General features: G+C 42.8%; 5 protein-coding genes across 9 annotated transcripts; 3 read left to right on the top strand and 2 right to left on the bottom strand.

Moving 5' to 3' along the window:
• The first annotated feature begins 10,565 nt into the window (after positions 1–10,565).
• grm3 (glutamate receptor, metabotropic 3) lies at positions 10,566–47,498 on the top strand. Of its 4 annotated transcripts, none has more exons than XM_076734012.1 (14): positions 10,566–10,719; positions 15,114–15,182; positions 21,068–21,127; positions 25,816–26,382; positions 27,680–27,823; positions 31,325–31,594; positions 32,087–32,705; positions 39,692–39,934; positions 40,044–40,233; positions 41,395–41,704; positions 41,808–42,001; positions 42,115–42,247; positions 43,749–43,926; positions 45,288–47,498. In XM_076734012.1, the coding sequence occupies exons 4-14, from the start codon at positions 26,065–26,067 to the stop codon at positions 45,362–45,364; spliced, it is 2,676 nt and encodes an 891-aa protein (XP_076590127.1). In that variant the 5' UTR covers positions 10,566–10,719; positions 15,114–15,182; positions 21,068–21,127; positions 25,816–26,064; the 3' UTR covers positions 45,365–47,498. The 4 variants fall into 4 exon arrangements, with proteins under 4 accessions (XP_076590127.1, XP_076590128.1, XP_076590126.1 ...); XM_076734011.1 differs by having other exon boundaries at positions 10,580–10,719; positions 25,819–26,382; XM_076734013.1 differs by lacking the exon at positions 21,068–21,127 and having other exon boundaries at positions 10,576–10,719.
• Positions 47,499–51,208: 3,710 nt separating this feature from the next.
• elapor2a (endosome-lysosome associated apoptosis and autophagy regulator family member 2a) lies at positions 51,209–64,104 on the bottom strand. The gene is made up of 22 exons (XM_076734010.1): positions 63,786–64,104; positions 62,100–62,220; positions 60,319–60,508; positions 60,094–60,241; positions 59,417–59,506; positions 59,147–59,252; positions 58,895–59,047; positions 57,788–57,876; positions 57,505–57,685; positions 57,255–57,383; positions 56,764–56,854; positions 56,568–56,664; positions 56,341–56,478; positions 55,340–55,603; positions 55,064–55,237; positions 54,772–54,958; positions 54,484–54,580; positions 54,283–54,384; positions 53,189–53,315; positions 52,607–52,785; positions 52,000–52,168; positions 51,209–51,906 (listed from the first exon to the last, which is right to left on the bottom strand). Exons 1-22 carry the CDS (start codon positions 63,879–63,881, stop codon positions 51,838–51,840), a joined length of 2,997 nt encoding a protein of 998 aa, XP_076590125.1. The 5' UTR covers positions 63,882–64,104; the 3' UTR covers positions 51,209–51,837.
• Positions 64,105–78,308: 14,204 nt separating this feature from the next.
• On the top strand, positions 78,309–96,054 carry fam107b (family with sequence similarity 107 member B). 2 transcript variants are annotated; one of them, XM_076733285.1, is made up of 4 exons: positions 78,309–78,516; positions 91,335–91,506; positions 94,165–94,321; positions 94,503–96,054. In XM_076733285.1, the coding sequence occupies exons 2-4, from the start codon at positions 91,379–91,381 to the stop codon at positions 94,620–94,622; spliced, it is 405 nt and encodes a 134-aa protein (XP_076589400.1). In that variant the 5' UTR covers positions 78,309–78,516; positions 91,335–91,378; the 3' UTR covers positions 94,623–96,054. The 2 variants fall into 2 exon arrangements, with proteins under 2 accessions (XP_076589400.1, XP_076589399.1); XM_076733284.1 differs by lacking the exon at positions 78,309–78,516 and adding an exon at positions 90,107–90,371.
• Positions 96,055–96,895: 841 nt separating this feature from the next.
• On the top strand, positions 96,896–100,479 carry LOC143322232 (glycine cleavage system H protein, mitochondrial-like). The gene is made up of 5 exons (XM_076733283.1): positions 96,896–97,072; positions 97,282–97,364; positions 98,257–98,320; positions 98,859–98,990; positions 99,923–100,479. The coding sequence occupies exons 1-5, from the start codon at positions 96,922–96,924 to the stop codon at positions 100,018–100,020; spliced, it is 528 nt and encodes a 175-aa protein (XP_076589398.1). The 5' UTR covers positions 96,896–96,921; the 3' UTR covers positions 100,021–100,479.
• Positions 100,480–100,712: 233 nt separating this feature from the next.
• LOC143322229 (deoxyribodipyrimidine photo-lyase) lies at positions 100,713–106,318 on the bottom strand. The gene is made up of 9 exons (XM_076733277.1): positions 105,924–106,318; positions 103,811–104,483; positions 103,366–103,677; positions 103,099–103,271; positions 102,913–102,997; positions 102,587–102,819; positions 102,205–102,399; positions 101,867–102,092; positions 100,713–101,715 (listed from the first exon to the last, which is right to left on the bottom strand). The coding sequence occupies exons 1-9, from the start codon at positions 106,155–106,157 to the stop codon at positions 101,171–101,173; spliced, it is 2,676 nt and encodes an 891-aa protein (XP_076589392.1). The 5' UTR covers positions 106,158–106,318; the 3' UTR covers positions 100,713–101,170.
• Positions 106,319–110,111: the final 3,793 nt, after the last annotated feature.

Genomic DNA, 110,111 nt, shown 5'->3' with positions numbered 1-110,111 from the left:
AATTGAACTCAAGGATGAACTCAGTAGATTTTGGTGGTCAAAAGCCAAAGCTCACTGTGACCTCACAAAACACAATTTTGGCCATAACTCAAGAATTCATAGACTAAGCGTTGCTTATGATGAAATGATGGCATGATGACACCTTTATCCAAAAGGTCAACTTCACAGCAACATCATAATGTTCGGCAAAAACCCTTTTCTGGCCATTATTCAGCACCATAACTGAGCAGCAGAAGGGGAGATTGTGAGCATATTTCACATTTGATTTTAGGCTGTAAAAACTGGGGATTGCTGTTTGAAGATGTGTGTGAAGCATCCATGTTTTACAATTTGTGGCTTCTTTGCAGCAACATCCGTATTTGAAGCATTGTAGTTAACAACAAGCTCATTGGTTTAGCTGATATTTAGCTTCAGGTGATTGTCATTGCACCATGTGGTGAAGCTATCAGTCCTCTGTAAAAGCAATCTCGAGTGAAGAAGCATGTTTCTCACTGAAAATTATTCACTGGAATCATAAATGTCTATATAGTGGAAACCTCCATTTTGACAAAAAAAACACTTATTTTATTACCTTTTATTAAATTCCTTCAAAGTCTTCACGACCGTCTGGACAGACATGGATGTAAATGCAACTTGACTAGTTGGCAGAGGTAACAATTCTATTTTTTTTGCTTTAAAGAATTGGCATTGATTTTTATTAATATGCAGTTGTGCATATTAATATCAATAGCAATGTGAATAATGATTTTAAAACTCAATTTCTTTATTTCTTGATAGATTTTGTGAGCTGAGAACCTGAGATGTGAACAATAGCAATCCACGGCTCCTTGCAGCAATAAACAGAAAAATGTTTCCGGTAGAAATTCATAAGACGTTCAATCTTAGAAGTAACATGAGTTTTTAAGGTCATTGGTCCAAACTTAAATATCTATTCAACATTTAGGCCCAATAGCAAATGTCTGGCAGCCAATAAATCATGACCAGAGAAAGTGGCTTGTTTAACTTGATCAGTGAGGAGACCACCTTAAGGCTGTGATTTGAAATTGTACCCCCAAGGCTCCATGACACAATTCACACATATCCTCTCACCCCACACACACACACGCACACACACACACACACACACACACACACATCACCTCAGAGGACATTGACTTACATTCATTTCCTGGAGTCTTACCCTAACCATAACCATAACCACTGCGTGCCAAACCCTAACCTTAACCTAACTTTAATCGAAGTCTTCATGATAAAATGTAAAGATTTATGTTATGGGGACTTGCGTTTTGTCCCCATGAGGAAGATGAGTCCCCACAATGTGACTCTGTAAACATATTTAGGTCCCCATAATGTGAGCAATCCACATGCACGCACATGCGCGCGCGCACACACACACACACACGCACGCACGCACGCACACACACACCGGAAATGAAAAAAAAAACTCAAGCGATCATAAGCAAAATGTGTGCACCAGCCCCCCCCCCCCCACACACACACTTTCATGAATAAAATACATTCTGAGCTATACGTACTTTGTCATCTGTGAGATTATGTGAGCAGGAAATGATTTATTACCAATGCAATTTTGGTTCACTTGTGATAGCAATCTGCTTGTGTGTGTGTGTGTGTGTGTGTGTGTGTGTGTGTCTACATGCAAGATGTGAATGCACGTGTATCACCAGAAAGGTCTTGTTTGTATTTGTATGTTTACTGTATGTATTGTACATTTGAAAGCGGTTGTCCATGTGTATATTGTGTCCTTGTATATGTGTGCCTGTTAATGAGATGCATAAATGGATGGACATTGGACTGTCTCTCAGGCTTGGTCAAATCTCAAATCTTTGATCATTCTCGACCAGACGGTGAGATGTTTTGCTGTGATGGCCGTTCATAGCATTATTACCATAGTACATGTCAAATTTGTCCATGCAACCCAAAAATAATGCTGCATTTTCTGTGCTTCCCTGACCATCTGTTCCCTTCATCACAATATGAGACCAAGATCACTCAGATTAATGTCACCACATTATTTGGTGGCAAAAGTTTTGTGTAGTACAAACCATAGAAAATAAAATATTTTATAGCACGGTGGGAGATTTTATCGACTCTGAGCTCATCTAAAACTGAGGCGAAAAAAGGGGTGAAGCTGGATCTTAGCGAGTGACTGACTGAGCTCCTCTCCTCACTCAGACAGACAGGGAGACACTGGAGGCAAAGAAAAACACAGCATTGCACTGTGAGGTAATGTCAGTCCACACAGGATCTGTTCTTTGAGGCATTCAGAAAGGGACAAGAGAGCAGCAGCAGCTCTTGGAATCAACATTTAGTGCATTTTGGGAGCACCTCCGAAGATCTGTCAAGTGATGAGTTCACTTTTCACCTCATCACCATTGCCTCTCCACAGTGTCTTCGAATAGAACAGCACACATAATTAGACACACATAATTACACATACACACACAGGCGCATATGGTCTCATCTGTAGTCTGGCTATGTTTTCACTGATTAGAAGAGGGGAGGTGAAATTAATGGAGGATGGGAAGAGGAAACAAAAAGAGGTGGACTGAGAGAAGAGCTGAAGCCCAGAGAGAAAAATAAACTGTTAAAGCACTTAAGTTTGTTTTTTTTTTTTCCTGTGTTTGAAATGGTATCAAGGGAAAGTTTCATGCCAGAGCAATTGTCTTCCGCTTTTTTTGTTTAGTCCAACTTGCTATTTTAATATGTGAAGGAAGTGAGGGTGTCTGTGTGTGTGTGTACCTGGAAGAGTGTGCACACATGCTTTGTGTATACAGTGTTGGTGGGAGTGCATAGAAAGCTCTAGATTGAGTTCTTGCGCTTGTGTCTGTGTGTGTGTCAGTGTGTGATTTTAGTGTGAATTTGAGTATTATCCATTACACTGCAGGGCAATTTGAGTCCCTGAAGGGCACTCTGTGTTGTGAAAGAGCAGAAAAAGCTTTGCCATTGCCAAGCTCTCACCTGGACAGCTCTTCAAAGCACCCCTCTCAGAGCAGCCATCCTGGAGCGACTGGCATGGGCAGAAATAGCAGCATGAAGGCCGGGGAAACATCGCCAGCTCCGACTGAGGCACCCACTTAAAAAAAAAAAAAGAGGGGGTGGTAATCTAATGGCAGAACTAGAGATCCATCCAATGTCACTGTCTGCTCAGGACTCAAGATCTCCTGAGTTTTTGGACATGTTCCCAGACATTTTTAATCAATTCGTCATAGCTAAACTTCCTCTTTATTTACAGTTTTCCGCGCAACTGTCTTGTTGCCAAGTGGCGAACGGCAACGTAGCAAAGAAGGGAGAGGGAATGGAGAGGAAAAACAGGGGAAGAAACAGGCAGAGGAGGTCTACTTCAGTTGAGAGGTTTGTAATTAGCAACTGTGATAATTAACCAAATGGGAGATTAATGGACAGGGATGAAATTATTTCTGTGCTATTTAAAGCATACATGCACAAGCAGATAACCAAATCTCACACTGGATAATACTGATTAAGAGATAAGCTAAAAATACATGCGGAAGAGCAGAAAACAACATGCTGCATCTGTGAGTAAACCAAAGCATAAAACAGGATGAGACATGTAGAAGTTTGGAAATCACAGGGCTGCACTGGTCTGGGTGACTCTTGATATCCAGGGATGGATCACCTCATTAATGAAACATCATCTTTTATCAAATCGTAAAATTAATTATTAAAACATGTGATAATGAACTGGTCTGCCTCCTTAACTGCTTTGAGTGTCAGGAGCCAAGACAGACAGGACACACTTGTATGAGCGCAGGCGTACAAACACACACACACACACACACACACACACACACACACACACACACCATTAGTTGATTTAAAGGGGCGAGCCTGGCCCCTATTCATCATCCAGCACCTCTGTGACTGGCCTCTGCCAAGTCCTGGTGAGTTTCATCAGCGCTGACAGTGGACATATCTCACTCTATTCTCTCTCTGATGAGCTCGTGCACTCTCAGCCTGACTCCAGTACGGAGACATCCAGCTCTTATTTTCGCTGCTAGATGACTGTCATTATCCTAATTTTCACTCTGTGAGTGTCAGCATAACTACTGTGTCTCTGTGTGTGTGCACGTCTGTGCGTGAGTGTGTCGATGTGTATTACGTTGTGGGGACATAAATCTGTTTACACTGTGTCACATTGTGCAAACTCACCTTTCTTATGGGGACAAAACAAAAGTAAATACAAGAAAGAAAACAAATGCTTGGTTTAAGGTGAGGTTCAAGGTTCGGATTAGAGTTAGATATTTAGTGGTGATGGTTAAGATTAGAGGCAAGGGAATGCATTATGTCAATGAGTGTCCTTACAAGGATAGATGTGTAAGTGTGTGTGTGGCCATGTATTCGTCATGTTGTGAAGACATAAATTTGTTTATGCTGTCACGTTGTGGGGACTCGCCTTCTTTATGGGGACAAAACTCAAATCCTTAAAGTGTAAATCATGAAGTCTTAGGGTGAAGACTTTGGTTAAGGTTAGGGTAAGAGTTAGAGTTAGGCAAGTAGTGGTTATGGTTGTGGTTAGGGTAAGTCTCCAGGAAATGAATGTAAGTCTTTGTAATGTCCCCAAAAGTGATGAAAACCTAATGTGTGTGTGTGCGTGTGTGTGAGTGTGTGTGTGTTTCAGTGTATGATCTGTATCTTGTGAGTGATCCAGATTCAATTCTAATGTAGAAAATAATGTATTTGTTTCAGTAGATGACTACGAAATCACTTAAGCACTAACATTTTTTGTCTAAATGACTTTTGCCAGTCAGCACAAATGTTATAGTGTCAACAAATTACACAAAATCACATCAGCAGACGTAACCTCAGTGGCTACTCAGCGCCGTTTATCATACTTTATATTAAATCATTGTCTGCATTTGTATTCTTCTCACACTTTAAACAAGCCTTTGTCTCCTTTGAGTGTCCAATCAGCTTAATGACAGATAACTATAATGAAACTCTGTCTAACCATTTTCAAAGAGAAATTCCCATCACTAGGGACGCCTGAAGGTTTTTTAGGGCCACAACAATCAGTGAGTTAATGTAATTAAAATCGGTCAAATTGATACCAAGTGCAGATTGGTCCTGTCATTAAACATGCAGAAAGCTCCTGCGAGACACCTTTTCTGTGTGTTTTCAGTGTCTTTGCCTTATGTTTACTTTCAAAGTGGGTCCCACCCCTGGAAAATATACATATATTACTCTAAACTACTAATTACTCATATTAAAAGTATGAGGACATTTTGGTGGGAGCAGTGATTTATTACATTTTTCCATGTCACATTACAGTGCGGACAAAATCATCAGTTGTTCCATCATCAAACAAAAATGAATACAATGAACGAAAAGCAGGTTTTCATTTGCAAAGACAATAATATAAGAAAGATAGAAATATATATAATAGTGAGGTCCACTGTTTGCAGGACAAGATGTCTTTGTGTAAGAGTGTGGACAGCCATGAAAGGTCAGGAAGTGGATGTGGTGTACTGACAGACAACAACATGTTAATGTGTTGGTGAGCATTTTGGATGCATACAGTATATTTTTGGTCAGATGGGTCAACACACATTGGAAGTTGTGCATTGTTCACTTCCTGTTTCCTACTGACAGTGAGTGTTGGTATCTTTTAACCATGAGTAGGATAGTTCCTGAACCTTAACGGAGAGGGTTTTTTTAACCATGGCATCCTCTCTTTAATAATTATTTTAACACAACCACAACCATGCTTTTATGCATAAACCTAAACAAACTTGAACCACAGTGGTGTCAAAGTGGAGAACATCTTTATTTTTGCAGCAGTGATTTGTAAAAGTTTTGGAAGGAGCTGACAAATGAAATTGTTCTGGCAACAGGGCAACAAAGTGCAATCCTGGATGGTAGAGAGTGTCTATTGACCCTCCATCAGCTCCCTTTTTTTTTTTCTTTGGTGCAACCTTGCAGCCCATCCATAATATTTCTCACACACACACACACACACACACACACACACACATGCACACACAATGCTGCAAATAAGATTGCAACACTTGGGCTGCAATAATCACAAAAACAGTCCATGAGTACCTGGTGGGACTGACAAACTGCAGAGTGTTTGCTTTGAGAAATTGGGTTCGGCTTTTGTCTAAAATGAGATACAGCATCAACCAAGTGAAAAGAACTGACACTGGTTCTTAAACTAAGATTGATAGAAATCTTTGGGAGCACAAAGGCGGTGACATTACTCTTCTAGTCTTCTTGTTCTTTCTCCAAATGGCGTTCAAATTATTACGTAGTGTACAGTATTTTTACACTTGTTAAAATGTCTGCAGTTGACCAGTGATGTAATTAAACTGTGAGTGATTGAGCGAGTGATCTTCTCTGTGTGTGTGTGTGTGTGTGTGTGTGTGTGTGTGTGTGTGTGTGAGTGTGCATGTGTGGGTGCGTGTGTGTGTGCGTCATGTGACAAGGCCTTTGCTTGGCATTGCATTGATTCGGCCTCTCCTTGCTCTCATCCATGCACTCTTATTGTCAGAATGCTGCTGCAGATCGCCTCATATCATTAATCAATTATTCACCAGCAGCCTGTTAATGTTTAATGAGTGAGGCTGCTGCGGTCAATTACTAATGAATTGTGGTTGTGGTGAGAAAGCTCAGAGGAGAGGCCAAATCAGATACTGTACACAGTCTGTTAGTGCGTGTGCACATGTGTACATGTGTGCATGTACACATTCATGCAAACACACCTGTGTGTTTCTGTATTTGCATGTGTTAAGCATAATCTGATTACAGAGTAACTCTACAGTTAAGGCTCGTCGGACTGTCACCAAATAACACCCAGATTTTTTTTTTTTAAAATCATTGGTTTACGGTGATTCTCAGCCAGATCCCACATATCTAAAGGTTGTTGTGTTTGCTGTCAAAAGTGACACAGTTGCAAGGGAAGCTCAGAAAACACATCTCGTGAGGGAAGGCAAAAATTGGGGAAATGCAAATTAGCTCCTGATTTTACACGGGTCCTTCAAAGAGAAAGCATTAAATTGTGAAACTACAGAGTGTTTGTTCTGCAGTTTCTTTATGGTGCGAAAACACAATGTTTCGTCAGGATTTTTGTATAATCATATTCTTTTGAATTAAAAATGTAACTTTTTTTAATTAAAACATAAACTGTAGTCTGTATATATTGAAGATTTGTTTTCCAGAAACAGACAACAATAATGATCAGAAGATCAGATCAGAAACAAACAGTAAAAACGTGCTACAAAAAAAATTTGTATCACAAACAATAATTTTTCTGATTTTACATAACACTAAATAAAGTTTGGTAAAGCACCCTGGACAGAAGGTGAGGTGAGTCACTGTCAAAGTCTCGGTCTTTCTGGGAGCGATTACGTACGTGAGTGTTTGTGCATTTGTCTGTGTGTGTTGGACTGGCAAGCAGACGAACATGAGACAGGTCAGTGCACGTCCTGTGAAGTGTGTGTGGCCTGCAGTCTGTTGGCCATGCCTCTGTAACCAGGATAATTAGAGACCAACCCCCTGTGAGGAGCCATAAACAGCCCAAAACAACATTACCAACCATATGATATTTACACACACACACACACACACGCACGCACACACACACATTTTTATGGAGCACTTTAAAACACGTTTGGGGCAAATTTGTCATGCATCATACTTAATTTCCAAATATAGCCATTGTTTTCCATTTGCAGCTACACACCGGCAGACTTTTGTGTATCATCAAACAATGATGATGTCGCTGCAATTTTTTAGGAGATTAAAAACACCACAAAGTAACAGGAAGTGACATTAACCTCAAAAGATTATAGATTATAGATATACAGGGACATATACGTGGTTTCTCTTGGACTAATATGAATACACTGTCTATTTGTATATGAATGTTATCGGGGTATTATAGGAGCTTTCTGTTACATGCAGCCAGTGGATTTTGTGCAGCATGATCAAGTGCAATCCTCTCGGCAGTGGCTCCTAAAACAGGCATTCAGTATATTATGTTTTTCAAAAGCATATAAAGTAGGTCTGTACCCATTGTAATGGTGAAATTCAATGCTTGGTTAAGCCGGTCTCCTCTCCCATTTGTACTGTGCCCATGGAAATATCTGAAGAACCCTTCAACCTTAAAAAAACAGCTTGTGTGTAATGCAGTTGCAGTGAATTGTTTTTCTTACATCAAGTATGTTGTTTTTTTCCCCTAAAAGTGGCCCTGAAATAAAGAAACACACTCCTCTCACAAGAACCAAATATTTCCAGAATACAACTTATTTCATCATCATATGTAAAACGGAAATTGCCCCAAACTATTTTATTGTCATAAAGGGTCATAGCTCCATATTATAAGGGGTCCTTTTGGCCACTTGACCACATCACAAGTGACCACACTGACCAAAGCAAATGGATGCTTGTGGTTGTAACTAGCCCTGTTGTCCAACCAACACTGGGCACACTTCTAAGCACACTCACTCCTCTGTGTGAAGCTCCATCCATCATGAGGCCAAGACAGGACAGAAGACCATGGGAAATGAAGCGTGGCTAATTCTATTAGCGCTGGGACACAAACAATCTGTGGGGAATCAAAGACGAAGGAAACATAATCCCAGTGGACCCACTTCCTGCTGCATGAGCTGGAGCAGTTCACCATGATCAGGCAAAACGTTAAATTCCTGCACACTAGATAACCAAACACACAAATGGCAGATGGTAGATGTTTCATATACTGAGGTTCAAGTTGTCTGTATTACCATCTATCACACTGGTATCTAACTCTGTCCCTCAATCATTATTTTCTTTTCTTTGTGTATTTCTTTTCTTTTCTTTCTTTTCTTTTCTTTCTTTCTTTCTTTCTCTCTGCTTTTCGGCTGTGCTGTGCCTCGGTCTATGGGGAAAGGCCGGGTACAAAGCTCTCTCGCTGAGGGACCCTTATGGGACAAAGCTGGCTTTCTGGGCTTTCTGCATATATGCATGCCATGCAGACAATGAGGCCTTTATTAGAGAAGCCAGCATCTCTGAGCTGGAGCGGCAGAGATGAGGGATGAAGTCCGGGAAAGCTGTGACTGACACTGGGTGCCAGTGTGTGTGTATGCACTTCCCACCTCATGCCTGTGCATGCATGTGTGTCACAGAGGTGTGAAGTGGATGCTCTTACCCGTACTTCTTCAGTCAACTAATCAATCTCTGCCCATCCGAAAGCTTATCCTCAGAGACAGTTTTCTCTTGCCATATGGTGTCACACAGTAGATACGTGGAAAACATATGAGCTAGTCAGAAACTTCAGCCTCCTGTTGTATTACATCTGCATATAAAACAGGCAAAAACAACATGCTGTGGCCTGTAGCTGCAATCAAAAAACTGCTTTAAGCAAGCCCTCAGACAGTGTATTTCTATGCACTTGACTAACTTTACAATACAGAAATCAGGCCTCTAGACTGAGTGCTTCTGTGTGTGCGTGCATGTATGCGTGTGCATTTGTGTGTGTGTGTGTGTGTGTGTGTGTGTGTGTGTTTGTGTTGAGTAGAGAGAGAGGACGCTCTGTGACTCAATCATGCGTGAAGAGGATTTTCTGTTCAATAGGAGCTGCACACTTGCATACTTGCATTCTAATGACTCCATGTGCATAATCATACAAACAAGTACAGATGCGCAGATGTGTGTGTACGTGCACACGCACACACTGAGTAGCACTGTTTCTGTTCTCATGATGGAACAACAGGAGGAAGCAGGGAGAGACGCCTAACTTGTAGAAAATAGAGTGTTTGTGTGTGTGTGGATGTCATATATCAGGCATCACGTTAGTGTGAAGTATGATAAAGGCTTCGGATGTAGACTTCTAGTCACAGCTCTGAAGGTGTTCAGGTTTGAATGTGCTGTATCTGTGCCAGTGAAGCATGCAGCCAAGGTCTCTGAAATACACCTGAACAAGATGAAGCATGGATAGCATGTTTGGTGCTTCTGTCAGTTTTTTCTTTGCCACTGACATCATAGAGTGTAATACTGTGTTAAAACATTGATGGAGCTTGCATGAGAAAAAAAAAGAAAAAGAAAAAAGAGGGTGTGAAATTCCGTCGATTAAACCATATATGTTTGGAGTCAGCTTGCAATGACAGATGAAGTCTGTACGTCATTCTGCACCTCAAACAGAAAACATTCATGTTGGATCATATCTCTCTCTCTCTCTCTCTCTCTCTCTCTCTCTCTCTCTCTCTCTCTCTCTCTTCCCCCTCACTCTCTCTCATGTCTCTCCCTCTTCACTCAGTAAAGCCGGAGTTGTTGTTCTGTGGTAAACATGTGCTAAGGGGGGTGAATGGCTAAGTTTTCTTTTTATCCAATAAAAATGTCTCCTTGCCAGATCGATTGTTGTTGCTAGGAGACTGAAGCATCCTTTGGCAAGGGGCTACAGCTCTCCACGTCTGTTGTTTCCCTCCCCTTCTCTCTCTCTCTCTCTCTCTCTCTATCTCTCTCTCTCTCTCTCTCTCTCTATGACATGCACGCGCGCTCTCTCTCTCTCTCTCTCTCTCACACACACACACACACACACACACACACACACACACACACACACGTCCACGGAGCTGGCGCGCAGAGCCGTGGCGCCCATCCTCTCTCTCAGTGCGACTCCTCCGAGGGATCAGGAGTAGACTAAGTCAAACTTCCAGCAGCTGAAGATTTGTGCGCAACCTTTGAATGATCCAAGTCGTCAAGGTAGGTCAAATGTAACATATTCGTTTCTGCTGGGCAAATGTGTTGCAGTCTTAGATTTCGGGTTAGGCGACAGAGTGCAGTGAAAAATTGACAGTCCGGGACCGTTCGAGCGCGCGTCAGCCAATCCTACGGTGGGGAACAATTTGCTTTGAACTTTGCGCAGGATTTAAACACCCAGTTGTGCTGCATGAGTGTGCTTCTTATGTATTTCTTTTAATCAGATGCTCCTACTGATCGCGGCTTGTGATAAAGAAAAAAGCCCTGGTAGCTAATCTCTGCAGCAGATGCATGATAAAGATACAGAAGGTGAAACAAAGAGTATCTGCAATTGCGTATTTTACGCTGCGTGGAGAAGTTATTTAGGTTCAGACAGACCGCACCAAGCCATGTCCCGCGGCTTTCAGCTTCTTGGGAAAAAGATGGGCGGATAGTGCGTCTCTGGAAACAGGCATACAGGTGGATTTGGTAACCGAACCTGGTCGCTGTTAATCAGTGGAATGACTTTCCGTTCGCTTCTAAACAACCACTCCACACCTTGCGCCAAAGGAGAGGCGCGTGGACCTGCGCTAAAGGTACAGCAGGACCAAAATGTCTATCCACATCAGGTACACAGACTATGGAGATCTGTCACTGGCAGTAAGGCTTTAAGGCGTGATAGAACTTGGACTTTATAAATGGACGAACATATTCCTGCATGTAAGCCACATGCAGCTCGTCCCTAAAACGGTTTTCCACTCCAGCTCAGCAGCATATTTGAATTCTGAAAAACAGTGAAAAAGCAAGGCCCATGGGCTGTATTCCTGCAGAGCAGGTGTGTCTTTAGAACACCTAACAGTGAGCTTTGTGTGACCTTACCTTTTCTACGCACTGTTCAATCATTTCCTATCATTTTAACAATGATCAATATATTTGGCATTATGTGTCACAGTAGTCTGTATATCTGGGTGATAGGTATCTTGGTGAGCCCATCGGCGTTATTTTTTTATGGTGTTAAGGCACCATATTTCATACCAAGCATGATGAAGTATGACCAGCCAATGACTAACTTTGGCTTGGTGATAATGCACCTTGTTTCCATCATCCTAAATCTAAAGGTAGAACTTAAATGAAATGCACCAGAAAAGCATAGCATGTTGCTGTTTTATCAGAGTCAAATATTTGCGTTGAAAACTATTACGAGAATGATGCATTATAAGATTTTACAAAATCATGGTGCTGTTTCCCTCTGTGATAATGTCTATGTCTATAACTGTCAGAGGATAGGCGTACACAGCAGGAGTAATAAGAATCTTAAATTCACTCTTATGTCTGATGTGCTTTAGAGAGGAGTGACAGAACAAACATTTACCCAGAGGAGGGGTGGGCAGTACCTGTACCGCTAGATATCTGAGAGGCAGAAGACATACAAATAATAACAATAATAATAATAATAATAATAATAATAATAATAATCCACTTGTTGTGCGGCATTAAGAAATGAAGGAGTTGAGTGAATGCAGAATCTGTGTGATTTGTCTTTCCTTTAGGGGTGGGGTCAGCATGTTGCCTGTGTGTGTATACATGCACATATGCACCTGTGTATGTAAAATGATGATTTGTTTTCATGGAATAATATCAGATTTTGATGTTTATTATATTTTACAGTATTGGTATCTCTGTATATTACACTGGTTTGCCTCCAAAATGTTGTTTTACTGACACAATGCAACGTGTGTGTGCGCGTATGTGAGAATACTCAGATTTCATGCGTTTTTGCTCAAGTGTGTGTGGAACTTGTTGCGCAATTAAGTGTAATTTTATATATGGTTTCATTCACACTTGCGCAATATTGTTGCATTTGTGGGTCAAACGCTGTGTGGGAAGGTGTCACAAGTGTGCGTGGGCATTTGGTGGCCTTGTTAAACCTTAAATACATGCTTACATGCTTCTGTATAGATGTGTTTCTGTATGTGCATGTGTTTTATCAGGATGTGCATGTATGTGCTAGTCAGGGCACAATTGCCTGTCAGTGAATAGATATGGCCTTGAGTTTCAGCACTTTTGTGCTGGTAAATGTGCTTACATGAGCTTGTGTGTGTGTGTGTGTGTGTGTGTGTGTGTGCAAATGGCCTTGTAGCCTCCACACAGCACCACTTGACTGCATGCAGTACAGAACCTCACCGTTAGCAGTGTACTAATACAGTGCATAGGGGAAGGAAGCCCCTGCATCACTGAATATGTGAATTGGCATATGAGTTAAGTGTGGCTGTAAGTGCATGATGTGACATTGATTTTGGAAGCACAAGCAGGACTCATTGTGGAGTATGTGTTCTGGTGGCTTTACTGATAGTTCAACAGTGTGTTAGATAAATCAGATAACTTTAAATGGAAGGTTTTGTCCAAATAGAACAGGGCGGTCTGTTTCAATATCACACAGTACGATATGTTCACTGAGGTCTTATTGACTACACACAGCCCAAACGTAAATCCTGGGCATACACAGGTAAAATTAAGGAAAAATACAGTCAGTTCTGATGTAATGCCGTAAAAAAAGTGTCTATGTAAAGGCCATACATTTCTGTGCAAGGCAGCTCTGTGGATACAGCCATTAAAAAAATACTCTGCCCAAAATCTGTCTTTTGAGTATCAAATACTCCAGTCAATATATGCCTGAAAAGCACCTGTAAAAGGTAACTGGTTTATGGACACAGTGGCAGCTATGGTCAGATGGAATTCATGCCAGTTGCAGTTAATTCCAGTTATTGACCTGTTTTCAATTTTGAAAAAAACAAAACAAAAAAACCCACACCTGCAGCATAATCCACTTCTCTGCTGTCTGTCTGTGCTCTGTAAGGCACTCTAACATATGTAAACACACCTGCTCATATTGTGCATTAGGGCTGAGATGGAAGCATGTTTAACCATTAATTGCTGAAAATATGAGTGTCTGGATGGAGCATACAGTGAGAACCGGTAATATGGATAGTCAGCAAAATGTGGATTACACTGCAGGAGTGCTTTCTAAGTTCTGTGGACTTTTTGTCAGTATTGGAGTGAATTTTAACCAGCACACGTACCAGCCAACCACAGGACTAAACTGTGTACAGAAACCTTTCAAGCATACAGGGGATGATTGATATTTTTTTAAATGTGGTGAAGTGCAGAAGAGTAGATCAGTGGTGTGAGAAGAGCCCCACAAAATCTTCCATGTTTTGGCATTTATGAGGTGGTGGTTTTTCACCTTTACGGAAGGTCCTGCAAAAAGGTGGTGTAGTCACTGAAGAAGGGAAATACTTCATCACCTAGATAAACCAATGTAATGGATGAATGGAGATCTATAAGGACCAGCTTAATGAAACTATGTCCTGCTTGATGTCAAAGCTGATTTTTGAAATACTAAAATCATACTTTGAGCATATGAGGTGAATTAGAAAAATGGTCTGCCATTTCACTGCATATTTTAGAGATATTTTTATATGCTTTTACCATGTGCAGTTTTAGTTTTGCTGTCCTGAATATGTTGTGGAAAAATATAGTGAAACTTGCACTTACCCGAAAGCCACTGCATGGAGAAACTTCACCTTTCAGATTATTCTAATTGCATGATTTTCAGTTTGTAGAAAATGACATAATCCCAAAAACGGGTGCCGTCTATGTGCTGCCATCGGCCCAGTCACCACAGTGGTGCCAGGCAGTGCTGTCTGTCACTGGGGGCTGCAAAGTCAACAATGTCAAATTGTACATATTATGGCTTTAATCTGTACTTTTTAATACTGTCTAAACAACAGCATGTGTCTACATGCTGGAGAATACATGAATATTCATTAACCATTATTACACAATGAGCTCATGATTAATTAATAATAATACTAACTCATCTATCACTGTTGTGCATTATGATTAATTATTAGGGAGATATTGTATTGAAAATCTGTTCAGCATTGTTAATGTTTAGCAAGAACATTTTATGATTATTTAGTCGTGTTTTTTTTTTAAAAGACATTTATCGCAACAATTGTGACAGAAACAGCAAAAACACAAAAGTGGTTAATGTTTTGTTTTCCCTGGATACTGACACTGAACAGCCAGTGGTGATTCTGTGCCCTCTTTCACATTAATAATCCATTTTAGAGCTTAACAGTGTACATCTAAGAGGATTTCTATGAGTGCTGCTGAAGCTCTACAGGTGTTTCAGAGAACAGCATGTCAGGGCTTCGTGATGTTGCTGTCCATGGTGCTGAAGTCATTTTAAAGTAACATGACTGTTTTAAGCATTTGTAAGCACTTTAGATGAAATCTACGTCACATTAAAGACTATGCTTAGACCGGTCGCACTGAATATGCTCGAAAAATGAATGATGAATTGTTCTCTTTCAATCTAGTCTTTCTCTCTCTGGTTTCATGTGTTCATGAAGAGCAGGGGATGGAAACATGGGATCAAATCTCAGTAGAGTCGAGAGGAATCTAATGCACTAATTAAACAGGTAGGTGAATCAAAGTCAATCTATTGTTTTGTCCCTCATACCATCAATATGTAATGATTTTTCAGTTCAGGAGTTTTAGTGTGTTGTAACCTCTGTCCAAAATGCATTAAATCTGTCAACTTGAAGCAATTCGGTGTCTGACAGCAGTACTCATCATGCATTGATGGGGCTTTTACACTCAAACACATGCCCATTGCTAACTTTTCCAACTTTATCCCCCAAAATACTGAAATTGACTTTTTCACAGCAGCATCAGGGGATCAGCCACATGTTCACACCAGCCAAGATTAAAGGCAAACTTTGAAAGATGGGGGTATTTGCAAGAGGGGTCTGAGAAACTGACTTCATCATGGAAATTGCAGGATCCAGCATTTTTGGAGCTTGACTCTTGTAGGGACTGATATTATCATATCTTTGGCCCTTCTGGATTGATTTTGACCATTGTTTTTCTTAAAACTGCCCTCTCCTAAACACTATAGGCTTCATTTTTTGTATTATTTAAGACTGGGTGTTAAAGTTACAGCATAGTTGTTTTGTACACTTTTGTCAGTTAATTTGATACAAGCTGGCATCTCCAGAAAAGTGTATTCAAATGTTTCCCGGATATACTTAATCAGATATTAGACAGTGACTGGAGATGATATAGTGGAATGTATTCTTTCCGTTGTTGACGAGTTGAAAAAATATGGGGCAAAAGAAGATTTTAGGCAGGGAAGGAGATTTTGCTGTTGCTAACGTGACACAGTTGTGTGAGAAGAAAGCGACATGAGAGTCCATAAAAGCTTATTTTCGACTCCCTTGGTGTTCCACACAGCGTCAAACACGACTGAACTAAGACCGAAGGAACATGCTGACCATCTACAAGTAATTCGGCGAAACAGTTCAGGGTTACAGTATTTTGACTCAAGCATTGTTATATCATATAAACTACTGATATCGATGCAGGATCTCTACATTTTCAATATGTGGTCTGTTGGAGTTATCCTGCAAAAGATCTCCATATGAACCAGAGCATTGTATTTTTATTTTTTTTAATCACAGTCTGGAAATACGACAAATGCTTTAGATTGACATTCACTATATGCTTCAAATGAATATCATCATCTAGGTCCTTCATTCTGCTCTCGCGGGCCTCCTGAAGTTCTTGGCTTTTCGGGATTTTTAATATTACTGTTGCTCCGCTCCACATGTTTTATACACTGTTATGCTCTAGTGAGGAAACAAGGAAGTGTCTGGAAATCACTGCTGCTTCTCACAGCTCACCTCTCATCAGCAACGAGAACACACATCACGCGCGCACACATACACACACACACACACACACCAGTGCGCACACATACACACACAGGGTTAGCATGACACTGTCTGTTCTCTGACATCCATCCTTCCTTACATGCACAGACATTCACACACACACACATTCGTACACTCAAGGGATGAGGCAGTGAAAGGGCAGTGGGATGTACAGCTGTGATGGTGTGTCTCAGAGAGAGATCAGACTCTTTAATAAATGATGAACTTGAGGGGGGCAGCAGTGTGTGTGAGAGAGTGTGTGTGTGTGTGTGTGTGAGAGATGGATAGTGAAAGGTGGCTTACTGGTCATGCAGTGGCCACCATCAATAGAAAGTGCCATCGTGAAAGTTACAGAGTGCAGGTAACTCAGCAGTGATACTCCTGGAAACGTTTAATGTCTGTTAAAGTGAAAAGGTTTGCCGTTCTTCATCTGAGACCAGCTGACTTGATGCAACAGTTATGATATCTAATAACTCACTGTCTTGTCAGATTAGCATCATAATATCCAGGAGTAGATGCAAAATTGGGTCAATGTTTGGGATTAGCACACTAAAAATAAAAAATAACAATACAAACCTGCCGATGATGGAGCAGTTTTCGCTTAAATGAGTGTATGTGTGATATTGCTATAAAACTAATGGAGAGTCAGGGTTTTCAGTTACAGCCGACGTTTGGTAAATTTTTGATCCACTGCTTCAGGCACATTACTGAAGCTGTGAGTAGTACACATACCAGTAGTGCAGAGCTCTACATCCTTATCACAGTAATGTCAAAGGTCAGCAATGTCACATGCTAAATTATTTCATCCAGTGTGTTTTAAATACTGGATAACTGTTGCATGGATTAATGAATTAATATGTTTACTTTTGTGTCCACTGACTGAACACTGACATGGTCGACCACACAGGGGATTACATGACTCACAACAATATCCAATACAAATACAGCCTTCCGTTCACATTCAAGAGGAAAAAAAAAAAATGCTGCGTACCACATGTTGTTCATCAAAGGGGGGAAAAAAAACTAAAACATGTGTTACATGTTAACAAAGTAGATGTTTACGACAAAAAATGATCCAGTTCCCATGCAGTTCCCTCGCACTCTGACAATACCAAGCTTACTGTCACACAGTGTCTTCCAACGATTTGCAGACCCGTTCTCTCAGGTTATGATAACATGACAGGCGCAATAACCTTCTCTTTCTCCCCTATTGCATCACATATAGTAACTTCTCTGGAAATTCACTCCTAATGCGCAGGCTGAACCCTCTCAATCCAACCACACGGCTTTTCCTTGCTCACTGCTGTGTGGGCATCTGCCACACACCTGGGAACTACATGCCAGCTGTGACTGTCACCGTGAATAATCAATAAACTGTAGTGGATACAGCATTCTGCATAAAATCTTATTACCAGTTTGGACTTTTCATGATTAAATATAAACCTATGAGACTGTCTCGGGAGAAAAGAATTACCAATCAGTTATCAAATGATCGATTTGAATGCTTACAAATTACATTCATTAATTTAGTGTATGAAATCATCAATCGTCTTCATGCAAAGTTTTGTGAAAAGCATGCCCTTCATAATTTAGCTCTAGCAACCACTTACTTGTATATACATCACATAAATAATGGTGCCTGCAGATGTCAGGGCTCTTCCCACATGTTTGGTTGTCATAACCTACAGAGATAAATAAGTAGAAATATCAAGATTCATTTTTTTAGATGCACAAAATACACAAAATGAATGGCAGCTCATAAACAATAAAAAAACTGTACATGTACTGCCAAAAAGAGTACCACATATATCCTTTTTGTACATAGCAAACACCTCAGTTTTGTTGCTTTTACAGTTAAAATACTTGGGTCTATGTTTCAGTACAATAGGTTGAGCTCATTGTGCAGCAGCGGGGACAATTAGTCTCCCAATAATGATGATGACAAATCCGAGGCTAATGTGGGAGAGCAAATTCAAAAGTTAGTATCACTTAAAGTCTCATAATTAGCGAAGAATGACTGCAGTAATTGGCTTTTACACATCACTACCTCACCTGAATCAACCAAATCCAACCAACATTATTTCTACCTCAGTGTTTTGTGTCTCTGTCCAAACCAATTATATTTATACTTCTGTCTGAGGTGTGCTGTGGTCAATACTCTCCGTTACACTCTACCTGTCCATTGTAACGCACCGTGCACCTCATGTATCGACCGCAGTGACGACAGAGTGGCGGGGTGTGAACATGAATTAAGTAGGATGCAGCAGCAACCCGTGCCAAGAAGAGGTTGACTGATGCTCCATGATGACTCCCAGGGTCATTACATGACAGTTAACTTGATAGATGCCATCCACAGAGGGGTAATTCTCCTTCTGACAGGCCTGCCGCCCTCTACAGTGATGAAATGCAGATCTGATGAATGCTTTCACACATCTTCCAACCCTGGTCCGTTTTTAGGCTGAACAGCCATTTTTAATTACGCCATGTCAGATGAGCTGTGGACCACCAAAACATGCTGTGAAGACTATGAAGACAGAGGCAACTAACTGACAATGGCCTATAAAATGGCAGAGAAACACTAAAATGTCCATCACAGTTTCCCAGAGCCTAAGGAGCTGTTTTTAAATTGCTAACCAGTCAGTTCAAAATACAAATATGTTCAATTTACAATGATTAAAAAACAGAAAAGCAGAAATCCTCATGTTTGAGATGCTGGAAGCTTATAAGAACTCAAATGAAGGATGAAACCGAAATTCTTTTACAATTATGAATTCATTTTCTGTCACTTATAGCAGTGAAATAATAGTCCTCATGTTCCAAACTATTTCTGAGGGTCTCACTGAATTAAAATGTTCTAGGTAAAATAGTCAGAGTACTCCCACCGTAGACTTGGTGTGGTGCTCAAAGGTTAAGAGCTCTTTCAGCGGAGAATCCCCCTGGAGTACCCACTGCACATGAGAGTACAGTTTGGTCTGTGTGCCCCTGAAGCGCACCACTTCTTGCATGGGTTAATCCAATTTTCATCATGAATGTACTTATCTATTACTTGTGTGAATTTGTGCACTCCAAAACATGGACCTGCAGTTCTTTTGTTAAGCAAAGATCAATGCCTGTGTGGTTAGATCTTTTCAATTTCATCTGTCTGTAAGGTCCTGTAATCAATTTCTATGTTTCTAACATGAAACGGCCTTTAACCTTTGAACCCAATGCAGGTCACCAAATGGACTTGGTCAATACAGGAAAGGTTGTTTTCTATCTTACTGTGTGAACGCAACATCAATAGTCATCTGAGATCAGAGTACCTGATTATTGATTTTGATTTGTAATTGGTGATAATGGCAGTTCAATCCAACACAAGTGTGTTGGTGGGAATTGGTGGTGCTTGCTCTTAAAGGATCGACGGCTGTGCATCATGTCTCGCTGCCTGTTTGGCTGTTGTGTTTAGTGTCTTATCTTTCTGTCCTATTTATGGATCATCAGTCTTTACTGCCTAAAACGCACTTCGTAAATAATTAATGGTCACAGCCCATTGCATCCGTTAGACTGTCACAAGTCTGGGACACCATGTCTACGCACACATGCACGCACACACACGCACATAATTGTTATGTGAGGGTCAAAATAAAAGTAGTGCACTTTTCACACATTTAAAAAAGGAGTACACACATGCTGTCTCCCACAATTCATGAGCTTTCAGTTCACATTCCCTCAGTATTAGAGTACTAGTGTACTTATTTGGCCTTATTTGCCAAAATAGACAGAGAGATAGAGGGAGTAAGAGATGGAAAGAGAGCAAAACACACAAAGCAATTGGATGAATTAACTGATAAATCTCTGATGGTGTGCTGCTGTAATAATGGGTCTGTTGCTCTGTAATAACAAAGCCTCTGATACCCCACCTCCCATCTCTCCTTCTCTTTAAAACAAAAAGAAAACTCACATGCACACGCAGGGTCTCCCCATACTGTGAGATTCGTGTCATTGATGCAGCTGTGGAGTCTGTGAGGTGCACTATAGATGGATAAACAAGCACACACACACATGAACACACACAGACATGGAGTTAAAAAAAAAAAAAAAAAAAAAAACAGAAAACACACACACAGAGAGGGCTGGGTTGTGGGGCTATCTCTCCTCTCAGTGTACTGCAGTCCATCGACCCTGCATGGCTGCTCTCAGCTGGATACGTGTCATCCACAGCAGCCCTGCCTGTTAGGGGGAGAGTGAGGGCTGCGGAGGGTGCAAGGGAGGTGGAAATAAATGGGGAGAGTGGAGCACCAGAGAGGGGAGGATGGGAGAGGGAGACGAGGAAAGGATGCAGGGGGGGATGCCATGGAGGAAACGGGATGAAACACGAGAAGCAAAGGAAGAGTGTGTGCTGCTGTGTATGCAGCTGACTCACTGACTATAGATTTGATCAGGGTCAGAGGTGAAATGGGGTTGTCTGTCAGATATTAGCCTGCATCACGCCTCCCAGGGAGGAGGGTCAGTACTCAGTGTCCTCCTTTATCTGATCACCTCCCCTCTTCTTCTATTGAGATTGTTTTCTGTTTTGATCACCTCATGAGTGTCCCCCATCTCCCCCCTCCCAGGTGTCTGTGGTGATGTTGCCATGTGCCAGCTGCCATCTGCTCTTGTCCTTCGTTATTCAGGTAGACACATAATGCCTATATGTTGTATGTGTACGTAATAAGTAAATATAAGTGTATGTTTTCGGCATTACTGAATCTACCAGTAAAAGCTGAAAACACACACATACAACACACACACACACACACACACACACACACACACAACTCCTTAAAGGAATAGTTAGACTTTTTTTCCTTTTCCTTTTTTTCCTCTCTTTCCTCTCTTCTTCTAAAAACTACAATTTCTTTTTTTTTTTCCTGTTGTCACCTCACAGTGAGACAAGACACAAGGAAGTCACTGAGTAAAGAATAATACAGAATAAAATCCCATGTAAATGGGTGGATTAAACAAACCAAGTAGAACATGTTAATTTTGAGCTTTAGAGGTGCTGGTAGACAGATTCTGTTACCTTTGGACTGAACCAAACTAGCTCTTTCACCCTAAAATATGACAGATATGACAGTGACATCAATCTACTCACCTAAGTCTCAGCCAGAAAGCAAATAAGTGTATTTCCTGAAATGTTGAAACATTTATGAATAGGGTTTATTTGTAACCAAGTTCATGTCAGTTTCACATTTTGCTTTTACAGTGTCCTGATTGTCTAATGTTTGTTTACTGGGTTTCATTTACCGACTGCATGCAGCTTGTAGATGTGACAGTGTTTGTAAGCTAAATCTCAAAACTTATACTAATGCATTTTAATGCCTAAGACTGGGTTTCCAAGCTATGGTGTTACTGACAAAACAAAGAGTATGTTCACTTTGGTTTAGTGTGTATCTTAAGTCTCAGCATGTTAATTTCCACACTCCATGAGCTGACATTATCTGTCACCAGTGGCTGCATGAAAAGAGAAAAAAAAGATGTAAGTGTGGCATAGTTTGTAATATGAACTCTCGTTTCCTTGCTTTCTAATAAAGGGGTTTAAATGTGTAGAAAATACTATGATGCTCAAAATACATGCAGCATATTGCACAAGTCAAGTGCACTGTCCTGTGCTTTCGCCTGCTTGGCAATATTTTTAGTAATAAAGAAAGAAGGGACAAGAAGTGAAACATCTCTGTTTCGCAGTGTTTTTTGCTTGCACAGTTGTTCGTGAGACAGGAAGCTGGGTTTGGGCACTTTCCAAGAGGTTATAATGAAGCAAACATTCAATTTCAGTGGACACCATGAGGGCAGTGTAAAAATGCTGGGAGATATTATTTGGCTCATTTCTGGGAAATTGGCTTCAAGAACTGCCAATTACATTATAGCATATTGTCAAAGTAAGGAGTTGAGTGTTGTTAGAGTCTCAGCTCCATAAATATACAATTTTATATGCTACAACGCACACACCCCTGTGCATGCACTTGTGCGCAAATGCACGCACACTCAGAACAAACACACAGCCACATCTGCAGCCTAGTTGCAGCGTTGTCCTTAAAACTGGGCTCATTACAAAGTTCCCCTTTGTGTTAGTTTCAGAGTGGCCTTTAATAATGATGTAAGTTTGTTTATAGAGTTTATTTCCAGGAACCCCAGCTTTGTCAGTGGATTTCTGGAAGTCATTCAAAGAGGTTCTGCTTTTTTCCCTCTAATTCACAAGTATAAACATATACAATAGACACACATACACATATCTAGCATGTGTGACAGCTTGGAGAATGGATACGAATCACCATCAATGTCTTTCCCAAAAAGTTGAATTATATATCCATCAATTTGTGTTAAGTTGTCTCAAGTGGGATTTTGACAAGAAACAACATCTGAAAGCAAACTCCTTGGGGACAGACGTGGCTTGAAAAGACCATATCAGACTGCATCGTGTGGTTCAAATGGGGTATTATCACCCCAGTCCCTTCTGTAATAATGATTTATCATATTTCCTGATTCTGTGTCTCCTACATGTTTCCTGAACACACTGATTCAGATCTCTGTTGGTTGAGAGAGAGGGGAGCTAAGACATAGAAATAGTCTGCTTTTAGGTCAACCCCTCAGAGAAGCAGAGGTGTGTGTGTGTGTGCGTGTGTCTGAGGGTGTGTGTGTGTATGTGTGTGTGTGTGCGTGTGTGTATGTGTGTGTGTGTGTGTGTGTGTGTGTGTGTGTGTGTGTGTGGGTGGGTGTTTGGGTTTGTGTGTTTGTCTGTACGTGTGTGTCATATTACAGAGCAGAGTGGTAAAGGTATGGCAGCTGCCTGCAGAAAAATCTGAGCTGCCTGCATCTAAGAGAAGCTTTCATCCTCCTACCTGCCCACCAAAGAGGGGAGGCATACACTCACTCTCTCTCTTTCTCTCTCGTTCACACACACACAAGCACACACACACCTACACGCACACATAAACCAGGGTTTAGGCCGGAAAGTCCAGCAATCAACAGAAATTTCACTACAAGTTCGCTCCTTGGTCTAGATTGATTTTCATAGTCAAACCGTCAACCTCCAGCTTCTGTCTTATCTCTCCTGAGGACTGAAGAGACTGCGAGGGAGACATGAGAGGCAGAGTTTCAAAGAAGAAAGCTATTTCCTGCTTATGGCTTTTACTGACTTTGCATTAGCTAAATAGTTTGAAAGATAAAAACACAGAGAGAAAGCGCGTGAGAGAGAGAGAGACTCGAGTAAGAACAGGACATTTATCACATCTTACAGCTGAATCTTGGAATCTTTGGACATTTAGTATTGCGTTTGCATAAAGTTGTGGAACTTGTAAGAAGAGAAAGGTCAAAATCAATGCAGCAGGGGCTGAGACATGCTGACTTTAATACACCATTTCCACCTGGTATTAAATTGCAATATATTGAGATATCTTTACAAGGTGTATAATGCACACAGAAAGCACTGCAATCCGAATGCCATCAGATGAGCCAGACTATCTCTAACATGTGTACATGAAATTTATATTGAGCTAAATTCTTAGGAAAGCAAGACTAAGTCTCAACAGCCTTGCTAGCATCTCTGTGAGGCTGCACTAAGGCACAGTGGTGCTTTGAGCTAAATGCTAATGTCAGCATGCTAACATGCTTGCACAGACAATCATACTGATGTTCAGCAGATAGAATGTTCACTCAGTTTCGTGTGTTATCATGCTCATATTTTCTAATTAGCTTAAGCCGATGTGATTATCATTACTTCTGCAGGTCCAGAAACCAAACTATTAGACAAATAAAAAATGTGACTTGATGGTGCTGAAAAACAAATTATTACAATTCAGGGCAATCCATCCCATAGCTGTCCAAGCTGTTTCACTCACAACCAAAAATGTCAACCTCATGGTGGCACGAGTGTAAAGTCTCAGAGGATCACTCAAATCATCAGAGAACATTGTCTTGAATTCCTGTAAAAAAAAATATTCTGCCAATCTCCAGTTGATGGAGATTTTTCACTAAGTTAGTAAACACTTTGGCCTACTTGTGGCGCTACAGGAAAAGTCAGAGGAATTCAAAGTCATTCAAATTTATCTACTGACCCCCTGATCCACGAGTGAAAAATAAGTGGAGCCCATAGAGCAGCATCGCTTCTCTTCTTGTAGGACGTGGCACGGCTTTTGGAAAGTTCACTAGCTCCACCTTCCTCGTTTGCATTTTAAGATTGATCACAGTGACAGAATCATGATAGCGATGCTGATTTGGAAATGCAAAGGTCAGCGATGCAATGTCATTGTCCAGATATCCAGATACACACTGCATATTAAAACATGTGTAAATGGAGTCCCTCGTATTGGTCAAATTCCAAATACGCTGAATCTTGAACTTCTCTTAAAGACCCTCAATAGCATAGTTTGTTATACTTTCCATGCCTGGTTCATTCCCACATCTTTCAAACTCCGTATCCCCAGTTTGTAAGGTGTGCTTTCCGCTTAAACTTTGCTCAGATCTCAAGCTGAGAGAACCCTGATGCCACCTTTCGTGGACAAAACATTTTACTGTTTTTACAGGTACTTCTGTCCATGACTGGTACATTGACCCTGCCATGAAAAATATGTGCAATGCCCTTTAAAAATAAGGTCAAATATCTTATATTGTTCATAAATAGTTCAGGATATCTCTGAGGAAAGACAGTCAAGACACACAATGATAGCTTTAATTGAGTTGTAAGCTATGATAAGTAGCATCAGCTGTTGTTGGCCTCATTGTTGTCAGTTAGCTTCTTTCATGGTAAAATGCATTCAGTCCTCGCATTGTAATTATGCAGGGGAGAGGGGGAGCAATAAATCTGATAACACACACACAGACACGCTCACACACACACACACACTTAGGGGTATAAACTCATGGACGAGCAGAGAATTGTTGGAACAGAGATCAGACAAGCTTTTCTGATCTGTGGCATGAGAAGGCTGGGCTCATGTATCAACCAGCCATCTAAGCTGGCTTATACTGATACAACCGGGGGCATACACACACGCACACACACACACACACACACACACACACACACACACACACACACGCTCAAATGTACAAGAAGAAAGTTTACTGGGTGATGTAAGGGAGGGGAGGTTGGAGAACAGTAGGGTACAATCTCCAAACAATTCCATATCCTTTTTAGTCATGGCCTGACTTTGGCTGTGAAGCGGAAACGACTTTGAGTCCTTGTTAACAGTGTCCCCAAACTCCACTAAATGTCTGCTTTGCTGTCTTCATACTTTATAGTAGCACTTAGAAAAGTATTTCATCCTGCAGCTCCTGACAGCTTTGTGATTTGTCCTGTGGCACGTTATGTCTCCTCTCCAAGCAGGACTAATGTCCAGATGGTGTGCCCCTCCATGTGTGGTCCAGTTCAGCACTCCCTGACCGTTTCATGGGCCACAAACCGACCCAGGCATCTACGGCCACTGCTTGACTCAACTCCAAGGCGCACTGTACACCTCACCCTCAACCCCTCACCCCTAACCTTCACCCTTAGCCCCCCACCTCCCTCTGTCCCACTCTCTGCCAAGCCTCTCCTCACATTTTGACAATCCTATCCCTCCTTGAAATCAACATGATTGCCCGCATACCTGCTCTAGTCTTGGTCATGATGTGTCGGGGCGTCTTGCTCTCCGTTGGGGACCCGCCTCCGTCCCGCCGGGAGATCCGCATCGAGGGAGATCTGGTGCTCGGCGGCCTGTTCCCAGTGCACGAGAAAGGTGCTGGGATGGAGGAATGTGGGCGTGTGAACGAGGACAGAGGGATCCAGAGGCTGGAGGCCATGCTGTTTGCCATAGATAGAATCAATAAGGACAATACTTTACTACCTGGGGTCTCTCTTGGGGTCCACATCCTGGACACCTGCTCAAGAGATACCTATGCACTGGAGCAGGTGGGTGAGCATGTTCACTGTACGATAACTCCGCCCCCAATGTCAGAAGACAGTCTTTAAATACACTTTTCTGGAAAAGGAATAGTTTTCTCATCTCAAGTTTACTGCTGCCTGACATCTTTTTGGGTATAAGCTTACATTTGCACAAGATACTGTTTACTGTTAACAACTTCAGTGCCCAAGATGTATCACACATGCAATGTACCAAGTAATGAGAAACCATGTTGTGTTCTTTGAACAGTTTTTCTTCCTGTTCTTGGAATCAGGATTGTCACATAACTATTAACTGCTTTAACTTTTTCTGTCTATATATACATAACAGTGGTGAAAGTAATCAAATCCTCAACTAAAGCAAGACTAGAAGCACATTACTGAAATAATAACTCACTTAGAGCCATTCTCCAGAGTTTATTCTCCAAGAATGTTCATTAATATCTGCAGTTGTCTGTGGATGCTGATCCAACTTTTTAGATACAGCAGCATTCGGGCACAGTTTGTTTAATTAGCTGTTTGTCTCTTCTGCTGCTGGGCGACTTCAACTTTTGCTTCATTTTACATTCAAAAAGTTGCTCTGCAAAGTGAGCTGTGGTGTCAGAAGTAAAGAGCACACTTTCCATTTTAAGTCAAGTAAAACTATAGGGTCTCATTAAAAGGTAATACTCAGGTAAAGTAAATGTACCTCGAAATTCAATTTTATCCACTATGGGTAAAGGATGGCTGCTTCAAATGGTGTCAGGAAATCCTTGGCAAGAAATAGAGATTGAAGCAATTTGCAGTGAGGAAAATGAACTGGATATATATAATAATATATATATATAAAAGCCTTCCCTCAAGGATTGTTGTCTTCAGAAAATATATATTGTATCTATTGCTTAAACATTTAGGGATGATGCGTCTAGTGATCTTATACAACAAGCTGTTGGACTGATTGCATAAACCTTGGATTCTTGACGTTTGCTTCCTACAAATGGGTTGCAGGTTAATTGGCTGATTGTCCATAGACCAGCAATATGTTATAATGTTCCTTGGTCTCAGAGGAGTTAAATTGCAATTTGGACCCTGTGCTAAAAGCAACTAAGCCCCCTTAGTGTGAAGCAATGGGTTTTACAGTCCTTTCAAAGGTAATAGAGATATTACATTACAGGAACACAATCATTTATGCTGCATATTTCTTATAAAGAACGTAACTCAAAGTGTTTCACAGGCTGATTAAGAATAAGAGATGATATCAACCATATGGTACTCAGTCTGTTGCACAGCACTTGAACTAAAATATCTATGTGGATGTGTTCGGTAGGCTCTGGAGTTTGTAAGAGCCTCCCTCACCAAGGTGGACGACACAGAGTTCATCTGTCCAGACGGATCTTACGCTCTGCAGGACGACAGCCCCCTCGCCATCGCTGGAGTCATAGGTGGATCCTTCAGCAGCGTCTCCATACAGGTAACGCACAGCATGCAGGTATAGGAACACTTATACAAACACGTTTACCATCATCATCTCTCTTTAACGTCCTTGGTGGCTTTTGCTCGTTTTTTACTTGCACAAGTACCAGTGGTACTTGTTATGGTACTGTGTCATAACCAAGTGTGCAAAAGCTGACTTCCACTGACATGGCAGGTCAAGTGTGTCCATGCCCGTCTCACTGTGTGTGTGTGTGTGTGTGTGTGTGTGTGTGCGTACTTTCTTAGAACCAAGTTCCACTGATGTGTTCTTGTGTGTCTCCCCAGTTCTTGTAGCTCTTGTCACAGAGCTGGGTAATTTACATAGTTTAGCATAAAACCTCCCTCTCCCTTACTCCGCTGTGACTGCACAAAAGCATCCTCCTATCAGTCCTTAAATCCCTAATCTCTGCAACTGTCTCTCTGTCTTCTTTTTCTCACCCTTGCTTTCTCTCTCTCTCCCTCTCCCACTTTATGTATTTCTCTTTTTTTCGGCCCCTTAAATCTTTGCTCTCTTCCCCCTCATCACTGCCTACTTCTCTTTTTTCTCCTTCTTTATATGCATTCAGAGGCACCCCTCGCGGCTATTTGGGGAGAGCTCAGTGTATGCTGACCTCAGCCCCCTTCTTCTCCTCCTCCTCCTTCCTGGGGCAGCCATTGTTAACACATCTGCTCCGTCTCTTGTCCGTCATCACACATAATTATCCCTTGTTTTCTCGCGGCTCATTCTTGTTGCCCTTTGTTTCCGTTGCTGTTGTTTTTACCTGTCTTTTCCGAGGGCAGCGCTGTTGACGAGACCCAAACTGTGCTCTGCTTTCTGATCTCTTGCCAGTGAAGCTAATCCAGCTACTCCTTCATGTCGCTCTACTTGGCCAATCTGTCTGTTGCTTCTAAATGAAGTCATAGGGAATTATTTTATGTTTAACCATGCACAACTAAACTCCAATGTTTTGAAGGCATTTACATAGCAGGCATCATTCCTCTCCACCGTTCGCACACGTGTGTGTATATGTCTGTGTATATGTGTGTGTGTGTGTGTGTGTGTGTGTGTGTGTGTGACTTGCATTCCAAGCAGAAAATACACAGCAGCCCTCCACTGCACCAATTTTTTCCTCCTTCCCTTTCATTTTTTTTCCTACTCGTCTCTCATATTCAACCCATTGCTACAGTACATCTCCATTCCCTCTCTCACAGGAAGGGAGCAGCTTTCACTAACAGAGTAAACTCTCAACGTCCCTACAGACAGGCCTCTTAGCTAGCTGTAGTCATTGTTCAGTGGCAGGTAATGGAGCAATGCGGTTACATTTTGCAGCGTGACCTTCCCTGACATTTAAGTCAAAACCATAAAACCTGCCTGAAGTACTATAAGCAGCTATCCGTGTGTGTGTGTGTGTGTGTGTGTGTGTGTGTGTGTGTGTGTGTGTCAGTGCAGGTATTTGTGCACTTGTCTAACTGTCCTTGTGCACATCCATATATGTATATGAGTGTGTTTTCTAGTCTTCTACATTATTAGTCTAATGAGATTCTGACATGTTGTCAAAACAGCTCATCAGCTGAGCTATGAAGGAAATGTAGAAACGCTCAGAGTGATGCGCTCTAAAAGGATTAAACCGAGGCGAGAACAGAATGGCTGTGTATTTTTTTGTTTATTTGTGTGTGTGTGCATGTTTGATTGTATATGTTTACATGACTTCTGTGCGCATGAGAATGTGTAACAGTTATAATTCCACTGTTTGTGCTGGCGTCTGTGACTGAAATTGTAATGAAGAGAACATGACCAAACCCCAATCAGCAGTAAAAGGGAATATTATATGGACATCAGTAGACCCCAGATGATGGACATCACTAATGCATGAGTCAGTGATTTATTGAACTGTGTGTGTGTGTGTGTGTGTGTGTGTGTGTGTGTGTGTGTGTGTGTGTGTGCGTGCTCATGTATTACTATGTTATGGGGACATAAATCTGTTTACGCAGACTCACCTTACTTGTGGGGACAAAATGCAGGTCCCCATAATGTAAAACGTTAAATTTTGGGGTGAAGAGTTAAGGTTATGGCTGGGGTACGTCTCCAGGAAATGAATGTAAGTCTATGTAATGTCCCCAAAAGTGATGAAAACCAAACGTGTGTGTGTGTGTGTGTGTGTGTGTGTGTGTGTTATTTTAGGCTTTTCCCTGTGCATATATTCCTACACTTGCTGCATTGTGTGTTATCTTTAAATAATCACGTTATGCATGAAGCAATTACTATCAGCAGCAACCTTCAAAATATGTTCAAATTGAAGAAATAAATAGATTTATTAAAAGATCATATTGTTGTGGGACTTATTTTGCAGGTTTTTGCCAATCATTGTTGATCAAACTTTTAATATTTGATTAACTGAAGAGCTTCACTCACAGAAATCTGTTCTCCAATACAGACCGGTTGGTCAAAGACATTAAAGAAAAAAAAATCCTTTAACACAACAACACGCCTGCAGTTTGGCATGTCTTTTAAGTAGCTGTGGGTGAGCTGTTTATTGCAGTTAGTAAAATTTTATTGGATAGACTTTTGACATTACTACATTGCTAGTTGACAGTCCTTAAACAGACCATATTACAGACAAGAGCTCCCTATAAACTGAAACACTATTCTGTTTACTTTACTGTTTGGAATATCAAGTACTGATCAGATAATTTTTCTCATCAGTTCAAACATGTGACAGGACATTGGATCAGATCTGAACTCTGAGTATCTGTTTCAGTATATGGTAGGCAGATAAGAGAGCAAGGGTTCATCCTAGCTGTAATTCTTTGTGAAATTCACATTTTCTATCACACAGAGAGGTTTCTCTTCCCATGTAATACACACAAAAATTGTCTGTTTTGGGGACATTTCACCATGTCTGGTGTGTATCCTCCCGTTTCCTTCAAATTTCCAGTTTCTTTCAAGTGCCCCATTGAATTAATTGTACAGTAATTGGTTCTCTTGCTGCCACCTCTCAAAACATTTGAGTTGTAAGCACTATAAGTAGCTGCTTGACTGCATTCAGTTTTGAGTTTAACACAGCTCCACACCGCAGGCCTGACAGATACCATGTGCTTTCAAACTGTGTACCTCACTGCTGGAACTGTGAAAAAGACTTTTCATGAGTGGATAATGGGACAAAGCACAATAACATTCAGAGAGTGTTCAAATTAGTCAACAATACAAAGTGATTAAAATTAGTCAAATCAAACTCATGCAGGACAACATCAGAAGGGCTGTTTTAAAATAAAATTATGGGAATTATAAGTTCTTAAGCACAGAATGTTGCTGGTCTCTCCAACTAACATGTCTTTCCTGTATAATTCTCATTCATTCATTCATTCTCAGTCATTATTAGAGTACTCCCTTATCATTTCTCCGCGTGCTGGAGAATCCAGGCTAAAAAGAGCTATCAGTCAATCAATGTTACCTTCCTACAATTCCTTAAAAAACTGAATGATTGATTCATGTCTCATTTAACTGTGTCTCTCCCCGCAGGTTGCCAATCTTCTCAGGCTCTTTCAGATCCCTCAGATAAGCTACGCGTCAACCAGTGCCAAGCTCAGTGATAAGACCCGCTACGATTACTTCGCCCGTACGGTGCCCCCTGACTTCTACCAGGCCAAAGCCATGGCCGAGATCCTCCGGTTCTTCAACTGGACGTACGTGTCCACCGTGGCATCGGAGGGCGATTATGGTGAAACCGGTATAGAGGCCTTCGAACAAGAGGCGCGCATGAGGAACATCTGTATCGCTACTTCAGAGAAGGTAAGGCGTGGAAAAGAATACAATAGAATATGCGTTTATTTCTGCATGATTAGAAGCAACCAGTGCTCAACACCAGACACCAAAAACCCCAAACTTTAATCAGCAGTGTCACATTGATGTATGGCCTGAAGCTGCACCAGTAACAATGAACGGGACACTAAATTTGTGAGCTTATAAAAGTTTGTGTCCATGTCTTATCTTGTCTTACACACAAATGGGGTTTATATTACAGTGGTGTTATCAGTCCCGAACCAGAAAATGAAAGCTTATCTCCAAGAACTTATTCTGGGTACTTTCACAGTCAGATTTTTCATCTCATTTGCTATGGAGGTGCATGATGGCGTGAGAGAGAAGTACAGAAGACATTTTATGTTTGTTTCTTGCTGTGAATGATGGTAATATAAAGTGATGCAGGGACAGCAAACGTATTTGGGAGCAGAAAGAGAATCTACAATACATCTGCTATTTCATTAATGCCCTCTTTCTGTCCAGGTGGGTCGTTCTAATGCTAAGAAGTCCTATGAAGCAGTGATCCGTCAGCTCCTCCAGAAGCCGAACGCCCGTGTGGCTGTCCTCTTCCTGCGTAGCGACGATGCAAGAGAGCTGCTGGCAGCTGCTGCCAGGCTTAACACCTCCTTCATCTGGGTCGCCAGCGATGGCTGGGGTGCACAGGAAAGCATTATCAAGGGAAATGAGGTCACCGCTGAAGGAGCCATCACACTTGAGCTGGCAGCCAATCCCGTTCCAGAATTCAATCGCTACTTCCTCAGCCTGAACCCAGCCAAAAACCATCGTAATCCCTGGTACAGGGAATTCTGGGAGCAGCGGTTTCAGTGCTCCCTGGGTGGTGGAGGAACAGGAGGAGGGGGTGGTTTTGGATTGGGAGAGACGCCTCTCCCGCCGTGTGACAAGGACTTGTCAATGGACAAGACTAACTTTGAACCAGAGTCCAAGATCATGTTTGTGGTGAACGCCGTGTACGCCATGGCCATTGCTCTCCATAACATGCAACGGAGCCTGTGCTTCAACACCACCAAGCTGTGCGACAGCATGAAGGCACTGGATGGGCGCAGACTCTACAGGGATTACATCCTTAATGTCAGCTTCACAGGTAAGAGAGCTGGAGCACAGCGAAGAAAGTGAAGAGTCCTAGATAAGGTGTTCAAGGTGGATGAAGAGTGAAAAGAAGTGAAGGTTGGTGGAGGAAAGGGAAGAGATAGCAAGAAAGAGACAGGAATGTGAGGGCTGTGCCTAGTTAACAGTCCTCTCATGAACAACACAGGCATGTTGCCCTCCTCAGCCAAAGCAGCCAAACCACAGAACATAAAAAGTACGGAGAAAAAGCCGCTTAATTGCTATGTATTGTTAGAGCCAGCCTGCCATTGACACCTATTACCCATGCGTAATTGATACGACACTACAAAGTTGCTTTGAGGAATGAGAGCTGCAGTTAATCCGTCAGCCATATTCTTCTCTATTGCGCTAATGAGATTGTGTGTGTTATAATAGCTCCTATAGCGGGATGCGTGTCTGTCTCTGTAGAGTTGGGAGAGAAGAGACAGAGGATTGGCTTGACTGACAGATGGCGTACAAAGGAAGCGTTATAAATAAACTGCTGTGTCTCGGGGACTGACACAGGTTTAGAGGTGCTTATTCCCCCACCAACCGTGACCAGGAGCAGACATCAAAACAGCCAAACAAACAGCACTAACACGGCAGCTTTGCCACGGGACGCTGGGGAGAGAACAGAAGGGATGGATGGAGGACGAAAAGAATGGCATCACCTGCGGAGGGAGGGGGAAGGAAGCTTACAGATAAGACTGACAGGCAGACTAAAATGAGAAAAGAGAGTTTGGGGTAAGGTAAAAGGGAGTAAGACAGAAAAAGAGACAGGGAGGGAAGGAGGGAAGGAACAAGGGAGCACTGAGGCAATGCCGGAGTGGGACAGCGTGCGTCAGCAGAAGACGAGGATTCTCTTTGAAAATCCCCATCTTCATTTCTGCTACAAATCAAAGGACTTGGAGCATTTCTGCCTGAGAGGAGGGAGACAGAGAGAACTAAAGAGAGAGGAAGAGTGTGAGTAGGAGAGAAAGGGAAGGAGAGGGGGAGAGAGTGAGAGAGAGAGAGAGAGAGAGAGAGAGAGAGAGAGAGAGAGAGAGAGAGAGAGAGAGGAAATAGTCAAGGCGATTGCAGTCGCAGCCTCCGGTTGGCATAGATGATAACCACTCCCTTATAGGATGCATACAGAGAGGGACGGAATAGATATGCAGATTCAGACACAGGAAGTTTAAAAATGCTGTGGAGTAAGTTGGAGAGGAGAGGAAAGGAGGTGCGAATCCCGCTGTGACTTCCCTACATCTCTATGTCTGATCATCCTTCTCCCTTACATTCTCCTCTCCCGCTCTCCCTCCCTTCTTTTCACTGCTGATGTATGTCCATAAGGCGCATGTCTTTACTCTGCAGCAGGGAACGAGTAACAGCATGTACAAGAATCTTGAGTTCTTTACAGATTCAGTGTCAGCAGTGACAGCATGGCATACAGCTGCATCAGTAAAAAAAAAAAAAACACTCAAAGAATCTGTGTCGATAAGACGATGAGGATGTTGAAGGTGGCGGCACAGTTAAACTGGGAACCGTGGCGCCGTTTGTTTTGAGCTGTCGGTCACTCCCGAATGACGCACTCGCACTGCTGCTGTACATATACATCTTTCCATCCACAGTCTACAGTATGTAAGGAAGGAGCTGAGGTGAGTTGAGGTTGAATGTGGGGGATAAATACTGCAGCATCACCATCCGCAGTGCTCTCAGTCTGAACTGTAGCAGACGGAAAACCAACACTGTTCAGCGCTCTCTATCTCTCTCCCATCTCCTTCTCTCACACACATATGCATGTTCATTACACACTCTTTACATTGCATCAAAGTTTGGTCTCACTAGTATCTTCTTGCTTCCCAATAGCCTGATTTACTAGCCCCTGGACTTCACTTTACATCCATAACACAGCAGATTGTGTCTTTAACCGTGATAAGGCTGCCCTTGTTGTGTGTTACTGACAGCGTATGTGGTGCACTGAGGCAGTATGTTGTGTGGTTAGGAGTGTGTTTTCATATGCCGCTCTCTTCATCTAGTCTCATCTCGCTAGTTGCTATGGTAATGAAGCCGACACTATTGCCAATTGTTGAAGTGATCTGGTAGATCATGGGAACAGCTCCCTGCCAACTAGTAATAGACACAGGGGCACATTTGTGCATTTTTATGAGGCCTTGCTAGATCCTTCAAACACAAAACGCACACGTACATACGCGCAAGAGACGCATACACAAACACGTGCAAAGACAGTCAGCTTTTTTTTACAAAGAGGCAGCTTGAAATGCTTGTTTTTTTAACCAGCATGAAATTGCAGACACCCCCAACCCACACACTTCTCAAAGCCATCATTCAACTCCCACCCACCCACCTCCCCGATCTGCAGCAAACATATCAGTATATACACACATGCACAGTCTTCTGTTCAAATAGTGGTGATAGATGTGATATTCCCCCTTCTCTGTGCGTGTGTGTGCATGTGTGTGTGTGTGTGTGTGTGTGTGTGTGTGTGTGTGTGTGTGTGTGTGTGTGTGTGTGTGATATGTCTGTGTTAGCAGAGGCGGTGTGCCTTCAGGGCCATACTGAGCAGAGAGCTTACTGCAACGTTAAGATGCTGGAGAACAACCTTCACTCCTCTCCCTCATTTTCTCTTCACACTCTTCCTCTGTCTCTCCGTCTCTGTCACTCTCTGCCACTCTCTCTGTCTTTCTGTCTCTCGTTCTCTCACTCTTCATCACTCTATCTCACGCTCTCTTTCTGTCTCCATTCTCTTTCTCACCCAGAGAGTGTCCTACTCTCTCTACATTCAAAAACAGCACATCCCACTCAGACTTCACAAGGTTGCTCTCCTGCCTCCACCGCCTCTCTGCGCCGGTCTGTTCCTCACTCCTTCGGCTCATCCATCCTTCACCTTTTCCCTATTGATTCCTCCGTCTAAAGGCTTTCCTCCGTCCACCTGTATCTCTGCCGCCGTCACATCAGTTTCTTGCTCCTCTCTTTTGCTATCTCCTCTCTGTTTTTTCTCGTATTCTGCTCCCTCTTCTCCCTTGTCACTTCCCTCCTTTCTTTGCCCTTATCTTGTCTCTCGGCTCATCCTCCATCCCAGCACCCCCTGCTTTTGCCTTTCTCCCTTTTGTCTCCCCTATCTCACTACCTTTCTTTCTGTCAAGCCTCAGCTCTCTGCTGCTGCACCTTTCCTCCTATACATTTCTCTCCCTTGTTCGAGACTTCCTTCTCTCCACCCTATCTGTCCTCTGTTCCCCTGTGGCCTGTTGGTCCGTGGCCCAGGTAGCACCTCCGTCCCCTGGGACCAAATCTGCCAGGAGAACAAATATAGCTGATGTGATCTGTCTGCGTGTGCATTTGTGACATGCGAGTGCATCCCTGTGCTGAGTGTGTGTGTGTATGTGCCTGTTGGGCACAGATGTGTAAGGTCATCAACCCTCTGAAGGAGGAAAAACAGGGACAAGAAAGGTTGGTCACGCCATTAGCATGCAGAGCGTCTTTCTGTTTTACCTGGAACAGATGTGCACTTACCTATATGACCTATATGTGGTGTTTACTTTAACAAACATAAAATCAAGATTAAATTCGGGTGAATTGATGCTTGGAAATACAATTCTCTATTCCCTAGCCAGCAACTAATCAACAGCCAGCTTTCGAATTTTTAGTCACACATTCACACAAAGAAAAGATTTGCCCTGTCCTTATAAGTCTGTAAACCTCGCTCTAATTCTCTCTCCACTTTTAGATTACTTATTCCTACTTATTCCTTCCAAGCCCCTTTGCCTCCTCTCTCTCCTTGCCTTTAATACCCACAATCCCCCTTGGGCTTCGCTTTAGCCCGACATGGCCGAGAACATAATTAATTTCACAGCTTCTGAATGAAAAGCCTGTTTTCACCATGCTTCTAATTAAGCTAGAATAATAAGGTGTTTCTCAAGTTAGCAAGAATGCTAAAGTATCTCACAAAATTTAGGGATGTGGTTAGGCTGCGTTTGTCTCACCTAACTTTTTTCTGGGGGTTTTTTTGTACTATTATTTGTTTTATATTCTGGAGCCCCTGCTGTTTGATTAACTGCATTACCAAAAATAAAGAGCAGATTTTGGTTGACTGCCTTGAGATGCTGGCAGCACCTCACAGGGATGGAAAGTCACTAAGAGCTACAAGAAGTGCTTAGAGCTGAGCCTGATGTGGCCCTGAGCTGGACTGGGCCAGCAGGTGCAGCAAGAATCAGCAATCATCAGTGTTTTAGGGATTAAGCTGCATTACAGTATGTTTGAATATATATCAGTAAAGCCCACAAGCTGCTGTTAGGAAGCGGTCACCACATTCAGTTCTTCAAATGAACCAATTGGTTCAGTTCATGGTTCATCAAAGTTACATCACAGACAAATGCTGTAGAAAGGTACCTCAGGGACAAACTTCCTTTTGACTGCTCCACCCCTGCACTTGTCTCTTGTGTGTCTGCCGGTATTCAAATGCACGGCTCTATGAATGGCAATGTCAGTGCGTCGGTCGGTCGGTCGATCCACCACTTTGGTCCAGACTGAAATATCTCAACAACTACTGGGTGGAATATCATGAACATTTGTTTGGAGATTCATAGATCCCAGAGGATGAAACCTAATGACGCTGGTGATCTTCTAAGTTTTTCTGTAGCGCCACCAACAAGTCAAATTTTTCACTTCTCCTGTAAAGTATCTTTAAATCTACCTGATGGATTGGTACCACGTGTTTGTGATCTCCTGATTTTTCCTGTAGCAACAATTGTTTGATAAATTGCCCTGAAGTTTAGTACAGACATTCATGTTCCCTGCAGGATGAATTTGAACATGCGAATATCAGCAGTTAGCTCAACTGCAGCCTCGCATTTACTGCATGGCTGTAGACTCTTGTCTAGTCTTGTTTAGTCAGAAGCGAAATCTTTCTGCCACTGGAACTGTGAGCCAACCAGACTTTTAAATTAAGGCCAGAAGAGCGCTGAGGGGAGGGAGTGGCGTCCATCAGTCAAGGACCTGGGCTGCCTGTCTCAGCTCTCTGCAGTCACCAGAGGGGTCTCGGTGGCCTTCGCCAGCTCTAACTTGCACCCTCATACGCTTTTCTGATAAGCCGCTCTGTCACATCAGCAAGGTTATGAGGAGGAATCACCAGTCTTCTGAGTCTATCGCTCTCTGAATGTGATCTGTTAGAGGGAAGTCAAGGACAACACAGTGCCCTCAAATGGGTCTGTAGGCTAATGCCGTTATCTCTTTAGTCTGTATTACACGTAATTACCACATACAGCTAATTAGGCTTCAGCACACATCTAAGGTCCTAATAAGGTGCAGTTATGATAATTAGCTAGTGGCAAAGTGTTTCTGTGAGTGTGTATGCGTGTCTAAGAGGAGGAGGCCCGGCTTGTCTTATTGCTCAGTGTTATTAGCAGACTTTATTATCTGCCAACTTGCAGTATAATGGATTCATAACTCTTCTTCGTCTGAAGATATTATCAGCAGCTTCTTATTGAAATCATTTTCATTTAGCTGTCACCTAAACATTTAGCCCCAAAATTCAAAGAAGACTTGACACTTAAAATTTCCTGTGACAGAGAGAGAGGGGAAAGATAGAGAGTTGTGCTGTCTCTGTGATTTATGGATTTCATAAACCCTAACCCCCTCTGCTGCCATCTGACACGCCATTCTTCTCTGAACACACTGAGCTCTCACAACAATAGCACAGCTTTAGCCCTTGTCAGTGTTGCAAGCACGTACACACACACATTCACACGCGCACACACACACGGCACTAACAGCAGGGTCAGAGCTTTGGTTCTGTCAGCACAGCCTCCCACAGCGCTCAGAGCAATACCTTAACCATCACACTGTAAAGTAAAACCTAATGGAGCTTCCACAGGCGTGCATGTGCACACTCCTCACTCATGCGCAGACACACTTTTCAGACCAACAGCCTACTCACAAACTGCGTTTTGATTCATTCCACTGATCCCAAGCCGTATGTTTGGAGAAAGAATTTGGCCCGTGGTTTCTGCAGTTACCCAATGACACAGAGATATGCGGAAGGCAGCGCAGCGCCATTAATGCTGCGGTGCGCTGAGGACAGACAGCCTTGTTATACGTTGAAGAGTGATGCTTTATAAATCCAGTGTACGCTGTACTATCCCCAGCCACATCATCATTTGACAGGGGAGGCAGCAGCGTATAACACTCAGCCGTGTACAGTGTGTCAGCAGCACGGAGTTGATTGCTCCGCTGTAAGGACAGAAGTGGCACTGTAGGAGTGACATACACTTTGTCTGTGTCAAAACGACCAAGTGTCAGCACTGTCAGGTCCAACACTGCCTGCAAGATGTTACTTTTTTTTTTTTTTTTGCCCAGTCCCTTTCTCCTTGGGTTGTTTTTAATGGTTTCAGCATCCTGCCAATTTTACGTCTTCTGTTCCCACATCCTCAGGGTAGATGGTAATCCTTTCATAACAACTTGTATACAAACCAATTTGGCAGTTTCAGCAGTGTACCTCCCTCACATGAGAGACCCAGAGGCTAATTCTATCAATGTGTGGGCTGCTATAGCACTACCCAGGGATTCAGTCCTCTGCCTTCATGCCTGTATGACTTTATGGACAGTTTGTTAATGATGCATTTGATAATAATCTTCGTCAGATCGGATTTTAGAGCAGCGTTTTTGTCCCTGTGTGACCTCAGGGAAGGATGGGAGGCCAATGATACACAGACATCACCAAGCATACCAGGAATTTATAGCCTCTTAGCAAATACTTTTGCAACTGGCTGGTCTTCAATAATGAAAACACTATTGTAATGCCCTTCACTGTCTCTTCTGGACTCCTAAGGCTTAACTGACCATGGCTTATTGTCTCTGTCCTCAATGCTGCTTTTAAGAGGCATCAATGAGGCATCAATGGAATGATTGTGATTGTTAAGCTTTAATCTCCTTTTTCCACTCATCTTATCACTTTTTTTTCCACTCTTTGTCTCCTTTCAACCCCTCCAGCCCCTTTCGCTCCTCCAGGCATTGAGACAGTCGTGAAGTTCGATTCCCAGGGGGATGGCATGGGCCGATACAACATCTTCAGCTACCAGCGCTCTGCCGATCGTTACACTTACGTCCCGGTAGGTGAATGGGCAGAGAGTCTGAGCCTGAGCAGCGAGCTGATTCGCTGGCCCAGAGAGGTGGTACCCACCTCACAGTGCAGCGACCCCTGTGAACGCAACGAGATGAAGAAAATGCAGGCAGGTAGGAGACAATGTTCTTTCTTGTCATTATGACATACCAGACCGAGCAGCAGTGCCTTTTGAAAAATCTCAGACTGTCACATTCTGCTTTTCATACTCCTGTCTCCTAGGTGAGTACTGCTGCTGGATCTGTACAGCCTGCGAGCCTCATGAATACCTGGCTGATGAGTTCACCTGCTCGCCCTGTGCTCCTGGCCAGTGGCCCACTGATGACCTGACGTCCTGTTACGATCTCCCCGAGGACTATATTATGTGGGAAGATGCCTGGGCCATCGGTCCAATTACCATCGCCTGTGTCGGGTGAGTGAAGGACTGTCAATATGATGTCAGTTTATGACTGGTCCTGAGAGGTGTAAGTGTGTTTGATTGAATGATGGGATGGTGGAAGGGATCTGATTGTTCCATAAACCCCTCCCTGAAACTGTGACTGTCCAATCATTTTTCCTCAAGCTGAAGTAGTGTACGTAAGGCTCTCATAAGAGCAATGCAAGAGCATTTAAATAGCCTGGAAGGTGACGTTTTTTCTAGCCTTTCCAAAACAAAAAAATACAACCTCAAAATTGAAAGCAATAGATTAAAAATCTGCAATTGCCTCAGATTCAGAGTAATTCTTGTGGGCCTTGTCCAGGACTTTCATGACTACTTCAGTTTGGTGCATGAGTCCATAGTCTCCCAGCTCTTTATGGACCCCTTTGAAGATCTTGGTAAATATCCTGCAATTACTGGTTTACCTCAACACTGAAGCTGGTTCTGACAGTTCAGGATAACATCAGCAGCTCCATTCTACTTTTCATTGGCTGTAAGCCCATTTTAACCAAGATAGCACTTTGTTTGCCAAACAGATCAGTTAGTCCTCATCCTAAAAGCTTTTTCTCTTACATCATTGAAGTTGAGCCATGAAGTACGAGTCATTTTTCTTGATCATACCTACAGTACTAAGATTATATTCTAGCTGTACACTGCAATAACAATGCTGCTTTTTTATTTAAATGTCTCCTGCACGGATTATCAACTGGAGAGGATTCTGATGGGACATGCAGGTTTAGTCTTTTAGTATGATGTACAGTCCTGATTGGGACGCTGTGTAGAATGTAAATAAAAACAGAATGCAATCATTTAGAAATGAGAAGCCTGCCAACATCTGTCAAGGCAAGGACCAGTTGTTTCAAAATTACTTAGAGTTTTAAGCAGTAAATCTGCCACAAATAAACTGTATGTGCGCAATGCGATACAGGAAAGCTTGACAGGCGTGGCAGCGGTAATTTTTAGAGGTCAATGAGGCTCAATACTGCAGACATACTTTTTTATACCTATAGTAAACATGTATAATGATATGAGCCTTTTCTGGTTATTGTGATATATGTTGTTATACGGCTCAGCCCTGCTTGTGGAATAGCACCTACCAAAAATGTGACTTAATGAAACTACTTTTTTAATTGTCAACACACTTCCCGTCCACAGGTTCATGTGCACCGGTCTGGTGTTCTGGGTGTTTATCAGACACAACCACACACCGCTGGTGAAAGCTTCAGGCAGAGAGCTGTGTTACATCCTCCTCTCGGGCGTCTTCATGTCCTACGCCATGACTTTCCTCTTCTTGGCCAAACCCTCTCCTGCCATCTGTGCCCTGCGGCGCCTCGGCCTGGGCACATCGTTCGCTGTCTGTTACTCCGCCCTCCTTACCAAAACCAACAGAATAGCCAGGATTTTCAGCGGCGTGAAAGATGGAGCGGGTGTAGCGAGACCACGCTTCATTAGCCCGTCCTCTCAGGTGAGTGATTGCACCATCATGTCCATCCATCTGCATCAGTCAGATGGATGGACAGGCAAACAGAGGATCTCAATGACCTTACCTACGTCTCCTTCTTTTTCAGGTCTTCATCTGTCTGAGTTTAATCTCCGTCCAGTTAGTGATGGTGTCTGTGTGGCTGCTGCTGGAAGTTCCCGGGACACGGCGCTTCACGTTGCCAGAGAGACGACAGACTGTCATCCTCAAGTGTAATGTACGCGACTCCAGCATGCTGCTGTCACTGGGATATGACGTGCTCCTGGTCATCCTGTGTACTGTGTAAGTGTGTCGCCGCTGATTCAATTTGCCATCAGTTTTGTTTTAATAGCAATAAGCGTTTAGATAGACTTTGAATCAGTTTTTGTCTAATTTAGATGATTCTCTCCCTCCAGGTATGCCTTCAAGACCAGGAAGTGCCCCGAGAACTTCAACGAGGCCAAGTTCATTGGATTCACCATGTATACCACCTGCATAATTTGGCTGGCATTTCTTCCCATTTTCTACGTTACATCCAGTGACTACAGGGTATCTTCTTGAACACACACACACACACACCAATACTTGCCTCTGCACTGACCTACATTAATTTCCTGTAGAGTAATCCTGATCCTAACCATCACTGCTACATCCCGAACCCCAACCCAACTGAATGTAACCCCAATCTTAACAGAAAAGTTAATAGGCTAAAAAGGCTTTTTCACTTTCTTGCCCAGAGTTACATAAGAAGATTGATATCAGTTTAATGTGCCAGAGAGATATCAATCTTCTCATCTGTATCTCAGCAAAGTATCTCCCAAAATGTCAAATTATTCCTCTGAGCTCCAAATGATTTACCCTCTGAAGACCTGTAGGAGTCCCTGTAATGCAACTGTGTGAACAGTTTGTCCCTTCAACATGATTAATACAAGCACTGTGTAGTCAGAAAACAGTGACTACACAGGTGAAGTGGCAGCTTAGACAATTTCTAATCCTGCTGGCAAATGTCCCAGCTCTGCAGTATTGGGACGACAAACAGACAGGCTCTGTCAAACTGCTGACACATGTCCAGGTTTAACAGCAAAGGGGAGTGAGTGTTCACCTGATCCATACAAATCTTAAGCACACACACAAACTTTAAGCACACACTTCCACAAACACACACACATGCAGTGCACTGTATCAAAGGGCATAAGAGAGGAGTGCTGATGCCGGGGCTGCTCATTTGATCCCTGTGAAAAACAGCTCACTTTCTCACTCTCTCGCTCTCTCTCTGGAAATAAGCATCTCTTTGGCCTTGTAATCTGACTTTAAGATTAGTCAGGTAGAGGCATTACATCACCAACATGCACTACCGCCCACTCGCACACACATTCTGTAAGTAAATACATACGCAGAGGAGATGTTGAAGGGTTGATTACTAATGTGTTTCCCTGTACAGCACTGTGGTTTCACTGCGAGTTGCTGTTACTCAACCCTTTAACCTTCTTGAACACTTTTCAGCCACAAAGTTAGACACAGCAATGATATGGCGACTTGAAAGTGGCATACAGGATACACCTCTCCTAGACCTACTAAAGACTTTCCTTTAATGTTGGTTTTGCACAATAATTCGCAGAGAATGAAGTTAGAGCTGAGATGCTGTTAAGTTTGGCCTCTGCAGTCTCTCTTGATGAAGTCTTTTATTGATCCATCCTGTAATTGTTATCCTCTGGACTGTTGCAAGGTAGCAAAGTCTGCCAATAAAGAGTTATACTCTCACTTTACAGGCTTCATTGGCTTTGTGTACATATAGTGATTGGTTAATTACTGTAGGCATTTTTATGCTCTGTATTTTTCTTTATCGAATTAGCTTTAATTTATTTTTGTTTCACTCTCTGTTCAGCACTTTGTAATAGTCACTCAAAAAGTGCCTTTGAAAAATTTTCATTATTACAGATTATTATCATCGAATTAGCTCTTAAAGGCAATTACTTTGTGCTAAATTAGCATAAGATTTATCCATCAAAGTCTGGCTACTAATTACTGTCTCCTCCTCTTTCCTCTGCAGGTTCAGACCACTACCATGTGTATCTCAGTCAGCCTGAGTGGCTTTGTGGTCCTCGGCTGTATGTTTGCTCCCAAGGTCCATATCATCATGTTTCAGCCTCAGAAGAATGTGACCAGCCACCGGCTTAACCTCAATCGCTTCAGTGTCAGTGGGGCTGCCACCACATACGCATCTCATGGTAGGTTACATGCAGTTACCTCATTTTTAAAGAGACAGGATTTAGGGCAGTATTTTTGTTTTTTTTTAGTATAACTCTGTCAAATAGGTGTTTTCAGCCTTCAGCACAGAGCACATTGGACAGTCCTGTTTCCCCACTCCTATGTATACAGAATCATTTTTAGTATCAAGGTGTTTGCTGTCTGTATTTTGTTAGCATTGAACACCTACGAACAGTTCTGAAAAGTCTCACAATGGTATTTCCAAAACCAGGAAGGTCTCCATGATTCAGACATGAGCTGGTTAGACTGTGAAGAATGCCATGCTCCTAACAGAGCTGCAGTGTTGAGCAGGACAGTGAGATGCCAAGAAAGAAGTATGCCTCTAGGGAGTGACTGGAATTTTTGATTGGAACATATTTCAAGTTTTTTTGTGACAACAGAAAAAAAATTATATATAGTAATCATATACAGTATGTAGTACACATTGCACCCCAAAATAAAGATAAACTTTAACTGGCTTGAAAGAAGTTGGCAATGATACTAAATTTATTGCCATTGGATTAAGCCTGTATTTGCACCACCATTCAAAGTTTACTGTAGCTGTAGATTTGGATGGACTTTTATTGATCCACTCCAGTGAAAATCAGGTTTTAACGTTGGCAACATGTCCATGGGATGGAAATAAGGGAAATGGTAAACATGCTCAACACTATGGCTGAGCATTTTCACTATGGAGCTACAGTGCACCAGTGACATGGATTCAGACTGCCAGACTGTCAAAGGTCGCCTACCTAAGGAACCAATCCCATTTGTGGGGCTTTCCATAACATGTTAACATAGTCAAGCCTAAGGCTCGTGTTATCATAACTGTTACGATTCTAACATTGAAGAGAGCGTTACATAAACTACATTACCATTCTGAATCATCGACTTGGAGACGACCCTGTACAATTCGCTCTTCTTCTTCTTCTTCTTCTTCTTTAGAATCAGTATCCGGTTCAAATACACATGGCTGATTTGCTCTTGTATCACCACTTGCCATTGTGTAGCTTACAGTAGCTAGCAAAACAGACAACAAGCAGGGGTTTGTGTGTTTGATAAGCACACACAGTCGAAGGTGAGCAGGTACGCTCAAGCTGCAGGCGAGTGGCAGAGAGGTGGGTGGAGATAGAGGCGGAGAGTATTTGCATATTCATAGATCTGTGTGTACTGAATAAAAGCAAAGGTGTAGAGTCACATCCAAGCCATTTTAAGGCATGAAGGGATTTTTCATCATTAACTCAATAACTGAGGAAGGGTTTATGAATGATTAAATGCACAAATCTAACACCTAAGAACATTTGATTTCTTTGTAATTATCTTCCTTTTCTTCCTTTTCTAGCCTCCGTCAGCGCCCACCACGTCCCAACCGTGTGCAACGGCAGAGAAATTGTCGACTCCACTACTTCCTCCCTGTGACCACATCCAGTCCAGTCTCTAAACCTGCCCCTGCGACTGTTAGCCAATCCATGAACATTGTTCCCCTCAACCATCACTCCCCACCTCGTACACACACTGTATACACTCACACACACATACACATGTGTACACGTACGCACAAATACACGCACAAACAAACAAACAACCTTCCTTGTGGACTAGAACTGTATTGTTTCACAAATGTAGAAAGTGTGTAACTATAATTAAATTATTTTCTAGGGATGTACATACATGGAATCCATATTGTTGTAAGTAGAGAAACAAAAGAACAAAAAAAGTTTTTAGGAGGAATTTTTGGAGCCTTTGTTTTTGATAGCTTTGTTATGATGCGATGTAAATAGACATGCGCTTAATCATGTTAGGAGGGTGTGTGTCCCTCAGTCTGGATGCACATTTGTGGCTCTGCTTGCCTCACCTGCAATATCCCACAGACTTTTTATTCTCATGCTTTTTTGTAGGTCTCATTGTAATAACCAATTATGTATGCATTTCTATTGTGTATCTGTACATTTGTATATTATACTACTGATGGTTCAAACAGCACAATGTTGACGGTCTTGTAACCCTCAAATGAATGTGGACAAAGGGATAAACTGGATAGTATAAGATGGCTGGAACAGACGTGTAGAAAAATCCATCAAACCCATCGACTTACAGTTACACTGTGCCAGACCATAATCTCCGGTTTGAGAACTCATCTATTCACATCTTAATAGATTTGCTTTGCATCCTAGATCCGTATAAAGAACCCTTTGTGGCTGTTGTTGCAGGAAAAAATGTGTTTTGCTTTTGATACAAATGTTCATTTTTCTATTTCTAATCATGGAATCCCTTTATCTTAATGGCCATAGTTCCAGACATGTGTTCACCAAAGCGACAGTATGTTCACTCCCACTCTCGAACTGCTGTTTCTTTAGAGGTTTGCTGTAATGGATCACTAATAACAACTAATAGCGGGGCTGCAAAGACACAGTACATCAAATGCATTTATTTTGCCTCAAAACTGTTCATACAGATAGTGCTGCGATAGTTCTGTCAGCAAAAACAAACTGGTGTCTTCTCCTGTAAGTATGAATATGTACTCAGATGACTCAAACGCTAATGGAGGGAAACGGCCTGCTTTACTGAGCACATGTTGAATTTTTCCAATTACAGGGGGGTGGTAGCTTATGTTTTTGTGCCCCATAGATATGTGGTGATGTTCTGAATATGGCTATGTGCCTTAATGTATGTTTGATAGTGCACCAGATAGAGGTTGTAAGAGATGTTTTAAATTACCAGCTGCAAATCCTTGTTTGGTAAATGTAAGAGCGACCCCAGTATGGAGTACATGTTTCAGGGCAACACTATACGAGTTAGTTCCCTACCAAGCCTTCTGCCATTGATTGTTTACCTGAAGTGTAATCAGCAATCAGAAATCTGAGGAATCCTTCGGTGAAAATGACTGTCTCTACCACCCCTTCTTTCTCCAGTCTGTGGTTAAAAAAACAGGAAATGGATATTTCTGATAGACGGCCATCACACTGATTTTACTTTACATTTTTTACAGCTTAGCGGCTCCAATAAAAGAAGGAAGGGGGAGGAGAAGCTCTTATACCATTAAGATGAAGTCACTGACTCGTCGACTTATTGAAGTGTGCAGTTTACATGTCTGTGTTAAATGTGTTGACGTTGAGAGGCACAGTGGAGCAGCTGGCTTCGGCAGTCCCAGAGAGGCTCACAAGAGGAAGCAGAGCACACAATGTCAGCTGCTGGCAGATCCCAGCTAACAAAAGGACGCTGAGAGTAGAACTCAGATGCATAACGTACATCACATTTATGAACATCCATAACCATCAAACTCTCTGTTTGTGGCTGGAAATATGAGAATATAAGACTCTGCTGGGTGGCAGTTATGAGGTGGGGGAATAAATGACAAAAACATATAAATAAAGTTTTTATAAGAAAATCTGAAATAGCCTAAATTAGTGAACTAATTTTGTGTTACAGCATATTTCATTTTAAAGAGTGAATTTATTGCATTTAGAATGTCAGACATTTATTAATGAACTGATCTTAAATGGTTACATACTATAATATGCTGTCTAAAATAAAGTGTGACTGTTATACTTGATATTTCTGACAAAATATGTGATCCGAATCACTTATTTCCTCCCCCAGGCAAGCATTTTAAATGTAGTTCCCTCGTGTTAAAATTCAAGGTAAGATCAGGACTGTTGAACACAGATCTCTGGACTGGTCTGCAGCTTTGCAACAGCACCCTGTGATTACCATGCTGAATGATAGATTGAAAGAATTTCAGAGGATGCGCCAAGACGAGCCGACCTACATTGGGCGTGTGTGTTAGGTGCAGAGAGCAGGAGGAGAGAGCGACGTGGCGGAGCAGAGGGGAGCTGCTGCTGGATTATGTAAAGCACTCCCACAGCCCAGAAGTCGCAGCGCTTCTATGGAAGCTCAAAAGCATCTCAGAGATTCACAGTCTTTGTTAGCAGAAGGCTTAGGCATCCACTCAGTGGTCCTGCTCCCACAAGATACACCCCGCATGGCAGGTTGCTATGGACAACAACCACCACATCCGCTGCCGGAATGTCTATTTGTCTGCATGGAGAGGAGGGTGGGAGGAGGGGTGAGGAGAGGGCAACAGAAGAGGAATAGAAAGAGGAAAAACGGGGTGCTGGTAGTGATTCAAATTGGCAGTGACTGATGAGATTTGGCTCAGCAAGGCCCAGGACTCTACTCCCGGCTTTTAATGGGCGCACAAACAGAGCACTTAACCCTGATTCTCCTCTCATTTAGTCTTGGGACTAGTCTCGGACAACGGTCTCACACTCTTCCTCTGACCCTCTCTCTCTTAATCCACCTCGCCCCTTCAACCTTTTCCCCCGCCACCAGTGTCCGCCCCATCTCCGCTCTATGTGTGAAACTTGCTGCTAAATCCATCTCAGCCAAGACCACCTAAGCCAGACCAACAGATTGGTAGCCCCCCACTTAAAACTGAAGCACTCAGATCTGGGCACCCACTGCAGCACATGCCAACAAGGCGGCGTGGAGGAGGTTGGAAAAGGGATAAGGGGAAGGTAGATAAAGGAGTTGGAGAACATATGGGGAAATGAAAATGGGAATCGGATGCAATAAACATGCATGACTTTGAAATACATCACCTTTCTCACTAAACTACACTCAGTTTATCATCTCATGTACCCACTAACTCGCTCTGTGGCTCTCTTAATTGGCTTTACTCATGAATATCCCTTTCAAACAGCAAACCATCCACTACGGACATTGTTCCTCTATTCAGCCTCTGCCAACTGCCATGTGCTCTACAGAGGCCTCTGTGCTGTGGCCCCAGCTATACAACAAAATGTGTCCTTGGCCTCAAGACTTTGAAACAGGACAGGATCTCTGTGACGAAACAAGGCACAGGTCAAGTTGAGCTCTGGAGCCGGTCCATCGCAAAAAGCAATAGTTCCGTGTTTATGATATGTGCAATAACGAGGCTGTGATGACATCATAATAAATAACAACAAGCAAACAGCTGTTGTTGTCTGCTCGTCCTTCTGTGTCTCATCTGCCCTGCTCAGAAAATGTAGTCCAGTGCGTCTGTTTGCAGACTCTATAACTCTCAGCTAAAATCTAAACGTTGAACGCAAGTGTAGATAGATTTGTCTCTTCGGCAACATTAGCAGCCCCTCACCACCACTTTCTCTCTCTCTCACACACACACACAGGCACACACACAGACTCTATTCATAGGGTGTGTTGGCAAATGTTGAAAGATGTCTCTAACACTCCTGCCTAATCTGTTCCCTAAGTAATGGCACTCCAATTAAACTATCTACTGGAGTGCTCCTTGCCTTAGGACAATGCACTCCAGTGTGTAGGCTCACGCTCCTCAACAAAAAAAGAATGACTGAAAGAAAAAAAATTTTTAAAAAAAAGAAAGGCAGAAAAAATGACAGAAAGAAATGCAGAGAAAGAAAGAAAAAAGAAGAAGGAAAGAGTAAGGGCAGCGTCTGTCGATAGCTTTCTGGTCTACACAGCCCTTTGCAACAGTCTGACACTGAGTGTCTTAGATTGGATTTTTTGTGCAAAAAGGAAAGTGACATGTCAGGTTGTTGATTCAGTTGATGAAAACATTGCAGGTATTGCAGGCACTGAATGTGTGCTCCTGTGTCTTATTTCTGGCAACATCACTCTGCCTACAGGTCCTACTTTTGCAGAACTAGGTACTGACTCTTTTCTTGCAGCCAGGCAGTGATTGCCCTCTGATGGCAGCCTCGTATCATTACACAAATAATCTGCAGCCAGGAATCTCCATCTCCACTAAACTGGGCAGCATGTATGTTTAATTATCATGTAAAATGGTATTGTATTAAAATCTTAAGTAGAATTACAAACGTATCGTCAGCAGTATGTACTCAATGTTTCAAAAGTAAAACTATCTCCTTTGCAGAAAAATATGACCCATGACTGATTTTTGTATATGACCTTATTAGATTAATACTAATGAACAATGCTCATGAAGCATTTCACTGTTGTGCAGCTAAGGTGGCAAGAAAATCTAGAGTTGAGAGTTGAGAGTTTAACTTTTGCTCCACTTTTCTCTAGTGTTTGCTTTTTTCTGAAATATTGAACACTTTTACCTCTTTGGATCTCAAACAGTTACAAAGGAAATCGCTCTCTCACCTCATATACACCTGAAACATGAAAACTAGACATTGCTTTTTTGTAAGTGATCACAAGCAAAAAAATAGCTTGTGAACCAGTGGATTAACTGTTAACAATGCAGTCAAGTATAATTACCATATAGTGGATATGCTCAAGTAAAGTCAAATACCTCAAAACTGAACTTAAGCACATCACCTGAGTCCATGTACTGTCCACCACTCCACCTATTGGCAGTTTAGTTAAAATTTGGATTCTGCTTCTAAGGAAATAAAAATGATAAAAAAAAAAAAAAAAAAAAAAAAAAAAAAAAAAAGATTAAAATATCAAATTAAACAATGCAGACGTCTCTTTCAACTTCTGTCTTCCACTGCCCTCTACTGGAGAGTCCACTGAAGGCCAGTGAGCAATGTGACCCACAGGGGCTTAAATATATATTGTTATGATATTGTAAAATATCCCAAAACAAGACAGTCTTTGATCCTTTCAAATCAGATTTTAGAGAAGCGGACACCATGGTGTGACGAGAACCAAAATAGCTACAGATACTCAAGATACTGGGCACATATTGAGATTTCCCCACTGGTTCCTTAATATAGCTCCAAAATATTTACACTTAAAGTGCTGCTCAGACTTTGTCCCATCAAATTACTATCATTATAATGTCTACAATTTATTTATTTCTAATAAGAACAATAATAATAAGAGCTTCAGTGTGGCAGCTTTAACTAACTCTTTAATAGGTGATTGTTGAGGCTGGGTCCTTGGAGAAAGGGATGGCGGTGGAGAGAGGGACGAGGGGTGTTGGATCCCTGACTGGGACAGAGACATTGGATGGTGTGTTTTTCTCATTTTCCTGTTTAAACGTCACACTGAAAACTACACTTTTTACACTTAGGTAAAGTTTTATCATTCACATTCTGGATATCAATAACTCAAACTATAGCACAGGGTAGCTCAGTCAGTGTACTCCCATCCGTGTTTGCAGAGCAAAAATCGATTAGTTATATCATGAATTCATTTAACAATGAAGTAATATATTTCCTGAAGGTTATGTTTCACCAACAATTCCAGTTAGACCTCTCTGTGTCAAAGCCTGTCAGTAGATTTCTTGAAAGAATCGGTAAACAAGGGAATCAATCAAACTAGCTCCACGTGTACATAAATACGTCATAATTTATTTGACATACATGGACAGGCAACACCACAACCTCACCTCATTTTATATGACATCTTCATTTTCAAGTGGTCGGCAGAACACCTCTCATTATAATAATTTCAACGAAGCAACAGAACAAACAAATGAGAAGATAGAGGCTTTGTATGGCCAGAATACACCAGTCTGTGTAAATGTCTTTGACAGATGGACACACACTCGACCTTGATGGATGCAATTACACCATGGCTGTCTCAAGAAATCAGACACTACACAGACTGAAATGAATATAAAGAAAACAGTCTTACCCTGAGCTCTTCTAACAGCCTTTCTGACATCAGCTTCAATCAGAATATAACCAGGAAATGTCTATCACACACATCTGCTTCACAGTACTACACAGTCGGCTCTGTCGTGCCAAGCATTAAGGCCACAGTGTTCGTGTGACTCCTCTGAACCTGGCCCAAGGTGCGTGATGTGTGTGTGTGTGTGTATATGTGTGTATGTACACACAGTTGGTATTCCAGGTACCAAAGCTCATAAAGGGGGTGGTTGGTTAAAGGGGTTGTTCAGTGGAAAGTCTCTCGAGGGTCGATCTCTACCCCTCACTCCCACTCACTTCACCACCTCTCTAGCTCCATACCAACGCTTTCGAGTGAGAGGAGTTCAGCTGCACGTGTTCATAGTTCTCTCCGTTTCCCTGAAATCAGAGACAAACATTCATCTTGCAAAACTGCTTTCACCACAGTGAGATTTTCTTCCTGTTAAAGTAAATTCATGCTGTGACTCTCACCTTGGATGCTATGGCTTTGAGTTTGCCAAGTAAAGAAGGTTTTGTGTATACGACTTCATCCTCCATGTCTCCCTCATTCTCCCCCTCCATCACGGCACAGCTGTCAGCTCCTGGCATCTCACACTCCTTATTGGCAGACATCACCAAGCGGGAGTACTTATACTCCAACCTAGAAAAGAGACAAGCGACAGAATCAATACTGTCAGAAAAAAAACAGAAGAGGAACAATGCTGTCCATGTGAATATTGACAAAGAGGGTGACGTGACAAGGAAAGAATGGCAGCAGGGATGGGATCAAACAACAGGAGGTTGGAGCAGAGGAAGAGATAAAGCAGGAATTAAAGCCAGCTGGTGGGAAAGTAAAATACAAAAGACAGGAAATTAGGAAGAAGAAAACGGGAAGTGACAGGAAGTAGGGAGGAAGAAAGAAAAGATGGGAAGGTGAAAGTAAGGAAGGACGACGAGGAGGAAGACAAGAGTGTAGGGAAGGTAGAAAAGTGGGATAGGACGTTAAGAAGCAATACAGGAAGGAAGTAGAAGAGTAAGTAAAGAAAAAAAAAGGAAAGAAAGAAGGAAGGAGATACAGGATGGGAAAAAAGAATGGTACCTTTTGTTCTTCTTCCAGAAATAGCAGGTGAGGGAGACGAGCAGCACTGTAGTGAAAGTTCCCAGTCCAGCACCGAGCCGTATCCAGAACTCCATCCCCTTACATAGCAACGTTTTCTTTTCCGGCAGGGTGACACCTCCTATACACAGCTTGGGCTCAGTCCACACATACAGCAGGTCCTGAGGATCAACATACACATATACAGCATTAAATAAGAATGTGGCAGAGCCAGCAGGCGCACCGAAAATTGTATTTATAAATTCTCCACACATATGCTGCAGTCTGTAAGACAGTGGAGAGTTATCAATTGTTTTGGCTTTACTCCACTCTACTGCATTTCAAGTGAAACAAAGACTGTTAAAGTGCTGACTGTGAGCTTTAAGGCTGTTTGCATCCATATTGGCTGAATGGATGTGTGAATCACAACCCTTTTTACGCTTGGAGGCTATAATTTCTACACAGTCCGCCCATAAACACCCTCAAATTAAAAGCTGAAAGTCAGCAATTCATTTCAATTCCAATATGATTCACTCAAGAACCAAAGCAAATCTGTCCCAGCACTTATAAAATACATGCACACACCTGGTGTCTTCCCCTGCAAGCTCCCTCTATCTGATGGTAGTCTCTCTCTGTGCATGTAGGACACGCTCCTGAGCTCTCCCATAAGAAATGAAAAGTGCAGCCATCGCATGTTCCTGCAGGGCACTGACTGGAAGAGCCAAGCACAAGCTGTCATTTGTACACCACATCACAGCAAATAACAATAATAATAACTTTTACAGTGTCTTTCAGGAATGCAGCTCAAAGTGCTTTACAACAAACAAAATTACATGCACCAAGTACTTCACATAAAAAAGAATTAGAATGAACAAAAAAACAGGGATAGAAAATTAATGTAAAATAAAGAATAAAAAGGCTGCATCCCCAAATTTTCTTTTGTCTGTTCCTGGAAACCTCTAATAAAACAGCAGCAGATGATCACAGTGCTCTTGAAGGCAAATAATAAATGAAGGAGGTAGCGATGTAGCTTGGTCCTCGTCCATTAAGGGCTTTGTATACAAGGAGGAAGACCTTAAAATAAATTCTGAATGTTACAGGAAACCAGAGCAAAGCTGGACTAATGTGCTCTCTCCTCTTGGTTCTGGTTAATAGCCGAGCTGCAGAGTTTTGAATGAGCTGAAGTCTCTCAGTGTTTTTTCAGGAGGCCAGTAAATAGTGTGTCACAGTAATGGAGCCGGCTTGAAATAAAGGCAATCAGTTTTTCAGCATTTTTTTTTTTTATTTATAAATGTTTGTACTTTAGCTGTTTCTAGGGTGGAAAAATTTGTTGTTTTCATCACCTTCCAGATGTGGAATCTGAAGCGTGGACCTGAATCTAGGACAACAACAAGATTTGTAACCTCAGATTTAATCCAGGGAGTTAATCTCCCCAAACTGTTTAACAGTATGTCTCTTTTTGTTTTAGGGCAGACAAGTAGGATTTCAGTTTTTCCCTCATTTAACTTTAGTAACCCATTGTTGCTCATCCATTTATTTATTGCAAAAAGACAGTTAATAATAAGCATAGCTGCAGTGTCGTGTGGTTCAGCAGAGATGTACAGTTGTGTGTCATCTGTATAGAAAAGATAAAAGGTTACATGTGATATTATACAGGCAGACTGATGAAGTTTTAGTACCTGGGAACTGAAAGATCTCCTTTAGTGCTCTTTACCGGGTTACAGCGAAGTGTCACCACTGCGCTCCGACCCAACTCGCAAGACGAGGTCGCCTCCAAGGACCTTACCAAAGAAACACAAAAAGAAAGACAGAACCTTAGAGCTCTGATTTTATTTATTCATTTATTTATTGACAAAGAACATCTGAAATAATTGCAGTACCTGTAGTAGAAGTTGACATCAGGGACTTTCTTGGAGGTCGGGGGGTACAGCTCCGGTCTCGCCCTTATTCCATCGAGTGTATTATCTACTGTCACTCCTGTTAATAAAACCCAAAGAAAGACTAATTCAGCACGACTTTTATGTCCTCTCTTCTGTAACATTAAAAGACGAACAGGACCAGACTTTTTCTCGTCTTGTGTTTTCAACTTTTAAAGCAATGGGAGCAGTACAAAACATACCAAATGCAGCTCTCCACACTACCACAGTCTGCATCTTACACTCACTAACCCAAGAATGTGTCAGCCAGGTTCATGGACTGCGAGGAGAGTGCCGTGTGGAAGCCTCGTCCATTTGCTGGGATTATTGTTGACTGACAGATGAAGGTCTTGACAGCGTTTGCTCCTTCGCCTTTCTCTCTCTGGGAGTCGGCGATGGATAGGTCTGTTACGTTGTCTGTGCATACTGCCAACTGACCCTTAAAAAAGAAAAAGAGCTAATAGACTGGGCATTGCATTCATGCGCACAAACCCCAAAAAGGGCCATGTTTTCTGCAAGTGTGTGTGTTCTCATCTCTTCACACCTGTCCTCCACACAGGCTGATATTGAACTGGTGGAAGTACTTGGTTCCTTTGGAGGTAAAGCTCGGACCATTCATCAGCGACCCCACAGACCCAAGGAGGCTGAAGTCAAAAGTCAGAGTGGTGTTTCCCTCTGTGTGGGTGAAGTGACAGTCACTGTAACATAAACTGTGGTCCTGTTAAAAAAGAAAAAAATACAGTTATATTGTTGTGCGTCATAGATAATAGCCAAAAACAAATGATTTGTAGAGCTAGTTTCCTTCCCCAAACAAACAGACCTTGTCGCTCTTGCTGGCTGGCCCACAGGGTTTGCAGGCATCTGGGCCCGGCGTGGCGTGAGATACGAGGTATGTGTTACGTGGACACTCTGTGCACTGGCTGGTGGGTGTGTCTATATAATGTCCAGGTGGGCACGGCACACAAGTAGAGCTGGAGGGTTGTGTGCTGAGGGCACAAGCCCGGCACCCAGAGGACACTCCATCAACAGCGTTACTCACTAAGATGGAGTAGATTCGTGCCACGTCGTTGACTCTCCAACGTACCTGAGAGAGTACAAGAGACACAAAGAGTACAGAATGAACAGCAGCATTGACTCAGTGTGTTTTGCTGACAGGTATAAAAACAAACTAGCTTTTCCCACAAACCCCTACATGAGTGGATCACAACATACAGTGCTGCTGGTTTATACAAGATGGCCACATTCCTGCAAAAGAGGCGATTTAACAAAAGCAACTGGACATTTTCTCCAATGTTCATGTGTGGTGCAAGGTACTAAGTGAGCACACTGATGAAGTAGTCTGTTTGATTTATGGTTTAAACGATAACACCACCTCAGAAACGCCTGACAGAAGGGAGTGTTAGGTGTACCAAGTGTGGAGTGCATTTACATCACTAAAGACTGTCCCAGCTGTTGTTTGAACTTGCTGACTGAAGTGCTCTGAAAGCCCGTCACAAGGTTTTTCAGAGCTTTCTCATTCCTGGACATAAGACAATGAATATGAAGGTTCAACCAGAAGACTGCAGATCAGGCTTCCTGGTCTTTGAAGGACTAATCCTGGGTCAGTGGCCTGACCTGCACGGCTCAGGACAGAGATTCCACATACATATGCAACATTAAAGTGGTTTAAAACTATGGGGATATAAACTCATCCTTCTTCTGCTGATCATGGTTTCCTACTGCAATTCATGAATTTGGTAATGATGAGAATATTACCAGATTTTCAGTGTCTTTATTTATGATTCAGCATGCTGTATGTTAAAGTAACGAACTCATACTTACATCTGAAGGTTGGTTCGTCCTCTGGAAAGCCCATGTGTAGGAGACCGAGGCATTCTTCGTCATGACGTGTGTGTAGGTCTGTCTTGTTTGTGTTTTCTCCCATAACTCCACCACCGTAGTACTCTTCCTGTTTACATCCTAAAAAGCGCATTCACTTCATTCACTTCGCCTGTGTAATAATGTATCATATGCAGCACACTGTAACACTTGTGAGGAGCTATTCTCACCATCATGAAGTAGAGCTCGCAGTCAGCTGTGCACAAAGTTTCAAATTCAAACGTGATGCGGCCAAACTCTGTCCCAGAATGGCTCGACGTAGGGAGCCTGATGGCAGAGATGAGTGGAATTAGTCACGACAAAAAGAAACAGACTGCTCAGTGAAGAGAGTGACGGAGACTGAAAACACAGCGTGACAGTACTTACTTGAAGCCAGGAACATGGATGTTGAGGATGAGGTAATCATTATCTGAGCTTCCTGATCCACTCTGGATATGATCACCTGCCACCTCCCAGCCTGAGAGACAATATAATAATAATGATGAATTTTATTTGTAGAGCACCTTTCACACAAGAAATGCAGCTCAACAAAGGTTACAGCAAAGAAATCACATGAAAAAGACAAAATTAACATAATTTTTTACTAATTACTGCAATCTCAAGAGGTTTTGGTTTACTCGTTTTGCTACCTTTGGTCGGAGCCAGGCTAGCTGTTTCCTCTTCTGTCCAGTCTTTGTGCTAAGCTAAACTAATCATCTCTTGTCTTCTCTCTTGAGTGGTATCGATCTCTCATGTTACTTTTAGTAAGAAAGTCAATAAGTGTATATCTGACAATGCTGAAAAATCCCTTTCAGAGAAGTATACATGGAGAGAAATTCCAGCACTACTGGCCATATAGAGATACAAAAAACACCCACCATTCATGCTGTCGCATTTGGTGTTGCCCACATTGAAACAGGAGGTCTTCATGTTTGCAGGAAGAACGTTCCACCATTTATACTCGTAACCCAAGGTAGGCTCAGTGCCTGCCGGACACTGCGTACATGCTGCGGGAAGAACACAATGGAAAACACAGAAAAATCAGGAAACCTCACTGAGCAAAATCAGAAGTATCTGCAGGAAGATGACAGTGAGAAAAACAATGCAAATCAGCAGAGTTCTCAGTACGTTTCATCCCATCAGAATAGGTCCCAGGTGGGCATGGGGAGCAGGTGGCTGTGTCATTGTTATAGAAACCAGGGTTGCAGGGGGGGCAGGGCTCTCGCTCTCCACTTGGAGGCAGCGGCTCAGCTCCAGTCACACCCTCCAGGCAGATCCTAGGTTCAATCCACTTATACATGACCTGCGTCTGAAATTACAGAGGTGAAAGGTGACAATAGAACAGAACCTGTGATTACAGAGCGGGTCATCGCGGGCTGTTTTAATCCAGAGGTGGCCTCTTTTCTCTCACCTTGCCCTCGTGGTCACACGCTGTGTGGATCTGGAAATAGTCCTTCCTGGAACATGGAGGTCTGTCCTTGCACACGGAGGATCCCTCAGCTTGGAAACGAAAAGTTAAAATAAGGCAAAGTAAAATTACATTCGCCCAAGAAAACTCATTTAAAAAGAGCAACTGCAAAGTAAATCTGATGATTTACCCAGAAATCTACAAATACTGTAGTGCTTTAATAAATAATAACCTTTTGCAAAGAGTTACACATAAAAGATATCACATTAAGTCATTTCAACTCAAGAATCCAAACGAAACATTGAACCATTCAGTGGAAATAGAGTACAGTAAAGCAAAGCATAAGATATGTGATGCAAGATGTGAATGTAGATGAGAAATAATGGAAGAATAGAAAGAATAATGGGCTCCTCAGACCATTTTGGCAGGAGAGTCAAAACACTGAAAACAGCAGTGAAGCGAAGGGGTCTTACAATATTCATAAAGAGGTGGACTAAATTAAACATGTTAAAATCCTAAATATGCAAGCCTTCTCAGTCACTTATTGGGGATTTTACTAAACAAAACGTGCACTCGCGGCATCACATGACAGACATTTTAACCCGCTGATAGGAACATACTGTGTATCAAGGCAAAAAAAAAGGACATTCAGCACAGCTTTAACTGCTTTACATGTTGGAAATGTATGCAAGTAAATGCCTATTGGGAAATGTACTAAAATAGATCAGGGAGCACATTATTTTATCCTCAGAAACAGCATATTAGAAAACAAATTTGTAAAATGTAACACAGGAGCATTGTGAAAAATACAAGAGCATATCCGCTACATCATCCGCCAAAATCTGCTGCTCCCTTGCGATCACACAAGCCCTCCGCACTGAACTAACAAGCATGTTTCTTCTTCAAAAGTTTGACTAGTGCGGCTGAAAATAGAACAAGCTCTCTTTCTATCCTTTGGCTGTGTTATGTGCTTCTGTGAGCAGCACTGATAACAATTAGGCTACACTGAGTACTGCACTGCAGCGTCATTATGTTGTTCCAAGGATTCATCATAGAGTAGATCTGAAACGCTGAATACGTCTTTTTCTGTGCGTGTGAGTGTGTTCCCACCTGCATACTGAGTGGTGATGTTACAGGGGGTGCAGGAGCTGGCACCGTGGCCAGAGTAGGTGTTCCGAGGACAGGGGTCACATGTGGAGGAGCCTGGGACGTGGCTGAACGTCCCTGGCTTACATGGGAAACACTGTGATGTGTAGGCGACTCCTGGTAGAAGGAAATGACAGATAGAGAATGGAAAGGATTTAATATTTGATTTGTTATTGATTAACGAGAGAACGGGGAAGAGAGAAATTCGTTACTGACCTTCTATTTGAATATTTTTCAGCAGAACAGGCTTCACCACTTTGGTCCCCATCAGGACTCCACCTGTCCTCCAGTACAGGATGTTGGTGCCAGATTTCAGGTTCACCTAGAACACACATGATTTCACATGTTATCAGTAAAGCTGTGGCATTACGGGGTCAGTGCAGTAGTTAAGAGAACACATTTATTTAGAAGACCAACACCAGTTACCAAAGATCTTAAAGATGTCCTCTGTGGCTTTTGTTCATCTTTCCTGCATGAAACACTCACCGTATGGGTCGCCCATTCTCCATGATTGGTAAGCTTGAGCCACTTCGTATCAGCAGACTGATCCATCTCCTGACATTGGTCATTCTGGATCTAAAGCACACACAAATGATCAGCTGTGTTTCCTGTCCACATGGCTGTGTTCTATAGAAGTACCCCAGCAGTAAGTCACTGACATTGACCCAGCATACATAATATGCTGGAGGAGCCCTGGAACTGGTTTTTCTAAATGGAATGCAGCCATCAATAATGTTACTGGGCTTCCCCGCTATGGTCACCCTGCTGTGAAGAGAGTGTATTACCATATTCTGAAACACAAAGTCTTTCCTGGAGCACTTTCACACAACCAACTGCCGTCATGTGAGACAGATAAATGTCAGCTCACAACAGACAACAGAAGAGCTATTGTTACACTTAACTGAGGAATCTCCGTCCAGAAAGTGTTTTTCAGGGTTCTGATAGACATACAGCATCAGATGTGGGTATATAGTATATATTATGTGTCGCAATCTGATTTCCAATTGGATCCTTTTTTTCCATTAGCATTAACATTAGCATTGTACCATTAAATTTTTAGGACTTTAGGAATGAGATTTCAGAACAAAAAGTACTGACGTACTCTCACAGGAGTACAATAAACATATTACTGGCGGTGTATACAAAAAAAGCACTAAACTCACAAAGAACTCAAACAGCAGGTTGTTGTCTGGATACTGGTACTCAAAGCTGACCGAGCCTTGTTTCTTCAGATGGACAGCATAGATGAGCGACACCGTGCATTCATCCCTGTTGGACTCCAGATAGTTTCCTTGAGGGACCCAGGACGAACTGCAGGGAAAAGGACAGAAAATTAATTTTACACTTACAATCTGGCTTTCAGCTTGTCTTACGACCCACTCACACACCTGTTGCAGGTGAGCCTGTCATCTCCGTGGGGACTGTTTTCCAGCGAGGTTGCCAGGCTACTGAATCCAGCAGGCATGGAATCCCACTGGTCGAAGCGGATACCGCTGCCGAGGGAGTAGCTTCCTGCAGCACACCGGGTGCACTCCTGAGCCGACATCTCTAGGAACTCCCCAGCCTCGCATGAGAAGGCTGGAGGATGCGGAGAGGAAGTACAGAGGGACGGGAAGAAGAAGAAGAATACTGAATAAGTTATTTCCCAACCTTCTTTGCATTCTCCTTTGAGATCACACAATATAAAAATCACACAGACTTAAGATGACAGAAGACGACAGGTCATGCAAATTGTAGCTGCATTTAGTCTAGTGTAGCCCCAGTGATGAAGAACCTTAATCCTTGTATCCTGTTACACACTCTGTCTGTCTCTGCACTTCTTTTTTTCCACTGAGCCATCCTGTCTTCTGCACCTGCCAGTGTTTTGACAGCATCAGCCTTTCCTCATACCTGATCTGTTCAAATGCTTATTGTGATGTCTCTTTATGCTTCAAAGGAAGCAATGCAAAAAAAAAAGAAAAAAGTGTGTTGCTATGCAATCTGTGTAGCACCCTTCCTTCATCTGAGGGTAAGTCGCTTGCAGAAAGTGCTTGTACGTGTGATGTGATTTAAGAACAGTTTGCTGTGCTGCTCACTTTCATGGTGACATAATTAGACGGTGAGAGATAACTCGATTGACTGGGCCTCTTGCACTGCATTATGGTGCAATGGACAGCGTCATCATATCCTTTGTTCAATTTCTATGAGGAAACAAAGTTCTGGTGTTCTTTCAGTGAGGTTGAACAGAAAGAAGGAAACAGAAAAGGGTGTTAAGAGTTTAAACTTTACAAATGCAACATGAAGATGCAAACTGCTGCAAGCAATGTGCAAGGAACTTTGTTGTGAAGGTATATTAACATACCTCATGATAAGCTATTTCACTTCATAATGAGGTTCTCTCAATTTGAGAATAGATTGCATCTGATGCAGTTTATACATGTAAAATATCCACCTTAGACAACATCAGTGCCCATTATTATGCACCCTATGTGTGAGTGACCTTTCAATTATCTTACACACAGATTTCACCAGTGATAACGTCAGTGCAGCCGTTAATGAAGCAGTGTTGTAACAGCGCAGGGCAAACCTGTTCCAGGGATCTCTAACAAAGAACAAACTCGTGTGACCACCTTGTTGCACATCAGTGTGCTTTTACACAATTAAAGTCTGTCTTCCTGGCTCCATCGTGATAAGGCGGTGATAAGGTCACTTGCAACAAAAAGAGGAATTTAACACTGCCTGTGACTCACCTCTTAGCAGGTCTGTTTCCATGGCAAAACATTAGCAATCACAACTAGGGAGTTGTGAGTGCTTTACCACGGGCCTCTGGAAAACTGCTTCCATTTAAGAGCACCAATTCTGCAAACACACTGTGTTTTTAGTCTAATGGTTTAGAACTAAGAAACTTTGTTTGGTCAGATTTCCTCGTGGTGACAGATGAGGTTACTGCACCTCATACGAGACTCACACAGCATGGGTTATTAAAGATGGGGTTTGCACAGTAAACCAGCAGAGAGCAATTATGTGACAGTGTTTTGCTCTGAGATTATGGGCCTGTGGTGCTGCTCTGCGGTTGGTTGGAGGGTATCCGAACAGAGCCAGTCAGGTTGTAGTGGTGGAATTTCCAGGCCACCGATAAGAAGGTGAGATACACACATCAACTCTCTTTCTCACACACACACACACTTACTGCACTCTTTGCCGCGTACTGGCTCTGGTAGTCCAATGCAGGCTCCAGGGCTCTGCGGGATGGCCACTCTCCACCGAGATCCTGTGCCGTCACACTCTGTGTACTCAAAGTAGTAGTCCAGCTGCCAATCACACACACACACACACAATACATCTGCATAAGAAATCAGTCGCCACAACAGACCCAAACAATGAGCAAATGTAGTCCAAAGGCAGGTCAGCAAACCTCACACCGCAAGCGGCCTCCACCCAAATCAAAACCCTGAGTCATCTCATTCTGGGTGAGAATGTTTTGCAAATCAGAGCAGGCCACTGCATTAGCACCCAACTCTGAAATTAACTTCCCTATCCAGCTGCTCAGGCTTACAAAACATGACCACCTGTTATGCTGTTATCTCTCAAGCACACCACTACAGCCACTCTTCTGCCCTGGATACATAACATACCATCTCCACGGCGATGGGAACAGGGGCGATGGCGGCAGGGGGCTGCTGGTTAAACAGCCAGCATTTCACATTTTCAAGATGGACACTAATGTTCATATTATGGTTGTAATCTGTGGTCTGGAGTGAAAACCATTAGCGTGGTATTCTCGCCCCCACAGAGCTTCTCACCATCTTTCTGTCTACAGAGGAGGGTGGCCTAATTTCTGACAGTTTACATAATGTCGTTCCTTGAGCCAAACCAGATTTTGACACCACAGCACATGCAGGCTGCAGCATGTGGAGTGATTTTCTCTGCTATCTAAGGGTCTCGCGGTAAAGCTCGGTCACACTGATGAGAAACGATGAGAGAAAAGTGGCGACTGGAGCATAATTGTTGACCAAACTGAATATTTTAACATGATTTTAGCAGCAGAGACTCAAAACACAATAAATCTACCAGGAATAGGATGAATTCTGAACTCTGCTGCACCCATTACGTCTGGTGACTCCTACAAGAGCTGTGGTCAACCACTGACAGATGGCAGACTTTCACTTCTCATCTCACACCACAATTCAGCACGTCCACTCCTGAATGCAGTTCATGAGATTGAAACCAAGACAGTGGCTCTGTTGTCATATGCTGTCATCCCAGGCAACAGCTCAAGCACAGCAGCGCCGTCATTTCACACCATTATAGGCCTTAACGGGGGAGCCGCAGCCATCTCTCTGCCACTGTGAACACAGAGATTGAGACAATAACTTTGAGGAATGTTGCTCCTCTATCTTGGGACTGTGTGTTGTGTGTGTGACTGGGACTGCCAGTCAGGGCTGAGGAGGTGTTGAGCTGAGCCAGACCAGAGGACAGGAAAGGCCAGTCCATGCAGGAAACTGATAACAGCCTGAACAGCACTGAGTGGTGAAGTTCAACACACACCAGGCCTCATCAGAGCTGCATGCTCCTCCATGCTGCTCAAACTTGATCACTGTACAAAGAGAGTAATGGTTAAGGTGATTCTGATTTGTTTTAATGTGTAATTCTATTTATTTGCTTGGTCTTCCCACCTGCTACATGACGAGGGAATCGCACCATAAATCAGGCCGGAAATGTGTCATCAATTTTTAATCGTACGTGATTACTGAATTACCTTCTCCCTGTCTGCAACCGCGGCAGCCCGATCAGTGCGTTTTCTAATTGCCCTTCCCAGAAATCCCCAGCAGTGAAACAGAATGAAGCCTCGTTGATCGACTGTGGCATCTCTCACCTCACTACACTGCCGCTGTCCTTTGGCCCCGTCCATCAGCCGGAGCGTGCAGAGGATGAGAGCGCAACTGGCGACGAACCAAGCTGAGGACCGCATTGTGGATCATGGAGGGGGAGATGAAAGAAAAAAAAAAAAAAACACAACAAGCAGCTCGATCCAGGAGAGATGATTTATCGTAAACCTGAGTCAGATCAGTGCTTGGTCGGATACAAATCGACATCTGCGTCTGTCTCTCCCAGTCGGCAGATTGTAACCCTGACCACCTGCGATTATCCTCAGATTTTGCGCTCCAGGGTTGCCTCATCACAATCAAGACGGCGAAATAAGAGGACTTCCGGTTACGGTTTTCAAAGTAAAACTCGCGACGCACGCATGCGTGAATGATCGGTCACCAGTTTATTCTTACATGATTGTTTGGTTTTGTTTTTTTTCAATAGCTGTGATATAATTTCGTCACTGTGCAAACAAGTGTTCGTTTTATGCAATAACCCCGCCACTTTCCGTATTAGGACCCATTTGTTGCTTTAATTTGAAGGTAAATAGTCGTACATCTGGTATCTTCTGCGAACTTGACGCCGCTGTGTGCGTGTGCCTTTAACCACCGGCTCTGACGCGTCTATGACGTCGCTCAGGAAATAATAACGTTTTGTTATCATGCAGCTGTCATGACAAAACAATAAACAAAACGATGTGCGATGTAACTTGTAAGCTATGTGTATTTAGGTCATGTGGAATATTGTAAAATTAAGCGCCTGAGGCAAACGTAGAGTCTCTGTCCAAGTCAGTGTTGCATATTTGTTTGAGGCAAATGTCGATGCGAGAATAGACATTTTTTTTAATGGCGAGGCTGCATTTTGTTGTCATCTTGAAAACAGCCTCGATTGCATGCAGTGTATTGTTGTCTTAATCATTGTAGTCCCCATCCTCGACCGCCAGAGGGAAGCCAAGCTCTGTAATGGTTCATCATTACTGCAGGATGGCTCACTTAAGGGCTTTGTGTTATTGATCTGCCTATAATAAGAACGTTTAGTTTGAATTTTGTTTTCTTGTGCCTAAATTGAATGATTTTCATGGACATGAGAGGCTTACTGGCTTCTGTGAAGGCCTGGCTTAGTGAGCAGACTCAGCTGTGCAGGGCCTGGTACTGCTGCCTGCCGGTAGGAGGCCAGTTTTATACCTCATAGGGTGTGAATAGTTGATGAAAATGAACACAATAACAACTGTGCTGGTAAGGCTTAATGCATCATGCAGAGGCAGAGTGAAATAAGGTCACACAAGAAATGTGTTACTGTAAAATACAGTGAAAATACTCTGCATTTATATAGCATCTCTGATATAAACATACAGCCCAAATCGTTCACAGAGCAAGATTAAAGTAGCACAGACAAAGTAGACAGGAGACAACAATAAATAGAATTTCTCAATTACCACAAAAAATAAAATGTAAAAAAGTAAAAGCTATAAAAGCCAATGATTGAGACTTAAAAGCTAAGGCAACAAATGATGAGGCCCCAATCTAAAAGGACTTGTCTTGAGGTTTCTTTTGAAAATGTCCACAGAAGTATAGAAGAAATGAAAGTACCTTTCAACTAAGACATCTTGAGTACAGTTATTTTAATCAAGCCTGCTGCACCAGTGTATTGTTTACACAGAGTGATAGTGAATATATGGGTTTAAACTGTACATTTCAGGGGTCTGCAGAGGGTTATCTGTTTCAAAAAGATGAATTCCAACATCTAACACCACCTTTTAATGTAGTTCAATCATGGTTCTTGATGCCATTAACTCCTGTTCAGGTCTGTGAAAATGTGTTACTGTCTTTACAAAATCCACACTTCCTCTGCAATACGACCATCAGCTGTCACATAAGGAAAATATTATCCTGCTATCTCTTGCCAAAAAGGCTCTGACCTCATGCGGTAAGTTACCTTTAAGTGTTGGTATCAGAATTTACATGTTGCAGAAAATGTATGTGTTACATAAAGTTATCACATGCTTGTATTAAATCCTCTCCTAACCATGTGGTCCCTCTAAGTTTTCAAATAGTGAGTGCAAACTATATCTCTGTTTACGTCCTGAGACAAAAGAGCTCATGCATGTTTTATAATCACACCCTGGTTCAATTTGTCAGCGAGTGTTACTCTCACAACAGTGTGTTGGAGAGATGGACGGAAAGGCAGAGAGCTCTGTTCACACGTGGCTTATAATATTGCCCTTGAGTGGACAGAGATTATGAATGAGGTCTATTACCTAAACCATGTTTAGCCTTCAATAAATAAATATTTATAAGAATGTGTTTTATTAAAATTCGAGCGCCTGGAGACTCCCTGTGTGTGGGTCTGCCAGTATTTCAATTAACTGCATTAATGCATACAGACATTCATCCATCTCTGCTCCATGTGAGTAACATTATTTAAAGGGAATGTTGTGTCCAGTACGTCTCATAACAGCACACCCACAACTACAAGACTGAGTCCTGAAACTATCAGACGTTGAAAGAGGTAGAATCTTTCCAGTCATCAGGAGCGGATCACTGATCAGGAGGTGGGTGTCCAAGGTGGTCACATCACCACTGTAAAACACAGGAATGAAATATTGGTCACGTTCCAGATACTGTAGCGAAATATGAGCAAAATTTTGTCATTTTTGTGCAAATTAAAGTTTCCCATCTGGACTTCAAAGCCTCAGGCGTAGAATCGGATGTTCCACATTCAAATGTGATAGTTGCAAATCTAGAAATGGAAATTTCTGGTCTAGATGTGGGAGACAGAGACATTTTTTGCTCGTGATGTTGCACTCAGTTGCCAGTTTATTAGGCACACCTAGCCTAAAACTCACAACAGCCCCAGCTATAAATCCTACCTTTATGAAGGTGATAATGCTCGGTGTTATTTGAAACTGTTTCTGGGGCCTGTAGTTTGTGTTATTTCTAAACTGTGTTGTATTAAACTGAGGGGTGTCACATGGATAATCTAAAACATTCTGCAATTAAGTGTGTAACATCTGCTGTCCAATGTGCTGATCCAGGGACGACCAGGGTTGCAGAAGCTGTCCACATGACTTCCCTTTGTTCACACGCCAACAGAATTCTTTAAAAATGATGACATGCACTTTCAACTGGAATAACAGAATTCATCCTTTCAGACGCTTATTTTATGGCAGGAAACTTGGCAGGAACTTCCTGCTGTTCTTATTGATTGTCCTTTTTCTGACCAGCAATAGTGTTTGCTTTAATCTCACTCATCTCTGTGCTACCACCAATGTGTGGCCTAATCATTTGAACTTGCCACCTGATGTAGCAATTAGACCAAAAGTACACCTGGAAATCATCTTAACTACAGTTGCATGTAGTATTTAATTCTCCTTAATCAGGATAGATGCACAGCTTCCACAAGTGTACTTGTACTATATACTGGCCATTATTATATCCCTTGATGAAGCTTAGATGTTTCGTCACAGGTTTTCACCCCATCTGCTGCCACATAGCATTGTTTTATATAGGTGTGTTTTCACACTTTTGAGCTGATAAAGGTTGATCCAGCACCAGAACAGTGTCTGCTGTACTGGTTGAAATGACCAATCCAAAAACTGCTCATATCACTTAACAACCAATAAGATGCTCCTCATTATTGTCTCAATGCTACGCTTGAAATTGTCTTATGAAAAATATATTCACCAGGCTGGAAAGAGTACTGATGCAAGTCTGCTTTATGTGTATGAATATTTAAGAGGCCGTCACCCAAGGACAGCTGGGTTTCTCCTCTCTCGCTCTTTCTTTGAGGCTAGGTCTCTCTCTCTCTCTCTCTCTCTCTCTCTCTCTCTCTCTCTCCCCTCCTTTCTCTTTCTCATGTGAGGCCTATCACTTACGGTGTCTGCCTGTAACTTGAACTCTCATATTCAACCATCTGTAACACTCCAATAACCTTTACACTCTAGGCCACCGCTCTGTGATCGGATGAATTCATTAATTAATAGTGGTGAAGTGTAGGGCAAGTATATCAGCAACTGACCCTGAATCAGATGGTAACCAGAGTCCCTGTGGCCCAACCCCTGCCTCCAAAAGCACAACAGACCAGGGAGTACCTGGTCGAGTAATGAGACACCCCTCACTGACACGCTGCAACTCACACACACACACACACACACACACAAACCCTGAGACTCTCATACATGCATAGGTTGTCAGGGAGGCAGACAAGAGGCCATGAAGGGCTGAAGAAAGAGTGATCCTCTCCACTGAGGAGCCGCGTGGCTGGGAATCTATTTTCTGTGAGAGAAAGAGAGAAAGATGGTGACAGATCGACCTACTGACCGAGAGACAGTCGACACAGTCTGGGCGTCTGAGGTAAAGTCTGGGATAAACTGATGATCCAGTGACGTGGCCGCTGCTGGACAAGTGGACAACTAACACAGCGATGGCTTAACTAGAAGACGTGCTGAAATGGATGATGGAAGATATCTGTTGGCATGGATCAAACTGAATGTCTCCTCTGGATAATGAGATGCTTTTATTTCACATGTCACTTGACAGGTGTGGAAACAGTTGGCTCTGTCTTGCATTTGCCTTTATCCCACTCAAAGGAAATGATGTATATTCTTATGTACTCCTAACTGTCTAATGCACACACTGGGAAACCTGAGATCCACCTAATGTCAGTGCAACTGGGATTTATTTTACTCTCTCTTTTGGTCATTTCTGAATCCCCCAGCATGCATGGACTACCTTGTTCCTCTTTGGGCCACTGCTTTGGTAATCCATCTGATGTCAGCACTGATCCAGCACCGGCTCAGGAGCCAAGCAACTCCAGAAGAAGCAGAAACCAGGGCCTTCCTGCAGCTAACCCAGTTACATCACAGCCAGAAGCTCTGCCAAGCAGCCCACAGGCACAGCAGCACACACAGGCTCAGAGGACTGTCAGCTGTATCTCCACCCACTCCACCAGAACCAGAACAGTAAATGGTACCAACTCAAACTCTATCTGCCACCTGCAGGACCCAGAGGACAACCCATGCTTTGAGTCACCTCCATCCTGCCGTAGCCTCTCCCAGAGCTCAGAGGATGATGAGCTGGAGTTTGACTGTAGCCCGGAGCTGCAGCTGAAATATCCACAGATCCCCAGACCCTCCATTATTATCAGACAGCCTAAGGTAAGAAGGCTGGGCTCAGTAAGTGGAAAGTACAATTGCTTATGATTAGTGCAATATGAGGTATTTCTACTTTCCCTGAGCGTTTCTTTTTCTTGATACTTTATAGTTCCAGCCCATCACAATTCAGACGGAAATATTGTACTTTTTACTCTGCATTTACTTCAGAGAAACATTTATGTCAGCTTACAACATATAGGGTGTTATCACAGTTTAAGATACACAGCAGTTGTATGAATTAAAATTAGCTCCATCTTGACCAACTAAAACATTAAAGTATAGTCTAACATTTACATTTAGACATTATTATGCTTATGCATTTATGCGCTGATATAATTATATTTAATTACATTTTCTGATAATATTTTTTCACAGCAATCATTTTAACAAGAAACAAATAATGATGGAGTAAAGTTTTATTTTATGGATGTGTGCTGTATATTTTCACCTCAGCTCCTGCAGTTGATTGTATATTTAATGTAATGCATTATATCACCACAAGGGGGATGTAAAACCCAAATTAATTTATTCATACAGTGAGAAGGGGGTGTAAGTGGATGCTGATCCCCCTCTTCTGATATTCACTTCATTCATTTCTTGTCAGAATACTACAGAATCTTCTCATCAATGAGATGTAAGGCTCTGAAACTCAAAACACACATGCACACTTTGCGGTCAGAGTATTCAGTGACTGTAGATAGGATGTCAGTGAAATGTGTCCTGAGCTCCTGTTCAACATGATCTGTGTCCCCTGATCTCTTTAAACACACGTCTGCCTGTGGCGGTGTGTGTGTGTGTGTGTGTGTGTGTGTGTGTGTGTGTGTGTGTGTGTGTGTGTGTGTGTGTGCTTGTACATGTCTATTAGTGTGAGTGCTGTCGCTGGCCAAACAGTCTTTCTGCACAAGAGTTCTCCCTTATTCCAAGAGGAGGATGGCACGCCACGTGAAGCCGTGTCTGCAGGCTCTGATCAATAATGCTGATCAGCAGTGGAAACTCTGGAAGAATGTGAGGGGGAGGGGTGGGTTTTAATAGGAATCCTGGAATTTACACTGTTGATTACTTCATCCAAGGCGAGACATCTCATCAGCAGATGTTTAGACAGCTGTTGGGTTTGATTGTTTTTGGCCTGAGGATTGTCAGTTTCAGTACGGTGTGAGTGAAGCAATGTGCCATGAAAGAATTAAACACATGGTTGATTTATTGTGGATACAAGCTTTGGCATGAAAAATTTAAATTCACTGTCCAATTGAAACATTGAGCCAACTTTATTACTCAAGAATTTAGATAAAAGCTCCCTTTAACTACCTTGTACCAGCCTCCCAATAAAACTGCAGCAAACAGTACAAGACATGTTTGTAGTGGACACCCCCAGAGGTTATAAGGCTTGTGAATGTATACAACTGTGCCCTCCCCCAACATAGCCTTTATTGTTCTGTCAGGGTGAATTACAAAACCTTATTTTTAAGCATATGTTTTGCAATTTCTGTTCTGGAGCAAGAAAGAGGTTTCCCAATGTTTACTTTAGCAAGGTAAAAATGAAATCATGTGTCACACCCAGGCTTGCTTCAATATTAAACTGTGATCTTCAGAGCGGATCAGAAAAAGGCAGATTGATCCACTGGAGCGCAGGCATAATCTGAGCATGTGCGTCAACCCTTGTGCCGCCCCACCTCCTTATCAGCTGACCTCTCACAAATCACAGCCAAAAGCCTTTGTGATTCCTGCCCTCAAGGCACAAATTAATGTCCCTTCTGTTGTAGAGCTCAAGGGACTCGATGTGGAGATGCTAGAAATTAATGACAGGCATAATGCTGTAAAAAAAAAAAAAAAAAGACTGTATAGTGTACCCAGGAAGAGGAATGAGTAGGAGTGTATGAGCATGACGAACAGACGGTGACTTTTGAGTTATTATGTGCCAGTTCAGTCTGTCATTCCACAGTGTCTAATTCGCCTGACTGAATCATCAGTGTCACTGTTAAGATATCCACTGTAACAGATTTAGCTTTGATCTCCAGCGCCCTGAAACTTTATCTTTGTGTGTGCATGTGTGTGTGTTTGCGTGTGTGTGTCCATGTCAGTGTGATAATACAGTTGCTGCATTTATCTCTGACCTCTCCCTTAAAGGTGGTCATGTTTATGGCACACAAGAGCAGGAACTACTGTCATATCTGAGCATTAAGCACATGACTCACACACACACACACACACACACACACACACACACACACACACACACACGCGCGCGCGCGCACACACACACACACACACACACACACACACCACAATAGTTATACTGTTCTTAAAACAATCTTCAGCTACAAACAATCAATACAAATTCTTCAGAATCTCTCTCTCTCTCTCTCTCTCTCTCTCTCTCTCTCTCTCTCTCTCTCTCTGTCTTGCACACACACACAAACATGAGCCACACAAAGAAGTAAAAGATTACTGTTATTAAGCAAATGGAGGGTTTGGTTTGGACAACAGAGAGCAAAGAATGAACATTCGCCTGTCGAGCAATCACTGTCAGCCATCTGAGCTGTACTTTACATGTTCTGATATCTGACAGTAATTTCTCATTATTTGCATTTTTGTGATAACTCCTGAATTCCAGCCCCTTGGTTGTAAATGTTCTTGACCATCTATGGTAATATTATGACAGTATTTGCATGTTAATCAGAATCAGAATCTAGGTAGTTTTTCACACAAGACGGATTTGCCTTGGTATTTTGGTCCGTGACCATAACAAAAGATTTTAAAAAGCAAGTTCTGCAGAAGTCAAGAAACATAAATGCAAAATAGAAACTCTGACAATGAAAATATGAAAACATGGCTGTCGGCCTGTGAGTAACCACATACGCTGAAGACCTGTGAATTAATCACCGGTGTTACCAAACATGGCTTTTCTTTCCAAATGTAATTTCATTGTGTTTTTTGTCTAAAATTACACATTGCACTAAGATCTCGGTCTCACTTTTTTATTGCCTGATAATTATACCTTATTCAGCCTCATGGAGGAATGCACTCATTGACGTGCGACCGGTGATCGCCTTTAGATTAATGTGTTTGTTACTCAGTGATGACCTTACAGTGACTGACAGCATCCCTTTCTTTGCGTTCCCCTCCCACACGCTCCCCTCAGGAATCAGAATTCCAGGAAACGGCGTCTGACAGGTCGGACAGTAGGGAGACAGAGGATGGAGGGTTATCAGGTACGGAAAACAACACAAGCTTCCTCCTCTTTATCTCCACTCCCTCCTTCCTCTCCAGCTCCTCCACGCTGGAGCTGTTGGGCCCACAGTTGAAAACAGAGACAAAGTTCTGGCTGGAGAACTTTGATTTTTATGTGGGGAGGAACATTCTTGTTAGAGGAACTGCTCCGTGTGTGAGGGAAGGCTCGGGTTCACACAGTTCTTAGGGAGATTTATCTTTGTCTGTAGTAAATATGATCCAGAGGAAAGGACGGACATAATGTGCGTGTGTGTGTGTGTTTCTTTGTGTGTGTGTGTTCACTCACCTTGTGGGGATGTCTGGGAGGAGCTGTGTGCTGGCGGTTACCTTGGCAATGAGTCTTGGGGCAAAGCACTGGGAGGGGTGGAGGACGATAAATGGGTAAAAGGATGGAGTTGAGTGGCTGATTAATAATGTGATTGTTTGTGTCAACATGTGTAGCCAAAATGGAAGTGTGAGTTTGGGTGTAGTTGTGTGTGCCCGTAGGCGTACAGGAGAGGGTGTGTAACAAAGCCTCGGTATGCACAAACCAAGGCTGCCCCATCTGCACTCAATCTCTCCGTCTTTTGTTTTTGAACCCCATCTGATAACATTACAAAGAATGGATTTTGGGGGTGGGGGTTGGGAGATAAATCCATCTCACCATATAATGCAGTCCGGCACAAAATACTATAAACTAGAGCCTCAAAAATTGCAATATGAGTGAATCTGGCAACGCAATTCAAATTTTGGAAGTTTTACAAAAATGAAATATATTGTATGTAACATCCCATGCTTTTCATGAGGTATATATATCACAAGTGTTTAAGGTACTGAAAGGAGGCACTCCTTTGGAACAACAGGCAAGATAGGTTAACCAAACACTGGCATTAGTGCTTGACCAGCCCAGTTTCGATGCTTTTAAAGGATTAACATCTTTAACTATGCCTCTGTGCCACAAGCACATGCACACACACTCAAAAAGAAAACAAGAGAACATCTGTTACAGTACATGTGGTTCTGTACGAGTTGTTATACCAACACAAAGAGCAGTGTAAGCCTGACAACTGAGCTCTCTTCATTCCAATGAGAGACATTTAAACAACACAAGCACACTGTTTTTGTGGGAGAGATTATGATGCACCAGGGGGTACTGTAAGTACAGAACCTCCTCTGTCTCTGACACACACACACACACACACACACACACACGCACGCACACACACACGCACACACAATTGTCACACTGACCTTGATTTCCTGTGGTCACGGTGTGTGCGTGTCGTTGGAAGGGCCTTCCTGCTCTCTGTGTTGGAAATCCTGCTTATTCAGCTTATTCACACAAACAAGCAGACAGACAGACAAGTGGATGGACAGAGGGAGGGACTGATACATGCTTCTCTATTGTGCTGCCTGTCTCTCCTGTGAGTGTTTACCCAGGCCACCCCACCTTCCATATTCCACCTTAGTTCTTTGTGCCTTCCTTGTTTCCGCAGGGTTTATGATTAACTAATATGAATGCCATTCAAAAATCCACATGATCTGTTGGCATTTGTTCGGCATTTGATTTAACTGTGTTTGTACTGTATGTGGTCACATGCCTAGGTATAAAAACAGCCTTTTATTCCTGTATTTGCCTGTACAAAGACAAAAAACAAAAAAAGGGTTCCTAATAGTTTGAATATGTGTGGTGTATCAGTTGTAGTCCAGCAGAGATTTACATCCAGACACACATAAATTTACCGTGTCTGTGGTCTGTGTCATAAAATAGACATGGTAAGTTGTGGGCACTTTTGTCCAACTCTGTGGATATTTCAGCCTCACTGTTCTGTAACAGAGCCATCTGCTCTCATTCCTGTTGGCAGTCATTAGACTAAGTGGAAAGGCTCTGTATAGTAAAGCTCAATAAATCTGGGTGGCTTGACCAGTAATAACAGCCTCAGTAGCACCATCCAAGGGCTGCAGTTAAATTACTGTATCTGGATCTCTTTTTTTTTTTGCATGTGCTCACATGCATGACATTCAAACACAGGCGCACACGCAAGCATGCAAATGCAGGAAATGCCGTGCAGCATGTCATTTTCTCATCTGCTACACTTGAGTGCATAATTTTTAATATGAATTTGCATTAAATTTGTGGTCACCTTATAGGGATGGTTGGAATGCGTGCTAACAGACAAGAGTAAAAAAAATCAAATGAATGATAAGTAAGAATAAAACTAGGGATGAAAACCTTTCGAATGTCAGCTCTGAATACTAAGTAAACTAGAATGGATCACAGAGGCAGCCCTGAAAAAGAGATTTATTTGTCATAAGAATTATTGTTGCTCCAGACTGCATTTTACATCTCTCTGCTACATATTCATGACAAGGGAAATGTTGGATTGGTACACCTAGATAGGGAATACAGGCAAGAAAATAGTGAATCAAAGCATGACAGTGCATCAGCTGATAAAAAGCAGACAAAGGAAGAGTTTGAGAGGGTTATGAAGGTGGGAACAAGGATCATTTCACAAGTGCACTGAGAGGCTGACGTAGCACTGACCTCATAAACCTCATTCAGCCAGGCACCACACTGCATGTGTTTGGATGTATGTGTGTGCTTCTGTGCCTTTGAGTGTGTGCATGTCGTGCGTGAGCATCTGTACAGAAAGGGACACTGCGGTGTGAGTCATCCACCAGTGATTGAATTAGCTGAACTTTGGCTGAACACTCACAGGGAAAAGCTGAATGCATTATGTTACCCAAAGAACTGGTGAGCACATCTCAGAGACAGACAGGCTGACAGTGAGGAGTGTCGCCCAGATTTTATTAAAAAAATCACCCCGCATTATTAAAGCTGCACAAAATGCTTCCACGCACCCTTTTTGTAATGGGCACACATGTGTGCGAGCACAGAAATACACAAGTCAGAAAGTTGCTTACAGTGACCTAATTGGCAATTTCGTACCAAACATGTCATAAATGTGGGATATTACTTCAGCACAGAGTTTTATCTTGTGGTTTTTCCACCAGTGCAGCGAGGTTTACTGTATGCCCTAAACTGTTCCTGGGTCAGACATGAGGGAGAAAGCAGAGTGGAAAGAATGCATTAAGTCTGTTTGGGACGAGTGAGAAAGAGAGGAAAATGGTGGCCTGATGTTAAAAGAGAAAGACTGACGATTTCAACAAGTATCTCAAATTTAACCAAGGGCTCTTGATCACACACTGCTTCAGCACAGAATGGGTGTACCGCTGGTGTAAACCCCCAGACATTCACAACTAGGTCACACACATGGGGGTGGTGATATGTAGACTACAATTACATGCAATTATTTACCATCTACTCTTTTCGTGTACTGCTGTGATGTTAAGTATAGCTTTACATTCTCCACAACAGCAGTGAATAAATTACTTTGTTGTTGTGCTTTTCAAGTCACATTTTGTGCCAATTTACTTCACCGTCATGCTACAAACCTGCACAAAAAATGAGCAGAAAAATTGGACTTTGTGTCTGAGTATACATCTCATGAGCAGGATACTCTTTTCCAGAGAAGAATAATCCTCAAATGCCAAAAAAGATTCATTATTATCAGTTTTAAGACCTGCCTTCACTTACAGGAAGACCTATGTGTCACCATGGTTTTCAGATAACCGCCACATCCTGTTTAATGTGGAGGCCCTTGGAGGACTGACAAAGAAAAAAACAAGCAGCCTCACATGCAAACCTACATACACACACACGAACTGTGGGAAACCCTGGGGCGATAACAGAAACATCTTTCCTACAGTCTTCAGATACTAGCAGTGTGAGACAGAGAGGAGGAGGCAGTAAAGCTGTCCAGTTCAAGGCAGTGACAGTGAGTGAGGAAACCCCCCACACACACCACCACCACCCCATCTACATGCAGGAAGAGGCAACAACATGACCTTCAGTGTCCAAACCTGCCTGCATCACCCAATCAGCCTTTATTTACAGTAAAGGATATATTCAGTCAACACAGGTCAGTCACACTGAGCTGTCATCACATTGTGGACATGCATAACAAAAACTGTCAGTGATCACCGTAAAGAGTACAGTGGGTTTATGTGGGTCTTTTCTGGAGCAGTAAAAAGGGGTTTTCACTTTTCCAAACCACTGGGCGTGTCTCTGCAGCGTAACTGTCCCACTGAAACTCTTCATCTCAGTTGTGGTTTTGAAGAAGAACTACGAAACTCTGGTTCTCTGAAACCAGGCGGAAACCACTGACAGATGCCACATCTGTGCCGAACTGTGCCCGATGTCATGGCAGCGAGGAAGTGCTTTCTTCCTATAGAGGCTCAGGTTTTAAATTTAATATGATCTGAGTTGAAATAACAGTGAAAGTGTTTATTTTAGTCTGACAAGCCTGTCTATCACAAGCAGATGAGGTAATGACAGACCAATGCCACTGTCATGGACAAACAGGACTATTTCATAACAGTAACTTCCTGGTGTTGCCAGTGGTTGCCTAGCAATTGGTATTAGCAATTAGCCTAGAAATGGTCAAAAACATAATCCCTCTTAAAATGACAAAATTGATGTTTTTACACATTTTGTAAGGATTGAAAAAACAAGATGTGGCAAGCTAATTAGCGAGCTATAGAGGTGCTGGTAAGCAGGGTTTGTCACCTTTGGACAGAACCAGGCTAGCTGTTTCTACCTGTTACCAGTCTTTACGCTAAGCTAAGCTAAGCTAAGCTAACTGACTGCTGGCTCTAGTTACATATTTGCCGTAGAGACATGAGAGTATCAGTCTTCTCTGTGAATAAAGTGAATAAGCATATTTCCCAAAATGTCGAACTATTTATTCAAGCTGTAGACATGTGAAATAGTGTGGTGAGGTTGGCTTGCACGACTTGCGCAATCGCTGTTGCTCTGACATTCGATTTCTCATTCAGCTTCTACTTTACAGTGCGCACACATCTGTTTCCTGCATGGTGGGAGCTCTGAGCATGGTGGTCTCTGGAGGGAGTGTCCTCTCTGTCAGAGGCGACCCCTCTAATGACTCATCCTATTGTTCAGCTCAACACTTTGAGTCACCCCCCTCCTAAATTATGAGAAGGTCCTTAGGAATGCTTTACTTCTCTGACGTCCCCATTTCCCACATGTTTAGATTTCAAATATGACCCTTGGGCTGTTTTCTGTTCTTTCTGTCATTTCCAGTAAGCCTGCTCTGGCTGTTGTGCAGCAATCAAATCAATGAGATATAGTCAAGAAGAATATACGCCCCATGAAATTAGAAGGGCACCCTGAAACTAGGGGTTTCAGTGAGCCGACTTAACAGAAGGATGGTGGATAAGCAGATCCACTGACCCTTCATCAGTAAGCTGATTACTCTTTATCACAAGGAATGCTCAGGATATTCAGTCAGCGACAATAACAAACAGCAGACTGATCTATTGTAATCAGAGTGTTGAATGATAAAAAGTTTGACCAGAGGGAATAATGAAAACTTCACACAGAAGTTCTTAAAGAAAGCAAAACATCTATATTTGAGGGACACTATAGGCTCAAGCAATTACAAATTCTGTGCAGCCAAACATTGTTCAAACCCACAGAATATACATATATAAATAGCAGAGATGCCAAACTCACCAAAGAGGCCTAGTCAGGCTGAATTTTGGATAAATGTGTATAATATAATGCACGGTTCATTTGGAATATCATTCTGCTTTCTTCAACCAAAAGCCAAGAAGATTCTTCCATTGGATTTTGTGTTACTGCAGAAAATAAGTTCTGTGAAAAACAAAAGTTTAGGATATTTACACATTTAGACTTTAATTCAGGCACCTAAGGTAGAAAGTATGCTCAGGGGTGGAAAACAAAACACTTTCAGCATGAAGACCAACATTTTTCTGCGTCACAAAGAAATTGTATTTAAATATCACTGGAAATAATGAGAAAAAATACAATTGTATGAAGCACAATTTGAGCACTAATACCTTTTGAAGACAACACGCAAGTTTGTTTAAAGAAAAAAGAAAAATATACTTTTCCGCTAAGTACTGAAGAAACTGTAAAATCCAGTGTTCATTTGTGTGCGCGTGTGTTTGCGGGTGCGCGCGCGCTCCTTCCACGCCCCGCCCTGAGCTCGAGGAGTCCCCACTCATCCGGCACATGAAGACAGAGGAGGAGGAGTCCCTGTGTGACGTCACACCAGCCCTCCCACCCATCTTGCATTTACATTTTCTATGGGTCCTGACTGAGCGCATATGTGTGCGCGAGGGCCAACTAACAGTTTACTGAGACAGAGTCGCGCGGACACACCTCAACCCCAAGAAGTGATCCGGAGAGGCACCGATGTGGCCTGAACCACTTTGTCATTTTTAAATATTAAACAACTTCTGTTGGAGAAGTCGCGTCGGGCTCGACTCTGAGGTAGGTGTGTATGTGTGCGCGCGCGCGTGTATGTGTATGTGTGTCTGGAGCTCGTGCGTTTTTCGCAAGCTTGTTTCACCAACAAAAGCGGCGCGGGTTAAGTGTCCGTCTGCTCCCGTCGGCAAAAGCAGCGGGTTTGGGAGTGAAAACTGGAAAGTAAGGCGGAAAAAGAGAAGACCGAGGAGAGAGAGAATGAGATTGCAAAATGCAAACTCTTGTTTCATTGTCTCCTTTTGTTGCAGCGCATGACTGAAGCAGACGGGACAGTGAGGAACAAACACGTTGTACAGCTCGTACAGACTACAGTTACTTTGGACTGATAGTACTCAGGCAGCTGATACTTTGTACTGTGGGAGAAGAATAGTAGAAGAAAAGGAAAATCGGTTTGTTATTCCCAGTGTGTCTGTGGCATTCAGAGAAGATGTTATGGCTCACATGTGGTAGTACAGTTGGCAATATCTGTACACAGTTCTTCAAAAACGTAGACCCACTCTGTTTTTAAGACAAGTCAAGGTTATTCATTTAGCCCCAAGTCTTTTTTTTCTTTCTTTTTTCTATCCTCAGATGTCTTTAAAGTCTGTACAACACAAGACCCGGCTCTGCTTTTTGCAGTATTTGTCACCATAGCCTACAACTAAAGTCATCTTTATTGTTGAAATGAGGTTCAGCTGTGTGGCAAACAGCATTTAAGGGGCACTTTTTTTATATAGATGAGCTGTTTCTGAAATCATCATGTGTGAGTAAGAGTGTGTGTAATAGCTCAGCAATGACTGCTGCCCTGTGTCAACACACACATGGCTTCAGTCAGAGCTGACACAGGCCTGCGCTGTCATCAGGCACGTAGTGCAACTGTCATGTGAAGAGGTGTGTGTTCTTTTATTTTATTTTATTTGGCAACAGGCCTGCGAGTCTCAAACTTCTGGCGTTTCTTTTTCACAGAGGCTCAGAGCGTTGCTGTCAAACTTTAACAAGACGTTAAACAAACAGGGTTGAACCCAGCTCGGGCCAGAGGGTTGAGTGTGTGTTTGCTGGGTGGAGGCTGAATGGCAACCAGGCAAACACAACTGAGCAGCTTTAACCGGTGATGGAGTTTAACTCTGGTTCACGAGATGTGTTCTGGTGAGAGGAGAAGTGACAAAAGCAGGTGGGATGGTTGAGTGTGTTATACTGTTTAGGTGCAGAGTGTGGGTGCGCGTGTGTGTGCGCAAGGAGGGGAAAGTTTCTCGCACATGTGTTAGTCATTTGGAGAGGAGTTTGCTAAACGATTTACATCTGTTTTCTGATCTTTGAACCCCCTCCTTTCCTCCTCTCTCCTGTTTCTCTTAGTCTGTCTCCCTTGCTGCCTTCTGCTTCCCGTAAGGCCTGATGCTGTCACTGTCTGTGTGTGCGTGTGGTGGGTGTTACAACCAGAATGCTCTCTGCTCCATTATTACTGCACTCAAAAGAATTTAAATATGTGAATGAAGCGAGTTTCCATGCTATAATGGCACGTGTCCATTAGTGGTTCTGTTGCATTTCTGAGATATATCATTACAGAATCTGAGTCTATGTCAAGGACTTATGCTGACCTCAAGAAAATCAAGGTATTTGGGGCAGGAATGGGTGTGTGTCCAGGAGGGATAACTGGCAACCACATGTGTGTTGACAGTATTATCTCCCGCAGTCCTGCTGGTCTGTCTGTGGGCACAGAATCTTCATTAGTCAGCAGAACGCACTGATCCTGAGGCACCGCACACCGCACCAGACACGGTGTTCCCGTGTGTGCGTTTCATGATCCGGCTCTGCTACTAGCTCTTCACAAACATGCTGTTCACCGATGGTGAAAGACTACCTTGTAGCAAATGTTGGACTCTTTCACCCTGTAATGAGCCATGTAAACAAAGAGTGAGGTTTCAGAGGGCCTCTTTGCTGAGAGTGGAGTCTTCATGGTTTCACCAAACACGTCTCCACTCTGTCCAGTTCCAGCCTGCGGGGAGGCTTTGATTTGGCCGGTGTTTTGTCCTCTTTTCCATGATCCAAAATTGGGAGCGTGGGGCCGGGTGTTACTTTGAATTGAACAAATTTGTTGTGTGTCTGTTGTTTAAGCCATCATCTACTCACTATCACGGCGCAAGATGTGTAGAATGTGGGTGGTGCGCCACCTCGGCTAAACAGTATCCTGGGTTACATAATAGATTGGAAATTTGTGCAACAGAGTTTTGGACTTCACTTATTTTAGTTGTTGTTCCTCAAACTTTACAATTGAAAATATGCATAATGTCATTATCATGTAAAACTTCACAATTTTTGCTGCACTTCCTCTAAAATCATGAGGAATAAGTCAACTTCTGTGAAATGAAACAATAACGATTAAGGAAAAAGCAAATGCCATAGATTCTTTGAGCGGGGAGGTGTGGTTGACTGTCACCTACTACCTAAATTGATCATTACACAAGATATATTACTATGTTGCTGGCTTGACACCTCAGCTAGACAGTTTCCTGAAAGGGGACCATAAAGATATGACAAAGCATTTGATACCAACTATTTGCAATCGACCTCTTTTTTAATTATCCAATGCTAGAAGCACATTTCACTTGGCACTGCAGCTCTGTGTGAGCATGGTTTGTGCAAACACAAGTGATGCAATCACAGAACCCTACAACAGGACAAAGGATCTGTTTACACGGCGCTGTTTTGTTGCCATGGTTTTAGGTTATGATGTCACAATTAAGGTATTGGGTTTCCTGATTGAGAGCTGGTCGGGGTGTGTGTGTGTGAGTGTGGGTGAGATATGTAGAGACTTTGCTGTGAGCAGGCTCAGGACTTGATGTTGACTTACCCATAAAAGAGAGATTAGATAAATGCATACAAAAGGCTAGAGGCAACACTCCTACAGGAACTCAACTTCTCAAAGAATCCCATTGATCTTCCTGTTGTTGTGCTGGAGCTTCAATCACAATAAAGCACCATTACTGTGCTGACCACTTTCATAGGAGAAAGGCTGATACATGCGCGCACGCAGACTCCAGATGCCTTGTAGCTTGTTAGGTTGAAGTATAGAGTCATTGGGAGTCTGAGCTTCATGAATTGGATTAAGCTCTTTGTAAGTCAGTATCAAGATATATGATCCTGTCTTATTACAAACACAAACAGGAACATTCTCCCACAGAGGAGCAGAGCCACTTCTGTCTGTTACTGCCTGAAGCTAACGGGCCTTACAGAACATATACCCATGCATGCTTTGGAAAGTTTCATCAGACAATGAAACCACATGATTGCCGACTGTCCAACTAAAAATATGCATGTACATATCTATATTTTGCGTCACGGCGGGCGTAAAGCATGGAATCAGAGTGAACAAAGACGCTTCATTTGGCCTGTTTTTGAACACCTGGTTACCTCATTAGATGTGTGTGTGCATGCACGATCAGCTTGCACGCCTGTCTGTCTGTCTGTCTGTCTGGCTAACTGAAGATTGTGTGGTTGCCCAAGGTAACAGTTGTTTGTGGGGTTTTCTCTGCAAGCATGTAAACAAAGGAGAACCTCCCAAATCCTCCCCGGTGTGCCCCCCAGCCAATGAGAATCGAGCTCCCAGCTGGGCTCAGCCAGTAGACGGCGAGGAGGGGCGTGACTGTGCTCCATGAGGAAAGAGCAGCAGTAAAGCACAAAGCTTTGAATCTGGAACTGGAACAGACAGCCGAGCCATAACAAAGACTCTTCCTTTATGACTGAACGCCACTTCACACTGCTGAGCCAGACAGAGCGGCTGTGGCTTTTTAACTATATGGCTTTTACACCGCCAAAGAGACAGACATTGGACCCGCATTTAAAAGGATGATGTGTGTGAGGAATGTGCAGTATATGAGCGCATGTTTACAGCTCGGCGAGGAGGAGCCACATGAAACATGCATGTGCTCTGTCTATAATTTGTCTTCTTAGGGTGTGTCTATATGGAAAAACAGTCTGGATTCTGTGCATGTGTTGTTCATCTGGCTCAGTCCACCTGTTCTCGTCAGATCTATACATATACATACAGGACCATGTGTCAGTGTCAGCTGTGAGAGAGTATACATCAGCCTTTTGTATTTGACTGACAGGTGTGACCCCAAACTGTACCCCCCACCAATTATTCACGACATGTGTTCAGGATTTGGTGCGAGTAAGCACTTTGGTTTGAACCTTCTTAAAAGTGCACATAGCGTCCATCCAAGTGTTTCTGTCACTCAGAGATCATCAGTATAGGGGATATAGGTCTGTGGCGATGTGTGTGCGCGCCCCTACATGTGCATGCTGCTGTGTGCCCAAAGCAATAATCACTTTGCAGGTTCATCACATTCCTACAGTGTGACTCAAAGTGGTGTCTGTGCCCTTTCAATCCATCCCATTCATTCTGTAATCTGCCTCAGTCCGGGGCTCACAATGTGTGGCAACAGGGCTGTGCAGGAGTGCCACCGCATTAAATAACTTCGGTCAATGCTGAACAAAAAACTGTCAATACAGGCATGTTTATATTCAGAGGGAGAGATCGCAGCTTAAGGTGAACGACTTGCGCTTGTGTTAACAGTGAAAGGTGTCAGTTGTTCTTGTCATTTTAAAGACAGCAGTCAAAGCATGTCAGCTGACCGATCTGGAAACTTCTCAAATTGCAATCAGCTCTTAAAAGCCAGATATGGAAGCAGTGAAACCCACATTATAATCAGACAAGACCAAATGCAGCCACTGTGGTTATCCAAGAGATGCAAGACACGAAGAGGGATGGAAAGTAACACAGATTTGAAGAGCTGCAGCAAGAAGACGGCTGTTTTCAGGCCCGGGGTCACAACTCTGATTCAAATCAGACCCCAGAGTCACATTAACATCGTACATGAAATCATAGCCTACGTGATGAATGTGCTGTTTTGTTTGTAACCTTTTCAAATGGAGAACAAGAACTTCCTTCTGCAGATCATGGACTCGAGAAGTAGAGTTGTTAAGGTTCCTCTATGTTTACTTGTTATCCAAAATTATAGTGCCGGGGGTACAACAAAGGCCTTTGTGTGACACGATAATTTAAATGTCCATTTCAAACTTCCTCAACATCGGTTGCTGTTTAACGTCCTGGTACCTGAAGAGCTTAAGGCCCTTGAATGCATGCAGTCACCATGAGGAGAAGAGAGCGAGGCTAGGAGTCACAGTAATTCACATGTTTTTGTATGAGCTATCGCTCCTGGCTGCTAATGAGTTTGGGTGTTTACTTTTCATCATGACAGTCCGTAGAGCAAGTACTCCTTTAATGACATCAGGGATTTCAAACACACACACACACACACACACACACACACACACACACACACACACAGCTTATTCCTCCCTCACATGATGCACTATGTGTTACATTATCTTTTCACTGTGTGGGTGTGTGTGTGTGTGTGTGTGTGTGTGTGTGTGTGTGCGCGCATCTGTGCTTTATGAGCCTTAAACCCCTGATTGTAAATTCCCATACCCTGGCGTCTCCCCAGTGACATCATCGTGTTGTGGGAGCAGGATGGATGCTTTTCGGAGGTCAGTCCACAATGAGGCCCCAGAGTTCCCCTGCTCCTCTTTCTCCTCTGCGTCAGACCCCCACTCCAAGGCAGGAAATACGAAACAGATCTCAACCCCCAAACTCCCAAGCATACTTTTGAGGAACCATTTCACTCTCACGGTTTTTCGTTGTTTCTCCCTCAGATCATCTCATAATTCAGTCCTCTTTAGCCAAATGTTAGGAATGTTAGCTGTATGTGTCGTCTGGCTATACTTGAATAAAGACCACATCTTCAGTCAACGGTCACGCAGTCATCCTCTGAAGACTGGTGGTAACGATAAATTTGGGCTTTTTACTCGAGCAAAAGTAGCAAGAGTCAAACTTTGCGTTTGCATTGTGAACAGACAGAAAGGTGTTTGTGCTCCTGACTCGTTCATGGTGTTCATGTTTTGTCTTATCTTATTGGCTGCCTTCTTCTTTGGCATGCACTGGCAGGACAGTTGGGGAGTGTCATTTGCACTCACACACTATTTTGCCTACACAGGCCTGTACAGTAAAACAAATACTGTGGGAATGTGGGCTGGTCCTTTTTTTAAGTTGAAGCTGACTTCATATGTGTTTGTAGTTGCGAGTGACAGGATGATGTGTGTTTCTATTGTTTGATTCTGTGCTCTGGAAATAATGCGGACATGGACGTCACTGCGATGCCCACCATGATTTATGTGGCGTCGAGGGGGGGCTTGTAAATGAGCATGTACATACGCACATGCACAGGGCCTGTCTGGGAAATGAGCTCATTGTTACGACAAGATCCCCCAACTCTCTGTATCTCCTTCACTTTCCATCTCACTTTCTCCCTCACACACACACACCCCTGCTCTCCCTCCCCCACCCCCCCACAGCTGCCAGTTAAAAGCTCATCTATCTGTGTGTTTTAATTAGGGCCTCCCCTATTTATGGCTGAATGGCCGCTTCATTAACCGAAAGGCTAGGAGAATCGGATCTGTCCGGCTTGTAACACACAGCAAGGGGGGAAAGGATGTGTGTGTGTGTGTGAGAGAGAGAGAGAGAGAGAGAGAGAGAGAACGGGGTGTGGGGGATGCTTTAGGGGTATTGATGACGCAATTTCCCCTGGGGGGTGGACCTCCCATCTGTGAGTGGAATAGACGGGATCTGGCCAAAAAGAAAAGATAAATGGAGATTGAACAAGAGAGACTATATGGAACGAGACAGAGAATTAAGTTTCAAGAAAATGCTATATGAGATATTGGTCTTCAGTTTTTCATGAAATTTTACTCATTCATTCATTTGGTGTGTTAGCTCTCATAAGCTGCAGCTAATATCAAAAAAATTTACGAAGGCAAAAATCATTGCCATCTCCTCTCTATTCAGTCTTATGGAGCTGCTCTTCTCAGCCTCTATTTAACCATTAAGAGCCACCAATGAGTGAAAAAATGATCTGATCTAGGCCCTGCTTTTCATGTGTCTATGATCAGCACATATCAGACCAGATGTTGACATGTTGATCAATCCTTTTTTTATAAACCTGACCCCCGCCTGCCGCTGTGCAGGACGCTGTTGAAAACAATTCCTGGCTCGCTGATGCTGGAGTGGGTGTGGTCAGCCATGTGTTCGCAACCACTGACCGTTGACAGCCCAACCCCACCCTGCGCAGAGCACTGGATGGTCTGCTCTGTTTGTGCCTGCATCCTGGAGGAGGACAGGAAGGTCAGATGGTGAAGCAGGCTACCAGCTGCTCTCCTTGCCTTCGTTTTTTTCTGTCTGTTGAGGCTGCAGCAGGAGGAAGGCCACTCTTGACTCACGAAAGCTAAACCATGTCATTTTGTCTTCCGTGTCAGTCATGATCCATTTGTCGTAGCTGTCTTTTCTTGTAGCATTCACAGTATTGTTTGCTTGCTTGGCAGTGAAACGAAAGAGGAGCACTCATAATGGCCAATTTAGGTTCCCCTCTCCATCCCTCATCATTAGTGTTTCTGCCCATCTGCGCTCTTCTCTGTTGGGTTAGACGAAGAAGAAGGCTTGTCACACAAAGATGTTTTTTCTAGATATATACATATTCATTTGTGCAGAGTATTTGAGCCTGTAGTAAGCGTGAAGCAGCTGTGAAGCCAAAAATAACATATCACATATCACAAGTTGATATGTTTGTTATGTGCTGCAAGCACACTCAAATAGAACGAGTAACCCACAGTGATGTACTCAGGGAGAGACTCAGGAAGACGGGTGGGTAACTGAAAAAACACTTATTTATTAAACAAGCAGTCCAGAAAAATTGTAACAAAAGGCGAGAGCAAACAGTGCTCTGAGCTGGTCAGAAACAAAAAACTCCTTTTTCACAGGCAAGACGGGGCTGGGCTGAGGGCTCACCAACAGGAAGGAGCTCTGAAGAGGAGAGCAGAGAATCCAAGTCAGCATAGGCACGATATAAGAGAAAATCACAAGAAGGGTAACTGGTTGAAATACCACTGAGGCAAGCAGACGATTCCACGAATACTGGTGAACTGCGCCGGGCTTATATACAGGCAGGTGAAGGAGTTGAGTGATGAAATGACGACTTGCAGGGCTGGCATAGGTCGCCGGCAGGTGCAGCCGGTACACAAATCTAGACAAACAGGGAAGACAACACAAGACCACAAGAGGGCAGGGAACACACAGAAGCAACAGGGCGAGGAGGAAAACAAGCACTACCTAACAATGTTAGCATGCATTTGCCCATTCCCACATCACGCTGACTCAGAGCAGCATAAGCATTCAGTTGGAGTTGTGTTTCTTGTAATCTGCATAGAATATACAAATAATTGACAGAGGGGTCTGAAAAGATAAGCCAATGTTGAAGTGCCTTAAATCTGTATTTTCTTCTACTGACCAGCAGGTCTAATTGTAAGCTTATGAGAAAATGACTCTATTTCTCACTTGATCTATTACCTCAATAATCCATTGCTGGATGAGTTTATGGTCTCAATAGCTAGTTTTAAGTCTTCAATACAGCATAATGTTCATTTTGTAAATGATAGTCCTATTAAGAGTGGAATAGATTAAGACTAGACAATAAAGCTGGGTAGCTTTAGGGCGTGGCTGTGTTGTGATTGATAGGGTGCTACCAGTCAGATCCAATCAGGATAGAGGTGGAGCAATGCATATCCTCCCCAGCTGCACCCCGTCATCCAAATATAGTCACTTCAGGCTCCAAAAACAAGATGACGACAACTGTGATGCCAAACTCGAGGCTCCAAAACCAATAAGTGATGTTATGGTGGGTCCAGTATTCACCCTCTTTCAGCTCTGTTTTCTGTCTCCAAAACTAAGAAAACTATCTGGCTCTTTGGCTGCTAAGCACTCTGCAGTGTTTAGCAGCTAGATGCTAACAATGTCTGCCTGCAGGTTGAGTGCTGGGCAGGTATCATACAGTGGGTTTGTCAGAGCTTTTCTGCTGAAGGTCTGTGATAATCCTCTGCGTGCACGCCACGACGAGCAACACCTTTCACATCGCGTCATTTGATTCATCCATGTTGGAAAAAGCCGCTGTTTTTAAAGTGTTTATTTTTGCTGTTGAAAGCCTCCTCAGTGATGCCCATTTGCAGCCCTCAGGTGTCGCTATGAGTTGGCAGCAGCTCCTTCCTGTGTTTTGTGCTGTGTCACTAAACGAAGTGCGGGTGATGGCCGGTTTCCATGGCAACTTGGAGAAGATGACAGTTGAGGGGGAAATTGAGAAATGAGTCTGTGTTATGAATGCAAGTCTTTGTGCGTGTTAGCTCGTATAGCAGAGCCGGCCACGGTGACGCAATCACTTGGCACGGTGCAGGCACTCTATCCTTCCGAGATAAGTCACTCTATCAGCTCTAATGCAACCTGCCACTGTGGAGTACACTTACACACACGCCCGCACACACACACCGTCGCTAATGGGAACGTGCTTATCAAACACTCAACCAGTTCCTGTTTTTCAAGTAAAAAAAAGCTGCCAAACACAGGTTTTCTTTTCATATTTGCACAGTGAAAAGTATGTGAGCATGATATGAGTGATATATCACTGAAAACCTATGTGTAGAGTTTCAGCCTCTGCATGGATTTAACTTTTGACCTTCTTTTTGGTATTTTTCTTACATGATCAATCAGATGTTTCCTGAAGCCAATTCAAAAATGTGATACTTCACATCATATGACATCAGAGTCATACTCCGGTCATGACGATGAGTGAAGTAAACAGAGGAAAGCTGTCTTCAGCTAACTCCCTTTTCACCCATCCTACAGTCTCCTCTGACCCACTTTTTAAAATTTCTTTTCCATTGTTTTGTCATTTTACCCCGAACGCTCAGACGTTTTGAGTCGTCTAAATGCGGCGCCCTTTCTCCTGGACATTTTAGAGATCCAGGTCTTTTGGAGGCTCATTATCTGTCTGTGTGTGCCTGTGGTCTGTGCTGCAAGGGTGTGTTTCCAAAACCAATAAACAAACTGTTTTAATGGGATTCCTGGAGTGTTGTCCCAAAAACGGTCTGCTGTGATCCACACGCTGACGTGCTTGGAGGGTTGCTTCCACATTTTTGTTACACGGTTGTGTTGCATTCAATGCACTGTACCATGTTTGTGGCAGTTTCTTACAGTTTTACATCGTTCTGAAACCCACACACAGTAAGACGTGCACTAAACGTTGACTGACTGACTGACTGACTGACTGACATTGAAACATGTTAACTTGGTTATCTTACGCACTCTTTAGATGCTGTACTTTAACCCATAGTGAAACATGTTAACCAGTAGTGAAACATGTTATCTGTATAGCTTTAAGTGAAACCAGAAGGGATGTTAAATACAACATGCCAAACTACCAGTGATAAGGCCGAATTTAAGCAGGCCTCCAATTTGAGGTTCCTTTTGAACTCCCTATGTCACTTCCCCTCTCCCTGGGGGCGCAGAGGAAGTAGGAGCAGATGTGTTGAGCTAACGGACACTTTTGACAACACTGCCAGTCTGTTAGTTCCCCTACGCCCCGCTACCAGCATTAACAGAAACCGCCTTTGATGTACACAGCATGTGCGTGCTCACATGCAGCCCCTGATTGCAGCCACAAGCTGTTCTGCCCACCTTTGCCATCTCACATGCACATACATCATGTCCTGGCTGTGTCTCAAAGTGTTCTGCAACCAGCATGTTCCCAACAACATTAGCCAGTGATGTACTATGTAGATGCAAATACTTGTTAATTGAATTAATAAAATTGCTTTTTAGGAACAGATTTATAAATATTTTCTATTCCAAACTTGACCCTAAACTTGTGTAACTAACATGCATTTATTGTACATGGATTTTAAGATTTGTGTTGGGCACATGAGTTAGTAAACAATTTTCAAAAGGTTACTAATCTGAGATTATGGAAGAGATTACCCACCACTATTAATCGCAACCGAGTGGAAAAAGCAGGTTTTCCACCCGTCAACATTATTCCATGACATGCATCAAGCGTATCTATTATGTGGTATTTCTCTTTGTTCTGCAGCGTGCAGCCACAAACCATGTTTATCCTGGGCTTCTTTGTTATGTAACTGACATGGTTTCCTCTCAGGGATGCGAGAATGTCGACCTCTAGTGGTGTCTTGAACTCATTGCAGCGATCCTCTGCGTGCATGTTTTGATTCTGAGGACACGCAGCACGTGCAGTACAATGCATCTTTGGTACAAATGATGACTATAATTGGCCCACTCACGTTGCGACACATCAGTGTGTTTTCAGTCTGTAAGTCTCTTCTAATCAGGCGCAGACGGGAGCAACTCACTCACAGGCATCTGAGAACATGATCGCTTATAAATCTGAGTCATTCCTCAGACTGTGGGAGACGAAATGCATGTGACTCTGTTATCTAATATCCAACTAAACAGACTCAGCTATTTTGTAGTGTACTTTTATGCCAATTTACTGCTATTTAAAGACAGACTTTTTGTTGGCAATTCTACCTCCATGGGACTGTTTTATCAAGAATACCAAAATACCATGAAGTTCCATGAGATAAGAAGAAAATGTATTAATCAGAGAGGAATATGTTCTTTGCCCAGAGATGTACATTGAAAGTGAGTGGGAGGGGAGTAGGTGAGGGAGGGAGGAGAGAGAGAGAGAGAGAGAGAGAGAGAGAGAGAGAGAGAGGGTTTGTGTGTGAGCGTTGCTATAAAACAGACTTTGATATCCAGCCAGCTCAGTAGCAGACAGCTGTTCAGACCGAAGCACCTCTCCTGTGTGCGGCTCTGCGCTGATAAACGGGACAGCGAGTTTTTTGAACAGCTTTCCTCGGAAATCTCCGAATCAGAATAGCAGAGATGACGACAATGTTCAGATACCCTGTCTTTCCTCATCTTCAGGGTGAGTTAAGCCAACACTGAATTGTGTGCATTTTTATTTAAACACTAGACAGACATGGAGTGCTTTGCTGTTTAAGCCTTATATGTATTAAATATGTTTTTAAAAGGGAATGAACATGAATTTAGTCAGATACTCTTCTGATCTCATTTTAGTCAGATCTTCTGTGTTGACGTGTTCATTTAGAAATCCTGGTCTTTCATTGTTTTAAATGGGGCATGTGAGCTATCAGACACATGCGAGTGAGGATGTTTTCTCTGAGCAAATCAAGCTCGGGAACAGTGGCACTCAGCTGCCATAAAAGTTATTCGCTTTGGTGTTGTTGTATGTGCCCCGTGATCAGCAGGAGGTCAAGCTTTCTGTATCTCAGTCGTTTCTCAGCTTTACAGTGCTCCAAGACATAGTCTGATACAGTGGTCAGCAGGTAGATTTCCATACATGAACTGGTTTATACAATATATACAATATTTGTCAAATACGAAATATATTTGGTTTTAAGGTAATTAAGTGAAATGGCCAAAGGCATTGTGCCCACATTTGGGGGTCAAAACACTGATCTGACCCTTTGAGTTTGTAATGTTTTTCGAAGCTTTTGAAATATTTCCATAACTATTTGCCTGACAGACATTGAAAGAACTTTCCTGATTCATCTCTTCTTTATTGTCCATATGGCTCCTGATAGGAGTATGAAATGTTCCTCTTCACTCAGGGTGGAAAAATTATGTAATTCCAGCACCGAGTCCCTCCATCACTATGGAGACTATTCAGAAACTCTGAGCTTATGCCAGAGGAGCAGGCGGATTCTCTGATCAGAGTGTGAAAGGTGTCATTTCAGAGAAGTAATAGGTCCCTAAAAAACGTTCGCCTTTGCCGCACGAATCAGAAGATTCCTGTCACCACTGCGTTGCTGCATCTGAAGCTGTTGTGTCAGTGATGGTTAAATTTCATGTGTCCCTGTCGATTCAGATCCGTGTGACCCTGGTCTGTCGCTGTCACCGGGGAGGAGTGTCATGGCGGAGCCCGACTATCTGGAGGGAGACTGTGATGAGCTCATCAAACCCAAGAAGCTGATCAACCCAGTCAAGAACTCCCGTAACCACCAGGACCTGCACCGAGAGCTGCTCATGAACCAGAAGAGGTCAGGAGACAGAAAAATACACCCTCTGCCTCTTTATGTCTCATGTGCTTCCTGATAGGCACGCCCAGAGATTCTTATTTTACAAGTAGCAACCCAAAGCTTTGTCACGGTTTATGGCACAGAAACAAAACCAGGGCAGTGTTGAACAAACACAGCTTAATTCCCAGACTGTGAGTCGGACAATAAAAAGCACTTAGTAATATTTCTTCATGTGGAGCGCATAATTGGACAGATAATACTTTATCCATTTATTGGGTGGTAAAACTCTGTTGCTGTTCAGTGGTTTCCGGATTATCATCATCTCTTTGTTTATGGCAGCAATATCAGGTGTGCCATTGTCCAGAACAGGTTAGACAAGGAAACACAGTGCCCAGATCAAGGCTCATTTAGCTCAGCCTCTAACTAATGGGGGATGAGTTCCCCTGCCACTGTCTTGTAATTGGTCTGATAGTATCCATGCCGTGCTGACGCTTCTGCAGCGTGTCACTGAAGTTGACTTCACTGGTCCCTTCACCCTCCAGCAGCAGTATTATGTAAAGCTCAGCATATAAATCTTTCATAGGAGTGATTATATAAACCCTCAAGTGCATTAGTGTGTCAAAAATTGGTTGTGTGAAGGTCACACAGATACTCTGGACAGGATAAACCCGACGTGGCTGATATTAATACTAGATCATGCAACGCAGGATTTCATGCAATCTGCATGAGCACTCATGCATCTGTTTTAATGTGTGTGTGTGTGTATGTGTGTGTGTTTGTGTGTGAGAGAGAGAGAGCACACATGTGTACTAGGGCCAATGATCATGCTTTCGATGCTTTTGACTGCAGCTTTGTGCCCGAGCTATAAATAGCTATATAAACACACATGCTGTTGACAGCTGTTACATCAGAGCAGCCAAGCTCCGTCTGACACAGGTCAAACAGTGAGGTGCTATTGTAGTGATGGAAGCAGGGCATTAAGGAATGATGGAGAGAAGAGGCCGGGGTGGGCCATGGAAGAAATTTAATAAAAAATATTAGGAGGGAAAAAAACACTCTTCCTTTCCAAATGCTGCACAATATTTGTTTCTAGTCGTCTAGTCTAGACGGAGTATCAGTAGGAGTCTGTGAGATAGATCTAGAGGCTTTTGGAGGGATGAACTTGTTTTCGTTGGGCTCTGTATCGTGTACTGAAAGTATAGAAAGCTGTCCTGCCGAGTGGATTAGTCACGCTGATGAGAGAGGGGAGGGGATGGTTGGATGGATGCATGGATGGATGGATGGCTGCACGATGAGAAAAAAAAATGTGTTATGTAATCAAGATTACAAAACAGTCTCTAGCTGAGGGCCTTTCTCTGCCTTTGCTACCTTCGCTGTGGTGACCCCTCCTACGCACACACACATATGCGGAGGAATTTCAGAAATTCAGTCACCAAGACTGGTGAAGCATTTGAGCAGATGGAGGTATTGGCGTGTGGGACTTTTGAACACGCATTCCTCCTAGTCTGCTAGAGGGGTCGTGGACAGGAGGGTCAGTGATTATGTAAATGTCGCCTACAAAGGACAGTGGTGCAAGCACCTTTATGGCCCGTCTTACTGCTTTCAGTGACCCTGACCCTCCCGGCTTTCTGCGTGAGGTGCAACAAAACAGCCCGACCCGATCACGTCTTTTCCCCTCTGCTCTGCTTCAGCCCGTAAAGTGCTTTCATAAGACCCTCACTATCAGCCAGAGCATTGAACTGCAGCAGAGATGGTAGATAAAGTAGTGCCTCATTGTAAATTAAGTCCTTCTCCTTCTTTGAACAACGTGGGCTCAGTTATGTAATCGTCAAGACTTAATAGCGCATTTAATTCAGGCACTGTTGTGGCTTGAGTGCAGTCAGGTAGGCACGCTGAGTTTTCTCTGAAGGAGTCACGCTTTCACAGTGAAAGGAAAATCAGTAACCTTGAGGAGAGTTAACTAACATGGTTATATGGTTTTCTGATTGAATTTCTGAGGGCGTGAGATTTCTGACCAGCAGATAGCCTCTGTCCTCTTACTGCTCTTTATTTTTTGCAGCACTTTGTTTTGCCTCCCTAATCCTTCGCAGGCTTTGCCGGTTATTGGGCTTCGCCTTTCCGAGCTGGCTCTAACTCATCTCTGTTGCCCTCTGTCTTAAGCACCCCTACTCCCAAGCCTCATCCTCAGCCCCCACCCCTCTCCCTGGTAATTTGGAGGAGTTTGGAGCATTACATAACATTTGGTATTTTTGCTGTTTTCTCAAGACACACTCACACTTCTCGAAGATGTTCCTGTTCTCCTTCTAAATTTCTCTGCTCACGCACAGGCAGTTGTGTAACAATCATTCTGTTTTCCAAATAACTCATCACGGCCCATGGTTTCAACCCTCTGCTCCAATGCCGGCAGCCGTCATAAACGCAGATTGGTAAATGTGGAGTAATCTGTGATTGGCTCAGAATCAAAACTTTCCTGAAATAAGACTTACATGTTTAATCCAGAACATCTAATACAGATCTGCATGTCAAAGCAGAATGAGGTCATGGTCATCATCTGTTCCGCTTCAATGTGAATCTGCCTCTGAGAGGGGCTCTGCGGTGTCATTAGCACGGGTTGTCTGCAGAGTTGCTCATCAAGCTTTATTGGACTAACATGCTGTTTCGCTGATTGTTTCTGCACAGGGGTCTGGCTCCTCAGAACAAACCTGAGCTCCAGAAGGTTCTGGAGAAGAGAAAGAGGGAGCAAGTTCTCAAGGCTCAGAAGGAGGAGCAGGAGGCGCACAAGAAGAGGAGCGACCTGGAGATAGAGCTCATGAAAAGACAACAGAAGCTAGAGCAGGTAAATGATTGAAAGAGTGAATATAAACTCCCACACTGGCCCTCAGATGTGTGCACATTGTTACTGTATCTGATCGAGATTCAAGTTAATGACTCCGGGTTTACGAGCTGAAACTAGGTGCAGTTTATAGATGTTGCTATAATTTGTTTATCTAAGTTTGTCGATCTCTGTGCTCCTGCAGCAGGAACTGGAGCAACAGAAAATTGAGGAGGAACAGGAGAACACCCCCGAGTTTGTCAAGATGAAGAGCAACCTGCGCAGGACCAAGCAGGAGGCCGATGGCGAGGAACGAACCACCTAAAAACCAGCAGGGGTGTCTGGGTCTGGCTGATTGTGCGCGTGTTTGTGGGCACGGAGACGTCAGGAGTGTGTGCACAAAAAGAGAGAGAGTGTGTGGTGGTGACCTGACCGTGGTCGGAGATGAACTTCCTGGCTTTCCCAACCTAGCTGTTCCTTCCTGCAGTGAGGAGAGAGACTTTACAGACTAAAGACCCCCCTCTGTCTGCCTGCCACGGACCGCCAGTACTCACCTCTGCTCCTCACACCCATCCAGCAGCACACAGCACCCCCCGCAGGAGGGACCTCGCACAGACATGTTACACGCCTTTTCGACGAGGGCGAGCAAGCTTCCAATGGGCTCTGATGGAGGAACAACCAAACACACATAAACACACACACACACACACACACACACACACACACAAACAGGAGTTTTCATCCCCTCTGTTTTCACTCCTCTCTCTACAGCAAGCTGTCGTTTCTCTTTACTGTTATCGATGTTGTTATCGTTGTTGTTTTGTTCTCATCATCAGAATCAAAAAAAGGAAAAGTGGACACTGGATGGACTCTTGAAGCTGTGTAATGTAAAAGCCAAACAAATGTGCTTTTGTTATTTATGTTTGTAGCTTTTAGCCCAGGTATAGGGGAGGACACTTTTAGTCGTTCTGTATTTTAGTTTGTTTTACAGCATAGTTTATGAAGCCAGAACAGGACAAAGGGAGTGTATGGTCGTGTGAAACACTCAAGTCTGCTTTATTTTATTATTATTATTTTTTTTTTTAAATTCTAAACATGCCATTTCCTCAGCTAATGCAATTTTGAGCAATAGTGCAACTCCCAGGCATGAGAGTGACCTTTTCTTTATATATTCTGTTGTTTTGTATGAATAAAAGTGTTACTTAATAAATAATTTAAGTTTTCGTTAGGTTGGTCAATAACAATGAACCTTGAGCTGTGTCTGATCAGTCTTTGTGTGCTTTTGTGAACAAAAGATTTGGTACACATGTAGGCCAGCGGTCATAAAATATGTCATTGATTGGTAGTTCTTGGGATTTATGTATGGCTCCTGAAACAAGTCTGAGACGCATCCTGGAACTTTCTCACTAATATTTTGTCTGTATTTAAAATGGAGCCATAAATGTGCACACAGATAATTTAAAAGCAGTGAATCTGAATTAAAGTGGCCACCCGCAAAGCAGTTTAACTAGTGTATGTAGCAAATACCATACACAGTTCCAAACTGGTTACTCAATGTAAGAAACAGATAACTCTGTGTGTTAAAGTGCACATGTAGTCATTTTTTAAATATCACACAATAATATTATGGGTCCAAAATTCTGGTTTGTGGGTCTACAAGAGATGATGGCTCTTATTCTCATGGGAAGAAGCAGATTTCTAACTACATAACCCTGTGTTCTTCTCCAGAAGTTTCTTTTAAATAAATATAATTGTAAGACTTTCCTTTTATTTTTCCTTTTTTTGTGTGTGCTGCTGGAGTCTGGATTTGTTATCTAACTAATAATTGTGAACACTAATAATTATTTTCTGAATGGCACGTGATGCAAAGATAACAGCAAAGACATGTCGCTATCAGACAGAGCTAGTCACTGTGATAAGCTTGTGTTATTTCCTCCAAATTCAGTGTTGATTTTGCTCACAGGCTGCCGACATTCAGACGTCTAGACATAGAGCAGTATTTGGAGCAGATGCAAGCTCTCAGGCTGCAGCTGGTTTTTGTAATGGGTTTATAGATCTGGACAATGGGAAATCATGTGGCACAACCTAGAATCCAGCAAAGTAATCACAAAAAATGTACAATAATTAAATAATAGTATTTTCTATGTATTTCTGCATTGCTTTAAAGAGTATGGCATGACAAAAGAACTACAGAATTTTTAGTTTTGATGTATAAAGTATAAAACCACAGTAGCCTGTTTAAAAAAGAGCTCAGGCTGCCAAGATGTTTGAAACAAGGAAAAAAAAACTTCTTATAAAATAAAACAAAGAAGCATTTGTTCAAAACCTGAAATTTAATAATCCAGAGCTGGTAAGAGTTTAGTGGTTGATGTCTGAAAGTTACAAATATTGATTCAATGGATTTTAATTTCATGTATCAGAAAATAGCAATCAAAAGGAAACCTGGCTGTTTGATCCAAAAATAAAAATCTAAATATGACCCACCAAAGGACAGGAGCAAATACAGTACTTTTGCTTATGTTAGTAAGTTTCTCTTGATCACTGGAGGGCAGTAAAGCCCTGCTGGTGCCTGTAACAGCCACGAAGAAGAATCCCACCCATGCTCTCATCAGTAAGCGACAAACATGGCCGCCTGTGGACTATTCCGCTCCCTGTCTTCCAACTTTTCCACAGTTTTGCCTTTACTTACACGCTCGGCACAACTCTCCCCGTTGCGGCTGGCGTCTAAACCTTATTTTGGAAGAACACTAGCCTCCTCTAGCCGATTAACAGCAGGTACTCCCTTGTGAATGTGTTTTGTTGTAGCATGTTAGCTAACGTTTTCGGTAGCTAGAGGGTAACACTAGCTAGGGTAAAGGGCGCGAGAGCTGACGACGCTTTAGCGTCTCTGTTTGCTTTCTCCTTGTCGTCATGCTGGTCTGGGATCACAAACTACTTCATACTCTTTCCAGCGTAGACTCTGAGTCTGTTGTGTTGTCTTGCAGCACTTAAATTCACAGACAAGCACGAATGGATTCGAGTAGAAGACGACGGGATTGGGACTGTCGGTATCAGCAACTTTGCGCAAGTAAGTTCCCTGGATTCCCTGATTGTCGACCCCAACGCGGGACTATCCCCGGTCGGCACTCTCCCGCTAGCCAGACTATCGAGCCCACCGACATATAACGGAGCTAGTTATCTTTTTTTATGTTAGTTTTTTGTTACGTACAAGTGTATTTGACATATAATTAGTGACATATTGTTTCAAATACACCTACAGTATGACCATTAGCCTATGAATTGACTTAGTCGTTACGTTTTAACAAGTGGTGGATAAATCCTCTTTCCGTTTCCGGTCAGTTAACGTCACATCACAGATACTCTTGAGTTCGCCATGCCTCTGGTTTGGTAGTACGATGTACTGTATCCTTCGTTCAGTATCTGTGGTAGTAGTTGTAGTAGTAGTAGTAGTAGTTGTTGTTGTTGTTGTAGGCCTAGTAATCAGGGATGGGCAAAGATACATCTAAAAGTATTCCCAAATACAATGCGAAGTACCCAGCATTAAAACAGCCTATAAGTGCACAACATTAACTGTGCATTTATGAAACAGCTAGAAATTATGGTAAAGTAATTATGAAACGGTTAGAAAATAAGGCTACAAGATGCACAGCAGTAACTGTATCTATTTCTAACAGTTACAGTATGACACGAATACGTGAAATATAATCAGGGGGCAGTGTATATATATGATAATACGTGAAATATAATCCGGCGGGATAGATCGTCTAAACCACCTGGGGCTACGCGTCCGTGAGCGAACTCAGTTGGGAGTCTCCGTCTATCTACCGTTCCCTGGTCGCGCCAGTTTTCCCACAGGCGCAAGCTCACACACATGCACATGTACAAGCTCACACACAGGCACAAGCACTAAACTAAATATTGTTGCTGCTCCCTTTGACCTTGCTTTCTGCCACTTGCAGGAAGCTCTGGGAGACGTAGTTTACTGTGGACTGCCAGAGGTGGGAACACAGCTGGCTCAGCAAGGTATGCAGATCAGGGTGGTGTGGGTGGTGTGGGTGGTGTGGCTCAGGCTTACATTCCAGTACCCTCTTGTAAAGTACTGATGTAACAGGGATAACACCCCGATCGCATGTATCTGGCGGTTTGGAGAAAATTCAAACTATGACGCCGCTGAGACTAATATTACATCTATTTTGTGATAAGATATTTTTGATCACTGGATTATTGTGTTAATTTTTAAAATCTTATTTTCCCCATGGTCTTCAAGGCTGCAATACAATGTTTTGTCAGTATCACCACATTGAATACTTTATAGGTGACAGTGAGATAGAGACAAATATTTGGTGTGCTGTTTTGATTTGGTGCATTTAGTAGACAAAATCCTTTAGCGTGTAGCACCTGAGGTTGGGCAAACATGTATAGCTGTCATCATTCTACTAAATACCTACCTTAATTAAAGTCAGCATAATACAACAATATTCACGTGTGCCCCCTGTGAAGTTGCCATATTTCTAAAATGAACTTTGATATGAATGCTATTTCTCCTTTTTCATTTTCACAGATGAGTTTGGAGCTCTGGAAAGTGTAAAGGCAGCCAGTGAGCTCTATTCCCCTTTGACTGGAGAAGTTGTAGAGGTCAATACACTACTGGCAGACAAACCTGGTCTGGTCAACAAATCTTGCTACAAAGATGGTAAGCACACATGATCCTGTATATACAGATTGACCTGTTATTTGAATAATGCTTTGGAAAAAGAAAGAGGCCACTTCAGGGCAATGTGAGAGCTGACACAGGAGCAAAGCTGTAACAATGTCAGCGGTAAGAACACAGCTGGCTCAACTCATTGGAGTCGTAAATAAAAAACTTAAATATGGCATTGATTGAGAATTAATTACATATATACTGATAAAACTTTTGCACTGTTTTTGGTTTTATCAACCATAATTCTTCAATGTAATTGGCTCTGAGGTTTCAGGAAACTGATACTTGGCTTGATTATTGTTTGGACAGTAGATGGCAGTAATGCAACCTGACAGAGACGCCAGCCACTAATGATGAAGCTGGTTTTGTATAATTAAAATTAACATCTAATAATCTTCTCTCGTTTCATTTGTGAAAATGAACCTTTCTAGCATATTTTGTATCTTTCAAGTGTGCACCATTTTATGTGTTATTACACTCGTTCATCTGTTAAATCTCCCAAACAGCAACTACATTTCCTTTAATATTCAAATAAAATGAAAATCCACTGGTTTGATATGGTAAACCATCACACTGAACTGCTTTTTGCTATCGTCAGAATTAAAATATCATTGCATCTTAGTGCTCTGCAAAATTGAGATTTTTTCAATTTACTCTCCTAATGGCTGCAACTCTGACAACAATAAAGGGAGAAAAAATGTTCACTTTGATGGATTGTGTAACTTCAGCAGGCTATAAGTCAAGTAGATTTTAATACTGTAATGAAAACAGGGAGCCAATGGTGGAAACTGGTGGCAGTGATGTTAAAAATACATGACTAAATAAAACTAATAAATAAATAAATGGACTGAAGTAAGCAAAAACACTCTATATACATGGTCCTTGACTCAGAGCTTAACCGGATTTTGACTCATTCAATATAGGCTGGCTGATGAAGATGACCATTGCCAACCCTGCAGAGCTCGATGCTCTAATGGACGAAGCAGCCTATGAGAGATACATCCGCTCCATTGAGGACTAACCTAACACCTCCTAATAAGTGCTATGCTCCCTCTCTCCTTTTCAAACACCACTGGCAGGGAACTCCACAAGTTGTGCCTGTGTCAGTTACAACGCTATGCTTAGCATCCACCAGAGAGCTGAAGAGCTCCAGACTGCTGACCTGCCTGTGTTGTAGAGCTGTGAACATTAGGAATCCTTTATCTACTGTTAAAGACTGATTTTAGGGGACCTGTAAATCTGCACTGACTAAACATCCAATGTTTGGTTGTTGCAGCCTGAAAACCTCAAACAGAAGAGACTGAGACTTAGAAGTTTTCAAGCATTTCAGTCAAAACTTGAATTCTGTTCTAGGACATTGTTAGAATTAAAAAAAGCACTTTGGTCATTATGGTATTAATAATAATGTTGGTCTACACTCCATGTTTGACAGCTACACTGTAGACATGGGACCTGTAAATTAGAAAATAAACATTTCCTGAAATATTGTGTTTTCTTTGTCATTTTTTATTTCTCAAAGTTAAGGCTTCATGGCATAAATGCATCAGGGTTTCATAATGCAGCTTGTCATATAAGCTACTGAACACCATGTCACAGCCACACATAAGATAAATGCTATTTACATATTTAGTCATTTCCATCACATAAATAGGAAAACTCTTTAGTTAATAACATGATATGTGTGCGCTCACACACACACGCAAAAATGAAAAATGAAAATGGTCTGCTGAGAAACAAGGCCATTTGTTCCCTACTTAAAACTCTACAATGACTGTACATTTATGTGAAATATAACTCAAATTCTTATGTTCCAGACTGGACCTTTAAGAAAGGAAGCTGCACTGAGATCAGTTATATTGGCTAACTTGAACCAATGTTTGTCATGTCGGCTGGTACGATATTGCTGCTCAATTATCTGAGATTACACTCAATACTCAATGTAGAAAATGCTCCAAGAATTTTGCAACCCTCTTGCAAACACTGTCTCAGTTGTCCCAACACAAAACCAAATTTCCCTCACTCTGTCTGCATCTTTGGATCCAGTGCAGATTAAAAGAGGAGACTTCTTGACCTGTTCTTGCCTCATTTTACAGATTATTCTGCTGCAACAGTAACTCAGTAGTTTCTGTCTGGTCACCTCGAACCTGCAACTTTCAGTCTTGATCTCTGGGTCACCTGGGTGAGCTGATCGCCCCACCGGGTACTATAGAAAACCTGTCCTTGGCTGTTGGAGTTCGTCTGGCCCTGCCCCGAGGTGCAGGAGGCCGAGGGAGTCCCTCCATTCTGCGATAATCGCTCTCTAGCCTTTCCATCCTCTGAGTTCCCTCATACATCACACTGGCGGTGAAGTCTCTCTCATTAAGGAAGGCAATGGTCTCATCCCTCTTGCGGCTCACGTATCCTTTTAGAACAGCATTGTAGGGATTTGAGGCGGCATCAGCATCTGGATCTTCTAGCTGGTGTTTGAACTCCATGCGAGTGATAACAGGCAGCAGGAATTGCTTCCCTGCTGTCACTACACCCCCATCCCTGTGTGATAAGCCCAGGGCCTCAGAGACCAGGCGTGGGGGCAGAGGCACCAAGTCACAGCCTGAGCGCTCGTCCACATACTGTCCAAACTTTTTCCGCACCAGAGCTACATCTTGCAGTGAATGAGTCCTCCGCTCCTCCAGATCTGTAACTATTCGCTCAGGATACGTCTGGCCAAAAACCACACCTAAACAGTGAAGAGAGCAAGGAAGGGAGATTTTTGCATGTTAAGCTGTGCAACGGTGCACTGTTGGTAGCATGTTTCAAAATAAGAGCACGTGTTTTGGACTGAACAACTAATTCTAAAAAAATACAAAGCAGAGTGATGATTTCCTCACCCGCGCGTCGGAGCATCGATGCGGGACATTTCCAAGGTTTGTGAATAAGCTCATCAGGCAGATCTGCAAGTTCAGGACACCATTTCCTCACATAGGTGCCGTGGGGGTCACAGGTCATTGCTGCATCGACGGGGTGCATGACAAAGTTCCAGTGATCCAGACCAGACATGCCCCCATTCTGCCACATCATGGCATCTATGGCAACATCTGCATCCACTAGGGTGTCCTAAAGTTGTGGATACAGCCAGCAAGTAGAACTTAGTATATTGTGTGCTGCTGTTTACAGTATGTTATCTATGTGAGTGCGTTTTGTGCCAGCATATGCATGCATGTCTTACCTGGAACCAGCGATAGCCTTCTTGCCAGGGCAGGTAGAGATAGGCTATGAGAAAAGACGCCACCACATGTCTCATGTAGTTGTTCATCCAGCCTGTCAGCCACAGCTGCCTCATGGCTGCGTCCACCAGAGGGTAGCCTGTTCGTCCTCGCTGCCAGGCCTTCAGGTGGCCACGATCACTGCTCCACCGCAGAGCCTGCAAATCCAAGTGGATGAATAACACTTTGTAATAAACATAGTTTTCATGGTGTGAAATAGGCTTTTAATTACAAACGAGGAAAGTGGAGTGCAGTTCAGCTTTACATATTTCTTTCTTGGCACTTATGTGTAACACTTTCAGTATATATTAACATGATGTCAAGATATCTGCGGCCAATTTCTACCTTGTATGGAGGTCTGAGGGATTCCCAAGGGAGCTCAGGAAACAACGTTAGCTGCCAGTAAGCCAAATCTCTCCACGCCAGCTTGCGTTGGAACTTTGGGGGTCGACAGCGTGCCCCTTTGGCGTCCCACAATAACCAGCGTGGGCTCAGCTGACCGAAGTGAAGGTATGGAGACAGACAGCTGGTATTTGGAGCATCCGCCCTGCCTGACTCTTTTTCATATCTATACACACCTGGGACACATGGGAGAATCATACAACGCTGTGAGATCAATGCCTCACTCCTTCACATTCCTCCAAACACAGTGTGCACGTAAGGTGTCTCACCATCATGAAGAAAGGCCTCTAGCCGTGCGTGTGCGCCTTCTTCACTGAAGTCCCAGGATTTGCGAATGTTTGCTGCCCAATCAATCTGAATGCCAAAATGAACACAAGAAAAAATACTGATGAAATATTAATTGTATTTTAAGCTGGAGCTTGGCCCTTCAGGACTGCTCTGCTGTGGTTACTGACCGTTGTGCCGTCCTTCCTGCGGGGCATGCGTGCCAGGCCTAGCGTGTCTAAAGAGACACCTTTGGGCCAGTGGGCAGGTGTGGGCAGAGACACAGGAGGGTCCAGGGGAACCCCTAATGCAGATCCAGGGTTTTGTCGGCAGCAGCTCATGAAATGAGACACTGAACCTATTCCTAAATCAAGAGAAGAAAACAGTCAGCATTGTTGGTATTAACCACATATATTTAAACAAGCTCAGTACACTAAATCCATTTTGTTGTGACTAACCTCTGAGTCCCACACCCTCCGTGCTGACAGAGTAGGGGTCCCTGAGACAGTACGAGTGGAACATGCGGCATTCTACACCATCTTTTTGAAGGGCTGACACCACGGCATCATCCCTCTCCTTCAGCCAGGGCTCATAGAGGGCATTGGCCAAGACTGTCCTCGCCCCTGTCTCCTTTACAAGCTCCTTAAGGGCACGCAGAGAAGATCCAACCTCATTCCCCTCTCTGTTTACCTTGAGGAAGACAAGATGGCTGCCAATGTTCTCCAGAGATGAACAGAAACAAGACAAAGCTTGATGAAGCCAGTATTTACCTGTGACACATTAAAAAAGATGTGATTAGACAACAGTCAGGAGATTTGCAAATGAATACGCTTTTTGTATGAAAAGTTATATCGCAAGAGCAGCCACTACCAAGGACGGTGACTGATTCCTCAATCAACTTACAAGCTCCTCCCATAGCCACTGTGATCCCAGGTCCCTCCTCCTCCTCAGGGCTCCAGATGAAGACAGGGATGACAGGCGCACTGAACTCCAATGAGCCAGTGAGAGCAGGGTTGTCACAAAGTCGCAAGTCCCTCCTGAACCACAGGAGTACCGGTGGCGGTGCTGATGGAGAACGGGGCAAACCTACAACCTGCTGACCGGCACCTTTACGCCGCTGTCGCCTGTTCTTCGAGCGTTTTGGTTTTGATAGATTCACATCTCCCTCATCTATCACTTGGTCACCTTCTTCAACTGTGTCTTGCTTGGAAATTGAGCCAGACAGACTGGAGACACACACAGTCTGACTTGTCCCTGGTGTCTCCTTATTATATTTGTAAACATGTGCGCTTTTCTGAAGCTCGGTCTCGCGGGTTGTTTGTGGTGGGCTCACCTTGACCCAGGGGCCACCTTGTGGTGAGTTGATGTTTTTTCTCCTGTCAGCTACATCTGCTAGCTGACTGTAGTTGCTTTCCTGAGGCTGAGATACTGAGGCCAGTTGAACAGAGCTCCTCTGGTTCGGTCTGTCTCCACCAGGTTGCCAAAGTTGGGACTCTTGGCTGGGGGTTGACAGCTGGTGATCTTTCACTTCCAGCAAAGAGAGGGCCAATGCAAGTTCAAGTTCATCATCTTCAGTCTACAATTTGATGAGGAAAACCCATTATTATTACTGTTAAAATATATATATAGTAATTATACTAAAGATGACAATTTTCATCTCCAATATTATATCATTAAACAAGCACAGTCACAACAGAGCAAGCTGTTGCAGATACAAGTATACACGGTACCATATGTATGACCAAACACAGAGAAAATGATTACGGATGTGATCTCAAATATTAAAAACCGTCATCTTTAAATCTCTGAATGTACTTTAGATGTTCAAGACACTACACACCCTTCGTACAGCTACACAGCTAATTTCACTAATTTTAGATGATTAGGACTGTGTGGGTGTGTACAGACATCTCTCTGTTGGCTTTGTTGGCACATGTTAGAGCAGAACAATATACACCTTTCCTCTGGTTAGTGCTAATAATGAATATACAACCACATAGCGTTTTAGTTTCTTTCTTTTATTAAGTATTCATGCAAGTCATTCTTAGCGAAGCACCTCTGAGCAGAGGTCTCATAAACCTAAATAAGTGAAAACTCCGGGGTGTGCAGGTGTTAAATACCCTTGCAGTCATTAGTAAAACCAAAATAGGGTTAAGATATTAGAATGATAATTTGTACTAACGAGAAGACACTGAATAATGCAGTATCCAAGAAAAGGTCGAAAGTAAACCCGGAAGCCCAAATCACAGGTTTTCCTTTGCCCATTAATAAACCTACAGACGTAGGTTAGTATTTAAAACTGACAACTTTTGGACACTCAAGTAAAACAATTTTCATTATTTTTACATGGAATACTAGTTGTTATAATTTTAACTGTATTTCTAACTGCAAATTCCTAACTTTCAACTCGTTTAATGGAATATTTGGCCCAAGAATGATAAAACCTTACACCGTCGGGCAGCTGCTAACAGCACAGGAGCTAACTCGAGCTAGCTTTACCTGACATCTCTTACGGGCAGGGGGCTGAGTAGAGTGAAGGAGTGACCGGTGAAGATACCGTATTCTGCCAGCCAAGACTCAGCTATTTGTTTTCTCATGAGCTGGCAGGCAAGAACGAGCTGAAATGTCAATGAAAGTGGCACTTAAATTTAACGGAGACCAAAGAGGAAGCCCGTGTTACTCTATTTCTGCTTGTCGACAAAACTTTAATAGCTAGCTAACATTAGTTGTTTGCTAACACGTTAACCATGCTAACTTCACTTACAAGTTTAGGTAAGTTTAATGTTTGCCTCTGGCAGTCTTGTATAAAACTTAAATGGTAAGACACAACAGACCACTTATGTTCTACACTACTGCTCTCTTGCTCTTATTTATTTATTTTTTAAGTAAACACTTACTTTGTCTGATTAACGTAATCTAACGTTAGCGATGATTACTACTGCTAAGTATTTTCTTACACTTGTAACTTTGGTTAAAAAATGCTACATGAGTACACTTATATTTAGCCCTCACTGACCTTAGAGAAGTACTCTTTGTAGATGGACGTGAGGATGGAGTGCAGGGAGCTGTTGGCCGTGGACAGGGGCTTGATGAGGGACAGGAACTGTGAGCGGGTCTCCTGGTGCCCCAGAGCGGACACGCACATCGCAAAAAACCCTTCTGGATCCTCTCGACCCACCAGTACCTCCCGTAACATCTTCCTCATCAAGGTTTTACTGTCTTCAGCCCCCGCCGCAGCTGAAGGAGGCATCTTCAAGTTAAAGGTGAGGTTCAAATGTAGCTATAAAATGCTGTAAAACTTGTAAAAAGTCTCGGATATCGTTAAAATTCATGCATTTAAAACATAAAGTCGCCCTCACGTCCTGGCCCTACCATCAGTAGTGGTTACCAAACAGCTGATTTTTCAGTTACACAAGCCACGTGTTTGTGTTTTGTAACCTGCAAAGCTAAAGATGTGTAATGGGTTGTTTTCACCAGTAGGGGGCGTACCAGTCTCATAAATAAGAGCTATGTGGGGAGGATGGAGGAACCCATGGGTGCATGGCTGTTTTTCACAGCATGTGAGTAACAGTTGGGATTCCCTGTTTACGTCCCATTAATTTGACATTAGGATAGAAAGATCAATCAATAAATGCTATAGGAATGAATGTTTTTATGTTTTTGTCACATCTCTCTCTCTCTCTCTCTCTCTCTCTCTCTCTCTCTCTCTCACTCTGTTTCATCTTCCTGTCAACGGTATCCTCTACCAAATCATACATCTCAACTAAAATTTGTCATGGCAGGGGTCCCCACAAGCTAAATCCAATCAAGTGGTTCAATTTGATTCAATGTAAAAAAAAATGCTGGGGGGACATCTCCCTTAAGATAATCATTCTATAATTTTTGCATAGCCTTCATCTTGGCTGGAATGTGGTCCTTTTCAAGTGCGCCCTGTGATGTGAGACTGACAAACAAAGCCAGGAGACAGTGTACCCAGCAGTGAATTTTTAATCATGATCTGTATTCACGCAGTGGAGGGGTTGCTAAGTAATTGATTTTTCTTTTTTTTAATGACACCATGCATAAGTGTTTGAACGTACACAGCAGGGAACAATAATTTGTGACACTTGCGAAACTCTGAAATGCCTCATATAGTTGATGTGCGCCATGCATAATACTATATTGCTGAAATGAGTTGAAAGCCTTTATTTTGTTCATGCTAAAGTATTAATCTAAAATGTGACTCAGGTCTTAGTGTACAAGGACACAAAGTCTCTATTATTCAAGCTTTTATCTGAGATATAGAGTGTATGAAGGGAAGGTGTGTTGAGAGCTGTGGTATGTGGCGAGAGCAAGACAGAAAGAGAGGGAGAGAGAGAGAAAGAGATTGAGAGAGAGAGAGAATCAATAGTGTTTAGACAGAGAAGTGGAGTCTAAGTGTGTGATCAATAGAGAGCAGAGAGGAGAGATTAGCTGCTTTTCTCTCTCAAACTAACACTGACAAATTGGTGAATTGGTGTATCGGCCCTTGGGCTAAACGGATTGACCTGCTGTTTCCATGTTCTACCATGTACTGTCAATAAAGATCTGTGTTCATTGTGGCTCTCAATGAAGAGAGTGAATGAAGCACCAGGAAAGGGAAAAAGGGAAAGGAAGCAAGGGAAATGGAGAGGTAGAAAGGGGGAAAAGCAAAGTGCAGCTCAGGTGCCCACAAAGCCTCGATCCTCACAAAATGTCCACACCTCTGTCTCATTAACACATACATGCACTCACATGTGCATCCTCGTGCACACTGTTATAAAACCATAATAACGTCTCCAGGAAAATTAATGGAAAGACAGATTAAAAACTAAGTGAGGAGAAACGGGCCACTGGTGTAGCTATTTGCAACTCATAAATCATTCTGACACACCCACGCGCATGTAGACACATGCATAGACACACACGTACACACTCACACAGACACACACACACACGTACTGTAATTAACCACAGGCTATTTACTCTCTCCTGCTGTAAATTAGACATGCAGACACAGTTATTACATTAGGGGGATCTGCCATGCAGAATACTAACAGGAGGAGGAGGGGGACACTGGTACACACAACAAACTGCTCATACAAACATAAACACACACACACATACACGTACACAAGAAAGAGGGTATGGAAGAATCATAGACTGACGGGAGTGAAAATGAAGCTGCAGCACAGAGAATAGGGGCCCCCAGCTCTTTGTTCCCTGCTGCATTTCATTATCTGAAACGCCAGCCAACACACACGACTCACACACACACACACACACACACACACACACACACACACACACAACGCACCTCCCCCTTCCCTAAAGCTGTCTGCCTCCACTCCATGCACACAGCACAAAAAGAGAGGAAAATAGAGATACTGCGTCAGTGCCATTCACTGGCATCTGGACTCGGTCATGACATGCATGTCTGCATGGTCATCCTGAGCTATCGTCTGGTCCAGGAGCTGCTCTGAATTGAAACCGTTCCCTTCAGGCTGAGCTGGCGGAAAGCGCTTTCCCATAAATTCTATTTTAAGCAGAACAATAGGCGATAAGGACTTGATTAAAGCAAGTATTGAAACTCTGTCTTGGGTGGCTTGTCTCCATTTAGTTCATCTGAAGTTTTTTTTTCCCTGGCAGTCCACCTCCTTCTGTTTGTGTGTGTGTCCTCTGGTTCCCCCTACCTTTCTCACCCCTCTCTGTCCCTCTGTTTTCCCACGGTGATCGATAGCTCATTACAGTCATTGACTGTGGCTCATCAGCACCTGTTAAGGTCTGGAGAGACAGAGAGAAGGTGCATGTGCATCTGAGTGTGTGCTGTGTGATGTAAGCCTATTGATAAATAGAAAAGAATGATCTGGAATGACTCAGAGGTGAAGTTTGACGTTTGAATGGTTATTTTCTGATTCACATTCATTGCTGCGGGTATCTAGTTTGTCGCCGTTTTATGGTCCGTAGTCTTGGGGAACATCTTATTATGCAACTCACGTGGGTACCATGGTTTGTTGCTATGGTGATTGCCAAGGGAGCCAGAGTATTATAGGTGTTTATCCTAGAAAGGAGCAAGGCTACTCACCGTCTATCAGGACACGCTTCAATTTACCACACAGTTTGGACCACACATTGAGATCAACATAGTCACAGACAGACAAAGGGAAAACACAGCATTCAACACAGTCAAGTGTGGACGTGATTTAGTGAACAGATAATTCAGTATTCATATTCCTAGAAGAAAGACCTTGTTCAAACACTCAGCTGTTGGTTTAATGCGTCACTGCAGGGTTTGTTTTTGGAGGGGACAGGCTGTGAGCAGAAAGAAGCAAACAGGGAAAAAGAGAGAGGCTCTGAGAGACTGTTAGAAACTACAAACTACGGTTGGAGGCAAGGAGAAATGTGTAAAAAATGCAAAATAAAAGAGACAATAGTGAGACCTCAAGAAGTCCCCCTTGGATTGATTCACAGGATGTGGTCTAAGAAAAGAGGAGAATTGGTGTTAGAGTGTGAAGTTTTAAGGAAGGGGGATATAAATAGAGTGAATACAATGGAGGACTGAAAAGAGAACAAGTCTCTCAGCCTATGCATAAATTACACACATCATTTACATATTCATTATGTTTTGTGTACTAATGAGAGTATTTGGTTAATACCTCCACCACCACTGGCAGCTTTTGTTTGACACGAGAGATTTTAAAGGGGAGAGGAAAAAAAGAAAAACAGGAGAGCAAGGGTCATCTTGGTAAAGTGGGTGAAGTCAATGGCACACAATCGATTTTACTGATAATCGCGGCAATCGTATAGCGCGTGCTTGAACAAGCACAACCTGTACAAGGCTGTTAGAGATGTGAAACGAAGCGCACATGATGGGGGTTGGTAAAAGTTAATTAAAACAACACAAGCTTTCTCCAAACTCCAGGCTCTTTTCGTCTTTCTCCTCTTGTCTCCGTGGAATAAGTAACTGCTGCGGTAATTACCTACCGGGCAATCAGTCACAGCATTCCTTCAGGTGTCAAAAAAGTCTCCTAAATGACAACAAAGATACATCAATTTGCGGCAAGCATTTAGGAAATGAGCAGTTGTATATGTGTCAATTCAGTAATGTTGTATTTATACACAAACGCAGCATTTCATACACACAGAAAGGGTAAATGATTCAGAAAGTGGATGAATGAAATCAGGGGAAGAGAGAGGGATGGAAATA

Source organism: Chaetodon auriga, chromosome 6 (genome assembly GCF_051107435.1).
Source record: "Chaetodon auriga isolate fChaAug3 chromosome 6, fChaAug3.hap1, whole genome shotgun sequence".
Classification (NCBI taxonomy): Eukaryota; Metazoa; Chordata; class Actinopteri; order Chaetodontiformes; family Chaetodontidae; genus Chaetodon; species Chaetodon auriga.
The sequence above is the reverse complement of the archived record's forward strand: the minus strand, read 5'-3'. Positions and strand labels throughout refer to the sequence as shown.

What these genes read in the sequence shown, in the direction of transcription:
- grm3 (XM_076734012.1), top strand. Translation starts at nt 26,065, where the DNA reads ATGATTGCCCGCATACCTGCTCTAGTCTTGGTCATGATGTGTCGGGGC. An exon ending in TCAGCAGCGTCTCCATACAG is followed by an intron (nt 27,824 to 31,324) that starts GTAACGCACAGC and finishes CTCTCCCCGCAG; the next exon opens with GTTGCCAATCTTCTCAGGCT. An exon ending in CTGGTCATCCTGTGTACTGT is followed by an intron (nt 42,002 to 42,114) that starts GTAAGTGTGTCG and finishes CTCTCCCTCCAG; the next exon opens with GTATGCCTTCAAGACCAGGA.
- elapor2a (XM_076734010.1), bottom strand. Translation starts at nt 63,881, where the DNA reads ATGCGGTCCTCAGCTTGGTTCGTCGCCAGTTGCGCTCTCATCCTCTGC. An exon ending in ATCCATGTTCCTGGCTTCAA is followed by an intron (nt 56,665 to 56,763) that starts GTAAGTACTGTC and finishes CTCTGCCATCAG; the next exon opens with GCTCCCTACGTCGAGCCATT. An exon ending in GCGAGCTCTACTTCATGATG is followed by an intron (nt 56,479 to 56,567) that starts GTGAGAATAGCT and finishes TGCGCTTTTTAG; the next exon opens with GATGTAAACAGGAAGAGTAC.
- fam107b (XM_076733284.1), top strand. Translation starts at nt 90,329, where the DNA reads ATGACGACAATGTTCAGATACCCTGTCTTTCCTCATCTTCAGG. An exon ending in TGTCTTTCCTCATCTTCAGG is followed by an intron (nt 90,372 to 91,334) that starts GTGAGTTAAGCC and finishes CTGTCGATTCAG; the next exon opens with ATCCGTGTGACCCTGGTCTG. An exon ending in GACAACAGAAGCTAGAGCAG is followed by an intron (nt 94,322 to 94,502) that starts GTAAATGATTGA and finishes GTGCTCCTGCAG; the next exon opens with CAGGAACTGGAGCAACAGAA.
- LOC143322232 (XM_076733283.1), top strand. Translation starts at nt 96,922, where the DNA reads ATGGCCGCCTGTGGACTATTCCGCTCCCTGTCTTCCAACTTTTCCACA. An exon ending in GTATCAGCAACTTTGCGCAA is followed by an intron (nt 97,365 to 98,256) that starts GTAAGTTCCCTG and finishes TGCCACTTGCAG; the next exon opens with GAAGCTCTGGGAGACGTAGT. An exon ending in AACACAGCTGGCTCAGCAAG is followed by an intron (nt 98,321 to 98,858) that starts GTATGCAGATCA and finishes TCATTTTCACAG; the next exon opens with ATGAGTTTGGAGCTCTGGAA.
- LOC143322229 (XM_076733277.1), bottom strand. Translation starts at nt 106,157, where the DNA reads ATGCCTCCTTCAGCTGCGGCGGGGGCTGAAGACAGTAAAACCTTGATG. An exon ending in AGTGGCTATGGGAGGAGCTT is followed by an intron (nt 103,678 to 103,810) that starts GTAAGTTGATTG and finishes AATGTGTCACAG; the next exon opens with GTAAATACTGGCTTCATCAA. An exon ending in GCAGGAAGGACGGCACAACG is followed by an intron (nt 102,998 to 103,098) that starts GTCAGTAACCAC and finishes TTTGGCATTCAG; the next exon opens with ATTGATTGGGCAGCAAACAT.